This window comes from Gossypium arboreum, chromosome 2, assembly GCF_025698485.1.
Source record: "Gossypium arboreum isolate Shixiya-1 chromosome 2, ASM2569848v2, whole genome shotgun sequence".
Classification (NCBI taxonomy): domain Eukaryota; kingdom Viridiplantae; phylum Streptophyta; class Magnoliopsida; order Malvales; family Malvaceae; genus Gossypium; species Gossypium arboreum.
Genome location: NC_069071.1, coordinates 113,811,540 through 113,939,875, shown reverse-complemented (window position 1 = coordinate 113,939,875; position 128,336 = coordinate 113,811,540). Strand labels below are relative to the sequence as shown.

Here is a 128,336-nt window from a genome sequence, read left to right as displayed (position 1 = left end):
CGGTCCTATGTGGCAGTTCAAACGGATTTTAAATGCTATCTTAGATGTCCTACGTAACAATCCAAATTAAATTTATTTAATTAAAAATCTATTTTTATCCCAACAATTGAACATTCAAGTTGGACTGCCGTTAGGGAGATAACGGAATTTAAAGGTAAAATGACCACTTCGTAACAAAATAATAACATAATTGACTAGAACGTAACATTTTAAATATAAATGACTAAAATATAATCTGAGACAAAAAAATGAAGACTATTTTATAATTTACCCTTATTGAATTAACAGTTCGGTGTTATATTTAATGTCAAACGAGAACTTCTATTATTATAAGGATTTGATTAAATTAATTCTTTTAATATTAAACAGAATTAAAATAAGATCAAATTAGAATAAAATTAACATAATCGTATGAATAATTTCTGAGTTTAAATTGTTTTAGAATTGACGATAATAAATTTTAATTTAACAAATCATTTGAGATTGGAAATATCGTATTTTAGTGTGCAAATAATTAGATAGAAAAAAAGAAGAAAAACACTAATTATTATTTAACTACACAATGTAGATGTGAACAATTGGAGCTGATTATCATAAAAGGAAAGAACAACATATCTTCCTATATAGGCTCAAACAAACAGCTAAATTTTCCAGGTAATGTAGAACAAAGATCATAATAATTATAGTAATAATAATGAAATGAATTGGCAAAAATACAGCTGCAGTTCACACTATACATACTTGTTTCCCGTATCTGTTCGTTTTTCGGTTTAAGCTCCCTTTCCTTCATCTTCATTCAAAATACGATTCCGGAAATCGTTCACCATAAGTGGTAACCCTTCTCTTAGGGGTATTTTCGGCTCCCAGTTGAGCAGCTCCTTTGCTTTGCTGATGTCCGGTTTCCTCATATGTGGATCATCCGCGGTGTTTGGTTTATATTCTATCGTTGCACTTGGATCGATCGTGTCTTTGACGACCTGAAATGGATTTGGAAGGCTTTAATGAATTGTAAGATTCACTTAGTTAATGAAAAGTAAGTTGGGTTCAGAAAGACAAACCTCTGCTAATTCGAGCATGGTGAATTCTCCCGGGTTGCCGAGATTAAAAGGTCCTATGTGCTCACCTTCCATTAAAGCAACGAGTCCATCAACCTGTTAATCATAAAGGTACGAAATTTTCTTCAAATTGTATTATACATATGTTCTTTCAACTTCACAATACTCGAACAAATACCAATAGAAGTCACCAAGAAAAAGGCAGTGTACCAAAAGAAGTTAAGATAATAAACAGGTAGACATACCAAATCAGAAACATATTGGAAGCTTCGTGTTTGTTTCCCATCACCATAAACAGTCATCGGTTGCTTCCGAATGGCCTGTGATACAAAACAACAGTTGTTACAAATGTTAAATTATTCAAATCTTAACCAAATCCTACACACGAACGCCAAAAATTATTAGAATGATGAATCAACCTGAGCAACAAAATTACTAACAACACGTCCATCATCCAAGCACATGCGAGGGCCATAAGTGTTGAAAATACGAGCAATTCGCACCTGCAACCACCAAGTATAACCATTTGAGCATCGTGGGTACGGTATCTTTCAATTATCATGTGACCTGTTTTATCTCCTTTCGAAGCACTATGGCCGATTTATGGATCTATAAACCAATTAATCCATCACAAGTTCTTTTGCCCTTGTTGAGTAACAAATGTCACAATAGTCCAAGTTATAACATGGGATTATTAAAAACATTCCCTATTATCTTGTACACAATTCAAGCATCCCCACATGGTTCATAGTTCAACTACAAGTAAATATACGAAAAAACATACCTCAACACCGTCACCTCGATGATAATCCATGGTTAAGGTTTCAGCAGTCCTTTTTCCTTCATCGTAGCAACTCCTCTCACCTAATCACAATAACATTACACAATGTAAACACAAAGAAGATTCAGCAACCAAAACAGAAAAACTTGTTGCGCTTTTATAAGCTCCTCACCGATCGGATTAACATTTCCCCAATAGGTTTCTTTCTGAGGATGCTGAAGCGGATCACCGTAAACCTCACTCGTGCTCGTAAGCAAAAACCTGGCCCCAACTCTCTTTGCAAGCCCCAACATGTTAAGAGTACCCATCACATTTGTCTTGTAACTTCACCCAAGTTAAGGATCTCAAATAAACATAATTCAACCAATAACAAAAACCCAATAACTCGAATGGTTTCGTTAAACATAAAAGCTAAAGAAAAACACCAAAACCTAATGCGAATTCAATACAAAAACCACTAATTTTACACTCTTTACAAGCCCCAACATATTAATAGTACCCATCACATTTTTCTTGTAATCTCACCAAGTTAAGGATCTCAAATAAGCAATAATTCAAACAATAACAAAAACCCATCAATTTGAACCGTTTTGTTAAACATAAAATCTAAAGAAAACCCCCAAAACCTAATGCAAATTCGATACAGAAAACCATTAAATTCACACTCTTTGCAAGCCCCAACATATCAATAGTACCCATCACATTTTTCTTGTAATCTCACTAAGTTAAAGATCTCAAATAAGCATAATTCAATAAAAACAAAAACCCATTAACTCGAATAGTATTGTTAAACATAAAATCTAAAGATAAAAAACAAAAACTAATGCAAAATTTACACAAAAACCCATTAATTTCACTCTCTTTGGTCCCATCATAAATTTCTTGTAATCTCACAAAGTTAATGATCTTAAATAAGCATAATTCAATAAAAAAAACAAAACCCCATTCAATCAAATAACATAAACTATCATAGAAGTGTAAAGAAAAAAACCAAAAACTAATGCAAAACTGACACAAAACCCCATTAATTTTAGTCTCTTGGCAAGCTTCAACATATTAAGATTACCCATCACAAGTTTCTTGTAATCCCACCAAGTTAAAGATCTAAAATAAGCATAATTCAATGGAAAACAAAAACCCATTCAATCAAATAACATAAACAATCATAGAAACCTAAAGAAAAATAACAAAAACTAATGCGAAATTGAAATAAATTATAGTAAAAAAGGATATGATGGTCTTAACGGGATTATATTTATAATGAACCGGTGAAGCAGGGCAAGCTAAATGATAGATCTGATCTACTTCCAAGAGAATCGGTTCAACGACGTCATGTCGAATCAATTCGAACCTCGGATTTCCAAAAAGATGAACCACGTTTTCTTTCCTCCCAGTGAAGAAATTATCGATAACAATCACTTCATCGCCTCTTCCAATTAGCTTATCAACGAGGTGACTACCGACAAACCCAGCACCACCGGTGACAACGATCCTCATCCTCCGTCGACCGATCCCGACGGGAACACGACCCATTTTGCCATGAATAGGATTCTGATTGGAAACGGAGAACTCGTGGGTGTGGGAAACGACGTTGTTAGAGAAAGATTTGGGGATCGAAGGGTGAGTCTCGGTTGGGCCTAAACGAGAGAGAGTTGGTTGGAGGATGAAGAAAGTAGAACCGATTAAAATGCCGATGAAGATGAACAAAAGGCGTTGTTCTTTGAAGAGATAGTTAATGGATCTAGGGAGAGATCTGGGGTGTTTTAAGGATTTGGGTGAGTAAGGAGGTGTTTGAGGTATTAAGATCTCTTCATCTCGCCTATGGTTAACGCTTGATTGCTTGTGTAACTGTTTCATGGCTTAAAATTTCTGAGTTTTTCCCCTTTTTGTGTGGGAATTTGAATGAATGAAGTAAAAATATGTTTTTCCTTTCAGCTAAAGTTCAAAGAGGAAAAGCTGAAACACCTTTCAATTCATTGTTTTTTTCAGCCAAAAATAAAAAGTGAAAAAAAAAAAAAGCTGGAGATTGAAGGAAGGAGATGAGAGAGATGAAAGGAGTTTTTATTTTATTTTATTTTAATTTAGAAGTATTAATCATCGAGAGAAATAGAGTAATTTGGAAGATAATTTGATTAAGGATAATCATATGAGTTAGAAAATTGCTATTTAAATTCTACTAAAATATATAAAATTATTGAAAAATATAAATCTTCTTTCTTAATTTTTTTTAATATATGACTACGTGAGTTTGATTGTACTGAAATTATTATTGTTCTAGTTATAAGTTGTAAGTTGGGAGTGTCAAAGGGGTTATAGGTAGTTTTAAGTATTGTATAAAAAAACAGATAAGATCAGAATATATAATGAATTTTTTTCGATTGAATTGCTATCTAGTTATCAGAATTTGTTCAAATAAATTCGAGATAAATTAATCAAAGAATTTCAATGTGTGGATTATTGGTCAAAAGTTTAAGGTTTATAAGGATGTGAATTCGAATGTGCTGAAGCGTATTATCCTTTTATTTACGGGTTAAAAATTATATAAATTGTCTAATCAAAATAATATTGTAAAGAGATTACAAAACTAAGCATAGAAGAAAAACCCTTTGATTATGCAACTTTGGGTTAAAAAGGGGAGCCCAAATTAAGAAATTTCAAAGCTCCAAAATCAAGCCCTTTTAATGTATGGGTATGGACCTCCTTAATCCAATTAAATTTTTATTGATAGAATAATAAAATTATTTTTATTGGCAAAGGAGGGACTAATTTATATGGGTATTAATATAGCAATATTCGAGATAAAAGTATTATAGAGGTTTTTGTACTGAAAGTTATATTATATTTTAGTTTCTCTAATTAAAAGAAAAGTAAATTAGTCTTTTTTTTATGTTAGATCAAAGAGTAAACTAGTCATTTACAAAAAAAAAAGACCAGATTGCTCTTTGATCTAAACACGAACTAATTTGCTCTTTTTTTTTTTAGTCGAGAGGGCAAAATGCAATATGGCTCCTAGTACAGGAGCCTTCAGGGTACTTTTACCCAATATTCAACCGATTTTGGATCAAAATTTTATAATTTTCTTTGGATTAAAATATTACTGTAACCAACAAGTGTTTGGTGCAATGGTAAGACACATTGCATTCTCAATGAGAGACAAGTTCAAATCTTGGAGACAAAATTGTTGGGAGGGATAATCATGAACCCCGAACATGAACCATAAAATAGACGTGAAGAATACTAAAAAAAAATGTTACCATAAGGGGTCAAGATATAATTATCAATTTTTATGGGGTTAAAAACCAAAATTTTTTGTTAAAAGGACCTAAATTGAATTTTTAGTTTTATTTTGAAAGAGATTAAAATGCATTCTTTTTGGCCTTTGTATTCAATATAGTCTTTATATTATAAAAAGTTATAATTTAGTCATTGTAGAGCAAAAATAACATTGAACTAAAAAAAAAAAGTTGATTTTTCGTGTTTTAAAAATGTCAAATTTTGAAATAATTAACCATTAATTATTTATATTTTTAAAAATTAGAATGTGAACGAACATCACAGTGTATATATATATATATATATATCATCACTAATATGTCACTAAACTACAATGGAAATTCATCATGGTCCTCAAATCAACAACAACGCGTGAGAATATGTGAAAAAAACCCCAAAATTTCCATTGGAACATTTTTTCAAACACCTGTCGTACTTGTTTTTGCCAGTAAAATTCAACAATATCAAGCATATCAAGCTGTTAAAACTCTTGACAAATGTAAACACATCAAGTCTCTATTTTGTTTTTGGTTCTTTATTCATTCAAAGAAAAAAAAACAACATAACAAAAATGGGGAATTTGGTACGGAATTACTATATATTCAACGTTGAATCATAATCTTCTTCACTTTCTTCTTTGTTCTTTTTCATTTTTCAGACAGCTGGGTGATGCATGATTGTTGCAACTTGCTTTGTTTTATTTCTTGTTGTGGCAGCTGATGTTGTGGACTCGTTGTCTGGGTCATTTTTCCTTTCGCTTTGCATGGACAACTAGGGCGGCAGCAGCCATTGTTGTCACCTTAAAAATATACAAATACCAGCAACTTATATATAATATAATATATATGGCAAAATTAGCCAGATATGCTGAAAATAAAAGTTAAATAAGCAGATAAATCGCTTTTGGAGAGAGAAAGTAAAGTATGAAAATGCGCTTAATTGGACGTGGTTTCCTATTAACATGTTTAGGAGAGCTGGACACGTTTTTCGATAACTATAAAAAAATTACATGCATAAAAAAAGTAAATAAAATTTTGATTGAAATGATAAAATTAAATTATTAAAGATGCAGGTTTGGGTTTTGGGTTTAAAGCCATGTATATTTTCTTTGATTTTATGTAAAAAAAAGCTAGTAGTATATTTGTTATTTTGAAAAGGGATAAATATCGAAACTATATCTACACTTTGATTCAATGTGTAATGTCATACATAAATTTTAATTTTGTACAATTTTATACATGAATTTTGATTTGATTCTATTTTTATAAATTATTAACACTGTCGAATTAGCACCATTTTATGTTGATATATTACATACACAAAAATTTATATTAATTCGATATGAAAATCAAAGTTTCATGTATACATATGAACAATCATTCAAGTTTCATGTGTATAATTGCACCAAATCAAATTTCATGTATCAAATTACACATTTGACCAAAGTTCATGTATAGATTTGATATTATCCCTTTGAAAAATGGTAATTTCCTAATGAAGTTGGGATATGGTTGATGGATAACACCAACTTAATCGGTCATTTAATATATAGTATAGAAGTATATATATACCTAGGATGAAGCTAAAAGGTTTAATTTTTAAAAGATTAAAATTTGAATTATTATTTTTTGGGGAGTCAATTTCTTTTTTTTTTCATTTAAACAACAACTAAAAAGTTAAAAGTAAAATATTTAATTTTTGGAATGGACTAAAAAGAAATTTTCCCATTTAATTAAGGGAGCGAGAACTTGTCTACCCTTAACTTCCCTTGTATATAACTTAGAATTCATGAGTTGGGTTGGATTTAGGCTTAGCTTAAACATGATAATATCACATTTTATGCTTGTTAAAGTCTAGCCTGATTTGAAATATGGGTCTAAAATGTTGCCTAAATCCGCCTATATTTGTAAATGGTTAACCCAAGCTCATTTTTGGCTCACCCATGTTATTTTTTTTAAATTTTAAATATATTTATATTTAATTTAATTTATTATATTTTTATATATAGTTATCTTAATTTTTTAATGGCTAAATTATAGTAGTATTATATACTACTATATATTTATTTTTCATGTGTTATAAATTACATAACATATAAAAATAACATAATATAAAACATCACAAATTTGAATAATGAAATTTGAGCAGGTTGGGTCGAACCTTGAATGTTTTTATTCAAGTCCATTTTTCGAGCCTAATATATTTGTCCAAACCCTTCTAATTTTCGAGCGAGCCTTCGAGTCTGAACAAATAACCCGATCTAAGTCTAATATAGCTTTTAACTTCTTTTGAATCCTTCAAACATTTAAAATTTAATTTATTATTTATAATAAAGAATAATAAATTATTCTTTGAACATATTAAAATTTATAATTTGACCCTTAAATATAATTTCTAACTTCACCTATAAGAAATATTATATGGATGAAAAATAAGAAAATGTCAAAATTAAAAAAAATGGTTAGTAGTTTCGAAAAGGAAATGAATATTAGAAGACACCTATCAATTAGGGTTTATTAATAAATTTTTAATATATTTGTTTGTGATAATTGATTTTAAGGATCAATTATGATAGTTATGCTCATAAATTATCTAAATTTGATTCGCCATTGTTGAGTTGAGTTCAAGCCTAAGCAAGTGCAAGTTTAATTTAATCTTTTAATTATGATATATTTATAATATTTTATTAATATTTTATAGGAAAACAAACTTAATTGAGTTAATCTCGAATACATTTCATTTTTATGTTGAGACGTTGAACTTTTATAATAATATTTACTTTAACTTGAGACAAAGGTTTTTAAAATTAAATTCAAACTCGAAATTCTCACTAACTTGTTGAGTATTTGTTCTATTGTCCTTTGAAATGGCTCATTCTCACATATATTTAAGTTATGGTAGGTTGATGTGATGTGCTAGTGGTAATTAGGTGTCATGTATGGTGACAAGTTACCTCCCCTAGATGTTACACATGCCTTAGATGCTCTTTAGAGGATTATGGGGGTGAGCAGGTGATACCATGCAAATGACAAACACTCATAAATGACATGATCTTGGAGATATCGTCAAATTGGTAGGTGGTTAGGTTAGTGTTTTATATTACTATATAACAAAGTTCAGCTCGATTGAATTACAACCCTAACATAAACTATTGTTCAATTTTGGCCATTGACTATGGAAGAAGAATGTTCTACAACTAAAAACCATGACAAATTAAGAGAAAAACATACAAAAGTTGCATTCGAGGACCAAAATAATTGTCTAGTTTTGTCGTGGAAATACACTCGTGCATGTATGAAGCTGTCTAATCAGATAGATGTATGTGCATATATATATATATAAGTATACGTCTTTGTCAAGTGAGTTTCATTGCAAGTACCAAAGTTGGAATTTGGTGTACGGCATCGAAGAATTTGTGTGTTTTACGCAAAAACACTAATAGCGTGTTGGAATTTGGAAATTATGTAGCTTTCTTACCACGTTGTTTGCCATCTTTTCTTTTTACGACAAACGCATGTACGGGGTGAATACAGATATCAACATGGTGGGATGGGGGCAGGGACGAAATCGAAAGTTTAATTTTAGGGAGTTAAAAATAAATTATAGAATTTTAAAGAAGTAAAATTATAATTCTATTTTGTATATCCTTGTTATTTTAGAATTTTAAAAGGATTAAATTGAAAATATTTCATCTTTGAAGAGGTCAAAGTATATTTTTTATCATTAAAATTGATCACGGTCAAATATGAGAGTGAATAACTAAGAATAATTAATGACAATGTTAATATTTTTCGTCAATTGTACGTGTTTTTTATCCCTTAAAATTTAATTTTTGTCAATTAATTTGGTCTCAATGTAACAAATTTAGCTCGTAACATTTATACATTCTGTCAACTTAGTCCTGATTTAACAAACTTAAAGATTTACACATTTTGCCAATATTTATACAAGATATGTAAACACCGAAGGCTAAATTTGTTATTATACCAATTGATAGAAAACATTAGCGTCGTGATTAATTGTTCTTATTTGCTCACTTTCGAAATTGATAGGATTAAATTTGCTCCAATTTTTTTAAAAAATGACCAATTTACTCATTTCTTAAATTGGTAGACACATAAAAAAATGTATTTACTAATAATATTCAGTTGGATAAAAATTCAATAAGTTACACAAAAGAAATACAACTCCACTTCCTACCAAACATGATGATTTTTATACTATACATCGATAATGGCACTAGGAATGATCGCAAAGTAATAAGAAGGAAAAATACGAACACGTAGATTTTACGTGAAAAACCCTTATTGGAAAAAACCACGGCAGAGGAGGAGAAATTCAATAATGTTGAAAAACAACAATACAAGAGGTTTTCTGCTACACCCGTTTTGATGGTTAAACTACCCTTTAATAATGAACATCTAAAAGAAGAAGTAAGGTCCGTATCGTAGGGTTTCAATAGATCTCCAAATTTGTATCTTTATTTTATTTATTTAACAAGTGAGTTGCACCTCGAACTTTTCAGGTCGAGATTCAGATCACACAACTCTAATTATATATAACTAATATGAACATATACAAAGATCATTAAATGTGATAAATGAGTAATTGTTATGAGAATACATTTGACTAAATACATGAATTATTAAGCATACATTATTTTCACTCGAACATAAAGTCATTATGTGGTAGTTGAAGCTTGAAAGCTATATATATATATATATATAGCATATATAGGGTAAATAATCTCTGTTATTGACTATTGATGAAGGGCTATCTTCTACGACAAGGACATGAATTTAAGTTGATTTACTTTTGTGGTGGCCGGTGTGTCTTATGTAAGATTGTTGCTAGTTTAGACCGATACTTGAGCTGAATATTTATATATTGTTTTGCACCATTAAAATGTTATGCCGAATCCGGTTGAATCTTAGTTCAATTGATATGGGCAGTGTTGCCAATACAAGAGGATATGGGTTTGAGTGCGTTGAAACGTATTATCCTCTTATTTATAGGTTGAGAAGGGGGTTATAAGTAATTTTAAGCATTGTGTAAAAAAAAAAGAGATACGATCAGAACATATAATAAGATTATTCAAAATAAAATGTTATGCTAGCTAATTTAAGGTTAAAATGCAAAATAAAATAATTTTTTTTTGCGAAGCTCAAAATTTGTTGACCAAAATTCAATTCAAGTTGGATTAAGTATTATAATAAAAGCTCGAGTTGGACTCGAAATAAACGAAATCATTAGAATTTGATTCGATTTAAGTTTGAGTTCGAATTCATTTCATTTACAAAATCTTTATATTTAAATAACAAAATTAGATTTCTTTTTAAAGAATAAGGTTTGGGTTTTAATTAAGTGTATATATTAAAGGTAAAGTAGCAAATAAAAATTAAAACGTATTATAAATTTTAAAGATAAACGTGTGCTTAAAAATAACATACAATAAATAATAAATTCCTTAGTAACAGTTGGACAATAGTAAAAAGTCATAGCAAATTCTCCTAGACAAGTAAGCGTAATTCCTCCTAGACAATAAAATATGTTAACATGAGGAGGAACATATTTACTAGTTATATCATCTGCAATCGCTTGAATTTCGAGGCACTCTTCGAACCAATCATATACTTTATTGAGATAGGTAAACCAAGAGGACCCCTCCCCCCAGAACCGTATATGAGAATTTCATCTCTTACAGCTCAAACAAAAACACCCAAGTAATAGCTGAAACGGATATGGAATCTTAATCTTTTCATTCAATTTTATCTGAAGACACAAAAGAGTGAAAATTCGAAAGCTCTTTTCTGTAATTGTAATTATAATGCCAAAAAATCACGTTAGCGCAATCGTCTTTATGTTGATAGTTAAAGGCATGCATATGTACTGAATAAAAATAAAAAAAAATAATTTAACTTGTGAGTAAAAGAAATTTGAAATAGTTAAACACACCATATTAAGAATATTTAAATAACATATCACTTCAAAAAGTTATCAAGTTAGTAAAAAAGTTCAATATTGAAATTTTATATTTAAAAAATAAATATCGAGTTAACTTGTCAATGCAATCAGTGACACTATCTATATATACAAATTTGGTGAGAGAAAATATTTTATGTTAAATTCTTTTTAAAGTTTAATCTATAATTATTATTGATATAGTGGTAAATAATTTGTTTATAAACCCATTAACTTTTATAAATTCATGTTCAATCCTTAGACATGTTAATTTTAGTTTTTATTTAAGAACTATATAAAAATATGAGAAGACAAAAGACCATCAAAATAATAATAGTAATCATTTAATAAAAAGGGCATATTGGTTATTTCCTAATCGAATTGATATCCGGCTAATTCGTGACACCAACTCATTATAAATAAAAAAGTTTGATTAAGTTCAATAATTGCTTGGATCAAGTATTAGGGTACTTGAACTTACTTTGCTGGCTTGAGCTCGGCTTAACAATAATCGAATCGAATTGAATTTTTATTTTTGAATCAAATTAATCTTATTATAGGTTGTTATCATATCTGCTCTTTTTTATACAATGTCTAAAACTATCCATAGCCCCTCTCTAATCCTTAAATAGAAAGATAATGCGTTTCAGCGCACTTAAATCCATATTAACTATAATCGGCAAAAAATTATTCATGTAGCGATTGGATGATGAAAAGTAATCAATTTATTGGAAATTTAATCAATTGACACGTAATTCCAACCCGTGTTATGTCAAAATTTATTTACTTTCATTGAAATCTTAACTTTCTCTTGGAAGTTACTTTCCCATGAATATGACAATGTAGTTTCCATGATAAAATGTGGGTATTAGTCTATTAAGTCTCCTACCTCCTACTTGATTTTCTTTATTATTTCAACAGATTCTTCGCAAGTAGTTTTTTTTCTCTAAATTTATTTTTATATACATATTTAATCATCTATATAGTATATCGTTTACATATTATATTTATTTTCTATTATTTTTCACTCTTTTCTTTTCGATATATTAATTGAAAATTTAATTTTTATAGTATTTATGAATATTTAAGTTTATTATAAAAAATTAAATGCATGAATATTATCTTTCATTTAATAAAGGTAAATTCGTGAAATTATTATTTTATTCTTAAGAAACTATTTAGTGAACCAAACGAGATAACGTAACTTCTCGAGATTTTAATCAATATTTTCTAATGTATACCAAACATTATAAAGGAATTTTCTCGACAATCACATTCTCAATAATCACATTCTATTAAAATCATAACACGAGAAAGTACCAAACATTACCTTAGAGTTTTACCATTTGTTTATCATTTATTTTTTTATTGATACTAGTTCTTGATACTAGTTCTTGAATTATACATTGATAGTTGATTAAATTAATCTAAATTCATATTTTTCGACATTGTAAATTTCTTTATTGAATTACAAGAGGAGGGTAAAATGCTGGCAAAAGAAAAAAAATCCTCGAATAATAATTTTACTAATTGAAACTTATATGAATATAGAAATATAGTACATGTTTAAGTGAACTTGAACTTTGTTATAAATAAGAAAATAAACTTTAAAATTTAGTGAGATGGAGGTTGACTTGGTAAATTATTCATTGCCGCAAATCAAATCCGTTGCCACAGTCACCGCCGGTAAAACCAGTATATTTTGGTCAGATATGTGCCGATGCTAATAAATAAGATGACGACTAAGACTTTAATTTGTTGCCATTTTTCATGGGTTAATGGAAGCAAAAACAAGGCAATCTAGAGGTCAAAGCCATGCTACACCCAGTCTCTCTCTAGACGCTTCTCACAGTGTATTAATTATTTCCATGGCCCTATTCTATTGGTGGACAAATTGATATCTGTTTGTTTTGATATATCGTTTTCGATTTATTAATAATTTTTAAAAGTATGTTTAATATATAAAATATTCATGTATTAATCGATGCACGATGTTAGAAAGTAAAAAGTTATATTACGGTACAAACTGAAATTTTAACCGGTGCAAAAAAGAGAATTAATTGCATCGACCCATTAACTGAAACCAATACAGAATTGACTATAATGTTTATTAATTTTTTTTTAATTTGTCGATTGAGTCTTAGTTCGGTTAGCATGAATATTGTTGTCAATACAGTAAGACATGGGTTTGAGTACATTAAAGCGATTGGATGATGGAAACAAAGCAATGATTTAAATCAATTTGGAGTGACCAACAGTCGAAATGATTTAAATCCATAATGATTTGACCTAAAAAATTTAAGTGATTCAATCCCAAAACGACTTAAACAAGAAATGAATCGACCTGGAACAAACCCGAAATGGCTTAAAATTTTTAAATTTCAAATTGTCTCGACTAAGTTTTTATACTCACACACTTATGGTAGGGAAATATCTACGTCAAACACCCATACACTATGTTCAAAAAGAGTTACTCAAATAAAAGCTTACCACTTACTCTCGTAAAAACTTAAACCCGAGTGAATTCTATTAATGAAGTGTCTTAACTACTAAACCTAACACGAGAATTTAATTCACAATCTAAAAATCATCATTACCTACGCGTGGAATTATAATGGGTATATCTTGTTTACACTATTTTGTCAAAAACATGTGTGATAAATGTGGAATAATTTAACAAAATTCCTATAGTTGCTTGGCTTTACGTCCTCATATCTCTATACCTAAGATTTAATATATAATTCAATTAATTAATTATAAGTATAATCAAAAGAGAAGAAGTCACATATTTTTACATAGAATAATATTCAACTTAACTTTTTTTTTTTTGTTGATTTCCTAAGATCCAGGGATATCCACGTATGCATATCTTAATTTTTCAAAAAGAAAATTTATTTATTTCAGGGATTTGTAGAGAAAATATTTTATGGATTCTTCCTATCATATCACCTATGGTCATTTTTCAATTATTTAATAACATTTCAACAAATTTTTCATGCCATTGACACGTAATTTTGGTGAAGTTTTTACCCTAAATCTCGAACCCTAAACTTGAATTTAAACTCAAACCTTAAATTGTAAACCTAAGTTTGGGTTTGAGTTTTAGGGTTTAAGCTTGAATTTGAGTTCATCATTTGAGGTTTAAGGTCTGGGTTCGAGTTTAGAGTTTAGAGTTTAGGGTTTAGGATTCAAGATTCAGGGTTCAAGGTAAAAAAAAAATTATGTGTAAATAACATGAAAAAAATTACTAAAATATCATTAAATAATTTGCAGATATCCATGTATGCATATCTTAAATTTTTTTTTTTTTAAAAAAAAAGCTTATTAATTTGAGGTATTTGTAGAGATTATTTTATGAACCATTCCTGCCACATCATCCATAGTCCATTTTTCGATTATTTAATGATATTTCAACAATTTTTTCATGTCATAAACACCTAATTTTTGCAATTTTGTTACCCAAGTTCGGGTTTGAGGTTCAGGCTCGGGTTCAAGGTTCGAAGTTTACTGTTCAAAGTTTGGGTTCAAGTTTAAGGTTTAGAGTTCAAGGTTCAAGATTCAGGATAAAAAAAATTTACCCAAATTATGTACCAATGGTATGAAAAAAAAATGTAGAAATGTCAGTAAAATAATTTAAAAATGACCATGAATAATATGGTGGAAAAGGTTTATAAAATTTGTAGAAGAGAGAAATATGATCATAATATTTACTTCATATTTAAAAAAAAAAACTGAGATTTTTGTTTTATTTTACATAAGACGAACTTGACCTGATTAAAGCCATAGAATAAATAAATAAAAGCTCCATTGTTGGTTATGGAAGACTGACCACTCATAATAAAAAATATGTAATTAGACATAATGAGAAAAATTCAAACAACAACATACCAAAGACTAGGTAAAATGATCTAAATTATAAATTATGTTCATTTCTTTGGTTGAAAATGGTTTTTCCTGTATTTTTTTTTCCTTAAAATTTCTTTTCTCTTGATCACACATATTTTATGCATAAAAGTTGAAACAAAAAGGATCAGAACAAAATTTATGATAAAATATAATGTCTAGAATAATTATTTTTTAACTCTTAAATCGAAGGATAAACGTATTGCAGCGCGTTTACCAACCAAGCTAAGACTCTATTAGCATCGAATTTTTATTTATTTATTAATACCGGCAAGTAAAATAATAATGAAAATCATAAAGCGTGTACGACTGTATCTAGTTAAGTCTAAACATAATATTAACATATTTTATACTTTCCCAAGCTCGGCTCGGCCCTAAATATGAGCCTAAAAACTCGCTCATATTTGCAAAAAAATAACCCAAACTTATTTTAGACCCATCCATATTTTTTTTATTTTTTTAAATATTTAATAATTTTATACATTTTTTATTTATTGAAATTTTTATATAGTCATCTTAACATTATTTTAATGTTTACATTAGAGTAATATTATATATTTAATATAAATTTTTTTTGTGTTATAAATTACATAATATATAAAAAAAATAGCATAATATAAAGTATCATAAACTTAAAATTGGGCCGGAATTAGGCCTTGAATGTTCAAGCCCGAGCTCGACTCATGAACAAGTTTAGCTGTATCGCATGCATGGAAACAATATAACTCCATATAATGGGTAAAATTCTCATGGTGCCCCTTGTATTGGGAGTGAAATTACATTTTGCCCCCTACTTGAAAAGTGGGTAAATTAATATTTGTACTTTATAGCAAATAGCAAAGAGCAAATTGACCATATTGCTAAAAAGTCCATCCATTTTTATTGTTAACAACAGGTCATCGTACATCATAATGAGGTACATGTCGCACGTCACATATAAATATTTAGTTATTCTGTCAGCCACACCATTTTTTAATAGTAGAAATGAATGAAATTTTTAATAGAAATGGTCGGTTTACTTTGATCTAACATATAAGGACTATTTTACCCATTTTTGAGTAAAAGTGGCAAAATACAATCTGACTCCTATTACATGGTCCTCCATGATACTTTTACCCTATATAATGCTATTTCTTTTGGTAATAAGAATAAACTTTTTTAGGGTTAATATAGTAGGATACCTGAGTTTGATTTCAATGTTCAATTTGATACCCAATCCAAATGATCCAATGAATGTTTCATTTGTGTACTTTAGTAAAAAAAATATAGGTACTTAATTCGAACAAAAAATAAAGTTCAGATGCCAAATTAAACATTGAAGTCAAACTCGGCAAAACACCCTAGTATTAAATTGAGCAAACTAAGGTGCCAAAATTAACATCAAAGTCAAACTCGAATATCAAATTTAAATACTAAATTAAACATTAAAACTAAATTTAAGTACCAAATTAAAGCTCCTAATATTTGACTTAGTTGCAATAGAATTACCACTGTACGTGTGATACATATAATCTTATTTTTCATCGCATTATTATAATTAGATTTAATTAAAGCCTTGATTTGGATCCTAGTCATCAATATATCAATAGATTTTGACAAAAGTAAATTTTGAATAATGTTATTGTATGTTCTGATCATATCTGTTCTTTTATGACACAATGCCTAAAATTACTCATGGCCTCTCCTCAACCCATAAATAAGAAAATAACATGCTTCAACGCACTTGAACCTACATCCTCCTACATTGGCAACAATGTTCATACTAATCAAACTAAAACTCAATCGACTTGTAGTATTGTGTAGGTATAAAATAGAAAAAAAAATCTAAAAATATGAAAATAATTTTGTCTTTTTATTTTTTTAATTTTAAATAGAACAAGATGGAGTTTTTTTCTTCTTTCTGAAAATAGTTTTCTATTTCACACGCTTATCATTTGGAATAAACAAAGCAAAGCAATGATTTTGTTGATTACATAAGCCGTAAATAGTGCCCATTTTTTCCACCCTTTCAAACACAAATTTCCTCCTTATTTTTGTTATACATTAGAAAATGTAAGAAGTGAAGATTTTGAAATAATAAAAGTAACAACCACATTTTGAAATTTATTTTTTATGTTTTAATTTAACATAATTTATGATAATCATGTCGAGATAGATCGTATCTGTTCTTTTTGACATAATATCTAGAAATACACATAGCCTATCCCCAACCCGTCACCTGAACCCACGTCCTCTTGCATTAATTAACAACAATGTCCATACCAATCGAGGTAATACTCAATCGAAGTTTTTTTTAATCTTATTATTAGTTTAGTCGAATAATCATTAGTGTTAACTAATTATTTTATAAAAATAGAGATATCGAAATAAAATAAACTAAAGTGTAGAAATTAAATCTCAAAATTAAATATAATAAAAAGCGAAAACCGCAATTCTATTTTATTTATTAGAATAATGTATAAGCAAAAGGATAAAAAAAAAAAGAATGAAACGCGAATAAGAAAGGTGGGAAACAACGATATCTTATCGTTTTAAGTGTAGGGTTTTATTTGAAATTTTGTATCTATATTTTAATTTAATACAATTTAATCCTTTATTTTTATATTATATCTATGTAGGTTTTGTGTTGAAATGATTTTTTTTAAAATCATGTTTGCAGTTTAGTCAAAATAATTAATGATATTATTTTTAAAATTAATTAATGAGTTTATAAAAATAAAGAAATTAAATTAAATCAAATTAAAATATACAAATTAAATCTCAATTCGAGTATAAAAAAAGTCAAAACCATAATTTAATTTTTTACTAGAAGAATGTATAAGCAAAAGAAAATCATATTATATAGTATCAAAGAATGAAAGGGGAATAAGAAAGGTGGGAACAATTTTAGTACTTTTCATAGACAATGATTTCTTGTCCTTCAAGCATGGGGTTTTATTTCCAAGAAAAATATTTGAAAAGTTAAACATTAGTTATCAAATTATTTGATTTTTTTAAAAATAATCTTGTTATAAGTTTTGATCGTATTTATTTTTTATGACTCGATATCTAGAACTATTTATAGTTCTTCCCTAACCCATAAATAGGAGAAGAAAGCGCTTCAGCGCACTTAAACTCAAATCATCCTACATTAGTAACATTACACATATCAATCGAGCTAAAGTACTCGATCCGTCATACTATTTGAAAAGTTAAACATCAAATAGTTATCAAACTATTTGAATTTTTTTAACAATGTTTTGATCATATATGCTTTTTATGATACAATATCTAGAACTACTCATTGTTCCTCCTCAATCCATAGATAAGAGGATAATGCGCTTCGACGTACTCAAACCCATGTCCTCCTACATTGACAATAATACTCATGCCAATCGAGTTAAGACTCAATCTGTCGTATTATTTGAAAAGTTAAACATCATATAGTTGTTTTGAATTAATATGAGGCTGTTACATTTAATTAGAATTTTCTAAGCGTATGAAAATTTTCATGATATGTATGCTTACGTGATATTAAGAGTTAAGCGTCACAGCTTATCTTTCCTCAACTTGTATTTACGCTTTTTAGAGTCTCAAGTCAAAATTTTTTTTATCATTTTTCAACATTAGAATAAGTGTTCAATATTCAACTTGTATTACTTGCATCTATTAAATAAAACCCAAATTGAATATAATCATTTATTAAAAAAAAGAATTATTTTATAGATAAAAGTTTCATGGAAGTTGTCGATTGAATCTTAGTTCGATTAGGTGTAGGAAGACGAGGGTTCGAGTGCACTTAATCACATTATCCTCTTATTTAAGGTTTGGAGAAAGGCTATTAGTAGTTTTAAGTATTGTATAAAAAAGAATGGTAAGAACCTATAATGAAATTAATGTTGAAAAAGAAAAAGTTTCGCGAATGTTTTTGTATTAATAGTCAGAAAAAGAAGACCTTTTCTTTTTCATTTTGAAATTGAGTATTGATCGATTTATTTGACAACAACGAAAGGATTCCTAGTAACTAGTAATCTGCATCACTCTCACTCAAAGTAAATAGCTATATGGATATCAATATATCATTCACGCTTTTGTTTGTTACAACCCGACGATTCGAATCCAAAATCTAAATAGAAAATGGCTAGAATGAAATCATAAAACTATCTATGTTGTACACTTTTCTTTATTTCCTTGGGATTGTAGTTCAATTGGTCAAAGCACCGCCCTATCAAGGCAAAAGCTGAGGGTTTGAGCCTCGTTAGTCCCGACGAAAAACTAGTTCATCTGTTAAAAAAATCATCTATTTCTATTGTCAAAACTTGGTCTAATTATTTAGTTGTTCATGCTAGTTCTTAATGATAAGAATAGAAATAAAAATAATTACTTTTTGATATAAATCAAAATAAATTATTAATTTTAAAATTTAGTAACAATTTTTAAAAGTCAAAATTTGTCATAAGTCCTTATACTTTCCTTAAATTTAAAATTTAGTTCCTATACTTTTATTTTTAGAAATTTAGTACTACTTTTCATATTTCAAATTTCATATCCAAGTGCTAAGATTAGTTTATTAAATTCAGGTTCAGTAACAATACAATTTTTTAGTTACATTGCTACTAAGTGAATATTCTTTTATTTGAAATGTCACACAAACTTAAAATTTGAAATCTAAAAATAAAAATACAGGGACTAAATTGTGAATTTACGAACATTATAGCCAGCTATGAGATATTTTTACTTTTCTAAATAATTTTAATATTTTTCTTGATTGGATAATAACGAGACACGTGTACCGCGTAAAAAGCAAATTGTCTTGACTTAAAAAGTCAAAGTCCCATGTTCTTCCCTGTCACGCAACGGCGTCGTTAGTCGAAACGTCTATAAATACACCCTTCCCCACCATTTATTTATTACTCTAAAAGCTCCCCCAAAACAAGACGAAATTCAAAATCCAAGTTTCTTCCTGTATTACCTAATTATCTATTATCATCTGCCGCCAAACAAAAAAAGAGCTTCAAAAAAGGAAAACTTGCCTCTCAAAAAATGCCGAGAAAAGGAATGAGGAGCCTTTGTTTTAGTCCCAGAACGCCGTCGTTTTCCACCTCTCGTCAATCCACCACAGCGGATTCTACGGCCAGTACCACTAACCGCCGGAGATTTTCACAATCCATGATTGAGCAAACGATCGACGCCGCAGCTACAATCATCATGAAATGGGATGCTGATACGTCGGCTTACGCTAAAGTCACTTCTCTTTTCTACGAAAGCAAAAGAGAAGCCTTACAGTTCATAAGATCTGTTAACGAGTTACAAAAAACAATGCATTTGTTGGTTTCTGATCAAGATTCCGGTTCGGAAAAACTCGTTCGAGCTCAAATTTTGATGCAAACAGCGATGAAGAGGCTTCAAAAGAGTTTTACCAGATTTTATCGATGAACCGGGCTCATTTGGATCCAGAATCGGTTTCTACAAGGTCGTCACGGACCTCCGCGAGATCTAGTATGTCGGATTTTGATGACGATGATGAGATCCGAACCGCAGGTGATTCTATCTCTGAAATAGAAGAAGTTTCTTCTATGGCCATGTCGGATTTGAAACTGATAGCTGATTGCATGATTGCTTCTGGTTACGCTAAAGAATGCATGCATGTTTATAAAATAATTCGAAAATCGATTATCGATGAAGGTGTTTATAAGCTGGGAATCGAGAAATTGAGTTCGTCTCAGGTTAACAAAATGGAATGGGATGTACTTGATTTAAAAATCAAGAACTGGTTAGAAGCTGAGAAGATTTCAATGAGAACGCTTTTCACCGGAGAAAGAATCCTCTGCGATCAGGTCTTTGCTACGTCCGATCTCATCAAAGAATCTTGTTTCACGGAGATTTCAAAAGAAGCAGCGATTCTTTTGTTTGGATTCCCGGAGCTAGTCGCCAAGACGAAAAAATCTTCGCCGGAGAAAATGTTCCGTGTTCTCGACATGTACTCGGCGATTTCAGAAGAGTGGAAAGAGATCGAAACGATCTTTTCATTCGAATCCACTTCAACCGTTCGATTACAAGCTCTCGACTCGCTGGTTCGACTCAGTGAGTCCGTTCGTTCGTTGTTGATGGACTTTGAATCGACAATCCAAAAGGATTCATCCAAAACGATGATTCCAGGTGGCGGTTTACATCCACTAACGATCTCCTCGATGAATTACCTCACTCTCCTCGCCGATTACAGCAACATCCTCACCGACATTATCTCGGACTGGCCACCACCGGCGAAATCAACATTACCGGCTTCTTTCTTATTCGGTCCAGACTCCGAAGATTCAACGGCGCCGGCGATTTCCGTCCGCTTTGCTTGGCTCATCCTCGTCTTACTCTGCAAACTCGACGGTAAAGCAAAGCATTACAAAGACGTTTCCTTATCATACCTCTTCTTAGCCAACAATCTCCAACACGTAATCTCCAGAGTCCGTACATCGAATCTCCAGTACATACTCGGCGAAGAATGGATCACTAAACACGAGGCTAAGGTGAAACAATTCACATCAAATTACGAGCCGTTAGCGTGGGGTGAAGTGTTCGCCTCGTTGCCGGACAATCCAACGGCTCCGATAACGGCGGGTAAAGCCAAAGACTGTTTCAGAAAATTCAATGCAAGCTTTGAAAATGCGTATTGGAAGCAACGTTCTTGTATCGTCCCGGATTCAGAACTGCGAGAAGAGATCAAAGCTTCCATCGCAACAAAACTGGTGACATTATATCGAGACTTTTATAATACGCAGATATCAACGGTCGGAGATGAAAGGAGTGCAAGATTATTTGTTAGGTTTTCACCCGAAGATATCGGGAATTACTTATCGGATTTGTTCTATGGGACGGTGAGTTCCGGTAGTTCATCGACGTCGTCTTCGGTATCATCTCATCACCGCCGGCAAATGCTGCGGTCGCCGTTAAGAGTGTAAAGCTTTTTTTCTTGTTGAAATTCGAAGATAAAATAATCGTAAAATAAATTTATGGCGATTTTTTGAAATCCTTAAAATCGGCGCTATCTTTTTCAGGTAGTTATCTAACGACCTTGTAAACTTCAATGGCTTTCATATCTGTTTCTTTTTAAATCTGTTTATGCTGTTTACTACACAGATATGGAAGTTCCATTTCTCTTTGTATCCTTTGCTCCTGATTTTTACGTAAACTTGAGAATATAATATGTTGTCATTTATGAATTTAATTGAATTTTTTAAAAATATTCTACTTATCAAATTATTTTTTATAGTTTAATAGTATAAACAAAATTTGAACCCATGCCGACAGCACTTGAAAGAGTGACTAATTAGCCCTCCTACATATTGAATAGAAAGATAAGTGTTCAAACGAAGTTTTTAATACTAAACAATCATGAATAATCATATCAAATACGAGTTGTTTGATTATATTTTAAGAAGAGGTTAAGTAATTTAATTATATATTATCTCGAATAAAGCTTAAATTTTGAAAATGATACTCAAGTAAGTGATTAAATTAACTAATGAATAGTTAGTTTTAAGTAGAGTTCGAGCTTATTATTATTTGAGCTTGAATAAGTTGGATTATAACCGTAGATACAACATACGGTACACATGCTAAAAAAAAAATACCAACATAAAATGAAACATAAATGATTTTAAACATGATCAGAACGCCAAAAATATACTCATGACATTGTATATATGAATTATCAAAATTTGATTATGTTTGTATCAGATTGGATCAGTTGGATAAGGATAATTGCCTGAGAAATGGTATTGAACCAATTGAATCGAGAATCGATATGGGCGATTGAACTGATTAAAAAATTAATTAAATTGATTTTTTTAATATTTTAATATTTTAATTAAATTAATTTTATCGACAAATCAAATCATAATCTAATTCTAATATATATATATATATATATAAATTCATGTAAAATCCTTTTTTTCCATTTTAGGAATATAAAGAAAAGTCTAGTTTTGTATGGATGTGGATTTAAGATGATTTATTTATATTATAAAGTTAAATAATTATTCAAGATTTTATTTTATTTTAGTCCTTTTGGTAGTAGCCGCTAAACCAGCGTTCAATATGAAAAGGAGAGAAAACGATTGAACAAATATACAAAATATCGCATCAAAGGTGAAGCCAAGGAAGAAAAATTTCCAGTCAACTTGGATTAAAAAACTGCTTATCGAGAAGATACATAACAGAAATTTCTGGAGAAAAAATAAGAAAAAGTTGAATTTGTGGCAATGATTTCAAAATTGTCATGCATTTATTTTCAACAAAAAAAAAGAAGAAAAAAACAAATACAGTTGAAATTATATTATAATTATGTGGTCTCACAGTTTTGTGTTAGTTGCCTTTGAGAAAAATTTTCCAAGCGTGTTAGAAATTAGGACCGATTACCTTTTTGAAACCTTTGAAAATGGCGGAAGCTAGTAAAAATCAATAAAGATTTTGTGGGTGTGATTCGTATTTTCAGTCGAGCAGACAATGACGTTATGATGAGGAGCTTTTTGATATTGTGATGACAGACGACGTCGTGACAACACGAATGGGAACATTGCGATTCGACGATATATTCCTCCACATAAATTGGATTTCTTCTCCCAGTGGAACTCTGATTATTTTAGGAATATTTTTAGTATGATTAGAACTCTAATCATAACCTATTTAAAGGAGTCATTGTATCTCTATTTTGTGAGACCAATTAAAAGACAATTAAAGATGTACTACATGAATTTTCTTTTGGGGGCAACAAGATGTAGTCGTTATAAATTAGTATGTCGTCGAAGAAGACGAGAACAAACTACTGAAAAAATGGTAGGAAAATATCGTGTTAACTTGAACGGTCAACTTTTTTTTAAGGCGCGACAAGAGGGGGGTGAATTAGTTTCTTAAAGATTTTGAGGTTACTAAGATAAAAATAGAGATAATGAACACTTCTATGTATAATGGTTCGACCCCCAATTGCTTACTCTACTACCTTAGTTTTCTCAAATTCACTAATTTGATAACCTTTGAAGATAAGGTTTAACCTTACAATCTCTTTTAAATTTCTACCCAAAATCTTAAGATTGCAACTCTCTTAAGGTTCCTACCCAATTAAACATTTAAACTCAACCCTTTCAAAGAGTAAATACAAATAGCAAACTAAGAAGCAATCCTTACAAGAACAGAATGTTAGCCAATTAAGCAAAAATAAACAAGAATACAATTGAGCTAAAGAATAACAATGAAACCTACAAGTGTATACAAGAAAAGTATGAAAGAATTAAACACTAAGGTTGTATTGATTAATCTTTTGGGTTGATGATCTCTCTAGTTGTTGTAGGACCTTTGGAAGATGGTATTTATACTCTCTAATTCATTGCCAACCATTGCGATTGTTGGAAACATGAGTAGAATCGTTGGGGATGAAAATACCAAATTATTAAATTCACCTGCAACAAAAAGTATCGATACTTTTTATACGAGAGTTTTGATATTATTAGCATTTAATGTCTGATTCAATGACAGTTAAAGATAGTTTACAACAATACCAAAGATAATTTATTGATACCTAGTAAAAGGTATCGATACTTTTGATAATTAATTGAAAACAGAATATCAACTTGGTATCAATTTTAGAATAGGTATTGATGTTTTGAAAATTATAGATATGAGCAATACTGACTTGTTTAAAAATAATTTTAACATGATTGAAAATGTTTAACTTAATTGAAACTATTTTAACATCATTTTATTATTTTTTCAATTTTGTTTAACTTTAATTTTTATTAGAAAATACTTTAATTTGTTATATCAAAACATATTATCAAATAAAGTTTGATTTAACGCATCATTCATCAGGGCCTGAAAGGTGGAGGATGCATTGGTGAGGCCAAAGCCAAAAGACATGACGAGGAATTTGGAATGCCCATCGTTAGTTTGGAAAGCCGTTTTACATTCACCGCCGGTGCAAATACGGATTTGATGATATCCAGAGATCTAGCTTTGAAAAATAGTGAACTCCATGCAGTTGATCAAACAATTCCTCGATTGATGGAATGGGAATGCAATCATGGTCCGTGACGGCATTGAGGGCACAATAGTCCACACAAAAACGTCATGTGCCATCTTGTTTTTCAAACCAAAATAATTGGAGAAGAAAATAGGCTGGTGTTGGGTCGGATAATTCCATCGTGAAGTATTTCGGTGACCAGTTTTTCCATCTTTTTTTGAAAGTGAGGATGCCGGTAAGGCCGTACTTGAATCGTATTCGTGTTAGACTGCAAGTTAATGGCATGGTCACGTGTTTCCGATGGTGGCAGACCCGGGGGTTTAGTGAAAATATCAGATATTCATCCAGCATAATGTCAATATCGGTTGGGTATGAAGAAATGGACCCGTTTGAATTAGAGACCAATTCTAACCGGTGAAACTCAACGATGGCATGTGTGGAGGATAATCGACGCAGGGAATTGTATTGAATTGGCTGAGCAACAGGAAATCAGTCTCCTTACCAACATATTTGGTGGCCCTTGTGTGTAAACTGAAAAACTGATGTAGCATAGTCTATGATAACTGGTCCCAATGTAGCTAACCACTCAATTCCTAACACCATATCCCATCCCTGTAACGGTAAGACATAGAAATCCACTAAAATTTTTTGGCCCTGAATGAGGAGTGTTACCTGTCGACTAATGCCAGTACACACCAAATGGTCGCCACTAACAACCAAGACATAAAACTGAACAGTGGTTTCGATCGGAAGGCGGAGATAAGTGGCGACACGGGTTTGCACAAAGTTATGAGTGCTACCCCCATCCAAAAGGATCTGAACTGACTTGCCATGAACCTGACTTGTGAATCGAAGTGTCGTTGTGGAGCAACCACCTACAAGGGCATTATATGAAATAGCCGACTCAGTCAGAACTTCCTGGAGTTGAAGATGGACAACAAGATTAGGATCAGAATGAGGATCAAGAACCGGAGGAAAAATTCTATCCTCGCCAAAAAGAAGCAATTGCGGTTTAGATTTGCACTAGTGATCCCAAGTGTATTTCTTGTCACAATGGTAGCAAAGGCCTTGAGCAGCTATTGAACTTCAAATGTAGAATGGAGTTGGAGCTTTTCTCTCTATTTCGGCTCGTATATGAAAATTGCACCAAGCGTTGACAAGAAAGGCCAAGCAACTTTACATATGGCGTCTAAAGGGCAATATACTGCTTTGCATATAATTTATATAAAAAAGAATTTATTTTATTTAAAATGAAAAATAAATAAAGATGGTCCCATTTTTATAATATAAGGATGATGTAAAAAGATAGTCCAATGCAATTGAAAATCAAGCCCTTGTCATGAAATATTTTTATTTTCACATGTTTGAATACATGAAAAATTTTTAAAAAATTATAAAATTTTTCATATCAAATACATATTCATATTAAAAATTATACGAGTTTAATTAATAGAGAAAATTTTACATCGAAAAGTTTACGAATAATCTTAGAATTTCATGGTGTTGTGATCGATTCTTTTATTCTAAATTAGAAAAGTCGATATGAGAAAATATTTAATTTTATATAAAATAAAATTCATTTTCCTAGGTGAATAATTTAATATATATTTAACATAAATACAAATTTCATATATATTTTATTATTTAATATAAAATATTTTTACATATACAATAACTTAATGCAATTTCCTTAGTAGTCATTTTTTTCTCACTTTATCGTTATAGTCGCGTTTGAATTCAAATATGCATTCCACCGATGCTTTTAATCTCAATGCTATAATATGCAATTTTATCACTACAGTAATTAATTTCATTACTGACACTATCTTTAATCTCACTGATGAACCAATAGAATCTTTAATGAATCATCTTTGTGCTCAGATTTTAGGTACGTGTCTTATAAAAATAGTGAAAATAATTTAAAAGTTTTATATAAAATTATTTGGGTAAATTACATTTAAGGTCACTAAATTATTAGTAAATTTACATTTTGGTCACTCAACTTTAAAAATTACAAAATAGTCACTAAACTGTTTGATAATATTCATTTCAATTACTTATGATTGTTGAAGTCATAGTAATGTCATTTTATGATTGATTAAAACTACTCATAACCCCTCCCTAACCTATAAATAGGAGAATAATACGCTTTAATTCATTCAAACATGCTTCCTTCTACATAGACAACTATACACATAACAACCACACTAAGACTCAATCAGTATGGTGAGGCTAAAGCTAAAATATTGCTTTTGTTATTTGAACATATAACATTTAACAAATTTGTTCTTTGTCTAATAATATTTCAACAAAATAACTTCAATATGACCCTACAAATCACACTCACTTCCAAAGAAATACAAAAAATAATATTTAAATCTTCTGCTGAGAGTTGAATCATTATTTAGGGTTTGAATTTGATAAATTTTCTCATACAGGAAATTTCAATATGACACTACTAATGGAATACCTATTCAAATTCTCTACAAAGGTTAAATCATTATTTAGGGTTTGAATTTGGTAATTTTTTTCAACATTGGAGATTGAATTTTTTTTGTTTAGGTTAGGTCCTAAAGTTAACAATTGTTCCTATGTTGGACCCAAATTTTAGGGTTTTCAATATTGATTTGGAAAAAAAAAATTTAAGCCCCAATGTGAAAAAAATTCTAAGTTCAGACCCAAAAAATGATTTAACTTCGCTACAAACCCCAAAGTTCATTTTGCACTATTTTCTTTTGAACTAGAAAGCTTTTGAGACATCTTACAATGAACAATGGCTCCTTGTATTGAACTCTCGACCTCTGAATTCGAACTATTGCTTCGTTTCAACAAATGCAAATCTCCAAATCCGCTCGAACCGAAAGAAAATGATGATGATGATGAAGAACCTGATGAAGAAGATGATGTTGATAAAGACATTATTGGTGTAGAATGCCTTTGAATTACACCAGAAAAAGACCTCCTGTGGCTACCATTTGTATTCACACTTGCTTTAACACAACAACATTCATATGAGCACCCAGATTTATTAAACAAAGACTTAAGCTTTTGTGTTATTGTGGACTGTTTGATTTGCTTAAGTTTCCTACACCAAGATTTCTTCAAGTTATTACCAATGAAACCAGATGAAGAAGAAGAAGCCATAGATGAGCAATGTTCTTCAGTTTGAAGTAAACTTTGAAGCATTTGCAGACGAGGAGGAAGATGAAGGGGAAGGAGCTTTCCTTTATAAAAGAGTTCATCAGCTGGTGAAGTTGTTGAAGCAATTTCACCATAAGATGATGAACATGTTTGAAACTCAAATTGTGGTGATGTTGGTGAGGTTACAGGGTAAAATAACAAGTTTGAAGATGATGAACTTACCTCTATATCTATATAATCTTCTTCATCTCCATTGTTATATGAAGCTTGGGTTGTTTCCATATCTTTTTTGTTTTGATTTGTCAAAAACTCAAAAGAGAATAACAATGGTGAAAAGCTCTCTTTGTTTCTTGGAAATTGATGATGAAAGAGAGGGACAGAGGCATCCTTTAAAGTGAGAATGGAGACAAGTTATAAAAAATAAAAATCATGTGGCAAGACAAGTTAAAAAAAATTTATTAAAATTAAAAAAATCTGATTCAGTTGAATCAATTTGTATCAATTTCTAAATTAACCGATTTAATAACTTTTTTTGAATTAATACCTAAATTAATTTTCTATCCAATCGATTGACTATTAGTGACATATTAAGAAACTGCCACGTTCGTTACTAGATTGACTATTAGTGACATGTCAGCATAAACTAATAATATTAGTGCAAGGTATCAACCTAGATGATAGAATACAAATTTAAGTACCAACTAAAAATATATAAACAAATACAAAGGACAAAAGGACAAATTACAAATTAGTCCAAAAATAAAATATTTTAAACTATGTACCTATGGATAAATCTATTAGTGACCTGAAATTTGTTTTTCTCTCTAGTTTATTGATTTGATACAATCCTACAAACTAAGTTACTTTTTCGTATACAATCAAAAGATAGTAAAAATGAGATAAAAGAAAGAGGATTGTAAGTTTTAAAATCCGAATACTACGAGTTACTAAAATTTGATTCGATTCGAAAAATTGAAAAAAATTGAATTTCGACTTAATTAATTCAAGTTATTTGAGTTTTGAGTTTGAATCAAGTTGAATTTTCCAATTCAAATGATTTGAATTAAAGATTGGTGTAAATATTCTTTTGGTCCTGTTAATTTTAAAAATAAGTAAATTAGTCTTTCTTTCAACAAAAATTACAAAAAAATTCAAAGTAATTTTCAAAATTCAAAATATTTTTAAAAATTCTAAAAACATACAAAGAAAGTTAAATTTTTATTTATTTTAAAATAATAATTTTAGAACCTAAATAAGTTAATTAATGATTCAATTTTATGATATTAAAGCATTTTTTAATTTTGTTTTGAAAAAGCTTTCAAATATATATAGTTTCAAATTTATATGCTCTAACATAAAATTAGTTATACTGTAACAAAATTTTAATTTGACATGTTTAATTTTTTTAAATTAAACTCGAACAATATTATTCGATTCTATTCAACTCAAATTTCATTTTACCCGACTCGATTCGAAAAAATTTCGAACCGAATTAGGATTATAAAATAGGACTCGTCAGATCAATTAACTCGAATATTTTTCACTCGATTCGATCAAATGTTCTCTATTACTCTTAAATACCACCCTCTCTCATGCTATTTTTTTCCTGAGAAAAAAAAATAAAAATAAATACCACCTTTGTAAGGGTTCAACATCCACAAACTTCTCTGCAACAAAATTTAAATTTCAAAAGGGCAGCCCTTTTTCCAAAACCTGGTTTTCTGCACTGTTAAGTTCACAATTCAATAATAAATTATAGCCTAAGATATATGTAATATTATATGTTCAAGTCTCCAAAACAGCCTAACATAGATAGGTATTATTTCATATTATAAGTATTGCTATGGAGACTATATATTATTATATGTCAACCAGCATTTGACTAAGGTCAAAGCATGGGATTTACTTCTGCTTTTTACCTAACTAACAACAAATATAATATTACATACATATGTAATGTTTTTACATATGTATGAACTTATTGCAATGGAGACTGTATTGTATTACATGCCAACCAGCATTTAACTATGGTAAAAATATCATGAAAGTCATTGTATTAGTAGTTGTATTGTATTTTATCTCCTCTACTTAAAAAATAGGTAAATTAGTCTCTATACGTTAGATCAAAGAGCAAATTGCTCTTTTTGTTAAAAATTTCATCAATTTCTACTATTAAAAACTTGTCTCAATACATTATAATGAAGTACATATAGCATGCCATGTGTAATTGTCTCTTTGATTTAACGTACAAAGATTAAATTACCCATTTTTTAATAAAGGGATAAAATGACTTCCATGATACTTTTAACTACAACAAATATAAGCACCATTCACCTAAATAGGAGGGGAAATCCCCAACGTTTAAGCTCCAACCCTTTTGCTTGTCTCCTCTTGTAGTAACTTCTTTTTTACTTTGGTCAAAAAACCCTTTTAACTGTGATCCATAACCAGCTCCAATGTTCAATAAACACATTGCACCTCGAATTTGTAGCTTTGAAAATTTACTTTTAGCTAAATTATCTAGTAAAAAGATTTTGTTCACCACATTTCTTACGTGGCTATATCTTGTAGCAATATGTTTACTATTGCTTAGTATGGGCATTGGCTTAGTTATCTAGTGAAAAGATTAAAAAAAATTGAATGGAACTTACATTGCTCGTCGATTTCAGGCCACCAGTGGTAGTGGCTTGTTGTCCCATGGGTGTTTCCCATTTGTCATCATCCGCCCTCTTGACTCTTGTTGTGGCCTCTATTTTGTTGGCTGACGTTTTGTTTTTCTCTCTCCTCTATTGAAACGCTTGCCCTTTTTGCGTTTACAATGTCAACATCTCTTGTGGGGTTTTTCCGGAACTGAGCTTTGATGATGTCTCGGTGTCATCGCACCAGGTTTTTGCCCCATGCTTGTCTATCGAGTTTCTGATTTCGTTTCGGCTTCCAGTGGAAGGCGTGCATGCCGATGGGCCAGGGTCTCAATGCTATTACCTCTTCGTCCTTGCTTGGGGACAACAACGAACAATCCTAAGGTTGCTCTAAGTTTTGAGTTTTGGGCTTAGCTGTTGTATTCTATGGGGTTTGGCCCCATTTAATTGTATCTAGCTTTTTAAATAGTCCTTTTAGAAACTATAAAAATAGTCGTCTTTTTTTTTTCTCAGATTACATTTTATTCATTTATGTTTGAAATATTACGTTTTAGTTATTTACGTTATCATTTTGTTACAAAGCGATCACTTTACCGTTAAGCTCCGTTAACTCCCTAACGATGGTCCTACATGGTAGTCTAAATTAAATTTACTTAATTAAAAACTTGTTTTCATATCAGCAACTAGATATTCAAGTTGGCATTTAAAACTTATTTAGACTGTCACATAAGATTGCCACTAAGGAGGTAACAGAGCTTTACGGTAGAGTGATCACTTCGTAACAAAATGATAATGTAAGTGTTTAAAACGTAACATTTCAAACATAAGTAATTAAATTATAATATGAGGCAAACAAAAATGACTATTTTTATAGTTTATTTTTTTTTTTTACACAATGCCTAAAACTACCCATAGTCTTTCTCTAACACATAAATAGGTGAACCTACGTACTTTTACATTAATAACAATACCGATACTAATCGAATTAAGACTCATCCAGGAAGACAAATACTTTTTTCAATTCAAGTGAATGTCAAAATACAAATCTGACTTACATATGAAAAGAGTTATCATTTCAATGCAAAGAACAGTGACCTAGGAAGAATTTTGGCAGCAACAAACAATAGACTTTGACAAAAACAGACATAATTTTATATGAACCCCTGTTATTTTATGGGGTTTGGTAATTGGAATTAAAAAAGAGGGGGGTATCCAATGCAATATATGCATGCGTTTCTTTCTCAGTTTAACCCTTACATAACTATTCCCATTTTTCGAAACTCCCAAACACTAGTATACCTAACAAAACTCCATAGTTTAGGGAATACTATGTTTTGTCATGCATCAAACATATGCATACACACAAATTGGATATAGTCAAAAAAAAAATTCTAGAGGAAGTACATAAAATTGCTATTTTATAAGTTAGAATATGAATATATATTTATATATTCCATATATAATTTTAAGATTATAGGTTGATATTCATATCACTTATATATAAATTTATTTAAAAATATTAGATTATGATATATTCAACCACGTAACTTGATTGAGTTAAAAAAAGTAATTTATAAGTCGAGACCTCTAGGAAAACAAAACCCTATTTCTCATAATATGTATAGGTATTACTTAGCTCTAAACATTTTGAACAACTTAAAAAAAACAAAGGTCCTCTGCACTAAAAGTCATATTTTATTTTGTTTTTTTACTTAAAAATGAGTAAATTAATCTTTACATGTTAGATTAAAGAGCAAATTGATTTTTTCTATTAAAAATTTTATTCATTTCTTCTATTCAAAACCAACGTGACAGATAGAATAATCATATGGTTAGACGTGGTGTGCTAAGTGTACCTCATCCCGACGTATAAGGATTGATTTTTAATTGTAAAAACGGATGAAATTTTTAACAGAATTATCAATTTACTCTTTAATACAATGTATATGAACTAATTTGTCCATTTTTTCAATAAAGGAGACAAAGCATAATTCAAATTTTAATACAATATCAAAAATTAAATAAACCCAAAACCTAATTTCTCTTAAACATGCATAATTTTTTTTAAAAAAAAAACCCAATTTATTTTTCAAGAACTAAACATTCCTTTGATCTAAAACATCAATACTAGCATAGCAAGAAAGCAACCTATTAAAAACCCTAAACAAAACAACCTTCACTTTCCTCCAAACCAAACACTTCCTTTTAATAACAATACGTACTCTTCTTTGGTTGCTCTTCTTCTTCTTCCTCCCACCATGACCCATCTTCTCTTTAACTTTCCCAAAGCATTTCATAGTCTTTTCAGGCACAGTTTCTTTCTTGGAAAATCTATAGCTTCTCAGATACATCTGCCTGCAAGAGATACTGTCAACAACTCGAACACTTGGTCGACAATAATCCATTGAAGAAGGAGCTGATGAGGTCCTTGATCTTAAAAACTCAGCATCTGAACCTGGCCACTTGTAAAGATTCATATAGGTTGCTCTCATAGGTTTCTTGGGGTCTTCAGCATCGTTCAAACAATTAGAAATGCAAATAGAACTCATTTTTTGAATATGGATTTTTGGAGTTATGAAGTATTACAAAGCTATATATGTATATATTTAATAGAAAAGAAAGAAAAAATGGAGAGATGATGGAGTGGAGTTGGGTTTTTTCAAGTGGGATCTTTTATGCCATGATTTAACATAATTACACTAATAGTGCTTATTTTTGTTGACCAAAATGGGGTGCCATGAAGTAGACTTATAGTTGGAATATATGATGATAATGGGTAAATATGTAAAATCATAAAAAGATTTGATTAAGTCAACTCAAATAAGAATATAATGTGTTGCTAAATTGTCAAATTCTTGTTTTAGTCCCTGTAATATACTCAATTTGAGATTTAATTTTTGTACTTTAAATTGTTAATACCATTAACAAAAAGTCTTAAATATTATGGGGTTGAGCTAGAATTCTCTAGAATGAAAAATTAGTGAAAAATAATTATTTTAATAACCATAATTTTAACTTTTAAATAACATAAAGAATTTCAAGTTTTGAGGTTTAAGTCTTTAAAAAAATTCTACATCATCCGACTAACGAAATTTTTTATCGGTGTTAACGAGATACATTAAAGCATAACATCAAAAAGAGTAAAACTAATAAATTATGTACATTTAAAGTATAAGGGCTAAACAACATCAAATAAAATACACATAGGGACTAAACATTCAAATTAAACATAGTATAGGGAGAAAAACCATAATTTATCCAATTTGTTCATGGCATGATTTGAACTTAGTGGTGGTATTTTAGCAATGGTGGTGTGTGGTGTTAGGCAAAGTGTGGATTGGCTAATGATATTCATTTTTATTGACCAAAATGGGGTTTATAGTTTGGCCGTGGTCAAGGTTGTTACCTACAAATCCACTTAGAGTTGGAGTCTTTGTGTTTAAACGAGTAAACTCAAAATAATTAAATAGGAGAGGACTGAGTATTAATTCGAATAGTATCGGTATTATTATCAGTGTAAGAGAATATGGGTTCGAGTACATTGAAGCATATTATCCTCTTATTTAAGGGTTGAGGAGGGGCTATGGGTAGTCTGAACATTGTATCAAAAATAACAGATATACTAAGAACCTATAATGAGATTAATGTTAAAAAATAATAATAATTAAATACTTTTTTGATTTACTTTCTTTTATATGAGAGTAGTGTTATGATCCCTAGTTCTTTATTTTTTGATACAATGGTTAGAATTACTTATAGCTCCTTTTCAACTCTTAAATAAGAGGATAATACGTTTTAATGCACTCGAACTCATATATTCTTATATTGAGAATAATACCGATACTAACAGAACTTAAGTTCAAGTGTTTTTCCAAAACACGTTTTAACACTTCGACTTTGGTTTAATCCACCAATATGGGATAAGGGTTTTCTGATGTTGAAATCTACCTACTTTTGTCACTATGGTCAATTCCATATTTATAATGGTGAAAATGAGTGAACTGTTGATATTTTATTTATGTATTTTGAAATTTTTTTTATTTGAAAATTAAAATTTTATTGATAATATTATTATGAATTTTATGTACAATTTTAATATTTAATTTTTTTATAGCACATAACACAACTTAACAAAATTCAATTAACTGCTTTAGCTTCAACCACTTGAATTTTCGATATTTCTTTTTATTTCTCATCAGAAGAATAGTTCTTTCTTTTGGAAATCCTAACTATTCTTAGCTCATAGTCTCACCCCAGCCTATAAATAGGAAGATAATAATGCGCTTCAACACACTAATCATGCCAGTTGAGCTAAAACTCAATCGACAATAACTAGTTGAAACTTTGTATATATAATTTACATAAAATAAAATATGAAATGTAAGGTTAAATTATTAACAAATTTAACATTAATGTCTCTTCATTTTACAAAAACAAATATAGCCTTAGTTTGTTGGTAGCTTAAGGCCCATTAAAGAAAGACTAGAATTATAAAGACAAAATCACATTATTTTTTAAAGTTGGAAGCTCAAGCCCAAGCATCAAAATGAATACATTTTTCTTTTTCATTTTTGTATGGAAATCAAAATACAATGAATGGGATTGGTTTATTGATGGCCCTACAAAAGAAGCATCCTAGGCTAATAATTATTTTGTTCTTTTGCATTTTAATTTTAGTCCAAAACCCTAAACTATTTTGTTTTTTATTCCTTTGTCTGTCTTTAATATTTCTAGATTCTTTTCTTAAACCCTTGTCTTGCTTGAAGCTTTGCAAACAATACACTTGTTGCTTTCTAGTTTAATTCCAATAAAATTTTTTAGGAATTTCAATTTATAGTTGTTGAAGTTAAAACATTTTAATGAGTTAGCTTGACATTTAATCAAAATTATTTAGTTTTAATATAGAAAACTTTAATTTAAAATCAAATTTAGTACAAATAGTTCAAACTTGAAGGTTTGCTTGATATTTAAAACGGTTTGAACAAAATTATTAAGTTTTGGAAAACACAAAGGGTCGGGTTTGAGCTACCATAACCAAGGTTCAAAGTTAGCTCAATTGGTTTTTGGATTTTATAATATCATTTTTATTTTATTTTTATATATTATGTAATTTATTTCATATTAAAATACTATAATTTAAAAAATATTTAAGTAATTTATGTTTAATATTTTAATAAATTTAAATATTGAACAAATATAATATATATTTTTATCAAAATGTCTAAATGAAGGGTGTGTTTGATAAACCATTAAAAAATAGGGAAAAGACAAAATTTTTATTAGTCCTTAAAGATTGCTTGTTTGTTGTTTTGCCAGGTAAGTTTATATGGAACTTACTATGTTAATTCATGTTATGCTTGTACCTATTAGTTTGTATTGATGTGAATGTAATAACTTTTGACATCCAATGGATTAAATTGTAAGGTATGAATTTTATGGTAATTACAAACAGGTACGAGGTATCGAATGGATTTGAAATGTTTACATGATTGACATAATATGAATTTATTGTTACAATGATTGAATTGAGATGAATACAATAATAATGCCCATGTGAACTTAGTACATGATTAAGATACGTATGGCATGCCATTAAGATCAAATATAAAAACGATCAAAGATTTACATGGTTATTTGAGATCCAACATTTGTTACGGATTCTCAATTCTTACATATGTAAATGATTGTGTTATAAGTTCATGACATGTAGATGAACTAACCTATTGGATGTATTTGTTGAAATGCATATGAAAGTAAAAGGATGTCAAAGGGCTGTCATGCTTAATTCCAATGTATTTTGATTTCTTAATTGTTGCAATGTCAAGGTAAGTTAAGTAAGTTTCATATGGACTTACTAAGCATTCAATATGCTTACTTCGTTGCCTCACTTTTCCTTGTAGATTGTTGACTTGAGGAACGTGTCTATCGGATTGTCGAGAAGCTCACACTATACATCTATTGACTCTGTAGTCTTTTAATCATTTTAAGACTCAGTTATGTGTGGCATTTGTTTTAGTTAACTTTGTATATGATATAGTTTGAAACCTATGTTAAGTATGACTTTGCAATATAGTAAAACTTGTTGATATGATGTGCTTTTGGTTTAAGGAATAAGTTATGTGATTGACACGTTTGAATACGTAATGGTATAAGTAAAATGACGGTGTTGAATAGCTTAAAGGCATGGTTGATTAGGTTGAATTTGGTCAAGTTGAATTGTTAGGTTTTGATGCCAAATCGTGGAAATGTTGCATTGGATTATTGAAATTGGTTAAATGTTATGTTTTGGCATGTATTTGGTACATTTTTGTACAGGAAAATGTTATGCAAAATGCAACAAATGATAAGTTTGAAAGATTGACATGAAACAGGTACCAAATGGCTTAAATTGTACCAAAAATAGAGTTTTCGTCCCAACGACAATATTTTCTCGTCGTAACGTTGGTCAACAATATATAAAGTCAAGATGTCTAGTGGCTTGACATCATGGCGTGACAAATTATTTGGTGACGTCACGACGTGGAGGAGGTGACATCAGCCCTGAATTTTTGAAACTTTGCAATTTGGTCCTATATCATGCTCGGGTAAACAAAAGAGCTTTTTTAAGCTCAAATAAGGCTTCGATTTAATTACGTATCATAATGAGAATGTTTTTATGACATGTTTGAATGTTTGATTGATTGATTTATGGTATATTTACAGTAATTGCTTCGACAACAGTTGTGGCATATTGTAGCTAGGACCTGACGATCAGGTTCGGCAAGGGGTGTTACATAGTCACCTAGCCAACAATAGATAGTAAAGTTGCATTATATCCACTTAATTTATGGCGAACCTTATCAATTAAGAACTTATAAGTAGAGCAACCCATATGTTTATGACTAGCGATACACCCAAGTACACCTCAACTTATCCACTGCCTGAAAATTGCGCCCGTGGCAAATACTCTCCCAAGCATTAGTGCAAGTATTCAATGAGAAAAACACCTTTGTCATATTTAGAAATGAGATATTTAAATTAATGTTGAAAATATTAAGTCGATTTTATTTTATTAAAAAATATTTTTTATAAATGAGATAATCAAATTATCATATTTATCATTCATCCGAACTATCAAAATAATATAAAATATTATATTAATAAAATTAAAATTAAAATAAATAATATTTTAAAATCAATATTTACTTTTATCAAACAATATAATTATATTCAATATTTATATTTACTAATTTATCAAACAATTTTTCAATATAAACACTTATATAATTTAGTATTTAAATTTTCGACCCTTAATTTTTCAATTTATCAAACACACCGAACTTAAATGAACTATTTACAAATATGATAAAATTTTAGCGAATATTTTAAGCTAATACTCTAGACAGATCAAGTTTAAACAAGCAACAACAATATCAATACCATACGTAAACTAGCCTGACTCAATCCATGCACCCTTTAAATAAAATTGTTAAATTTGGAATTAAATAATAATAATTCAAAGAAACTCAAATGATTCAAAGAAATTTCAATTCTAAGGTAAAACTTTTTACAACTTCAAACTCATTCTCAGCCACACTTTTGCTTCTGATTTTTTTTTCTTTGTTCAATTTCATGTGGTTTTTTTTTATTTTACATTTTTTAACAGTCTTATTCAAAACCCAAAATGTCATGCTCACAATCACATAATTTTCAAGCATATTCTTTTTGAAAAAATCAAGTACTTGTTATTGAAATTTAAGAACTAAAACACAACATCTGGCACTGGGTAGACAAGTTTTAGATCTTTTATGGATTTCTAAGTTTTGTGGTCACTTCCAATTTGCTCTTTCAATTAATTGGTAGGGTCATGGTGTGAATTAGGATCGTAAAGTATATGATGTGACCTCAAGAGCATTGGAGTTTGTGGTTTAAGACGTTATATGCGTGTTATAGATTGAAGAAAGAAGCAACATGCCTAAGCTCGTAGTCCTTTGCTTGCCGGCTGCCTTCGATCATGATATCCCACTTGTTTGTAAACTTCAACATGCCTAGCGCTATTCGGTCTTGCCTGAAAGATGCATGAAAGTTTATCTAAAAAATGAAAAAATTTAAGTAAAAATATAGGCTTAAAAATTTAGTTTGTACAAAAAATAATGTCCATTTAAAAACGGATCGGACATCGGGTAATATTTTTTTTGCCTGACCCAGATACATGTCTAAAAGTATCGATATCCTTAACAAAGTATTAGTACTTTCACAAGTTTCGATGTTTTGAAAATTAAAGAAAAATTGTCTGAGTATCGATACTCTCCCCAAGGTGTTGATACCTCATAGTAAGTATCGATACATTTCCTATTGTATCAATATTATAGGATTTAATACGGGTCCAGGTCTGTGTTTAGCATATATAATCTGGGTCGACTTTGGACAAAAATTTAGATCTATTTTTTGAGTTATCATTCAGGCCTAAAATTTTGTTGGGACCTAACCTAACCCATAGACAACTCTATGTACGGAATAATATTTAGATTCAAATATTTTAGGTACTATTTGAATGTTGATAAAAATCTTTAGATATCTATTATTCAATTTTGCTTTACTTTTGTAAATAACATGTTGGGATTTAGATGTATGAATTTATTATTCACTCAAGTTTTTAATTTTTATTTTACTTAAAAAATATATATTTTTGGGTAGAATTGTGATTTGGACCCAAGTTATTCTTAAAGAAGGTAAACCTCAACAATTAGACTACAGAACTTAAGATTCATTTAAAAGATAATTTAATTCGGATTCAAATGATATTACTCGAATTTCATTAGGTAATAAAATGAATTCTATTGTTAAAGCATATTTGCGTAATCAAATTTAGATATTTGAATTTTTTTTCTTTGCAATGTAACAAGTACAAAGTATAAATACGTGCTCAAGTATTCACAAGAATCAAATGAGTACAAACGGATTGTTCGAGTAACCATAAAATAGAATCAAACTATTATAACATAAATGGACTAAAGCCTACAAACTGGACTAAAACTCACACATAATGGAACTCGAAGACCTACGTATCTAATTACAAAAGATAAATCTCAAACCTGGGTACTTAGAACCCAAGATCTCTATGTTAACCAACTGAGTTAAGATGTTTATTGGCAATCATATATATTATCAATATATCAAATGATTATAATGAAGAACACAAGATAATATATAAATAATATTATGTAATTTCTTTAAGAAGAAAACTAGTACAAAAAAGAAAGTTGGAACTTGTTCCAATTGAATTTTCAATCAACTTGTGAGGACCAAAATGTTGAAAAGTGGAAACTTAGAGACAAATTTGTAAGGTTTTAAGAAACCAAATATTAATGATGAAAGATTTTGTTGATGTAGATGAAATTTCTTGTTGGGTGCCTTTTATTATAGCATACCAATGTAGAAAATGAAATAAATTAAAATCACATCCCACTCCACGAGATCTCTCAATTCAAGTCATAAATTGACTTCTGTATGTTGTCTTGTGGAAAGCAAGCAAAAGTAATTATTTTGGGTCATGATGTTGATTTAATTTGTGGTTTGACTATACTTTGAATTAAAAAAAATATTAAGCACTTAAATTTCACTTTCTAATGAGTAATTTATTACACTGTTTAGGGATTAGTTGTTTTCCGAAAGAAGTTTTTGAAGTATTATTCGTCGAGCAGTCAATTAAATCTGCGAATGAAAATATTGTTTTTAATGTCTATGTTGAGTTTAATTCTGGGTTTTTATCTCCTTATTTCGAGGAGAGCCCCAAATGATTCACAGAGTTTGATGAGAGTGTCTAATCACCCTTACCTTTAATGGGACTTAGTGTATAAGAATACTACCACTTGACTAGAACTCGAGGCTGAAACCAAGCACAAACATCTCCAAAATAATACCTTCGTCTGATGGTCTGATCAGTTGTTCGATGAATAACACTTTAAAGACTTCTTCCGAAAGAAAGCTAAACCCCCTCCACATGCACTATATATAAATAATGAATTAAGTATTTATGTTCTTTATATTTTAATAAATTTAGAAAAATTCATACCGAATCGTAAAATTTAAACTTAAAACGACATAAATTTAATAATTCAACATCACTATTTCAAATAAATCCACATTTAAAAAATTTATGAAGTTAAACCATACATGAAAAAAAATGCAAATGATATGACAATTTTAATTTTATTTTATTTAACACCCTGTATGAACAAATATTATTTCAAATTGAACAATAATTTTTTATATGGAATCAATGAAGGAAAATTACATTAACAGGATTTAAAATTTAGTCTTTGACATTACTAAAAAAATCTGAATTATTGTTATGTAATTATATCTAAGTGTTATTTAATTTGAAAATTAATTGGTATTTCGATTCAAATATAAGAATTAATTTAATCTCTAAGTAAATTCTTTGAAATTGATAAAAAAATAAAAATCAAGATAAAAATTGACTATTAAATTAGTTGAATCGATTTTATAATTTTATAATTAATTATTTAATTATTATTAAATCAACGATTGAACAAATTAAACCAAAAATAACAGTCTAATCATTCCATCTTTGATACAGTTATTAGAACATTCATTATATTAGACCTCACCTATAGACACATATATTTTGAGTAAACTATATTCAAAGTTGTTAAACTATTAGCAAGTTTATTTTTTAGTCACTCGACTTCAAAAAATTTTAAAATGGTTATTGAACTATTCGAAAGTTTTTATTTAAGTCATTGGGCAGTTAAGTGTTTTTTTTTTATTTAAAGTTTGGCTAGCAAGCTCTAAGTGACGATTTGACTATCTATATGGTAGATCAATACCCATCGACGAGTAGAAAAATATACTTTAGATCTAAGTCAATCTAACATCGATTATCGGATATTGAGAATAATACTATTTGAATTTTGATTCGTAAATTCGCAATATTAATAATTGTTTAAAATTATTAATTGATATATATATTACAAATAAAAAAGATCATCAAATAACGACTTTAACGATACAATAAATAAATTTTTTTAAATAATTTAATAACTAAAACATAAACTCACCCAACCATTTGAGATTATTTTTTGCCAAATAATTATTTTCTATTAAGGAAAAGTCGTGTAGATGAGATGAATGAGCATTGGGCAGCGGGCAACCCTACGGGCAGAAAGTGCGTGCGTGACTTCGACACTGACAATGACAGGTTACGAATCAAAGACACTTTTAATCCTTTACGGCAAATGGGAATGGACCATTTGTATTTTAATGGCAAAATTTAGTATTTTACACCCTTTTTCTTCAATTTTTTATTTAGTCCTTGAACATTCTAAGAAACCTCCAAGCACACACTTCAAAAACCCCCAAAAATTTTCCTTCTTTTACAATTTTTTTTATCCGTCCGATTAGATCTTATCATCGGTATTTTCCATTATGAATATTTTATTTATTTAACTTTTTAATATTTTCACACATAAAACTATTTATTAAATTAAAAAACTTTTTAATGTATTGTATTTTAGGAATATAATTTTGACCCTTCACTTAGCAACTAAGTTCATTTTGATACTTATTTTTTTACCTACTTAGTATATGAGCTTGATAACTAGATTCATTTTGGTTTCTGAATTTGAAAAATATAAAAAAGTTTGATGACATAACACTTTGAGATTGTATCATATTATTAGTTGAAAATTTTAAAAAATTATATAAATTTTCAAGTGATGATGTGGTACAATCCTAAAGTGTCACATACGTGTTCTAGTAATTAGACCAGTGATTAAACCGATCAGATCACTGGTTCCTGATTCAATTGGTTTAATTGGGTTAACTACTAGATCAATAATAGTTAAACAAATGATTAAAAATTCATAAAAACCAGTTCAACTGCTAGCTTTTGTCTCAATTTCAATTTTTACCAGTTTCAAGTAGTTTTTGATTCAATTGGTTTAACCCTTTTATTTGAACTAATATATTGGTCAATTCTCAATCCAATTAATCTGACCAGCCAATCTAGCTGTGTTCAAATAACACAAATCACATTATGAAATCTTGATAGAATTTAAGTTTAAGAACAAAAACAGATCTAACTGTAAAATTCAAGTATGGAAATGAAAAAACAAATATAAGTACCAAAAATGATTTAATTATTTTTTATTGTATTTATTTATATTATTGTGGGATTTCAAACACATTATTGTCGGATCATGCTTCTCAATGGTTTATTGCCATGCTTAGAATATAATATAAACAAGTTTGAGACTGCCAAGAAAGTCGTACAATGAGGACTGCATTTTAATAGGTGGATGGGTAATTATTGTCATACTTCAATTAATTTATCCTTACGTACGATCCAAAAAAAATATTCTTACGTGCACAATGCTATAAATGATTCCTCCTAGTTTAAGCATATACCTAATTACCTCTTTTAAGGTCAACCACTTCGATTAAGAAGGATATACATCTCGAGAATTTATTGAAATTTTATCAAGCATAATCAAGTAACATTTTAGTAGAGAACTTCATAGTTTTATGGGTAATTTTTCAAGGTCATATATATATGGTAGGATATTGTCTACAGGTGTGTAGTGTACTTCGCATTTCAGATAAAACAGAGTTGATGTCAACGCGACGTGTTTACCACTCAAATAGATTTCTTATCCTAGTTAAACTATGTTATATTTTCTCAATCTAACTCTGATTAATCAATGGATGTTTTAGTAATATTTGTACACGAAATTCAGCCCATAAATAAGCCTATTAACAACCCTGGGTTTTGGGAAATCTTTGTATTTCAGATTCAGGGTTTATTTGTTTCTCCATCCTGTACTCTCCTTTTTCAGTTTTTTATCGTTTTATTGAAGTTTTCTTTGTCTATATTATTTTATCCTCTTTGAAGAGATTTTTTTAAGTAAATATTTGTGCCCAATTTTCTCGATTTTCATTCGTGTTCGTTGCATGATTCGGGTTCGACCCAACAAGAAGAACTTACGCCAAGCTCTTCTATATATTTTCAGTAGTGAATGTATTTATATGCCCCTTTATTACAGCGAGCAGATCAAATTAGTTATTTTACTATTAAATGGATCGATTTAGTAATTATACTATTAAAAAAATTAAATAAAGTTAACATTTACTATTTAACTAAGTTACTATTTTTAAAGTATATATGATTACGTAAATGAAATTTTTACTTGGAATTGAATTACAATTAAAAATAATAATTTTAATGATATTTTTATATAATAATTGTTAACTATGTTACAATTTAAACTTATTCGATTCCTTTTAATAATGTAGAGGCTAAAATAATCTATTTAATAATAAAAGGACTAATTCAATCTGATCCTTATAATACAGGGACCTCCCAAATATTTTATCCTAGTGTCACTCCAATTTAGCGTGACTCTTACCATGCTTTTGACACTTCGCGTGAATCGCCTTACAGCAACAAATTTACATGTAATTTAATCTTAAATAATAATAAAATAAATTATGACACACTCATTTTTAAGAAAAAATATAAAAATAAAAATTGATAAAATAAGTCTTAAAAGTAAGACAAAGTGTTTTTCACTCTATTTTTTAATTATTCATAGTTAGAAATATGATTATTTTATTTTGTTTTACAGTTTATTTTTATTAAAATTAAAATAGTATTAGTCAATTCTTTCTTTAGGTGTGCTTTTCAAAGAAATAAATAAATAATCACAAAATATATTTTATTCCCATAAAAAATCGAACCCTTAACCCATCACATTACATCTCGTGATTATAATTTAATTTTTTGTAAACAAACATAAATATTTTTTGATTGTACATAAAATATAAAAATAACTATAGCTAATCTAAAATATATATATATATAGTTGAAAATATAGTGCTATTTATTTTCTCTTTTTTCTAAGGAAATTATTTGATGGTCAATACATGAATTTTGGGTTAAATTGGTTAAAAATGTCGATTTTTTTAATTAGTTAAATAGGTCATTTTTTAATTAACTAAATAGGTTTTTTTAAGATTTAGTGAAATATATCAATTTTGAAGAGAGAGTATGAAAATACATTCAATTGGGTATACTTTCACACGCACTCTCTAAAATAGACTTATTTTTCTAAATTAAAAATATTTAATCTGAATTTTGTGATAAAAATAAAAATAAAATTTCAATCCCTCAATTTGTAGTGTCTATTTTTATTAAATATATTTTGCTGATAAGAGATAATGACATATGGTAGGATGGTTGTAGGGTTGGACTCTTGAATCTTGAAATTCCATAAAATAAAATAAAAATATGAAAAAGCTTTAATGTCAATCATTTTAATTAAAAATAAAAATGGAAAACTTGGGAAAAAAGTAAATCAATGACCACCATTGAAAGTGACAGAAAAACAGTTTTAAGAAATAAATACTATAATTTATATAATCTTGTTAAATTTTGGGAAATAAATATTTAAATATTATATTTTTAAAAGAAAAATATAAAAATTTATCGATTTTTATTATTTTCAAGTAGTTTCCTGTTTAACCAGTTCAATCCCTTTATTCGAATTGTTATGCCAGTTAAATCTTAAACCGTCCAATTCAATTCTATTCCAATAATATTAGTAACTGTTAGAGTTGTGTGAACCAAATCCAATTTGATTTGTTCTGAAAAGTTTGAAATGCAACTCATTTACTAAAGAAATAAAATAGAGACGCAAAATTGAGGACTTTGTCGCACAAGTTGAATCAATATAGGACTATGGGTCATTTAACTCTTAAAAACTGTGCATATCCGAAAACCTATTGTATTATTGTTTTCAACATTAGTGAATTTATTCTACTTTGCCCATGATTTTTCCTGACAAAGATTTTTCACGTAAAATCTACATGTTCTTATTTTTCATTCTTATTATTTTACAATCATTCATACTGTTATCACATCATCAAATCTTAATAAAATTTAAGTTCAAACACTAAAATAGTAAAATAACACAAAAAAATTCATTTTCTTCCACTTTCATCCTTGGTACCATATGAAAAACAAAACAAAAATAATTGAATTAAGATTGTGCTATAAGGAAACCCAAATTTGGTGATATGGATGGGATGCTTTACCTATGGTGTAAGTTATTAAAAATTTTCCTCCCTAATTTATAAATTATATAATAATAAAAAATTAGTACAAAAACAAAAGGTCAAATTGAAAGATGACCATTGATATATTTCCAAAGGACAAGTCCTTATATTTGAAAAGGAAATTAAAAAGTCAAAAAAAAGAAAACAAAATAGTAACAACATTTTATTAATGGTGGGTTTGGTGAAAGTTTTTTGAATGCTTTTTGAGTTTTGACTATTGTTTCAAAAAGTAGGGTTCCCCTAAGCTTTTTTCCATATGCAATTGTCTTGAAGCTTCCCCTTTTGTGACTTTTTACTGTTCAATTATTATATGTGCTAGAGATAGATCTAAAACAACTTTTAATTTATTTTAATATTTATATAAGATTTAATTTTTGTATTTTTCGGTTGATTGGGTCTTATCTCGATTGGCATTGATATTATCGTTAGTACAGGAAGATGTGGGTTTGAATGTGCTAAAGTGTATTATTACTTTATTTAAGAGTTAAAAAGAGGTTATGAATAGTTCTAAATATTATAATTCTGTATAAAAAGAACAATGTTTTCACTTTAGGTTTTTCTTTATGCCAACATGAGGTACACGTGACACGTCAGTTATGTCAGTTTTTAACAATAAAAATGTATGAAACTTTTAATAGAAATAATTAATTAATTCTTTGATTTAACATATAAAAATTAATTAATTTATTTTATAAATAAAAAATTAAAATATAATTTAACTTTTAATACAATTTATAAAAAATTTAGAAATGTGATGCAAATAATATTTTAATATATTTTAAATAAATAAAGGTAATATTAAAAGGAGAAAAACCTATATAATAGGCATCCAAAGATGAATAGAATTAATTTAATAATATATATTTTTCATAAAAAATACTAATTTTTCCAATTACACATCGTAATTCTAAGATCTATCCAATAAGAAACTGCCAAGTAAGAAAAAGGGTTTTCAGATTTGCCAGCTGTCAACACATTACGTAATACATTTTACCTCATTTTGCTAAGGTACGCCGAAGTTTCGTTCACAATTTTTTTAAAAAAAATATTAAAAAAATTAGGATAAAAAAGAATAAATAAAGCAGTGGGAAACAGCAAACAGCACAACTGCCTTGGTTACAGTGAAAACCAAAACTTCCATTTTCTCGTCCTTTTTTCTCGGTAACCAAACAGATTTTAATCTTCCTCCCTTACCCTAGATTTTCTCAAATTCGATCTTCGTATTGTAAAAAAGATCGAAAAAATGGGAAAAGGAGGGGAAAATTATGGAAAACGAGAGTTTGTCAACTCTAAACCAACAGATCCAGATGTGTTCCCCGCTTGGGCCAAAGATATCCGTGAATGCGAGAAGCATTACGATGTTAGTCGGAAATCGGGACTATCAACGGCGGAAGTTGAGAATCGGCGCAAGATCTATGGAAATAACGAGTTGGAAAAGCATGAAGGGCAGTCAATATGGAGTTTAATCATGGAACAATTTAACGACACTTTAGTTCGAATCTTATTGCTGGCGGCGGTTGTTTCTTTTGTGCTCGCTTGGTATGACGGTGACGAAGGCGGTGAAATGGAAATTACGGCGTTCGTTGAACCGTTGGTGATTTTTCTGATCTTGATCGTGAACGCGATCGTGGGCGTTTGGCAAGAAAATAACGCGGAGAAAGCGTTGGAAGCTTTGAAAGAGATCCAATCGGAGCAAGCTACTGTGATTCGTGATGGAATCAAAATACCTAGTTTGCCCGCCAAAGAGCTTGTTCCTGGTGATATTGTGGAACTCAAAGTAGGGGATAAAGTTCCTGCCGACATGAGGGTTTTGGAGTTAGTTAGTTCGACTTTGAGAGTCGAGCAAGGTTCGTTAACAGGTGAGAGCGAGGCGGTTAATAAAACTAACAAGTCAGTTAGCGAAGACGCTGATATTCAAGGTAAACGAAGTATGGTTTTCGCCGGAACAACGGTGGTTAACGGAAATTGTTTCTGTTTGGTTACTCAAATTGGGATGGAGACGGAGATTGGTAAAGTTCATACTCAGATCCACGTGGCGTCGCAGAGTGAAGAAGATACGCCGTTGAAGAAGAAGCTGAACGAGTTTGGGGAGGTTCTAACTATGATAATTGGGGTAATTTGTATTTTTGTTTGGTTAATTAATGTTAAATATTTTCTCAGTTGGGAATATATTGACGGTTGGCCTAGGAATTTCAAGTTTTCGTTTGAGAAATGTACGTATTATTTTGAAATTGCTGTGGCGTTGGCTGTTGCCGCTATTCCCGAAGGATTGCCGGCAGTTATCACCACTTGTTTAGCACTTGGGACACGAAAAATGGCTCAAAAGAATGCGTTGGTGAGGAAGCTACCGAGTGTTGAGACATTAGGGTGCACTACTGTGATTTGCTCTGATAAAACAGGTACCTTGACGACCAATCAGATGGCAGTAGCTAAGCTTGTGGCTATGGGGGGTCATGCTAGTAGTTTGAGAAGTTTTAGGGTTGATGGCACAACGTATAATCCTTCTGATGGGAAAATACATGATTGGCCAAGTGGTGGAATGGATGCTAATCTTGAAACAATTGCCAAGATTTCTGCTATATGTAATGATGCTGGTGTAACGCATTCTGACAATAAGTATGTAGCTCATGGAATGCCAACTGAGGCCGCCATAAAGGTCAGGTGTTCAGTGAAGCTCTCATCATTGGATTTGATGTATGTATATATGTTGATCTATATCTGCTCTGAAGTAGGCATATAGTAACTTTATCTCTGGTTCATCTCTGTACAGGTTCTTGTTGAGAAAATGGGTCTCCCAAAGGGCTTGTATAGTGGTGGAGCAGCTGGCGATGATGTTCTACGTATGTTGGATGTTCACATACTTCACTAATTCTTTTATCATTCCTTTCTAGCATTATGACTAGTAAACTTAGATATGTTACTTAATGTGATCTTAAGGTTGTTGTCAATGGTGGAATGAGTATGAGCATCGGATTGCAACCCTTGAGTTTGATCGTGATAGGAAGTCAATGGGTGTTATTGTCAAGTCCAAATCAGGACGAAGTTCATTGTTAGTGAAGGTACTATTGCTATCTCACTCGAGATTTTCTTATTACATAGAAGCCATAGTTATTTTTCATTATGTGATTATCTTGTGGAACGCCAGCAAATGCTTGTTTTTAGTTGCAGATGGCCCTGCTGATCTGTTTTTCTTTCCTAAGTTGAAATTTGAATTTTTTGCCTAGTTAAGTTAAAAAATGATGGGCATGATGTGGTTTTGAATGATCTATGGTACTTATTGCTGCTGTTTAACATTTGCATGGTTTATGTTAATGTTTCTTACATCTATTGTAACTTTAACTTTAATCACTTATTTCGGCAGGGAGCTGTAGAGAACTTACTGGAGAGAAGCTCAAAGATGCAGTTGCTTGATGGCTCTGTTGTACCACTCGATCAAAATTCAAGGATTCTTGTTTCCAATGCTCTTCAAGATATGTCAAGTGGTGCTTTGCGTTGCTTGGGTTTCGCATACAAAGATGAGCTCCCTGAGTTTGAAACCTATGATGGCAGTGATGATCATCCAGCTCATGCCCTATTACTTGACCCATCCAACTATTCATCAATTGAGAGCAATCTTACTTTTGTTGGCTTGGTTGGACTAAGGGTGAGTTATAATGAATCACTGTCTTCACTTACAATTCCTCTAATTATATGTTTCTCTGATGAACTAACTTGGCTCGTTGGTGCTATTAAATGTTTGTAGGACCCTCCACGTCAAGAGGTACATCAAGCAATTGAGGACTGTAAAGCAGCTGGCATTCGTGTTATGGTTATAACCGGAGATAACAAAAATACAGCAGAAGCTATATGCCATGAAATAGGTGTTTTCGGGCCGATGGAAGACATCAGTTCAAAAAGTTTAACTGGGAAGGAGTTTATGGCACTTTCAGATAAGAAAGCTCATCTAAGACAAAGTGGTGGGCTTCTATTTTCTAGGGCTGAACCGAGACACAAGCAAGAGATAGTGAGATTGCTAAAGGAAGATGGAGAGGTCGTTGCTATGACTGGTGATGGAGTAAATGATGCACCTGCCTTGAAACTAGCTGATATTGGAATTGCTATGGGCATTGCTGGAACGGAGGTATTTCTTTAAACAAATTCAGTTCACTAATTTCATATTTTCTTTTCAAAGTGTACCTCCATATCAAGTTTAAAAGTACAAGAGATGAAAGCGTAATTATTTACAAAGACAACTGAAAAGCAAATTTAACTGGAAGAACACTAAGCCAAATACTAATGTTTCATGTTTGCCAATTGGAGTGGATATCAATGGGTGCTGGGTGCTTGGAAATGAACGTATTCATCGGATTAGTTGGAGGGGACCATGATTTGTTATTGTTCATGATGCTCTGTTCTAGTTCATGCTTTTTTGTTTCTCTTTTATCTATCCCGTATTATTTTTTTTTTCCCTCAAATCATTTAAATTCTTGCCGTCTGCCAGGTAGCAAAGGAAGCTTCTGACATGGTGTTGGCAGATGACAATTTCAGTACAATTGTTTCTGCCGTTGGTGAAGGAAGATCCATTTACGACAACATGAAAGCTTTTATCAGGTTGGTTTTAAGCTTTTATCATGCTTTTAGAGTTTGAAGGTTATGCAATATAGACAATAATACATGCAAATGTATCCTTCCTGGATTTTCTCGAACATTGATTGCTGCCTATAATAATTTTTTAGTTCTTTGATGCTAAGACACATTATTTCAGGTACATGATCTCGTCAAATATCGGTGAGGTTGCCTCCATATTCCTAACAGCAGCATTGGGTATACCCGAGGGCCTGATTCCAGTTCAACTTCTCTGGGTTAATCTTGTTACGGATGGACCCCCTGCAACAGCTTTGGGATTCAATCCTCCAGACAAGGATATCATGAAGAAGCCTCCTCGGAGAAGTGATGATTCACTCATCACTGCTTGGATTTTATTCCGCTATCTGGTAGCTTGTTTAGACCTTTGCTTGAATTTACGAGTATGTTTTTCTCGATTGTTTAGTGGAATTGAGTTCTTGATCTTATATCATTGTTTCACACAGGTTATTGGACTATATGTTGGAGTAGCAACTGTTGGCGTCTTCATCATTTGGTATACACACCGTTCCTTCTTGGGCATTGATCTTAGCGGGGACGGCCACACCCTTGTCACATACCCCCAGCTCGCCAACTGGGCCCAGTGCTCATCCTGGAAAAATTTCACTGTTTCACCTTTCACAGCCGGGAACCAAGTCTTCGACTTCGAAAATAATCCATGCGATTACTTCCAAGGCGGCAAAGTAAAAGCAATGACACTTTCCCTCTCGGTTTTAGTTGCCATCGAAATGTTCAACTCCCTTAATGCCCTCTCTGAAGATGGAAGTCTCTTGACAATGCCTCCATGGGTCAACCCTTGGCTGCTCCTGGCCATGTCTGTGTCATTCGGCCTGCACTTCTTGATCCTCTATGTGCCATTCCTTGCTCAAGTATTCGGTATCGTACCTTTAAGCTTTAACGAATGGCTGCTGGTTCTGGCCGTCGCATTCCCTGTGATTTTGATTGACGAAGTGTTGAAGTTCGTAGGGAGGTTGGGACGGCGGATGAGATCATCCAGTCAAAGACCTTTGAAACCCAAAACAGAGTGAAGACAGATATGGTATAAATCCGATAAGTGGATACTAGACAGCCAATACTAGCCTCTAAAACGATTAAAATTCTTGGGAACTGTCCTCTAACATGGCGTTTTTACAATCTGTGTTATATAATGTGTTATTGGTTTCATCTGTAACCCCCTCACTTAATTTCAGGAAAAAAAGGGGGGGGGGGGAGAGAACGGTTTGGACCACAACGAACTAGCTAAGCTAAACTATGCCTTTATTACTTTTGTTTACTAGGTTTTTCATGATTCAAACTCATTTTTTTTTTGTCAGAAAATGCAAAAGGAAACTTTTCTGAATTAGTAAATTGTTTAGATGTTCAATAACTTTAAATTATCTTATATTTATTAAAATGTACATCTGTGGATATTTTGAGTACTCATATATAAACGACCTTAAATTGAGTTTTAAGGTTAAATATAATTGGATGTATTTGATTTAATTTATATTTTTTAATTAGAATTTGTTTATTTTTGGTTCAAATTATCAATTGAATATGTTTGTGAAAATTTGGCTGTTGGATTTTAGATATCCGAAAAAATAAAAGGAAAATAAATAAAAATGATGTAAAATACAAAATTGAATTCTAAAGTCCAATGGCCATTTTCTACACTTAATGATCCATTTTCACAGCAATAGGCACATTTTTCTTAAGCTCATATATTTGGGTATTTAGGGTGCCTTTAGGACTTTTGAACCCTTGGTTTGCGGCTTCTATGAGTGAAGTTAATTGCATTTACTGCATTGATATTTATTATCACTTCTTATATATATATTATACACTTTATATTTTTTATATATTTTAAAAATCACAAATTATGTATATTATATATTAATTTTATTTTAGAAAAAAAACATAAAAATAATAAAAGGAACAAAAACAAAGTGGGTTCATCTCCTTAGGGAGAATAAAATCAGAATAAAATGTCAAGCATCAAATGTGAAGCAAAAGAAAGACCAAAATCTTTGAAGATTCAAATTTTCCTTTACAAATAAATAAAAATAAATTTGCTTACACAAAAATAAAGAGATAACCAAAAAAAATTGTTGGAAACTTCAAAATTGTTCCAATATAATTTTGATTCATAATTTTGATACAATAAAAAATTCTAAAATTTAAAATAGTCTTGCTAATTAACATTTTTTGCATAAATGTAAAATGTATGATTAAAATTTGGCTCATAAGATAGCTTTATTACAAAATGTCTAAAACCCTTATTCTAAATAAGATAAAAAAAAAAATCCTCCTAAAACAATATTAACACCTTAAGAATAATTTTGCTTTTAACTCTAAGAATCTTTTCTTTCAAGCACTTGTTTGAACCAATATGCTGACAACTTGGGATTAAGATCATTATGATCAACGTAAACCAAACCAAATCTTGAAGTATAACCCAATAACCATTCAAAATTGTCAAGAATTGACCAAGCAAAGTAGCCACTAACATTGGCTCCATCATCCATAGCTCTTTTCAATTCCTTCAAATAGCTTCTATAAAAGTTTACTCTATTGCTATCATATAAGATTCTGGAAATGTGAGATTGCCAGGATCGTCCATTCCTGTCATTAATTAGCAAAACAAAGTTTAAGATTCAAATACGGTTGCTTTAAATAAATAAAAGAGGACAAACAAATAGATTTATTGGAGTTTAAAGATGCATTGTCTCACCATTTTCAGAAGAAAGAATACATGTTTTAAAATTAAATGTTAAAATAATATTTTTACTTTTTACTTTTTACTTCCTTTCTCTCTATCGTGTTATAATTTTAAATTATTTACTTTAATATAAAATTTTGTTCGAGTTTAAATTTAAGCTAGTTAAAGCTAATGAAAGATAGTAAAATTATTAAACCCTTCATTGTAGTTAAGACTTGATACTGTTAATGAATAAAAATAAATTGTTATAGGCATTTAGAGGCAATGAAAACTTTAATATTAAATTTTTAGTTAATATAATAACTTTTAAATCATAGTTAGATAAATATAAAAATAAATTCTTTTAAGTAATATTTTATTAAGAATCTATATGAAATTTGAATAGCATGAAATAGTAAAATAATTTTGCTAAACTAACTACCTACATAGTTAAAGCTAAAAACAATATTATATTTATAATTTTATATAAAAAAGAAGATTTAAGAAATAAACATGAGAAAACAAATATTTTTTAAATTTTAAGAAAATTATAAAATAGAAAAAATAATATAATTTTTCTAAAATGAAATTAAATAAAACAGAATTTAATCAAATTTAGATATCTAAATCAGATTCTCTTAGGTGTTATAATAGTTTTTGTTTTTCAGAGGGTCAGTAGTTTGGCTTATGGGAAATAATGAAAAATATAATTTCTCTATTATTTTATCAATTTTTGGATTTATTGATTTGTTATAAAATTTTAAGCATTTTATGAAATTCTATTCAAAGCTAAACAAAATCTTACAAAAAATAAAGTCTACAAGTTTCAATAATAGATATTAATATTGTTGCATTAGTTAACTTATGTTTGGGATCTTTCGTCAACTTTAATTAGCTTTTTGTTAACTCTCAGCATTTAGGGTTTATATTGATGTGAGAATATGGTATGAATTAATGGATTTTAGGGCTTGTTTCATGAGTTTGATATTTAAGGATTAGGATTTATGCAAAATTAAAGTTGTTGTATGAGTTAATAGGTTTTAGGACTTTATCATGTGTGCGTTGTTTGTTTTTCTTTATATTTTTGGTATTTTTAGTTTTGCTTGATTATAATCTCTTTGATGAATAAAATTTCAGCTTATCAAAAAATAAATAAGTAAAAGATATCACAACTGGTTACATGTAGGAGTCATTATGCATTTTTTTAGAGTGTTATACTTTTTCCTTATACCAAAATATTATATATATATATATATATACACTTAAAAAGTTGTACGTACTAACATTGTATTTTTATGACATTTAACATTTTGATATTCTTACACGTGTAACACAACAAATAATATTTAAAATTTTCTTTTAAATTTCATGTATATATTTATTCCGCATTTTAAAAACCAAAATTTACTTCCAATCTAAATAAACAATCACAAGCACCATTTCACCATAAGAATTCATTTTCATAATGGTATATTTGAACTCCATACTTTATTTTAGACCCTAATATACAAAAATTTATTCTTTTTAACATGTGTAGAAATAAAATTCACATAAATTGTAACATCTCAAAACTACCCTTTGTCGTAAACAATATAATTTTGAAAAATATATGCATTAGAAGTTTCGAAAAAATTAAAAATAGAAATTATCAGTAGAAAAGTCTGATGGATGCCAAAGTTAGTTGAATAAAAGAATTACATTATGATGTATTAATTTAAAGTAGGGATTAAATCACAACAATGTGAAATGTATTGCGGTCTAGTATAAATATTCAAATTTTGTGGGTCAAAACATAAATATCAAAAAGTTGAGAGACCAAAAGTGAAAATACCAAGAGGTGGAAAGGTCCAAAATATGGATTAAATTAAATAACTGGAGAAATAAGAGAGGCTAAACTAGAATTTTGCAAAAAGTGAAGAATGACTTGAGGGTGGAATTGTAGAGAATTATGAGGGGCAAAATGGTCATTTCTAAACTATGATAACTATAATGTATTATCATGACAATAATTTGTGAATATTTGTTGAAATTTTATTGGTTGAAATATTTTGTTATTATTATTTTATTATAAGATATTTTGTTATTAATTAATGGTTAAATAAAAAGGAAAAAGATGAAAATGAAATTATCATCATGTTCTCCATCATTCACGCCACCACCATGAAAGAGTTAAGAAGTTTTGAAAGTTATTCAATTTAGTACTTTTCGACAAAATTCACCTTTTTCACCTAAATTTCAGAGGAATTTTCGTAGCCACCAAGATGAAAAAATACTGAGAAACGAAATAGAAGCTGGAGAAGAGAGAGAATTAAGTTATGATTTGAAATCAAAAAAGCAAGATAAGAACATCAAGATTAATTTCATCATTTTTTTAACTTAATCTTATAGGAAAAACATGAAAAAGATGTAGAAGTAGAGTTTTCTTACATAGAGCATTATGTTTTTAACATGTTCATGAAGTGAAAAAGGAGAGAAAGTGATAAAGATGTGATAGAAGGTGAAGGGAAACAAGAGACTTAGCACACTTAAAAAACAACATTTGAAAAACAACCACGGGTCGTGAGGAAGGACCATATGCAAGCCCAAATCTCAGCACACTTGTGCCACAACCACCGGGACACCTTATACTTAGAACAGAAAACAAAAGGAAGTTGAAATGCATTTAAAACATGTTTTTGAGTACTTTTCAAGTACTCGAAATGTTTTGATTGGGGGGAGAGTTAATCAAAATCGATATTTGTTTAACTTTACCATTTTGATTCACTATTTATTTTTAGTTTATAATTTTATGTCTATTAATACATAGACAACATATAAATTGATAAAAGATAAAATGTATGATTAAAAATTTGGCTCACAACATAGTTTTATTAAAAATTTCCTTACATGAATATTCTAGATAGAGATTATTCTAAATTACGAAAAAATTAAAATCAAAAGCATGATAGATAAAAAATCCTAAAACAACATTAACCCTAAAAGATAATCTTAATTAGTCCTAAGAATCCTTTTTTTCAAGCATTTGCTTGAACCAATACGCTGATAACTTGGGATATCTCTTGAGATCATTATGGTCAACGTAAACCAAACCAAATCTTGAAGTATAACCCAATAACCATTCAAAATTGTCAAGAATTGACCAAGCAAAATAGCCACTAACATTGGCTCCATCATCCATAGCTCTTTTCAATTCCTTCAAATAGTTTCTATAAAAGTTCACTCTATTGCTATCATATAACGATTCTGGAAATGTGAGATTGCCAGGATCGTCCATTCCTGCCATTAATTAGCAAAACAAAGTAAGATTTAAATATGGTTGCTTTAAATAAAAAAAAGGACAAACAAATAGATTATATTGGAGCTTAAAGATGTATTGTCTCACCGTTTTCGGAGAGAATTATATTAGGATTACCATAACGTTCTTTAACATATGTGACAACTTTGTACATACCCCATGGAACTTCATAAAGCCATTCTGAGTGGGCCTGCATTTCTTGTGCATTAGTATTAACACTTGTGCTAAAATTGACATGATTAACATAGTTAAGATTGAAAATGCCATCAATTTTTAATTTTGAGATAATATTAACTTCACCATTTTGCTTAAGAGTTTTATAATCAATTTTTTTTTGGATAAACCTCACAAAAGTATTTATAAGTTTGGAAAAGTTGATTGATATCGTAATTGACATAATGGCATTTATTGTTGTGTAAAAAACATTAATAGTTTGGAAGAGTTGATATAATTGCACAATGATTACCCGACGACCAATTGGCACTCCATTGCGTTCATCTGTTAATTGAAAACATAAACTAGTAAGTTCATATTATGGAAATAGAAAAAAAAAATTATATTGGTGTGAAAAAAAGGGTGATGAAATACAAGCAAACCCAGCGTTCCAATCCTGTTGATAACCAGTCACATTGGATGGAGGTCGATGTGGATCATATATGTAGTAAGAAGTATAATGGTTTAGACAAAGGACATCAAAGGAGTTTTTCACTTTCTCCACTTCGCTTTTGGTGAATTTTGGAAGTCTTTCTCCTACAATTTTTTGCATCGTCCTTGGATATTTTCCATAAACGAGAGGGTGCAAAAACCTACAAAATCAAATTCACAATAATTTGAAGACTATACTTAAATAACAATATGTTCAAAAACGTATAAACAAATAGATCGGATGACTAATTTGTCTATTATTTATCACAGATTTTACCATCCAATATGAAAGTCTCTTGCTCTTTGTGCAGCGTAGTTGTCAGCTTTAGATCTTGTTAGAGGTTCATACCAAACAAAATCCAAGAAAATACCAATTCTTCCATTTTGTTTATCCTGATATTTTTCACGATATCTTTTAACAGCTTCAGCATGACTTAAAATCAAATGATGTGCTGCAATATAAGGCTCCGTGGCAGAGTTTCCATCCGTGCAATTTCCAAATTGCTTCGAGCATCTATTAGGAGGGTTAATGCCATTGTCAAAACCAAGAGCAGCAACCACTCTTGGTTCATTGAATGTCATCCAAGTCTTTACTCTATCACCAAATGTCTTGAAACAAAACTCTGCATAATCAGCAAAATCCTGGCTACAAAATTCAAACCATAGTAAAATTAAGCAAAGGTTCTCAAATATTAGCTTCTTTTTCTTTGAAAAATATTGATTGTCTTTGAACTTACATTACTTGTCTATCCAGCAAACCTAGATATTTTTCTTGAAGTGCTAGTGGCAAATCGTAGTGATACAAATTTGCATGTGGAGTGATACCTGTGTTCATGCCACAAGTTATAGTTTACAAAGGCATAGCTATAATGCTATCGTCTATCATTTGTATGGTCCAAAATTTAAGTATTTTCTTTTTCTATTAAGCTATTGAAAGTCTTAGATTCTGCTATGCTCAACATGTATATATACCTTTTTCAAGCAAATAGTCAATCAATCTATTGTAGTAGTCAACTCCTTTCCAATTTACCTCTCCTGTCCCATCTACAAGAAAAATTATGATTTTTTCAACAATTAGCCTTGAAATGTATATGGTAAATATTTTGACTTAGTTGATTGTTAAAATAATTGAGATAAATTGTTTATATACTTGGAAAAATTCTCGACCATGAGATTGAAAATCGATAGGCATCAAAATTCAGCATCTGCATCAAATCAACATCTTCCTGCAAGCAAGAAGAATGATAATTGGTAGTGTTAAAATTGAGAACATGGGAGGTTTCGAACACTATAAGAAAGTGGCTTCTTTTCTTGCAACATATTGCAAACGAAAATGGAAAAAAGGTACCTTATAGTGATGATATTGATCAATAGAAACTTCACCAGAATCATTGTTTGCAATATGTCCTGTTTCAAGCCATATCACATCTTTTAACATTACAATAAGAAAAATTCCACAAATAAGAAAAAGAAAAGGAAAAGTGAATCGATTTTATTTAACCTGGAATTTTGACATATGCATCCCATATGCTAGGTCCTCTACCATCTTCGCTAGCCATTCCTTCTACTTGGTACGCTGATGCCGCTGTTCCAAATAAAAATCCCTCTGGAAAACTATCTCTACTCAAGCCTCCAGTATCAAAATGTTGTTGTTGTGCGTTGGAATTTTCCCATAAATTCGAGCTCAAAAAAGTGAAAGAAAGTAAAATTACTAACACCTCCATAGTGGTTGAGACTTGTTTTGTTAATGAATAAAAAAACATTGCACCCATCCCTATTTATAGGGGACAGCTGAAAATTTTGATATCAAATGATTTTTTTGTTAAGAAAATATATTTAAATAATATTTAAATCAGATAAAAATCAAATCTTTTATAGAATATTTTATTATATAAGAGAATCTATGAAATTTGAATAGAATGAAATAGTAAAATAAATTTTCTTAACTAACCATGTACATAGTCAAAAGGAAAAAATTGTCATACCTATAATTTATAAAAAAAAACATTTTAAATAAATAAAAATGAGAAAACAAATAATTCTTCTCTTTTAAGTTTAAGAAAATTTAAGAAAAATAAAAACAATCACATAATATTATCTCAAATGTATTTAATTAAATGTGGTATTTATGATATAATGATTTTTATTAAATTCATATAAGTTTTTTTGGTGGAATATAATTTTGATTGAATTGATATCTATGATATAAGTGTCACCAATTCAATTGGTGAATTTACAAAAATAGATATTATATAATTATTATAACATATAAAAGTGAAGGTATATTCATTTTATTATAACTTTTAAGGTTTTGCTTTTATTTTTTGTTCTTTGTTAATTTGAAAAATAAATTTAATATGTATTTGCATGTGTCACAAAACTTTAATATAAAAGTCTTAGCTAAGTTAAATGTCATAACGATCTGAGACTCACTTGGAATTATATATATAACTATAAAAGATGACATTCTTTAAAAGTTTCTTTGAGTCTCTAAAGAACATATATGTTAGAGTTGTGTGATTAGAATACCATTTGATCCAACCTGAAAAGTTTAAGGTGTAATTCACTTGTTAAAAAAATAAAATTAAGAAGTAAAATCAAGGATCTATGGGGTTAAGTTGGAGGCTCTAATTGAAAAAAAAAATTGATGGGACTTAGAGGATATTAGAGCCTAGATGACCATGAAGCTATATGTTTGTATGATACGGCTCAAAGTGGTATGGATTGTCTAGGGTGCTGTTGTCTTATATAGAGGGTGAAAGAAAGAAATGAACGACAATGTATTCAACGTAGATTAGTGGCTGATGATTTTTCTTTTAAATTGTGTATTCTGACCTGTATCGAGGTTATGGTTAAAAGAAACAAAATTTCTATGTTAGTATCTGTTGAAGACGACGCAATATAATGGCGTCAATGCAGTCAAGGAAATCTTCACCATTATGTAGTGGTGTTGCACTGACGAGCCTTGGTAGAATCAATATTTACCCTGTCTTGAGGTATAGACGTTTGAATGAGGTGCTTAAGGTTCATACTCCCCATTGAGGTACTAGTGTCTGATGGCTATATCAACCGAAGCTATTACCGAAAAAATAACCAACAGCCTAAATGGATATATAGACCATCAGCATATACTAATTTAACAATATACCAAAATGAGATTGTACCAAAAAAATACATGATGCCTATACCTATTTAGGATGGTCCAACATCCTGAACCAAACTATACTAGCATCCTATACCAAAATAGTTGGCTAAAAAATGAGTTCTTCAATGGCTATTACTTATGTGGAATGTTTGCTCTTCAGTCTTCAAATTGGTGGAGTCATCAAATCTATTTGGTTTCTTTACCTCTTGTAAGTTTTCCTATAGTTGGACGCAACTTTTCCTTTGTAGATATTTGGTTTTAGCTATTGTTTTAGGAAGCTGTGTTACCAAGCGAAAAACAAGTAGCCACATTTCCGTTTCTCCTGCTTACCAACCATCACCTGCCGTTATGTTCCGTGTTACTGGATCTGCTCTAGTCTTTATCTTCATCTTCTTCCAGTACATCTCGTTCACTTATTGGCAATGCTTCTTCTTTCCACCAAAGAACCCTTTATTCCCTTTCTTTTATCTACCACTGCTAAAGGGTTTTGGGGTTTGTTTCCCTTTTGCATGTTCTTCAATATAGCATCTTCATTTGATGTTTGTGAAGTAGTTTCTAGGTTGTGGGATTTCGCAGTTTGCATAATTAAGGAGGGGGTATTGGTGTGTAGCTGGTAATTGCATATCAATGTGAGAAGTGGGTGATTGAAAATCTGCCAACTTTATTTAGGTTTTGAATTGGTAGATGTCCCCCGTTAAGAAGGCTGTTGTATTTTGATTAATGAACTTCTAACCGAATTTGATAGCGTCATTCTTTCTTTTGCAATTTGAGAAGTTTATGATATGGCTGGAATTGATTGCACCAATATGCTTTAAGTGAAGCATCTGCTAAGGTGTAAACTAGACTTGATCTATCAATTTGCTTTGGGCATAGTGGAGTTTTTGCTTGGTGATGAAGCTATATGTTTGTATGATACGGCACGAAGCAATGTCCGTGAACTTCTATCCATTTTGCTCTTGATGTTATGACCAGGCTCTCCACAATATCTGCAATTCATCACTAAGCCTCTCCTACTCAACTGTCTAGGTTTAAGCTTTTGTGGTTCATCCTTAGCCATTCTCTTATTTTTCTTAGTCCCCTCAGGCATATTCCTCTCAATCGGAGGCAGCACAGGTTGGATCCCAGATTTCTTCCACTCATGTAAGCCATTGATAGCTTGCATTGGATACTCATATGCCTTTAAGTATGTCTCCTTGTGGTAGTACGTATATAGGTAGTCATCTGGCTCTTCATTGACGTGATATATGGCACAACATGCATGTGGACAGAGAATCCCAATCAGTTGCCAACTTTTGTCCATCAAGTCAAGTATGTATCATTCCCTCCCACTCTTGACTTTACAACCATGCTCTCTATTTCAAACCATTTGCCAATCAACATCTTTCTTCTTTGCAACATCAAATTTTAAACAATATTTTAATTTTTAAATATTATGTATTTTTTCTTTTTTGAAACTTTTATTGATTTTTAGAAAAAAAATTAAACTTTTTAATATTATATAATATTTGATTTTTTTTATTCAATCAATCCTAGTTTGAACCAATCGTAGTTTGAACCATGTCCTATATTAATGAAAATATTTAACATTTTATTGATTATTTTTATTTGCTCACTTTCGAAAAGTATAATGAGCAAATCACTTTTTTTTTCACGGAACAATTTGCCCATTCTAGAATTAAAAATGAGTGCATTAAAAAGAGTTTGAATTAATTATTTGAGCAAAATTTAACGTTCATATTTTGTATCCGGTTTAAAAAAATAGATGTAATCTTGATACTATATTTAAGTTTGATCAGAATCCGGCCCGATATGTAAAGTCAACCAAGTCAATCATCCATATGCATCAAGCTTATACATTACCTTGCAATGACTGCCGGCTGCCGGCCATGGCGTCAACTGTTAGTTGGGTAAGGTGTTGACTGACCAAAGCAGCTGAGATGATGAGTGGCTTGTTACAAATAGTAGTAAAATTTTTTATAAAAAATATCTAAAATCGATGGATGGATCAAGATAGATGTGTTCATAGGTTGGATTCAATCGTATTTTAAAATTTTTATAATTGTTAATTCAAGTTCAATTCAGGTTAGGCTTCAATATGTTCAAAAATTGAAATTCTTATTTATTAAAAATATATATTTGTATATTTTATTATTAAAACAAAATAACAAGTTGTATTGTTAATTAGTAACTCGGTTTGATCCCGATTATTTTTCAATTAAGAATAATCACGAATACAATACATATCATGTTTATTATATTATTTTTTATGTTTTTTTTAAAAATCTATAAACAATCATTAGAACTACTCATAGTCTCTCTCCAACCCATAAATAGAAGGATAATACGTTTCAACACACTCGAACCCACGTCCTCCTGTATTGATAATAATACCCATGCCAATTGAGGTAAGACTCAATCGACTTTTTTTTTATATTTTTTAAATGTACCATATCTATAACTTGTTTTAGTGTCGTTATTCAAAATAATTGGATCTTGATAAAAGTGATAGAATTATTTACTTGTATTGTTACAATAGTCATATGGCATATACAAATAATGAGAGGTTTAATTTCATTAATGTAGTTGTAATTAACACAATGACAATTCGAATAATAAATTCATGAGGTTTTGGCTCAATGAGAAAAATAGGTTTTAAAATTTTGAAATTTCGAGTTTGAATTTTACTTTATGGGCATTGTTACTAATACAAGAGAACGTGAGTTCGAGTGCGCTAAAGGGTATTATCCTTCTATTTATGAGTTGAGGAGGAGTTATGAGTAATTCTAGACATTGTGTCAAGAAGAATAAATATGATAAAAACCTATAACGAAATTATTAAAAATTAAGGAAAAAAGTGAACCAACTACAGCTATAGAATGTTAGAAGCAACAACATCTTTAAAGCAAAATGCACATTCAACCTCATTAAAGTGAAATTCACCACTACCATACCAAAACTATATTTTCTAATTAGGGTTGGCTTGTCCTTTTCAATTATCTTCTCCATAAGGTGTTTATTGAAGTAGTAAAGTAAAAGAGATCATAATTAGGGATGGTAGTGGTTGCCATAACATCAGTATTAATGCATTGGATTTCATCAAATTTTCATAATTAAACGTGTTTGAACGAGAATAGTATTAAGATAAGTGACTCACCCAGAAATTTTTATATTGTATATATTTGGAACAACCCAAGTCTGTGGTTTATTGGTGGAGTGTTTGAACGAGAATAGTATTAAGATAAGTGACTCACCCAGAAATTTTTATATTGCATATATTTGGAACAACCCAAGTCTGTGGTTTATTGGTTGAGTGTTTACTTTTAATAAAATAACTTAGATTGAATTATTGTTGTACTGAATTATTGTTGTACTCACAAATTTTAAGAATGGTAATGAATAAAATGGATTTGGAAATTTAATGATGTTTAACTCAATAAACCTCAATTTCAAGAAATCATATCTTCTACCAAGACATTCACTGAGGAAGCAGAAACACTTTTTAAAGACGCTATTCAGGACCAAGAACAATTATAAATAGAAAATTCTAACTTAATGGAATATAAAAAAATCGATTCAAAATTGCGTCCAATAGGATTTGAACCTATACCAAAGGTTTAGAAGACCTATGTCCTATCCATTAGACAATAGACGTTTTTCATTACGATTTTTTGACATTTTGACTTTTTTTCTCTTGTTCGGTTTAAATTTTATTTTTGTTTTGTGTGTGTATGAATTTCTATATTTTGAATTCAAAAAATTTTCAAATTTAAGTATTTTCATTAGATATTCATTATCTAAAACCGCTCTAATTTTGCAGATAATAGATTTGGATATTCATTATCCGAATCCATTTTATTTTTGCATATAATAAATATAAATTCGATATTCAAATTCATTATCTGTTTTATTCTTTGATTTTTTATTTTAATTTTATTTTGCATATTATAAATATAAATTCGATATTTAAATTCATTATCTGTTTTATTCTTTAATTTTTTATTTTAATTTGTATAAAAATTATTTTTAATATTTTCTATATATGTTTTATGGGTCCATAGTCGGGGTTTATAGTTGTACTTCTCAATAATGTGTCTCCAAGGGTCGAACATGTGTTAGCACTTGGGAGTTCAATGTGCCTTACTATTGCACGCAATTCTTGTTGGTAAATCTAATATATTTGAATATATTACGAATACTTTATTTAATTAAGATTTGAATAGTGGTAAGGTAGTGTTTGGAAAGTCATCTAGTAATTGGATTTGGATGTAATTGTTTGTAATTACACAAAGGTGACATGTTTGGGTAACTATTATAATTGGTGGGTCTCACGGAATTGAGTGTAATTGAAACACCCAAATGACACTTTCCAATTCTTAAGGGGTTGAGAATTGGAGTAATTACGAAGGTAATTACATCCAAATCCAATTTTAAATAACCATTTTGATACAAGTTATAAACATTAACATATATGAGTGTTTAGGATGGTTATGGCAAAAAATTCTTATATTATAAATCTTTAAAAATATTATAAAATAATTTTTATATTTTGTAAAGTTATAACAAAATTTATATTATTTAAATCCCAAAAAAATTCTGTTATGGCCAAAAAGTTTATTATAAAAAATAATTTACATGTTATAAAAGTGTTATAATATACTTATTTATAAAAAATAACTTTTTAAAGTTGTGACAAAATTATATTATTTATCAAAAGTGATATGAAAGTTTGGACAATTTATAAATTTTTTTAGAGGTTATATATTATAAATTTTATATTATTTTTACTTAATTTACGTATTATAAAAAAAGATATAATCTAGCCTAAGTCTTTCTCCAAATTAGTTTATATGAGTTTTTATAATTAAAGCTATATACTATTTGGTGTGAACCCAAATATTATAAGTTTCTTGTGCTATATCGTAGGGTGTGATACCATTTGAGAGAATGATGTCAGACACAAGATTGGATCGTATTAGCATGTTGCACATTTCATAACTTCAACCATAGGTGGAACTAATATGATCCATACTTCGTAGAGTACATGAACGAAAGAGATCTTGATTATAGTTTGAATGATACAGATTCAAATTCAGATGATGATCAACCCAGTCAATAACCAATAGATAATGATAAGGAACATAAGTTAAATACTAAAGAGGGAATAACCCAACAAATATGCACTAGAACAATTAAATTAAATTACATATGATGTTTATTTTTCTTATTATTTTTATTAGTACTCGTATTATCAACTATTTTTTTAGACTAACATGATACATGTGATGATTATAGAAATTATTTTATCATATTAATATTTTAAAAAATTATAAATTATGTAACTGTATAATTACAATTAGTACTACTAAACATGACAAATAGAATTGCAATGAAATTACACAATGCCAGCCAAACACATCTCAAAAATTACAATTCTTTATAATTACACGGTAGTATAATTACTACCCTAATAATTACATTTTCATTCAATTATTTTGTGCGGTACAAACAGTTCTATCTAAATTTAATTAATATCAACAATAAAGGAATTTAGATTTTAAAACATGAATTTAGATATTAGAGAAAAGGGATTTCTTGTGTTCATATTGAAAACCATTTCTAAATAAAGCTTTCTTTGACTAATTCAAGTAATTTTCCTTCTCACTTTTTCCTATCTTCTAAACCAAACCCTATTTCTCAATTAGGCATAACAGATGAACACACCCACACCAAACTTTAATATTCTTATACATCTTAATTGCATCAAACATCATTAAATTATACACTAAATTCTAATTTGATCTCTAATTTTAAAATATTCCCAATTGAGTCCTCAAATTAAAGTGACGAATATGACCAGAGTTTAAATGAATTTGAGTTAACCATTTACAAATATGAACACTTTAAATAAATTCTCATCTTTTGAATCAAATCAAGCCTAAGAAATATGTATAATTTTAATACCATATATAGATCGGATTTAAACCTAATTTAACACGGCACATGAACACTTCTAATATAAAAAAAAACAACTTTTTTCCCTAAGGGTATGTAAATTCAACCAAGTCAATGATCCATCTGCCCTGCCGGGGCCAAGCTTAACCCCTTCCATGCTTACCTTGCAATGCCATCAGCCGTTAGTTGGGTAAGGTGTTGACTGATCAAAGTAGCTGAGGTCAGCGCTTATTACAAACAGCAGTAAGTTCATAGCATCATCCATATGAACCAATATTTGAGCTATCTTAATGCATACTACAAAGTATTCCTTTAGTCAACTTTCCTTAATATTTTTTTCTAATATTTCTTTAAAAAAAATGGTTATCGACATTATCACACTTATACATAATTCAAGTTCAAGTACACGTATCAAAGTGCACTTAATTATCAAATTCAGGGTAAAAAATACTAACCCTACTATTGGGGATTGACTTGTATAAACAACGAAATAGAAAAGGTAGAGAATATCGAACACAAATTTTACGTGAAAAACTCCTTTGAAGTGGATAAAAACCACGGGCAAAAGAAGCTTCAATTTTTCACTAAATGAGTAAACAAATAAGAGTACAATGTGGAGAAAATAAATCTAAATGTACTAACCGTATAAACCCAAACTCCGAAAATAAAACCCTAACTCTTATAGAGTTCTCTCAAAAAGGGTACAAAATTATCTCAATAGTTATCATGAAAACTCTCAACAAAACTCATTTGCAACTACATCTTGTTGCCCCAAAAGAAAAGCACACCCCACACCTACCTTTAAAAGAAATTTCTAAAATGGCTAATTAAAATAAAAATCAAAATATAAGGTTTACAATTTGGATACAACAAAAGTGTAAGGGCTTATTTAACAAAACTAAGTTCAAGGGCCCTTTTAGTAGTTTAGCCAACTATATGTTTATATTGTTATAATAGTCATATAGCATATATTCATGCAGTTGTAATTAAGAGGAAGACAACTAAAATAATGAAAAAAAAGTTGAAAAAAAATTGAAACAACCACCATCATTAATCAAATGCAAATTGAGTCTCAATAAAGTAAAACTTAACCACCATTGTACCAAAACTACACTTCCTAATTGGGGATGGTTTGCAAATTTGAATTATCTATTGAAGTTGAAAAATAAAATCTCGTGTGATGGTATGATAGTTAGGACGTTCAACGTTCCAGGTATGGCTTAGATTCAAGTCGCGTTATTGTTAAGACTTTGCTCTCCTCTTATAATTCACTAAAAAAAAAACAAAAGAATTGGTAAATACAGATTTAAAGGATAGTGCAAATTTAAATATTTGATTTTTCTGTGTAAATTTAGATATTGTGGGTTTAAATAATATTGGTAAAAGACTTTTTAGTCCCTATGATATTGAGTAAATTAGTTCTTTTTTTAAAAAAAATAAAAGTAATTTAATCATTGTCAATTTCGAAAGTAAGCAATTAAGAAAAATTAATAACGGCATTAATGTTTTCCATCAATTGTATACAATTTTAATTGACATAATAACAAATTTAGTCCACAACATATGTGTAAATCTGTGAATGTTGAGGCTAAATTTGTTGAATTTTTTAGAGTCAAGACCATATTGACAAAATATATAAACATCGATGACTAATTTTTTTATTATACCAAACAAAACTATGTACAATTGATAAAAGACATTAATATCGTAATTAATTGTCCTTAACAGCTCACTTTTTAAATTGACAGGGATTAAATTACCCCGATTTTTTTTTGAAAAAGACTAATTTGCTTAATATTGAAATCGAGAGAGACTAAAGAAATCTTTTTAACAATAATAATCGAATTAAGATATTCTAATTATTAACTACATCAGATTAAACACTAAAAAATTAGCACTAACTACATTTTTATACCAAAATATATAGCAAAAAAAAAATGCAAACTATTAGACGCTTTTATCGCAGATGGCATGCCATTATTTGTGGGCTTAAATTCGCTGGAGCTAGTAATTTTGATAATTTTACTATTCAATGACTCTTACTATGCAAATTCTAAATTTAATAACTCTTTCAATTTCGACTATCCTTTAGACATTTATGACCTTTAATCATAATTTAAAATTCAAAATTATTAAATACCACTTTTAAAAAATTATTTTATGAACTAAATAAATAAATGTACAATATCAAATTTAACTCTCGATGTTTATAATTTTTTCTATTAAGTCTTTAATCTTAATTGAAAAAAAAATGTAGGACATTGTTCGCATCAATAAGAAAGCCAGCGAATTTTTGTGGACAAACTGGCTAAGAATGATGCGCTTAGTGAGACAATCTTGTCAGTTTATTGTATGTTACGCTCCATGTTGCTGTAATCGCATCTTTTCCTTAAAAAAAAAAGTGTTTATTTTTTTATTTAAAATTAAATTTGACTTTCAATCTTTTAAAAAGGATTAAATCATTTAAACGGCAATTCTGACGATGTTGGCATAACAATTAATGTGACAATCCACGTGTACTTTGTACTAATATAGCTAGGGGCAAAACCAAACAAAAATTTCGGGGGAAGGGAAAAATTAAATTGTAATTTTTACAATAAATAAAATAAAATTATACCATTTTAATAACCTATATCTTTATAATTTTTAAAGGATTAAATTATTTTTTATATTTTTAAAGGGCTAAAGTGTAATTTTATCTTTACTAATTTAAAATTTTAAAGGGCCCAAATAAAAAGTTTTTCATTTTAGGATGGTGCGGTCTCTTCCAGCCTCCTTTTCATCCCTAAACATAACATTATTTATCTTATATACCGCGTTCATGTTAACAAATAACTTAAAAGCTAAATTTGACTCTTAACCTTTTAAAATTGATTAAATTATTTTTTTTAAATGACGATTCTGACGATATTGACATTAATCAATGTAACAATCCACATGTACTTCATATTGACATAATATTATTTATGTTATTAAAAGTAACTTAAAAGCCGAGGACTAAACTAACTTAAAAAATGGAATGGAGTATATTTAAAATTGAAAGATTTGAAGGAATATAAATGAATGAATTACAACATCATTGTTATGAATAGTGGTGTTTTCGTGAAGAAAAGAAAAAGGTGTAAAAGCTAATAAATTAGGAGAATGTAGCTCAACCGATCTCTTTATTCTTTCCTCACTAATTAAATGATCTCAATGCCTTTACACGACACGCTTTACTTGTTGTTTGTTGAGACTTTTAATTAATACACATATATTAGTTGTTTGGCTTCTGGTTTTGGGTTGCTTTGTTTCTGTTAGTTTTCTTCTAAACAAACCCTAATTTATGTTAAAACATATCTAATTACACGAGAAAGATTTGTATGAAACAACGATACTTTCTATTTTCAATAGTATGATTTAATCGTTAAACTTTATGTTCTAATCACATAAATAACGCATATCAAGTTTTGAGTAAATTAAATGCTTAACAATTTACTTCAAAGAAAAATATTTAATACACCGTTACTAGAGTCTTTAACTCCACAAATAGAGTTAGATAATGATAAGTGTCTTATAAAATACGGTAAATATTAGAAAATTTATTGTAAATACAATCTATTAATCAGGGCCAAATTTAAATGTAAAATTACTAAGAAAGCCTTTAATTTTACAAAGAAAGATTAAGTAAATTAGTGTCACTTTTTACAAAATTTTGATGGAGGTGTGAGTGTATGTGTGTGTATATATATATAATTGATTGAAGGATGAAGACTTGGTAAATGGTGAAGGATATTGAGCAACTTTTCTTTCACCTACTATATACATTACGCCAGGGGTTAGATGTTAAAAAGTAACCAAATGAAGCTCCCACTTTTCAACAATAGTTCCCAACAAATGGAGCTCCAAAAACACCCCAAAAAATCTAATTCTACACTAGCTGAGCTTCTAATGCGTGTAGATGATGCCCATAGTGATGTTTCCGGCAACAATACTCCGACAGATAACCGAGTCGTCGATGTCGGTTTGGGTTCTACTTCACTACCATTGTCCAACCCTTTCGTTCTTTCTTTCACTAACTTGAGTTACAGTGTTAAAGTTCGAAAGAAATGGGGGAAGAAGGTTGAAAACAGTAAGGTCTTGTTGAATAATATCTCGGGGGAAGCTCGCGAAGGTGAAATAATGGCGGTTCTTGGTGCAAGTGGGTCGGGTAAATCCACATTGATTGATGCACTTGCGAACCGGATTTCGAAAGAGAGTTTAAAGGGTTCTATAACTTTGAATGGCGAGACATTGGAATCGAAGCTTTTAAGGGTGATTTCAGCTTATGTTATGCAAGATGATCTTCTTTTCCGATGCTTACCGTCGAGGAAACACTTATGTTCTCGGCGGAGTTCCGGTTACCTCGATCACTTTCGAAGAAGAAGAAGAAAGCTAGAGTCCAGGCATTGATTGATCAACTCGGGTTAAGAAAAGCGGCCCAAACGGTGATTGGTGATGAAGGGCATAGAGGGGTCTCCGGCGGTGAACGACGACGGGTTTCGATCGGGACCGACATAATCCATGACCCCATTGTCTTGTTTCTCGATGAACCAACTTCGGGTTTGGATTCAACCAGTGCTTTCATGGTGGTTAAGGTATTACAACGAATAGCTCAAAGTGGTAGCATTGTGATAATGTCGATTCATCAACCGAGTTATCGAATAATGAACTTACTGGATCGTCTGATTTTCCTTTCACGTGGAAACACAGTTTACAATGGTTCACCATCGAGTTTACCTCGTTTCTTCGCTGAGTTCGGTCATCCGATTCCTGAAAACGAGAACAAGACTGAGTTCGCTCTTGATTTGATTCGAGAACTCGAAGAAAACAGCCATGGTGGAACGAAAGCTTTAGTTGAATTCAACAAACAATGGCAAGCTAGAAGAAAACCCAGAACTATAATCACGAGAAAACCAAATTTTTCTCTCAAAGAAGCCATTATTGCAAGCATTTCAAGAGGAAAATTAGTTTCTGGTGCAACGAATGAATCCAGTTTACCAGATTTTGCAAACCCATTTTGGATTGAAATCATAGTGATTGCCAAAAGATCGATTACAAATTCAAAGAGAATGCCAGAATTGTTTGCAATTCGATTAGGTGCTGTTCTTATAACTGGGTTTATATTAGCCACCATGTTTTGGCAACTCGATGATTCACCAAAAGGGATTCAAGAACGATTGGGGTTCTTCGCTTTCGCCATGTCGACTACATTCTACACTTGTGCTGAAGCAATCCCAGTTTTTCTTCAAGAAAAATACATTTTCATGAGAGAAACAGCTTACAATGCTTATCGTCGATCATCATACGTTTTAGCTCAATCCTTAATTTCAATCCCATCTCTAATAATCCTCTCAATCACTTTCGCCGGAACAACTTTCTTCTCCGTTGGACTCGCCGGTGGTTCCGCCGGATTTTTCTTCTTTTTCTTAACAATCCTCGCTTCATTCTGGGCAGGTAGTTCATTCGTCACCTTCCTTTCCGGTATAGTCCCTCACGTGATGTTGGGTTTCACCATCGTCGTCGCCATTTTAGCTTATTTCCTCCTCTTCAGTGGCTTCTTCATATCAAAGAATCGAATCCCTTTATACTGGCTATGGTTCCATTACATCTCGTTGGTGAAATACCCATACGAAGGTGTTTTGAGGAATGAATTTGATGACCCAAACAATTGTTTCGTACGGGGAGTTCAAATGTTCGACGGTTCGCCGCTGGGGACGGCGTCGGAGGCGATGAAGTTGAAGTTGTTGGAAAGCATGAGTGGCGTTTTGGGTGTGAATATTAGTGGCTCGACTTGCGTGACCACGGGTAAAGATTTGTTGGTGCAACAGGGGATTAGTGATATAAGTAAATGGGATTGTTTGTGGATTATTGTTGGGTGGGGAATTTTTTTTAGGGTTTTGTTTTATTTCACCTTGTTATTGGGGAGTAAGAACAAGAGAAGGTAAATAATATATTGGTGAAGAAGAAGAAGAAGATGATGATTGTAGTAATTAAAAGATATACCAAATAGAATTATAGTAATTATAAAATGAATTTTTATTAATGGCTAAATTGTATTTAAGGTCACTAAATTATTAGTAATTTTATGTTTTAGTCACTCAACTTTAAAAAGTTACAAAATGGTCATTGAACTATTCGAAAGTTTTTATTTAAGTCTCCAAGTTGTTAGAATAGTTGTTATATGGCCTTCTTTGTTTGTATCGTCTGCACTAAACAAAAGCTCTCCTTTCTTTCTTTTCTACAATTCATTTTTTTTTCACGAAACATATTTGAACATTATGAATTTGTGAACCAAAATCTAAATAGTTTTTTCCTCTAGTTTCCGAAATTGATCGCCAGATCAATTGGGATCTAAAGTATGTTCTTTTAATATTTTTCAATGGGTAATAATGTACCGTACTAATTATTGATAGAGCTCAAACTCTACCAAGTGAGAGTCATGCATGTCCTCTTGGTAAGTGGCCAATGTGTCATATACTGTGGCTCGTACTCCCACTTTGTAAACATTACCTCAAGCTTGATCTCTTGCTAAAGTAAAAGAAAGCAAAATTCCGGTTCAATTGAGAATAATATCGACTTATTAAAAAAATTGTTGACATTAGATAAACGATACCTTAAAAATTTTCTCTCGAAAGTACACCTTCCTTTATCATATCTGAAAATGTATCAAAACCCATATTGAGAAAGAAATCTACGTAATATTTCTTTTGTGCTTCGATTCTCTATTACTTAATTAAAATTCAAGCAACCCTATATCTAATCACACTACTAACAAAATTATTTAAATATAATATGTATCACAATTATTTCAAATTTTTTGAGAAAATAAAAACAAAAAAATAGTTAAAATTAGATTTATTGAGTGTTTTTGTGAGTCTATCTCTTAATAAGGCTAATTTCCTTATATATATGGTACAGTTTTTGGATGTGATGTCCTATATATACCCCTATGCATACCAACTCGTATTTTATTCTAAGATTAATATGTGTTCCCTAAGTGTGAGTTCGCTTACATAGTGATGAGAATCTACCACATGCGAACTCATATAAGCAAACTATGTAGGTGATCACTATTGAAGTAAAGAGGATCAGGTCAATTCCAATCGGGTAAATGAGCAGCGGGTCGATAACGGCGAACATCATAACAAGATTTATAATTTTATTTCAATAAACCTATCCAATAATTCAGATAAATTATAAAAAAAATTATTAAATCACATAAAAAAAAATGCCAAGGCCTAATTTCGGTAAGCTTCGGCCCAAGCAATTAAGCTTAAGCCCAAATCTACATTCAATAGTATATTTAATCCTCACCCTTCGATTAAACTAAACACATCCTAACCGTAAATGTGTTCGGTTTATTTATATGTATAAATAAATATTATAAAAGCCTCTTTCTGTTAATTGTTTTTCGTTTAATCGAATTATCGAAGGAGGTTTCTTGGCCTGGCGGGTATGAACGATCTATTTTATCTCCTTGGCTTTTGATTTAGGGTTCTTTAGCGATTTTAATTGCCCTTACTCTCTTGATTTAATTGGTAGTCGCCTCTAAATTTGACTAATTTCACCCAATTCAATCAATTGGCGTATGGATATTTAGAACAATTGAATTTTAGGGTTTCGAGTTGTTTTTTTCATACAGGTTAATCTTCGTGATCGATTCAATGCTTTAATTGGTTTGGGTTTGTGAAATTATGGTTGAACGATGCCCAAATTTGTTCTTTTTATGGTTTTCTTTTATTCTTTCTAGTTAATTTTTATTTTCACAAGTGCAGTTTCAAAATGCGTCGCTATGATGATCGTTATTGTCATACTCGTCTCTATGTTGGCCGTATCTCCTCAAGAACCCGAACACGTGATCTAGAACGTCTCTTTAGCCGATATGGGAGGTAGTTACGAATTCCTCGGTTTCAATGTTGTGAAAGTTGTTAAAATCTTGCCAAATTTTAGAGAAAATAATTAACTAGTGTATGTATGAATCATAGTTTGATGTCACAGTTCACAATAACCATATACATGCATTATTTACGCGCATTTAGGTTATCCATAATATGGATTTTGGTTTTTGGCAATGTATGAATTGCGTCTCTCTTTGTTCTTAATGTTCGTTTGACTTAGGAAATCGGCAATGTGAATTAGCTGTAAAAGTATCACAGAGGGCCTTGTACTAGGAGTTGGATTGCATTTTGCCCCCTCTAATTAAAAAATTGGCAAATTAGTCTTTGTACATTAGATCAAAGGGCAAACTAGTCCTATTAAAAATTTCATCCATTTTTGCTGATAAAAACTGGTCTTTGTACATTAGCATGAGGTACATGTGGCATGCCACGAGTCATTATCTGATTATTTTATCAACCACTTTAGTTTTTAACATTACAAATGGATGAAATTTTAACAAAAAGGATCAATTCGCTTTTTAATCTAATGTATAGGTACTAATTTGCCCCTTCTTTATGTAGAGGGAGAAAAATGCCATCCAACTCCTAGTATAGGGGCTTCAATGATACTTTTACTATGAATTAGCAGTATTAGGGTTCGGTGAGAGAAATGGTCTCTTCATGAGATGTATGAGTGCTTTGGCCTTCACCAAGCTTTACGTTATGCTTGGATTTGCAGCGGATTTTAATGATCTTATCTGTGTGGGAACCACCTGCCCGTAGGTGTTGTAGTGTATTTTAACTTGGATGAATCTTGTTGAAGGTTTCTGGGATTTTGCCAAACCTGGAGGCCTGTGGTGAGGGGGGTCGACCTTGGAGGAATTGGTGGGAATTCTTGCCCCGTTTATAGGGACCCTTTGGCGATTCTTTCTGTAGTATTATTCCGTGTTTTAATGGAAATGGCAACAATCTCAAACTGGTGTTTAGTTCGTCTATGAGGGGTGAAGTATCATACACTTGTAGTACTTAACTACTGATGGCCTTTCTGTTTCTGGCAACCGTTTCCGCAGAATACTTGATGTGGATATGAAGCGTGACTATGCCTTTGTTGTAAGTGATGCTCTTTTCTTTTTTATCCATGTTCTTGTTTTTTTTAGCTCACTTTCTGTAAACAGGACTTTAGCGATCCCCGAGATGCTGATGATGCAAGGTATAGCTTGGATGGTCGGGACTTTGATGGAAGCCGTATTGTTGTTGAGTTTGCAAGGGGGGTGAGTTTTATTAACTTATTCTTTTAATGCTTGAATCAAACTTTCCTGCTACATGCCTGAATTTTTTTTTTTTTTTTGTTTTGGTTAGGTGCCACGAGGTTCTCGGGAATATTTAGGAAGAGGCCCCCCTCCTGGATCTGGTCGCTGCTTTAATTGTGGTGTTGATGGCCATTGGGCCCGAGATTGTAAAGCTGAGGACTGGAAGAACAAATGTTATCGTTGTGGAGAAAGAGGTCACATAGAACGAAACTGCAGGAACAGTCCCCGAAAACTGAGGTAACCCTTTTCTGCTATGATTTCACCTTGTCAATCTGATATTGTGTTCCCTTTTTTATTCTGAGGTAACCTTTCATGCTTATGTTCTATTAGATCTCGTTCACCTATTAGATCTCGCTCACCTCGCCGTGGCAGAAGCCGGGGTCGAAGTTACAGCCGAGGCCTGAGCTACTCGTAAGTAAACTTTTAGTGCAAAATTTTTTTAACTTCAATTAGTTGTAGTTTTTCTGACAAAATAAAAGTAATGGAAGCATCATCTATCATGGATAGTTAGAAAAAGAATTGACTACTAAAGAAGTGCAGCTTTCTTTTTTCGTTTCTTTAAAATGGTTTTTAGAATCTTCTTTATGCACGGTTTGTTGTTCTAACGCATTCACATTTTTATGCCAGTCGTTCAAGATCTCCAGTTAGGAGAGAACATAGTTTCAGATTAGAGAGCCCTGAGACTGAGAACAGCCCATCCCTCTCCAAGGGGAGTATTCACAGCCCTTCTCCCCGAAATGGGAAATTGTCTGCTCTGCAAGATGAAGCCGATTATGATGACCATAGTCCCAAGGAAGTGAACCGGAGCCCTGCCAGTCCCTATAGAGATGAGAGCCCTGACAGAAGCCAGTACCGAAGCTCTTCTGACTGCAATGGTCGCAGCCGAAGTCCCAGTGTGAGAGAAAACAATAGTCCTGTTGATGTCGAATATGATTACCCACTTACACCGAGAGGAAGCGAGTCACCTTAAATGTCCCCTCCCCCTTGCCTCTCATAATCATCTGTGTAATTTCATTCCCTACAAATTTCATTTCCAGATAGATTGTCATGTTACATAAAACAATAGGATGTTGTACTTTTTAAACTCTTAGGGATAAGATTGACTGACAACATAAATTTCTGAAATTTCGTTGGTTGGTTTTCGTTTCTTGCTTCATTTCCATTTCATATAAGGTCATCAAACTATTAGTATGGTTGCTTTTGGGTTATTCAACTTTAAAAAATTACAAAATGATTACTGAACTATCAATAACTTATTTGAAAGTTTTTATTTGACTTATTGAGTTTTGAAGATTTTTTTTTAAAGAAAAAGCCTCATTAAGGAGTTCCAAACGACGATTTAATGATCAGTATCTATTGTTAGATAGAACATATTTTAGATCTAAATCGGTTTAATAGTTGGTAAAATTATTTAGATTTTGCTTCGTAAATTTACAACAATCAAAATTAACTTTTTGCAACTTTCAAAGTTATTTTTTGAAAAATGAATCGTAGAAAAAATCTTGCAGGACTTAAATGAAATTTATGCATACTTCAATGATCATTTTGAAATTTAATGATAGTTTAGTGATGTTGACTATAGTTTACCCTATCTTACATACTTCAAAATACAAAATTTCAATCCTTCAAGTTTTTGAATCAACAAAAATGTCCCATATCACTGCTCTGCCGAGTTTTGGAATCGTATGTTCAGCTCACAAGGTTGGGCGGAAAGGAAAGAAGACAGCTCCCAAAACCAAGACGAGCAAAGACACCATGGGCTTTAGTTCAGGGAGGAAGGAGATATGGCGGTGTGTGGAAAACTGCGGCGCATGCTGTAAGCTGGCCAAAGGCCCTGCTTTCCCCACGCCTGAAGAAATTTTCAGTGACCCGTCTGATATTGAGGTTGTCCTTGTTTTATACAAAAAATGCGCACCATCTGTTTGAAAAAATGATTGACAGCAAGAAACCCAATAGTAACACCAATATAGAAACAATAGCATCCTGGTTTCAATGCCCTTCATTGAAACACTAATTTTAAGAGTTAAATCATATAGGTTGATCTATCATCTCAAACTAACGTAAAGGATTTTTTGTTTTAGCTATACAGAAGCTTAATAGGTCCCGATGGATGGTGCATCCACTATGAGAAAAACACACGCACTTGCTCCATTTACCCTGGTGAGTCTTCTCTATCATTTTTTTTTCTTTTTTACAGTTCCATGAATTTCACATTAATGACCTGAAAAAAAACAACCCGAACCTTCAACTTAAAAGATGATTATTTTATACACTATCAACTAATGTTGTTTAAATCAAACCTTACCCGCGGGTTGAACCGAAAATTGATTTGGAAAATTTTATTAAATTAGTTGATTTGGAGATTGATACAGACTAATTAAATTGTATTTAACTTTTAATGATTTATTTAATCAAAAGAGAAAAATCGATCAGACAAGTTCAATCATTGATTCCTTTCGGAAAACCTTAATATCAACTATTGTTAAGAAAACATAAGCAATATTAAGTTGTCAAATGGGTTTAATTTATATTAGAAAAATAAAAATAATAATAAAGAAAAAACAAGACAGTTTCTTGTGAAGTTTTTCAAGCCAAATATCAATGTAATTGTTGATGGCCTTTTCGGTCTTCTATGGAGGCTATTCTTCATATTTATAAGTTACTATTCCCTAAAGTGATATGTTAAGGATAACTAGATGTCATGCATAACAACACATTATCCTTATTAGACTCATCATGTATCTTTAGAGTTATCTTTACTAAGATCTCGTGAGCTAGCAAGGAGACAAGCTAAAAGAGCTCTGGATGACATTCTTTCATTGATTGGGTCGCATCCCAAATTTTTAGTTTGTAAAGTATCATAGAACAATACTTAATAATAATCCAAATTTAAATAATCAAAATTCAAAATGAATCAAACCCAAATTAACTTTGAATTCGAAATAAACTCAATAGTTGACCCTGCTCCATTATCAATCTCATATTTTAAAAATACCTAATGCAAAGGGTGGGTTGAATTTCAGATCGTCCATATTTTTGCCGAGTGGAAGCTGATATATTCAAGAAGCTATATGGAATTGAGAATAGAAAGTTCAACAAGGAAGCTTGCAGGTCCGACCTCTCATTCATGCATTAGTACAAATGGAAGCCTTGTTTCTTTGTTTTAGTTGTTAAAAAAGACATGGATGCATGCTTGTTGTGTTGCTTTTGCAGTTGCTGTCGGGACACCATCAAGGCAATTTATGGACCCAATTCCAAGGAATTGAATAACTTCAACATCTCCATTAAAGATTCTTCCTCTGCTCTTTCTACCGGCGTTTAGTATTGTTGTTGATGACTTGAATATATACGATTTATACAGTATTTGAATTTAAATTTGCAAATTTATTCTATAAATTCCCTTTAAATCCAAATATCTCTTTGTCAAATTTCAATTAAATAAATTATATCTAAAAATATCAAAAGGTTATAGTAATTAATATACCTAGACTTAAATATTATATGAATTTTTCTATAAAAACAAATCGAATTTTACAAACATCATGATTTGACAAATAGTTTATATAAAAATAGATAGTGATCATATTTGAAACATATCATAATCATGTACGAATTCTTCACACAAGTCTTATCGGATCCAATCGATCAATTACTACCAATCGAATTATTTTAAGTTTGTTACTTGATTAAGTTAAATACAATTATTTTAGATTTAGATGAATTTAAATTTGTACCAATACTTTTCACATTTTACCAAATACTTTTATTTAACCAATTATTATATATATATATATATATATATATATATATATTAAGCTAAGCTTAATATTCAACACTTGAGCCTACCCATAAGCATATTGCCTATGACTTTCAGTGTTCTTCATCTTCAATTTAGTTCTCCATGGGCGGGCGGTGTGTAATATTCCTATAAATCTTTTTTATTGAATGTAACCGTCTCTTCTAGATTTTGCCACCTACCAATCGATGTCGTCATTGCTGATCATCACGGTTAAAGTTCTTCTCCATCCCACTCTATAAAGCCTAAGGCTGTTCTTTTTGCATGTGGACACAATTGTGAACCAAATTAAAAGCTTAAACCAACAAAAAAAAATTGAAGCTTGCACACTCCAACAATGGCTACCGAGTAAGAATCTTGAATTATCTTCTCAATTTTCAAGCTTACTATCAACTTCAGGTTCTGGGTTTCTCTAAAAATCATTCCTTTTTTTTTTTTTGTTTCATTGTTTTTTTAATTTCAGAACATTAGAGTCTTTGCCTCCTCCATTGGAAGCTAATGCTGAGCAACCTCCATTGTTTGATGGAACTACCAGGTTTCACTCTTTATGTTCTGGGTTTTACAATTCATATATGTATTTGCATGTGTTTATTGTCAATGTTGACCACCATTTTGGTCATCTTATAGGTTGTATACTTCTTATACTTGCCCTTTTGCACAACGTGTGTGGATCACCAGGAATTATAAGGTGGTTTATTAATTCATTGATTTTGTTTTTGATTTTGAATTTTTAAAACCTTACTGCTATGAAATTGTTGTTTACTTTAAATAATCGGCTTGAGTTCTTGTTTGGGTTGTAGGGATTGCAAGAGGAGATTAAACTTGTTCCTCTGAACCTTCAAAATAGACCTGCTTGGTACAAGGAAAAAGTTTACCCTGTAAACAAGGTAAGACATTTACAAAGCTGAAATGTTCTTTTGATTTTGGTAGAGATATTTGATAATGTTTTTGTCAATAAAATATTAATGTATTGAGAATAAAAAATGGTGCTTTAAGGACTATGTTTAACCTAAGCTCTTTTGTCAACTAGCTTCATGCTTGGACTTAATAATAAGGATTAAATCACTTTTTGTGGCTCGGCAACTATTTTGACGTTGGGGCTTCAAATTTTTTTTATCAAGTTAGGTCTTGAATTTTGTAATTGTTGGGCTTGAACTTCTTTTGTCCGAATTAATTTTTGATTTTTTTTAAAACCTTAAAATTTAAGCTCCAATGTGGGAACAATTGTGCAATTCTGGCCCCAATATGGGAACGATTGCCAAGTCTAGAAATTAACTTGATTAAAAGAAAAAAATTCAAGTTTTAATGTGAAAACAATTGCCTAGTTTAGATTCTAATGTGAGATTAATTGCCAAGTTCGGGCCCTAATGTGAGAATAGCTGTCAAGTTTAGGCCTCAAGTAGTGATTTAACCCATTATAAAATATACCATGAATTTCCCATCACCCCTTTTGTTCTTTTGGAGTGTTGATGAAACTTTGAGATCACCATGTATGAGTAGGGGCGAAGGCAGAAAAATTTTTTAGGGAGGGCTGGATGAAATTTTAATTTTTTTATAGTTTATATCTTTATAATTTGTAAAGGATTAAATCGAATTTTTATAATTTTAGGGGGCTAAAGTGTAATTTTATCTTTACTCATTTAAAATTTTTAAAAAAATTTAAGCCTCTAAAATGCAAATTTACATTTTAGGGGGGCCGGGGCCCATGCCAGCCCCCTGGCCCCTGTTTATGAACCCTTTTTTCTAGTCATTATTTACTATGCTAATTGATTTGATTTTCAGGTGCCATCCTTGGAACATAATGGCAAAATCACTGGGGAGAGTCTTGATCTGATTAAATATGTTGATAGCAACTTTGAAGGACCTTCTCTTGTACCAAATGTAAGATTGATGGAGTCATTTTACCACACTTCAATGAAGGTTTCCTGTTCCATCTATATTAACCGAAGTGATCTTTTTCAAAATGTTGTAGGATCCTGACAAGAAAAGGACCTTAGAGGAGTTGTTTTCATATGCTGACAAATTTATGGGAATGCTTTATGCTTCATTTAAAGGAGACCCAGAAAAAGAAGCTGGTTAGTGTTGTCGATATCTTCTCATATTTTGTATATAGTTCAATATGGACTAAACTAAAACTTTGGACTTGCATTAGGTGCTGCTTTCAATTACTTGGAGGATGCTCTTAAAAAGTATGATGATGGTCCATTTCTCCTAGGCCGGGACTTTAGTCTGGTAAGTCGATGATGCTAAATTGCTTCCCTGCTGCTATTTTATGTTGTCGTTGTTTCTTAATCGAGTTTCAATGTGTCTATAAACATGTAAAAGGTTAAATTAATGATATGTATGACATCAAGGTCGAAGCAAGAAATTTTTTTAGGGGAGGGTCAAGTTGAAGTTATAGATTATTATGAGAGTTAAAATGTAATTTCATCATTGAATTGGCTTATATCTTTATGGTTTTCAAAAGAAGTAAATTGAAAATTTAACATTTTGGGGGCCGAACAATAATTTTACTATATTTATTTAAGATTTTATTAATTTGAGGGTATAAAGCTGCAATTTTTCAGTTTAGGGGCCTAAGGCCCCTGCCTACCCCCTCCATTTGCCCCTATATGACATGGATGTACTCATATTTTTCGAATTTTTTTCATATATTTGGAGGATCATTACTTAATACCATGTCTAAATGCGAGCATAGGCATAGGACATAGGTACTTTAGGGAAAAATGAAGAGTTCGAGTAACAAATTGTAATCGATAATAGCTATGGCTATATTATTATGTATCATTTGAGTTTTCTGTTAAGATATATGAATGAAAATTTGTTGTTTTCAGGCGGACATTGCCTACATTCCTTTTGTTGAAAGATTCCAGATCTTCTTATCGGAGGTTTTTAAGTACGACATCATCGCCGGCAGGCCTAAACTTGCTGCATGGATTGAGGTATCATCTGAAAGCTATACATACATATACATATACTTGTTTACACACAAGGGTAGAGGTGTAAGTGAGACATTGGTGCTTACAAGCTACTCGAGTTTGACTTGAAAAAAAATTCGAACTTAATTCAGTAATTATCGAGCCAAGCTTGAGCTCGAGCAACTCAAGCTATTAAGTAAGTCGACTTTGACCCAAAGGGTCACAAGCCTTATCCAGCTTTTCATATTTTCATATTATTAAAGTACATTATTGTCCTTAATATATATTATTAACTCTAAACTTAATTATCGAGCCAAGCTCTAGCTCGAGCTTAAAACCAGATGTTTGATCGAGCTCAAATCAAGTATTGAGCTCTGATTTTCAAGTTGAACTCAAGCTCAAACTTGACATTATTCGAACTCAGCTCAGCTTGATTACACCCCTAGCTTTGTCAATGTTTGTTAAAATGCTGTTTCTAATCAAAATTTGTTCGAATTAGCCTCAGCTTTTACTCATTTTCTTTCCTCGTATCTTCTAATCATAGCTGCATAAATTGCACAATCACAGTTCTATCTTGAAAACATTCATATCAAGAACTTTAGTAGTAATCCGATATATACCCTTCCACAATGTTTGTTTCTTCGTTTTCGTTCTTGAATAATACTTATATTCCAATAAATTTAACGATGCAGGAGCTGAACAAGATCGACGCCTATAAACAGACGAAGACAGTTGATCCAAAACAGTTAGTGGAATACTATAAGGAGCGTTTCATGGTACCTAAGTTATCAACACCCTTATGATTATAACTATTTTCATCAATTGTTAGTGCAAAAAATTGCTCACTACCGTATTTGCTATCTCATTGCAGGCTCAGTAGTGATGGAACAGCTGACATCTTAAGATATATACATAATATATATATATATATGTATATATATGTATATATATATATATGTATGTATGTATGAAAATAAGCTTGGTGTTTGGTGATAGTGTTTCTTGTTTGTTTTCTTCAGTGATATGCTCTATGATAGTATGTACTTGTGCCAGTTTGAAGGATCTCTAGCATGTAATAGCATTTGGAATTTTACATGAATAAATTTGAAGCAACTGAGATTTGCATTTCAATTGAGTTACTTATTTAATTATTTTTTTAAAGTAAACTTGTACATAAGTTGAGCCGTCTGGCTCGCCCAAAAAGTAAGTCTGAAAAATAGACTTGGGTGAAAAATAAAATCTATTTAAAAAATGTACAGGACTTCAGATAAGGTTTTTTTAGCTTAGTTCAGTTTGGATACATGCTTAAATAAAAATTGTCTTAAGTATCGATTCCTTTGGCAAGGTGTAAATACCTTAGCTATGTATCTAGGTTGAGTTGGTCTGAGCTTGGGTTTAGTATCTACAATTTGGACTGGGTTCGAGTAAAATTTTAGACTTATTTTTCGAGTCAATCTGAGTTTGAACCTAAAATTTTATTCGGACCTAACCTAACTCATTGACCCTTTTGCTTTTAAGAGGATATATTTGAATTTTAATATTTTTAACTACGAGTAATTTATCTTGTCCAAATTTATTATAATGTAATTCTGATTTCAATGCCCTAATTTTAAGAGTTAAATCATGTTGGTTAATCTATCATCTCAAATAATTTGTTAAGAAAATATAAGTGTCAAATAGGTTTAAATTATATTAGAAAAATAAAAACTAATAAATAAAAAACACATCACAGCTTGTTGTGATGTTTTTCAAGTCTAATATTAGTGTTCTTGATGGCTTTTTCGGTCCCCCTCCATGGAGGCTATCCTCCATACTTAAAAGGTATAGTTCTTTAATTTGACATATTAAGGATAACTAGATATCATGCATAACGACACATTATCCCTCTTAAGTTCAACAAATATCTTTAGAGTTATTCTTACTGAGATCTCACGAGCTAGCAGAGTGACGAGCTAACAGAGAGCCGGATGATATCCCTTTCCCTTCCTTGATTGGGTCAGATCCCAGATTTCAAGTTTGTGAAGTATCATAGAACAATACTTGATAATAATCTAAATTTAAATAACCAAAATTTGAAACAATTAAAACTCTGTAAATCCTTTCAAAACAATAAATAAAATTTGAAATGAATCGAACCCATATTTTAAAGATACCTAATGCAAAGGGTGGGTTGAATTTCAGATCGTCCATGTTTTTGTCGAGTGGAAGCTGATATATTCAAGAAGCTATATGGAATTGAGAATAGAAAGTTCAACAAGGAAGCTTGCAGGCCCGACCTCTCATTCATGCATTAGAACAAACGGAAGCCCTGTTTCTTTGTTTTAGTTGTTAAAAAAGACATGGATGCATGCTTGTTGTGTTGCTTTTGCAGCTGCTGTCAGGACACCATCAAGGCAATTTATGGACCCAATTCCAAGGAATTGAATAACTTCAACATCTCCATTAAAGATTCTTCTTCTGCTCTTTCCACCGGCGTTTAGCATTGTTGTTGATGACTTGAATATATAATTTAAATTTGTAAATTTATTCTATAAATTCCCTTTAAATCCAAATATTTCTATAAATTCCCTTTAAATCCAAATATTTCTTTGTCAAATTTCAATTAATTAAATTGTATCCAAAATATATAAAAAAATAAAGTTCAATATATACTTTGAATATTTCCATTAATTATAAAAATAAAATAAATTTGAATAATGACACTTTATTTTAAATTATCAAAATAAAAGATAAAATGTTATAATAATTAATATACCTAGACTTAAATATTATATGAAATTTTGACAAATAATTCATATAAAAATGGATAGTGACCATATTCAAAACATATCACAACTATAAACGAATCCCTTACAAAAAGTTTTATCAGATCTAATTAATCAATTACTATCAAACGCAATCATTTGATTCAGATCAATTTAGATTTTGACTAATATTTTAATATTTTAATAAATACTTTTATAAAAAAAACGTAATGGCACTATTTAAAAGTTAAAGTAAAAATTAACTCAAAAATTTTAAATTTAATATTATAAGTTAAAATTAAACGAATCATATATATATATATATATATATATATTATGCTTAGCTTAAATTCAACCCTTGAGCCTACCCATAAGCACGTTGCCTATGACTTTTCAGTGTTCTGCATCTTTAATTTAGTTTCTCCATGGGCGGGCGGTGTCTCTCACGCTAAAAAGGGAAAGATTCCTATAAATCATTTTTATCAATTGTAACCGTCCCTTCTAGATTTTGCCACCTACCAATCGATGTCGTCATTGCTGATCATCACACTTAACAGTGCTTTACCATCCCACTCTATATATAAAGCCTAAGACTGTTCTTTTTGCATGTGGAGACAATTGTGAACCAAATTAAAAGCTTAAACCAACAAAAAAAATATGTCTAAGTATCAATACGTTTGGCAAGGTGTCGATATCTTAGCTATGTATCTAAGTCGAGTTGGTTTGAGCTCGGGTTTAGTATCTATAATTTGGACTGAGTTCGGGTAAAATTTGAGACCTATTTTTTGGGCCAATCTGAATTTGGGTTTAAAATTTTATTAAGATTTGACCTAACTCATCGACACCTTTACTTTTAAGAAGGTATATTTAAATTTTAATAATTTTAACTACGAGTAATTTATCTTATCCAAATTTATTATAATTTAATTATGATTTCAATGCCCTTCATTGAAACACTAATTTTAAGAGTTAAATAATATAGGTTGATCTATTATCTCAAACAATTTGTTAAGAAAACATAAGTAATATTAAATTGTCAAATGGGTTTAAATTATATTAGAAAAATAAAAACTAACAAATAAAAAACACTCACAGCTTCTTGTGATGTTTTTCAAGTCTAATATCAGTGTACTTGATGGTTTTTTGGTCCCCTCCGTGGAGGCTATCCTCCATACTTATAAGGTACGGTTCCTTGATGTGATTTGCTAAAGATAAGTAGATGTCATGCATAACGACACATTATCTCTTTTAAGCTCAACAAGTATCTTTAGAGTTATCCTTACTAAGATCCCACGAGCTAGCAGAGTGACGAGCTAACAGAGAGCTGGATGACATCCCTTTCCTTTCCTTGATTGGGTCAGATCCCAGATTTCAAGTTTGTGAAGTATCATAGAACAATATTTGATAATAATCCAAATTTAAATAACCAAGAAACAATTAAAACTCTGAAAATCCTTTCAAAAAAATAAATAAAATTTGAAATGAATCGAACCCAAATTAACTTCCAATCCAAAGTAAACTCAATCCTTGACCTTGTTCCATTATCAATCTCATATTTTGAAAATACCTAATGCTAAGGGTGTGTTGAATTTTAGATCGTCCATATTTTTGCCGAGTGAAAGCTATTACACATCAGTAAGCACCAACCCAAACCTAGATAGAATTCAGGCCGCCTTCTCGTGACTCGGATAGATCCTACTAGATGATTAAGTGCAAGGTGAGCCGTGCGAGGAGAGCAAGAGGAGTTCGCGGACCCAGCTCGCAAGGCAAGTTTGCATATTGAGCTTACACAAACCAGAAAAAGGCCACAATCTCAATTCGTATGCGTCCAAGGAGCTCGCATAAGGTGGACCGCGTGTTCCACAGGTAACCTAGAGTGAAACATGTGTCCAACAGACCTGGAGCCCATGCGGAACGTTAGTACCAATAGCAGAAAGGACTACATGCTCTGCAGACAATCCAAAATGAAACACATGTCCAGCAGGTCTGAGATCCGCATGGAATGTCAATACTAGGAACGGCGGAGTCAAGACAAAACTGTGGAGTCATATGGTGAGCTGTAATAGTATATATAAATACTCAAATTTTCCAATCAGTAAGACACGAGAAAAAGATTACTCAACAATTGGTGTGGTGAGCATGGGCTAACTTCCGATTATCAGATTTCAAAGAGTTTGATGGGAGCATTCGGGTATAGAGAGACCTAGAGCTACGATAGACCACAAGTGGTATGCTTGGATTAAGAGTAAACCTAGATGACTCCAATAGTTCACACCAATTGTTCAAATCTGATGATCGAAAGTTTATCTACGCTCACCGCACTAATTGTTGAGTAATCTTTTTCTCATGTCTTATTGATAGGAGCATTTAGGTATTTATATATGCTATTACAGCACACCAAATGACCCCCACAGTTTTGTCTTAACTCTGTTGTTCCTGGTATTGACATTCTGTATGGATCTCAGACCTACTGGACATGTGTTTCATTCTGGGTTGCCTGCAGAGCACGCAGTCCTTTCTGCTCTTGGTACTGACATTCTATGTGGGCTTCAGGTCTATTGGACACGTGTTTCACTCTAGGTACCTGTGGAACACGTAATCCCCCTTCTGCGAGCTCCTTGGACGCGTGCGAACTGATATTGTGACCTTCCCCTAGTTTGTGCGAGCTCAACATGCGAACTTGCCTTGCGAGCTAGGTTCGCTAACTCCCCTTGCTTTCCTCTTACGGCTCACTTCGCACTCAATCATCTGGTAAAACCTATCCGGGTTAAGGGCAAGCGACCCGAAGTTATCCGGGTTTCGGGTTGACACTTACTGATGTGTAACAAAACCTAATATATTCAAGAAGCTATATGGAATTAAGAATAGAAAGTTCAACAAGGAAGCTTGCAGGTCCGACCTCTCATTCATGCATTAAAACAAATGGAAGCCTTGTTTCTTTGATTTAGTTGTTAAAAGACATGGATGCATACTTGTTGTGTTGCTTTTGCAGTTGCTGTCGGGACACCAAGGCAATTTATGGACCCAATTCCAAGGAATTGAATAACTTCAACACCTCTATTAAAGGTTCTTCCTCTGCTCTTTCCACCGGCGTTTAGCATTGTTGCTGATGACTTGAATATATACGATTTATACAGTATTCGAATTTAAATTTGCAAATTTATTCTATAAATTCCCTTTAAATCCAAATATTTCTTTGTCAAATTTCAATTAAATAAATTATATCTAAAAATATCTAAATAAAAAAATTAAAGTTCAATATATACTTTGAATATTTCCGTTAATTATAAAAATAAAAATTTGAATAATGACATTTTAGTTTAAATTATCAAAATAAAAGATATAACAGCTAATAAATATTGAAAGGTTAATATCCGTTTTCACTTTGAACATATAATAATTAATATACCTAGACTTAAATATTATATGAATTTTTCTATAAAAAATAAATCAAACATACTACATATTACAAACGTCATAATTTGACAAATAATTCAAATCAAATAAAAATAAATAGTGATCATATTCGAAACATATCACAACCATGTACGAACACCTCACAAAAAAGTCTTATCAAATCCAATCAATTAGTTACCATCAATCGAGTCATTTTAAGTTTGTCACTTGACCAAGTCATGTGCAATCATTTCATATTCAAATCAATTTGGATTTGGACCAATTCTGATTTAAGTTGATCGGATTCAAATTCTTGAGTTTTTATGTATAAAGCAAAAAGTGTAGAGTTTGAGTTCGAATTAATGATGTCAGGTTTCAAGTTCGAGTCAAATCAGACAATTCTTGAAAATAAAGGCCCTTGAAGTTCAATCATCAGATCAAAAAATCATCCTTCAAACCATCACTTGTTGCTAATGGTACCCAAAACAGCAAAACCTAGAAAGTACTGTTTTATCATACACATCATACACAATGCCATCATTTGTATAAAATGCTCAAGCTTTTTATTCCCTTTATTTGCTAGTCAACAACAAAAAGCAACCATGTAGATCTTAACTAATAGATGTGCCAACAGGACCACAAAGCTCAACTATACACATCATATCTGAAGCCACCTTAGAACATACAGCTGTAGAATATATATATATTTCTCCACAGAGCAAAATTTTAGGAAAGGTAAACTTACTGTACAGGAGGTAACCGAGTTGTTTAATCATATTCAATTACCAAGCTCTAGTTCATCCTCGAGGTCATCCCCTTCTTCGAACAGTTTTAAGAACCGAGCCTGATCTTGTTGCCTCTTCCTCTTTTGCCAGTATTTATAAGCCATCATCAGTCCAAATATTGTTACAGTTAAAGCCACTAGAACAATCAGTACAATTATACCAACACGCAATTTATTCCCCTTATTATCATTATTGGTATCTGTATTGAAAGTACCTAACACATAGCAAATAAAGCATTGTCAACATATATATCTAAATGACCTTATAATATGCATTTGAAATTGAATATGGGTAAGCTAGACAAGAAAAAGAGATCATATGAATATATGATGAATAAGTTGTATTCTCAGCCAGGCAATTCCATGGTCCAGCTGACATGGCCAACCTTAGCCCTTAAAGTATAACCCTTTTTTTTTACTAGTAGCCAAGATTGATATAGCGCTAAAAGTATCATGGAAGTCTCTTTATTAAGAGTCGAACTGTATTTTGCCCCCTCTACTCAAAAAATGACAAATTAATCCCTATACGTTAGATTAAAGAACAAGTTGATCCTTCCGTTAAAATTTTCATTCATTTTTACAGTTAAAAGTTGATCCCTTAGCATGAGGTACACATGGCATGTCACATGTCACTATCTAGTTATTCTATTAACCATGCCAGTTTTTAACAGTACAATGGATAAAATTTTTAACAAAAAAGACCAATTTGCTCTTAAATTTAAGATACAATGACTAATTTGCCCATTTTTTAGTAGAGGAGGGCAAAATACAATCAGACTCCTAGCACAAAGACCTCCATGGTACTTTTACCTAGATATAGCTCACTTGGCTCTTTTTATTGTATCAAAGGAAGTTTGAATTTTCTAGTTAAATGGGGCCAAAGAAGCCAATCTAATGTCAGCAATATTTTAACTTTTTACTGTAGAACAACTAACCAGAAATTCCAAGCCAATCTAATGTCAGCAATATTTTAACTTTTTACTGTAGAACAACTAACCAGAAATTCCAACGTAAGAACATTGACACAAAATGGAACAATCTTTTTGGTTGATTTCCTTTCTATGCCAACTCTCGAACCTTGTCAAAGTTAAGTGACAAGCGCCTAACTATTGAGGACAAGAGAAGAGCTGGTATACAAAATGGAATAACTAACATCCACAAAAAGGAACTGAATCAAGCAATGCCTTAAACAAGCCCATTGGCCATTAATATGGCATAACAGCTCCTAAGAATAAAGTATGGGACAAAAGGGGGAAAAAAACTTTACCAGCCGGAAGAGATGCGCATTCTTCACAGGTGAATGTGACATTAAGTTCCTTTTCTTTAAACAATATATATTTCCCATTAGCTTTGAAGTCTGAAGCACAGAACTCCCATTCATCAAATACATCATCTGATTTAAATGTGTCCTCCTCGTAGAATCCACACCGCTTGCATTTCTTGCTTTTGAGTTCTGTAAGAGGCTGAAAACACAAAGAAGACACTTTTATTCCATGCTCTTTGTAAAAAGGAACTGCCATACATGCAAATTCGATAGAGCAGCGGCAACTCATGAAGGGCTTAGTTAAAGTAAAATGCAATAGCACCCTTATCCAGAACATCAAGTTAACCAAAGGACCAAATTTGTGCAAAGCTCAAATAGGCAGCCTAGTCAAGTACTTCATTTGTCTCTCGAATCTCAATGTAACGGTAAAAGTCTCATGGAGGCCATTGTACTAAGAACCAGATTGCATTTTGTCACTTCTAATCCAAAAATGAGCAAATTAGTCCCTATACGTTAGATCAAAAAGCAAATTAGTCCTGTTAAAAATTTCATCCATTTCGATTGTTAAAAACTGATCCCTATACGTCAGAATGAGGTACACATTGCCACGTATAAATGTTTGGTTATTCTATCAATCAAGCCAGTTTCTGACAATAAAAATGGATCAAATTTTTAACAGAAAGGATTTGCTTGTTGTTTGATCTAACACACAAGGAACAATTTGCCCATTTTTTGAGAAAATAGGGCAAAATGCAATCTAACTCCTAATACAAGGACATCCATGGTAACTTTACCCAATGTAACAGTAACACATAGAGAGCTAAAATTTAACCAATTCACTAAAGAACCTTTGGTTCAGCAAACATAATGTAAGGATTTACATTAGGCCAGCATCCATACAGGAGAAAACTCAAAATATAACAACTTTCACTAAGTTTCCATTAGTAAATGAAAAGGGTATTATGTCATGTGGTGCTCAGACTCTTCATTTTATCTTTTTTTATTCTAAGACAAATAGAAATGAGTACCAGAATTTACCTTTCAAATATTCCCAAAGTACATTAACAAAATTTAAAAATTAAAGATACCCCTAACAAATAAATACCCATATCCAACACCTACATGTCCAAGTAACATAAATTATATCACTATAAAATAGAGAAAACATAAACCAATAAAACATGAAACAAAAACCAAACAAATCCCTGAAAAAAGCACAAAACAGAACTCGAAAAAAACACTTCTTTTCCAGCTACTGGATTCCATATTTCATAAAGCTAGCCCTAATTTACGTTCTTAGCAATAACAGGATCAGAAAAAAGGCGCTGAAATATTGATCACTGGTTTTTATTCTATCAATTGATTTTACAGTACTTGACAGTATTAAAAAAAAATGAAAATCAGAGAGAATTCTGTAAAAACCTGCCAAGATTCTTCACCCTTGAAAGTATAGACAGTATTTGCTTTGGTGAGATCTGGCAAAACCGTCATGTTCTCTCCTTTGCAGACGAAATAAACCGTCGGTTTTGTTATCCAGTCGTGCGTGTTGTATATTTCAATTGAATCCAATCTAACTACTGCCGATGAAATCAATCCTTCAAAATAAAAATAAAAAGAATATTGCATCTTAATTTCAAATTTCCAGCTAAAAAACACGAATCTAACCTATTTTATGAAAAAAATCAAAGAGATACGTCAACATCAAATCCACTACATAACCTCCGTTTGTTTGTTTCTCGGGGGCGGGGCGGGGGGAACTTAACTATTACCTGAAAAGAAGCTGAAGAAGATCCACCAAACAAGAAAATGGAAGAAAATCCTCGAATTCATCGACATAGCGAGCCCAAAAAAACATAAAAATCTTCAATCAAAGGATAAAAGACAAATTCAAAATCAGAGAAATTAGGAAAAGTGCGCAGTACGCACCTTTCCTTCCTATAAATTTCTCCTTTTTTATTTAAATCTTTTGGTAAACGAAAGGAATAAAACAAATTTATGAGAGAAATGGCGGTTTTTCAAAGCTTGTTTTTCCTTTGGTTTTGTTTGCGTGGGAAAGAGGGTGAGGAAAAGGGATTGTTGTTGCTGACCGGTTCGCACTGCGGGTAATTGGACGTTGCTAGCGTCTTTTGTAAGCGGGTTGCGCATTGCTCACCCCTGGTTTTTAATATCTTGCCACGTGTTGGGATTAATGAATTTTTGATTACGTGTCGAGATCTGAAAGCGTCTTGGATTTGGGCTTTCAATGGGGAGAGAGGGGTTGCAATTCTACTTCTTAATCCACGTTCGTCCGAAAAGTATGAGTATTTAATTAATAATATAAATTTGAAAAATAGATTTCAATAAAATAAATATTCGTTTCTTAGATGAATTAAATCTTGGGTAAAATTTTTGATTTAAGTATGGCTCAGCCTGAATTTATTTAAATTTTTTTCTGGTTATTTGTTGTTATTTTGGCGTTATTTTGTTATTATATTATTATTATATTGTTATTATTTTATTGTTATTGTTTGGATATTATATAGTTTTTGTTTTATTATTAATTTTATTACTATTTTAGAGGTATTTACTTACTAAGTTATAATTATATTAGTGTTATTTAGGTATAAAGTTTTTTTAATGAAACATTTATTTTAATAATTTTAATGTATTTAATGTATTATATTTTTAAATTTATTTTATATAAAAATTAATACAAACAGGCTAAGTTGGGTCGAGCTTGAATTTAGCATTATTTACTCGAGCTGAACTTAGACAAAAATTTAAGCTCAATTTTTTAGATCAGATTTTTCCCAAACTTAAAAATTAAGCCTAAAATTTTACATTAATCCGTTCCAAACCCAATCCGATCCATAATCAAATCAAATTTGCTCGTTAATTTTGGGGTGGAAGGATGTGGAAAAGCTTAAGCCTTGAAACGCCTATCTCGATCCATGACTATAGATTGAAGCACCCCTAAAAACCTGATTACATGTTTGAGAAATATATGGTCCACCTCCTCAACAAGACAACTTTTAGTTGTTGGTAAGAAGATTCTATACTTTGAGAATCCATAGTAACACATTAATAACTAATATTATTGTGGATCGCCACATAAACATTGTAATGATTAAATTAATTATAGTTAAAAATCATATTAATATGGTAACTGATAAAGGTGTTTTTTTGTTAGAATATTGTAAATGGTAAAAATTGAACAAAATTCTATAATTATAAATAAGAGTATAATAAATTCAAATATTAATTCTGCTACTCAAATTTTTTAATTTGAGACTTGAAATTGAGATTTTTTTAATTTAGTATTTTAATTTGATTTTAAGGTTTAATTTAGTATTTAAGTTTGATTTTACTGTTTAATTTAGTATATTAAAGTACACATGTCAAACATCGGGCTATATAATATTATTTAGTCTATGTATTAAATAAATATTAAAATAAAATTCATGTATTAACTTAAAAAATTAAATATCAAATTAAACATTAAAATTAAACATTAAAATTAAACTCAACTATTAAATGGTATTAATCAAAAAGAAAACAAGTGTACTGTAAGACAGCAAGCAGTGACGTTGCTCCTTAACCACAAAAACCAGCGAACAAATTCAGGAACAAAAACAAGGTTAATTCCCTCAAAGAAAAGACAATACAAATTTAATTTCAGTGGATAAGATTTATTCATAGGCCGCTGTCTTTCCCTTTTCTATCAAAATTCCCGGCTAGAATCTACTCGTCGGAAGCTCATAGCTCAAGCTTCCATGGGGTTAGCTTCGGCCGTTCACCATGGCGTTGGCATTCGAATCTCTCTTAATTTCCATCTCAGAGTTGCCTCAGTGTCGCCTACGGTTCAATTGCCCAGATGGACCGGATTCCGCTTCTCAAACCATCGTGTCTCCCTTGTCCATTCAGGTATCCTTTCACATATAGAGTCAGTTCTGGCAAAGTTTGAGGTTATTTGGTGAAGTACTTAAAAATTGACAATTTTTTAGTTCAATTATTGATATTTTTATCAAAATCTGTATGCTTACTGAGTTGATAATGGTTTGCTTCTGAAGTTGATATGGTTGTGTGAGTATATTGATGGCAATTTTGATAAAAAAATTTCTAATGGTGTCACTTAGTGAACTTGGATATTTAAATCGAAAAGTTACGGGGAAATTTTAATTTTTTTAAGTATATGATTAAATCTCAAACTTCATTCATATACAGGATTTGGCGGCATATAATTTGAATGAATTGGAGGTTTTTTTTTTTGCATTTCCATTTTAATTTGTGATTCAACTTGCAGTAAGTCATAACCGCCGCACGATATGTTTCCCAGTTGCTCGCTCCAAGGGAATGGAGCAGGAGGATAATTTGTCTAGAGGTGATTTATTTTATTTGTTTTGAATGTAGAGGTGATTTATTTGATCTATTTTGAATTTATATTAATCTTCAAAACGGAAGCATTTTCATTGTTGTTGGAGAAAATGATGGATTTATGGGATAAATCTGCAGAAGAGGAGAGGAGAGCTTCAAATTCTTATGCTGATTCCCAGGAGAAACTTCAGAAAAGTGAAGCTTATGCATCATCTGTTAAAACTGTTGCTTTTTGGGTCAGTTCTCTCAACATTATTGTTATTTATCCTTTATCTAAAGTAGATTGATGTAGTCCTTTACGGATTGAAGACGTTTTGGATATTAATTCTTGTGTTTAGGTGTGCTCTGCGGTTGCTTTTGGAGTTGGTCTGGGATTGAAGGAAGGAGTAGGCAAAGCATCAGAATTTTTTGCTGGGTATGTAGGATTTTATTTTTGAAAGTTGCCCATAAGTCACTTGTTCCATACATGGTTAACATGTTTGAATTCTTATCTGACTGATCATACATGTTTTTCCTTTCTTTCTTCCTGTTTTAAATGAATTTTGTACTTTTCAGCTTTTTTTTTTTTTCTTTTGCTTGCTATTGCTTTAATTATGATTTCCTTTCAGGTACATCTTGGAGCAAAGTTTGTCTGTGGACAATTTGTTTGTCTTTGTTCTGATCTTCAAGTACTTCAAAGTGCCACCTATGTATCAGGTGCCATTTTTTTATCTATCTGCTCAGGTCATCGCTATAATTCCTTATTACTATAGAGCCTGAGGTTGTCAATTTAGCATAACATCTGTGGAAAAGATATACTCACACATGATGTGCTTTTCCATGTTTACCCCTTGTAATTAAAAGTCTGTCATGTACAACATGTAGAATCGGGTTCTTTCATATGGTATTGCTGGTGCAGTCTTCTTTCGGTTGTCATTGATACTACTTGGAACAGCCACCCTCCAGGTAGATTGTTGTTCACTTGTTAAGTTTGCATCTGCTTTCCCACGAACCATGATTTACTTCTGTCTGGGCTCATGAAGTCCCCTTTGCTCTTTTAGAGGTTTGAAGCGGTCAACCTACTACTGGCTGCTGTACTATTATTCTCATCTTTCAAGGTGCTGTATCTCTACTGAAAATGTGACAATCAAATTGCTTTTATCTATTATATTGTGTTGGTATCTTATTTTCAGTTTATGGCAGTTCTACATTTGCTATGTTTCTCTATTGAGTTCAAATTTTAGGGACTCATCATTTTGTATTATCTTTTGGTAGCTATTTTCCAATGATGAGGATGACACTGATCTGTCTGACAACTTCATAGTGAAGACTTGCCAGAGATTTATCCCCGTCACATGTGATATTCTACCTTTTGCCTTACATACTCTTCTACTTTCAGTCTAAGGTCATGTAGTTTATTCTGTCTGTTCTTTTAAGGTCGACTACTTATGTGCAGACTACAATCTTGATATTTAATGAACCATTTGAGTTTATCTCTTTGCATCTTCTAATGCTTTTGGTTAAGGTTTTAATTCCTTTTGCTTTTATCATTGCAGCTAATTATGATGGCAATAAATTTATAACAAAACGGGACAACATTTGGCAAGTAAGTCGTCTATAAGAATTTTCACATCCTCTGTTCTTGGTAACTTTATCATATTATATTGTCAAACAGAAAACTTTTCTTATTATGGAACATATTTAAGTTCCGTTACTGAGTGTAATGAATTCTTCATTCTAACAGGTGTCAAATATTTTGGACAGGCCACTCCTTTGCTTCTCACAGTAGCAGTTATTGAGCTCAGTGATATAGCATTTGCTGTAGGTTCTCATGATTCCTCACCAATGCCTAGCATATGGACTTTGCTGGTTAATGATGCAATGAGGATACTGATGAAAATTTTCATTTTCTTTAGGCTGATTCAATACCAGCTGTTTTTGGTGTTACACGGGATCCTTTCATAGTTTTTTCATCTAATATCTTCGCCATCTTAGGTAATTCTTGTTCTATTGTCTCAACATAAATCTCTCTCTCTCCTTCTCTCACACACACAATTATAGAGGACGATTAATTTACTACGATGCTGCCCCTTTAAGGTTTAAGGTCACTTTACACACTCATTGCTGAGGGTATGGCAGATTTGGAATATCTACAGGTAAAGTTTCCTCTCTTCACTTGACCTTCTTATGCATACTCTGACTTGATGCAAGTTAAAATGTAGAACTTCAAATATAAGTTCTACTTGCAGAGAATATCATAAATCATCATATATACTCAAAGAGTATCTGGATCTTTGAGAAAAAAATATCCATGCAATTCTTACAAATTGGTTAATGTCAGTATTGTGTTGGCAATTTGCCATTCTCTTGATGTTTATCACTATGCTGTTTAAGTATCCAACCTCTAACCATAGGTTGGCTGTTTAACATGCACGTTCATAAGTACAAATTTGTACTGACAGCTTATATACTGGTTTTTCTTTTCCCTCCTTTGGCAGCCTTCCATTGCCGTTGTTCTAGGTTTTATTGGATGCAAAATGATCTTGGATTTCTTTGGTTTGTACCTTGGATCTGTATTGTTTGATATAAATTCTTTTCTAGTTTAGAAAAGAACCAAAAATAGAACTTCAAGTCTTTAACTGCACTGATGCAGGACTTCATATATCTACGGAGGCATCACTTGGTTTTGTTGCAACTAGTCTTAGTGCCGGCGTACTGTTGAGTTTAGCAAAGAAAGCTGACTAGCTGAAATCAAAGTGCGAGAGCAGATGAAGGGTTTATATTTTGTATGTTTGTTCTTCTACGTTAAGTGAGCAAGTGAGCTCTAAAATTGCTGCTCAATTCTTTGTTTCTCACCTCTCTTCATCAATGAAAATGAAGATTAATTATATAATCAATGAATGATTCATTTAGACGTTGCCGGGAAGTTGATGCTCGAATTCAAAGCATCAAGTTGTCAAGAACCAACCAATCTTCTTTCAGGTTCCATCTTTTTCATAATGAAGCAAATCAAAGGACTGAATGTTGACTGTAAAACCAAATTTCAGTTATCCTTTCGGATTGGGATTCATATTAGTATCGGTTCTCTCTTGTTGAATATCTGCAAACGAATGAATAATGTTGTTTTTCTCTGTTTCATACTCTAATTTTAGCATCTATATATCTTCAAGGCAGGTCAAAGTACCACAAAACCCTTTGTATTATACTTTGGATTACATTTTAGCTTTTTTACCAAAAAATAGACCAATTAGTCCCTCTACCATTAAATTTTTAAATTGAATTTACTTCCCATAAAAAAAACATTTTTAAAATTTGTTAATTTTGTTATTATACTTTATATATAAACACCAAAATTTTAAGGTTTATTTTGCTTTCTCATTGAACATATCGGTATTAATTTGTTATTTTTTCAATAGGGGAGCTAAAATGCAATCCAAAGTATAGTATACGAGGGTTTGTGGTACTTTTACCTTCAAGGCATAATGTCAAATTTAGCTTTCAATATTTGCATATAAAAATTTAGAAAACATGCTACATCGACAAATGTTGGTATGATCATATTTTTATGTTTAAAAATTTAATGTTTTAGTCAATATTTTTATTTAAAAAAAGCCTAATGTATTAGCCTAAGAAAAATTGTCTGAGTACTGATACCTTTGGCAAGGTATTATACTTAAGGCATGAATCTAGGCTGAGTCGGTCTGGGCCCAGATTTAGCATCTACAATCTGGACTAGGTTTAGGCAAAATTTAGACCCTTTTTCGGGTCAATTCGGGTTGGGCCTAAAATTTTATTAAGACTTGGCTCTGCCCATCAACACTTTTACTTTTAAGAGAGTATATTTGAATTTTAGCATTTTTAACTGCGAGTAATTTATCTTGTCCAGATTTATTATAATTTAAATCTGGAGATATTTTGATTATTATTCAATTGTATTATAATTTTGATTCTTAATGGTAAGAAAATGGAGGAGGTTTGCTTGGTGGGTTGAGAGTCACAAGAAACCTTGTAAAGAGGTGGAGAGAAGGCGAGCTTGATCGAGAGAGAAGAGAAAGTTGGTAGTTGGGGTTGTTTTGTCTTTGGGTATTTAATGTTCATAGATCATGTGTCTTCTCTTGATTGGGAGATTGCTAAGTTTGCAGATTTGATGTTATACAGTTACATGACATGTAAGTGACAGATGATAGTGATCTAGTTGAACGAAGACTTTACTTTAGTGAGTGTAGTCATGCTTCTTAGTTAGGTATATTGCTTGGCGAAGCAGTCTTCTTGACAGAGTAATTCAAAAAATTCGAACCTGAAGTGTTTCTAACTGGAAATAATCTAATTCAAAATTCAGCCTTTAAATTTGAATTATTGGAAGTTAAAACAACTTGAATGTAAAATGATTTAAATCTAAAATTAATTTAAACTCATAATTATTTATGTTTGAAACTAGTTCGAACTAAGGTTTGAAATTTTCGAAAATTTCACAATTCTAAGTGTGATTATAATCTATTTTCTCAGTAATTTAGCTACTTTGATTTGATTAATTTTTGTTTATTCGATGGTATACATTACACTCCAAAGAAAAGACATTGGTTCAAATTTTAGAGATAGAAGAGGTAATCCCGAATGTAAACCACGGACTTAAATCTTTTTATTAAATTTATTATAAATGATTGTTTAATATTTTCACCAAATCCTTAAAAATATTTTTTTCACCAATTAAATTAGTGTGACAGTGAAATTTCAGCTAACAGAAATAACATCATTAGATCTTCCGAATAATACTAATTAATCCGTATAATACAAATTAATTCCAATTCTTTTGTTAATCATCAAAGTAATTAAGAAAACAAAGAAAACAAAACAAATTCCAAACATTAATCAATCCGAGGATGACGATTCGAGCTTGAATCTCCTTCAATCTCTCAAACTAAAGAGGTAATTCGATTTTCTTATTCCTACATTTCCTTTTTGCCACTTGGGAAAACTCTAGGTTTTAGATTTCTACTATTGTTATCAAAACTTGAACAAAACAACTAACACTAAACAAATTAATGTAAATTTATTTCACTGTATGTATGAATCTCTTTTTTATGAATTGTTTTGATAAGTGTATAGCTTTAGTAACAGAAGAGTAGCTGTTTGAAGTCTTTCTTTGAAATCTGGAATGAGTTTCATGTAAAGCAAAAGAAAGATATGGGCAGCCATATAATTGCAGGTTTTTTGCATGTTCAGTTTAGTATATATATTGATAGCTTTATAGAATTTATCTTTTTGAGTCTAAAATTCTGGTCATTTTGAGATTGAACTTGCTTTTAGTCAGGATGATAGTGTTGCAATTTTTTTTTTTTTTTTTTTGGAGTTGTTCTTTGTTTTTAGGTAGAATGTGTGCTCTTGGTTTTGATTTTCTTTTGAATATGTGCACATGAACGTGGTTAGAGACGTATATGAATTTGTTGTGAGACTTCAGAACATACAAACAAATAGAAAGTACGTTGATATCTACAAAATACAGATTTCCATGGTAGTTTAATTCTTGTAAATTTTGGGTTATTGATATAGCAATTTGTTATGCCAGCAAGAGGAAGAAGAAGAACAGAGAAATGGAAGATCGTCCTCAAAGGTATGCAGAAGCTATTGATCCATGCCTTTCCGAAGAGGAAGATGGTGAAACGTTGCAAGGAGAAGCTCCGAAAATATTGTTGCATTAATTAATTACGTTTGGGATCTTCCACCACCTTTAACCAATTTTTCTGTTAACTCTTGACATTTTTTTTAGAGCTTTATACATTTTTCTTTATATCAAAACCAGGGGCGAAGCCGCATGGCCCCCCGGCCTTTAAAATATAAAATTACATTTTAGGCTCTTAAATTTTAAAAAAAATATTTAAATTAATAAAGATAAAATTTCATTTTAGCTCCTCCTAAAATTATAAAAATTTGATTTAATCCTTTACAAATTATAAAGATATAAACTATAAAAAATTAAAATTTTATCTGGCCCCCCTAAAAATTTTTTTTGGCTTCGCCCCTAATCAAAACTATATATATATATGTGTATATATATATATATGTATATACTAGGTCCTAAAAGGCCGATGGATGCCAGACTTAGTTCAACAAAAGAATTATATTATGATGTATTAATTTAAAGCAGAAACTAAATCACAAAAATGTTAAAAGTTTTGTGGTCTTAGTATAAATATTTAAAATTTGTGATGTCAAAATGCAAATATGAAAAAATGAGGGACCAAAAGTACAAATATCCCAGAGGTTGAAAGTACCAAAATGTGGAATATATTGGTATATGATGACTAAATTGAATAAGTGAAGAAATGAGAGTTCTAAATTGTAGTATTTCCAGAAGTGAAGAATGACTTGAGGGTGGAATTGTAGAAAATTATGAGGAGCAAACTGGTTATATTATGACAATAATTAGTGAATATTTGTTGTTGAAATTTTATTGGTTAAAATATTTTTATTATTTTATTATAATATATTTTGTTATTAATTAATAGTTAAATAAAAAGAAGAAGATAAAAGAAATTATCATCATCTTCTCCATCATTCACGCAACGACCATGAAAGATAAGAAGTTTTGTAAGTTATTAAATTTAGTTCTTTCCATCAAAAACCATTTTTTTGTGAAATGTGGAATGAGTTTAATGTAAAGCAAAAGAAAGCTATGGGCAGCTATAGAATTGCAGGTTTTTGTCAAGTATGTTATTGTCCTTATTGAGCAGGCGCTCATTGGAGGCTGATTCCAGGCAAGTTTTAGATTAAAAAAAAAAAACACCTTTTGCAATATTTAGTTTAGTATATATATTGATAGCTTTATAGAACATCTTTTTGGGTCTAAAATTCTATTCATTTTGAGATTAAACTTGCTTCTTTCTTTTCGGAGTTGTTCTTTGTTTTAGGTAGAATGTGTGCTCTTGGTTTGATTTTCTTTTGAATATGTGCACAATAATGTTCTTAGGGACGCCTATGGATTTGCTGTGAGACCTCAGAATATACAAACATATAGAGAGTACCTTGATATCTACAAGGTATAGATTTCCATGGAAGTTTAATTCTTGCACGTTAATGGTCCATTGCTTCCATATGTATTGTCAGTTTTGGGTTATTGATATAGTAATTGGTTATGCCAGCAAGAGGAAGAGGAAAGAATAGAGAAATGGAAGATCTTCCTCAAACGTAATGCAGAAGCTATTGATCCATGCCTTTCCGAGGAGGAAGATGGTGAAACGTTGCGTCTTCAGGAAGAAAATAAACAGACCTTACCTGCAGAAGCTCATGAGGTAAATGAAGATGCTTCTATTGAGGCAAGTGAAGAGACTGCATCTAAGAAGCAATACGAGGTGACCTTGCAGACTGAAGCTACTCAATTGAATAAAGATGCTGCTTCTGAGGAATGTAAGGTGACATTACAAGGTGAAGTGACTGAAGTGAAAGACGAGGTTGATTCTTCGGAAATAAATAAAGATACATCAGAGACTGAAGCCACTGAGTTAAAAGAGGAGGCTGATACTGCCGGTTTATCAGAAAGTGACACAGGAAGGCCAAATTCTCATTCAATGGTAAATGCAAGAGAAAAGGAGATGAAACTTATAGAAGAAACAAAGACTCGTAAGGTCAACAGATGGGCTAAGACCAGACCAGCTCTTCGTGCCATTGAGAATTTGATGAGTTTAAGGTTTAAGAGGAAGAATATGAAAAATAGGAATATGAATGCAAGTGAATGCCATCTTCCATCAGGAAAAAAGGCAAGATCTTCAGAAAGAGAGTCTGAGGTTGAGTTTGAAGAAAAGGTATGTGTGAATGAGATCTCAGCTACCGAAGGAAGTAATGCAAACAACGAGGCTTATGATGAATCTTTTTTTCCTTGGAAAGAGGAGCTGCAGAGCCTTGTTCATGGAGGAGTGCCAAAGGATCTAAGAGGGGAGGTGAGGTTGAAACTTCTCTGTTTGTTACTGTTTTCATCTGTACTTGTTGGAAAATGCTTTGTCTGCTATAATATGATCATTGCAGGTATGGCAAGCTTTTGTAGGTGTTAAGGCACGGCGAGTGAAGAGATATTACAATGATTTGCTGGCTCAAGAAAACAATGATGATGATGATCAGCATAGTAACTCACCTGGTGTGTTTAGAAAATGGAGAAAGCAGATTGAGAAGGTCATTAGATGCATGCGCCCTGGACTTTATTGTTCAATCTTTTCAATTTGTAGGTGCTACATCTTTTTCTTTAAAATGTTTTCACATTTCTCCCTAGGCTAACTTGTCTGTTTATTTTTCAGGATTTACCCCGGACTTTTCCAGGTCATCCAGCTCTGAATGATCGAGGTAGGGATACCTTGAGGCGTTTACTTTTAGCATATGCTCGACATAATCCTTCTGTTGGATATTGCCAGGTAATTGAAATGATGAATTAAAAGTGTTTTTTTTTTTTTTTTGGGGGGGGGTAGTTGAGGCTCCCAGGGATTGAATTTGAACCCTGGTCATTGGAATTAAGAGTTCTACACACAACACCCTACCAATACTAATGTTTTAGTATTACCTTTAATTGGTTTCTCTCTTTTAAACTTGCTCTATATTATGGAAACTTTCTTCATCTATATCAATAGAAACCTATATATACTTTTCATGACTGCCCCTTCTACATCACATCACATCTCTCTCACCCACTCATACTTCATTTGCACTCTTATGTCCTTTAGAATCTAAGAAAATTTAGTTAGAATTTAAAAATTTGTCCAATTTCTTATTGTTACCTTCATTTCAGCAATTCCATTGCTGTATATGCTCAGCACAAGGAGGTTATTGTTCTATTGATTGATATATTTGCTACCGGAAGAACATCTCTGATGTTCTAAATAGATCTTAATGACCATCCTTTGTACCGCATTAATTATTTTAGTAATTAGTTACCCTTGTACTTATTCTTGTCTTTTATTTGACATCGAGCACATGCAGGCAATGAATTTCTTTGCTGGATTATTGCTTCTTCTTATGCCAGAGGAAAATGCCTTTTGGTAGGTTCAGGTAACTTTTCACACAAGGTTGATTTCTATAAAATGATTTTTGCTATCTTATTCTCTTCTGCAAATTGTACAAAGGCATATATGGACACATCCATACTTATTATTCAAGAATAGCTAGGTCCGCTTTAAAGGTTGATTCCTTTCGATGTATTCTCAGGACCTTGGTGGGAATTATTGATGACTACTTTGATGGGTATTACACGGAGGAAATGATAGAATCCCAGGTTTTAAATTTTGTTACATTCTTTTATGATATTCCATGTTCCTTATCAAATTCTCCAGTTTGTTACAAGTTTAACGTGTATCTGCATGTTGACATGCTGATACAGTGATACTACAGTATTTCTTAAGCGATTTTGCCATCTTGCAGTATCATAGTGTCTTTTAACTCTATATATTTCTATTTCTTAGGTTGATCAACTAGTATTTGAAGAGTTGATGCGTGAAAGATTTCCCAAATTGGGTTGGTTTGCATCTCAAATTTTCCCTATCTATTATCTTCCCATGCATAACATGAAGCAAATGTGTGATATTCTATTTAATGTATGCTAATGCTGCAGTCAATCATCTAGATTACTTGGGAGTGCAGGTGGCATGGATTTCTACACCGTGGTTTATCTCCATTTTTGTTAATATGCTTCCTTGGGAAAGCGGTAAGATATAAATTTCAGTGCTGGAAGTTAAATTTATTTTCCAATTATTTCAGTCAAGATGCTTAGTTCTGAGCACTTTGCATTTAGTAGAAATTATGTTTACCTAGTGATGGATTTCTTGGTTTCCAGTTCTTCGCATTTGGGATGTGATTCTATTTGAAGGAAATCGCGTTATGCTGTTTCGAACGGCCCTTGCTTTAATGGAGCTACATGGTATTCAGATTTCATATTTATAAAATATGTGCAGCATTAAATGTGGATGATGAATTCAAAAGCAGTCTAGTTACATGAAGTTTACTGCAGTTCCTGCCTTAGTTACAACTAAGGATGCTGGGGATGTCATCACTATGCTGCAATCCCTTGCTGGCTCAACATTTGACAGCAGCCAACTTGTTTTGACTGCCTGCATGGGGTTTCTAGCTGTTACTGAAGGCAAATTACAGAAGTTGAGAGAAAAGCATAGGCCAACTGTGCTAATGATTGTCAAGGAAAGAGCACAAGGAGCTCAAGTTTCCAAAAATTCAAAAGGAATTGCTACTAAGCTGTATAGTTTTAAGCAAAATCGTGGACAAGAGGAAACAAATCCTGCTGAAGATGACGGAAACGTTTGTAAGTTGGAGCCCCGTTCCTCTGATCTGGATAAACTGCTCTGTAGCCTAAATGCAGATTTAGAAGTTGGTTCCCTCCCATCTCTTCGGGATCAGGTACTTTTCTTTGTTCGTCTTCTTAGCACCTTTTATGCTGCATTTCTAATATTTTAGGAACTATTCACCAATGATATTTTATCCTTCATTGCTACATACCACTGATTGTTTATGATTAATGTATGGATTTAGTAAGCTCCATGAGCACTTGATGTTTGGTTACTTTTCTTTTATCTTAGCAACTTCAACAAAATTCTAGTCCGACTTGCCCACCTTCATTGATGTGAATATGGAGAACTACATATCAAATTCAAAGAATTAGTATGGCTTTAACTTATTTTTGCTTGACCTGGGAAGAAGTTGATTTTAGCTCTTTCTCGACATTTGGGCAAATCACAAAACATCAATGCTGTTAGATATTGCTGTATATGAACACTGACCGAAAGACCTTTAACTACAATGCATGAAAAGGCTTGATAGTATTCTGCTATTATAACCAATCTCCTAAGTAATGCATTTCTAACCTAGTAACCCTGATTAAGCTGTAATAATATTACTCACAGAGCTTATTCTTGGCTTTCTAACAGTGTTTCACTTGTAATTAATTGGATGGATATGAATCATCACTGTGCAACTTCTTTGAAATTTCAATCATTAACAGTTTATGAGCAGGTTGATAGGATGAAGGTTGAGTTGTGTAGGTTGCTCGAGGAAAAAAGAGCTGCTATACTCCGGTTAGTATATTTTACTGTGTTTTCTGATTTTTTTCTCAAACATTCTGTATCAAATCGCCATGTTGTATTCTCGATGATGGTAATATGGTAACTGATTCTAAGTCAAGCAGTGCAGTTTCAGTTATGCGATTTACTGACCAGCCAACACATTGATTGTGCACTTTTTCGTTAAGGTGCATGGATGAAAGCATCTAGTAGCTCAGCTTTCTCCTTTTAGAGAACCATGTATTTCAGCCTTTTTATCTGCTACATTGCTTTTTAGTCCTCGTAGATATGAACAAAGCATCATATCTGGCAATTATGTCATCATTTCAGGGTAGTTGCTTTACTCAAGATAGCCCTGGACAAAAGTGCATCTGATGGAATTATAATTAGCATTGTACTTCAAAATTAGGAATGGATCCCTTATTACAATGTTCATGTTTTCTTGCCATGAATTGTTTCTGATATTTCTGCGAACCTCTATAACTTATCATTTACGTGTAACTGTGGGTCCTGTTCTTTTCCAGAGCTGATGAGCTTGAGATAGCACTTATGGAGTTGACCAAAGAAGATAATCGACAAGAACTGAATCAAAAGGTATATGTAAAACTTTTTATATGAATATGCTAAACCAGCCAAGCATATAATTGATTCAATGAAATACTTCCACTGTTCTGTGAGCTTTGGGTTACTGAAGTTGCTTGCAGGATTTGAGGTTTGTTGATAATGCTGCAGATTGAACAGTTAGAGCAAGAGGTGGCTGATCAACACCAAGCTCTTGCTTTTAAGAGAGAGCAAGAAGCTGCAATGCTTAAGGTATACCTTGCCTCTTCTTGAATGCATTTTTTCTGGAACTATTGCTAAATTATTATTCTCTTACAAGTCCTCTAGTGATTTATAGATTCTCTGTGCTACAGGTTTTAGAGCAGCTGGAGCGGGAGCAAAGGATTGTCGAAGAAGCTCGCAAAAAAGCAGAGAAAGAAGCAGCTGCCTTGAGAGAAGCAAATGCTGAGCTTCAGGTTCTCTCTTCTTTTCTTGATGTCCTAGTTATCATGGATAATGTTAAACTACAGATTTCATACCATTCTTCATGTAAGATTAAAAGAGAAGTTTAAAGATGAGTATATACACCAAGAAGAAATCTACTCATTCTGTTTTTCAGTTTGAGTTTCATGCTAAATATATACACACATATATATATTCTTGTGATGTGACTCCTATTGAAAAATTTAAGTTACTGTTAGGCAAATTTAAGTTACTTGGTATGCTGTGTTTCTCTGAACTTCTTTAAGTCTTTCACCATAAGAATTAAGGTTTGTTTTATTCTTATGATTCATCTACCATACAGTTCATTTTAAGGTGCCTACTCTGATTAAATTCAAGGTCCCATGAGCAGAGTTGTTTTCCCTTCTTTTGTGATTATATTAAAATTCTTAAAAAAAAAAAAGATTTATTTGCAGGAAAAGTACGAGAAGGCTTTGGCTTCTAATGCTGAAATGCAGAAGAGGGTGGTTATGGCAGAATCAATGTTGGAGGCTACCTTGCAATATGAATCTGGCCAAGTTAAACCACAAACTTCACAGTGAGAAATATTTTAAGCATCTTTCTCTTCTAACATTCACTGGTTTACATAAGAAACAGACAATTCTAAATATCCCAACTCATATCTCCATTTTTATAATTTCCTTGTATTCAAAATGTTTTGATGAACTTTTCAATTAGCTTGATGTTGATGAAGAAAACCATGAAGCAACGTAAAATGCAAAGAGCATATTTACTTTGATCCAGCTATTTAAGAAAACTTTAGATGTTTTTCAATCTCTTAAGATGCCCCTAAAAAATAAAGGTTTCTTTGCATACAATTCCACCTAGTGAACATTTTGAAACTGCTTTTATACACACTCTAATATGCAAGGGTATGATCCATTCTAGTATTCAGAGGCATTTAGATCTTTGATTAATAGATATTATTCCACAGTATATAGTCATGTCTTACTTTTGTAGGACTCAACGAGCCAATTCTGGACGAAAGGGAGGAGGGATATTGTCATTTGGACTTGGCTTGCGGGACAAAATCAAGGTAAATATCTACATAACAATGATGTTAGAATTGTTCTTCCATTATACATTAGTTTAGTCAACTTGAATTTGATATGGCAGGGAATACATAATGTTGAGGAGCCTACAGATGGTAAATCCAACCAAAGTGCAACGGAGGAAGAAACTAACACCGAAGACGGAGAGAAGAGCTCTAGTTAGGAATAGTCCTAGTGCCATTGTTATCCTTTAATTTTTGTGCTTCTTTTTTGTAGTTTCAAATATACTGGCAACTAATGATAAGACTTAAGAGGGTTCTATTTGTATAAAAAGTGTTAATTTTGAACCCTAGTAGACTTGTAGAACTAGGTTGATTTGAATATAATCATATGTGAAGCAGTATATTATACATTGTTCAGTAATCAAAGAATTTTGTTTTAGTTATCCACAAATGTTGAATTCCATGAGGCAATACCATCATTTTATGGAGGTTTCATGCATTTACTATAGCTGCCTGGTATGAAGGCTCACATTATATTTTGAATAAGATAAAAAAAGGTTCATGTGCATAGAAAAACAGAAGCTACAATAGCTTTATATAATTGTGCCTTTTGCTTCATAATAATTAAGCAAAATTTGATAATATGGCATGCGTTTTGCAGGCCTTGTGATTTCATGTACATTAAAAGATGACACAATTTAATAACATACCAGCATCTATCAAACACAATTTAATAACATACCAGCATCTATCAACAGTTGGAAGATCCAAAGAAGACCCAGATGGTGATGATGAACCTCAGCCGGTATCAACTTAACCTCCTTGTCCGATCCCTTTCGGAACTGTTGCCACCATTAAGCTTCTTATCTCTGTCTCTCTTTGTCCGAGGTGGAGTACCAGGCATCAAGCGAGAACCTTGTATTGGCTGTGTATCTGGTTTGAATTTTTGAGAAGCAAGGTAAGTCAAAGCTGTGACTACATCAGCAATGAGAGGTCTCATATTTGGTTGCTCTTGAACACACATTGCTGCCACTGCAAGTGCTTGGAATAAACCCCTTGGAGGATATTGACCTTGAAGCATTGGATCAGCCATTTGAGAGAACATTTTTCTGTCTTTGAATAATGGCCTTGCCTGCAATAAAAGATCAAGATTGAAAATATAAGGGAACCCCTTGCAAACAGACAGAAAATCTCTACTTTTTTTTAACTTGCTTGTGAAATAGCTAAGTAAACCATGTTGAAGACTAACTATAAAAAATCTGGACGTTTAAGCCAAAGGTGTCTATATGCATTACACTTGTTAATTCATTTCAGGCCAATTTCAGGTTTGGATTGCTTTGGGTCAAGTCATTCGGGTTTTGAGACTGGTTCTTCAAGTTGGATCATTACAGATTCAAATCATTTCAAATTCTAGTCTCGTACACACGTACTCTCTCTCTCTCTCACACACACACATGCATGCACACACATGCATATTTCTTACCCATGCAACTAGATTCTGTTCCCCAGCAGCTTTAGAATTATCAATGGCTTTCCTCCCGGTTATGATTTCTAGAAGAACAACTCCAAAGCTATAAACATCGGATTTCACAGTTAACTGACCAGTCATTGCATACTCCGGGGCACAATATCCATAAGTTCCCATAACCCTTGTAGATACATGGGTGTTATCTCCAACAGGTCCAAGCTTGGCCAAGCCAAAATCAGATAGCTTGGGAAAATACCCTTCTCCAAGTAAAATGTTGGAGCATTTCAAATCTCTGTATATAACTGGGGGACTTGCTTTATCATGCAAATACTCCAATCCCTTTGCAGCCCCAGCAGCTATTTTCATTCTTGTACTCCAATCAAGTCTTTTCTTACTAGGTGAAATGTCTGCAAATAAACAACAAAAATCAATATCAGAATATGCTTTAAAAACCAGACCAGAAGTCAAACCAGTGTGCCCTCTGGTTAGACCAATTCAACCGGTTTTATGGTTTTTTCCATTTCTTTTACTTTCAAATACATGTCCAAGGAACCACAAGTATCAAACTAGTAAAATACAGACTGTCCAAGAAATCACAAAGTAGAATTAAACCATTACAGCACAACCATAATAAGAACTAGTACAATCCAAACTATAGCCAACAAGTAGACTAATTGGACTAAAATCCAAACAAGGCAACCACACATCATAAAAACTTAGAGATCTAAGCATTGTGCACGGGGGCCTCAAACTTAGGTACTCAAGACCCCAGGCCTCCGCCTTTGCCAATTGAGCCAAGGCCTCATCACATACAATAATTTCTCATAAAAGAAAATTTAAAAACAAGTTTAGAACCAATTTTTGAAGTTTTCCCAATTACTTTCGGGTTTTACCGACTTTTCTGGTTCAATTGGTTCTTAGACGGTTTGAAGGAATCCTGATTGGATGGTATATGCTAAACTAGATGGACTACCAATTCTCGGTTCAACTGGTTGGTCAGGTCCTCTTGTTAGTGAAACAAAAACATACTTATACAGTAATAAATAACAAAAAGGAATTGATTTAATATTTATACATACCATGTAAATGGTCTTCAAGAGAACCTAAAGGCATATATTCATAAACCAGAAGCCTTTGATCTCCATCAGCACAGTATCCAGTGAGATTAACAAGGTTTGGATGATGAAGAAGGCTTAGCATTAGAACCTCAACAAGGAATTCCCTGTTTCCTTGCAACCCATTTCTATCAAGTTGCTTTATAGCAACAATCTACAATGATCATAAAAAACCAACATTCAATTTCGACTTTTCCAACTTCATATGAAAAAGCATGCATGCATGCATTTAATTTGCAGAAAAATTGCTATACTACTCCTCCTACTATAGCAGAGAGTGCATTTTGACCCGTCTACTGTAAAAATGAGCACAAAGATCCCTAGAGCAAAATGGTCATTTTTGTAGCAGTTGAAGGAGGAGGGGGGGGGGATTGTTCATTTTATGAGAAGAACTTAATTACGTGATGCAACATTTTTAAGTGACGGAGCATATTCACCTGATCTATTGTAGCTTAACCAAAAGTTAAATTCAGTGGTTCGAGTTAAGCTACAATGGATTGAGTGACCATGCGAAGTTACATGAAAATTCCATGCCATATTTCATATTTTAAATTAATGCTACATCATTTAACTAAGTCCATTTCGTGAAATCAATAGTTTTCTTTTCAAAGGTTACAAAAAAGACCATGTTGCTCGTTTCTCTTACATACAGGGACCAAAATGCACTCTGTGCTATATAGTATAGAGACTTATACAATTTTTTTTCCATCATTTGCCAATTAACCTGATTTCTGCTCTCCAAACGCCCTTTGTACACTCGACCAAAACCTCCTTCTCCCAAAAGGCACTCTGAACTAAAATTCTTAGTTGCCATTGCCAATTCACGAAACGGAAAAGTCTGTGCAGCAATATGTTCACTTCCTCCTCTGTTTGACGTCTCCCCACTTGACGATGAATCTGTTTTCGATTTTTCTGAAAGAATAAAGGATGATGAAAATGTTGGCAAAAATCCAAATACATGTATGCCAAAGAGCATACAAGAAATGAAATTTTCAAACATCAACAACGGGCTAAGCTTGATTTTGCCAAAGGTTTTAAGACTAATCCATCCTCATATACCACAACTTCACCTCTCAAAATCTACCATACACCTTGCTTTTATATTCCAAATCGTATGCATAATATACATGAGGTGTATCCAAAATCCAACTTGAGCTATGCCACTCAACCTCTCGATGTATGAGTATATATCCAATACGAGTATGCTTAACTTGTCTCGATTCTCATGCTCGAACATGCATTGGATGCAAGTATCGAACATGAGTAATTTAGAAGAAAAACAAAGATACTGAGCAAGGATTTTGCTACTTTGATCAATCACTTCAATTTAACAGACAAAATTAAGGGGAATTTTATAATAAAAAAAAGGGAAGATCCGCTAGATATTTTAATATGTTAAATTAAAATATATATAAAATTAGGGCAAACCCAAATTTGCAAGTAAAATCCAGAAGCAAGCAAGCTTGTAAAACAGCACTAGTTCCATTTATTATCTAACATATATACCAACATGCTGCAAAGAAAGCTACCCCTTTAAGCTAATTAAAAATTAATAAACAATTGATCAACCAATCAAGTCTATTTTTTTTTCCATTTTCTCCTTCTAATAATTCAATATTTTGATCCAAATTCACCAAAAGAAATCAACAACTACACAAGAACTAATCAACTTGCATAAAACCCAGATAGAAAAATAACAAATAGCACATAAAAAGAGGAAAAATAGCTATTATAAAAATCAAAAGAAAGGGTCAATTTTTATTGATTTTTACATTTTAAAAAAAAAAAGCTTTACCTGAAGTGGGTTTGAGCCGATCAAGTGCCATCTCTTCCATTTTTTTCTTTTTCTTGGATTTATTAGCTTTAGTATTTGATTTCCCAGAACAAGGAAGCCACCCCATAAGTCTTCTTCTTCTTCTTCTTCTTTCTTTACTTCAAAATCAAGGCTATCAAAAATCAATCAAAAAGATTAAAACAATATGAACCCATCTCTTGAATTACCTTAAAAACACCCAGAAAATTAAAGAAATTTTGATGAAGATTTCGCAAGTTTCAAAACAAAAAGAAACAAGCTTTACTTTTGAAAAATGTTTTTTTTTTCTCAGTAAACGTTTACTTTGGACCATTCATGGATGTTTACTGTCCCATTAACGCGATTCAATGTTATCTTCTTGAATTAAAAAAAAAAAAAGATAGATTTAACCGTCTGAACTGATTAAATAATAAAATAAGATCACTTTGGAATAAAATTAACGGTCGAGATTGAAATTTTCATGTGAAGTTTGGTCTACGAAGAAAAAACGCCTTTTCCTACAATAATTTTCGCTTTCCATTTGATTTTCTGGTTGGGTCAATGAATAAAATCCACCATTTTTATTTTATTTTCATCTCTCTAACTATTAACTTTTTTAATTTCATCCCTCAATCTTTCGAAATTAAATCCATTGAATAAATTTATGTAAGTGACTTTTTATTGGTCTAATAATAAATTTAGTCCTTCAGTGTTTACTTATTTTATTAATTTAGTTTTTAATATTTATAAAATTTCTCATTTTAATTATAATTCTAAAAAATCAAATAAAATTAGATAGCTCTCAATGTTCATAAATTTTATCAATTTCTGTTTAATTCTAAAAATTTCAAAATAAAAATATTTCTTAACATACCTCAAAAACTCGTTGAACAAGAATATTTAACATTATTCATGTTGTGCTCATTGGTGTGGGTTCAAATCATAGTAGTCGATTCCACACCAATTCTAATCATATCGGTCAATGCATATCGTTCCAGTGCTAAAGCGAAATAAGTAACACATTTTTTCATACCGGCTCGTTCCGACCAATTTCGATCACATCGATTGAAACATGATGCATCGTCTATGCATGAATAATAATAGTAATAATAATAAATATAAATTTTTAACTATTTACTATTATGCCAAAGACTTAATTAGGATGAACTGATTATTCAAAAAGACTATAACTTTTAAAAATTATTTTTATAACTTTCGGGTGAGATATGCTAAAATTCTATGAAAACTATTGTGCTATGAGTGAAATTATATTTTACCATTTTATTAAAAAAAAGAAAAATTAGTCTTTATGTCAAAAATAAATTAGTTCTTTTATTAAAATTTATTTTATTTTTAATATTAAAAGTTGATCATATATGTCAAAATAAAATATATGTGACATGTTATGTGTAATTATTTATTAAAAATTAAAATTATTTATATATGTTACACACCGGGCGCCATGTATAATTGTACTTATTTTATCAGTTAAGCTAATTTTTTGACAATAAAATTTTTAATAAAAGAATTAATTTAGTTATTTTTTAGCAACGGCACTTCTACGTGTTTTGCCTAATTTGCGGAACCAATGCCTTAAGCCAAAAAAATAAATAAAAAGCACGTGGATACCCACACCAATACAGTACATGCCACAGAAATCTGCCACGTGTAAAAGTACCAGGACTAAAATCGACAATTCACTACCTCAACCGTAGCTTCTGGATCAACCCCGTCTTTGTCCAAAAAATCCCCCAATTCCAACCTTTTCAATTCATTTCCGAAAACCCTAAAATAAAAAACTCCAATAACGAACCCAAAATCTGATTAATTAGATTGCTTTTCTCGAGAAAATTTGAAAAAATAAGAGGGGAGATTTCGAGGTGTTATTCTATGGTGATAAGAGATGCCGCCCAAGCAAGCCTCGAAAGCAGATTTAGCGAAGAAGCAGAAGATCATAGAGGACAAGACCTTCGGTCTTAAGAACAAGAATAAGAGCAAAAATGTTCAAAAATACGTCCAAAATCTTAAGCAATCCGTACAACCGAAACCTGATCCGAGTAAAACTGCTCAAAAGGTTCGGATCATCTCCCGGTTTATTGTGTTGTTTAGGAGAAATAAAAGAAACAATAATCTGAATTTATGTTTGAATTAGTTTACTTTGTATGAAAAGTGAAACGGTTTGTTCTCTTGATCGGAAATTGTAAATTTGAATGGAGATGAAATATAATTGCAAACCATAGAGCATCCTTTTTTTTAATTTGAGCTAAGGCGTTAAAGATTGAATACTGTTTTATTGATTATTTTCCTCGCTGTTTATTGTGTTGTTTAGGAGAAATAGATGAAATTAGAATCTATATTTATGTTTTAAGTTACTTTACTTTGCATGAAAAGTAAAATGGTTTATTCACTTGATTGGAAATTTTGGTTCTTTAGGAATTGTAAATTTGAATGGAGATAAAAATCAATTTGCTAAACATATATTATCTTTCCAAGGTATAGAAATATTATTTTTCTTACCCATTTCTTTTATCTCAGAAAAAGAAAGAGGAAGAGAAGGCCAAGGAGAAGGAGGTGAATGACTTGTTCAAGATTGCTGTTACTCAACCCAAAGTGCCTGTTGGTAATTGTCCCATCTTTTCCTCTTTGTTTCTTGATTATTATTGGTATATATGTTTACTTGTGTTGGTTTATTGGAACTGAAAGTTTAGAGCTAATAATTGGGCCTTGATCAGGTGTTGATCCCAAGTCAATATTGTGTGAATTCTATAAAGCCGGACAGTGTGTCAAAGGTTTTAAATGCAAGTTCTCACATGACCTGAATGTGCAGAGGAAAGGCGAGAAAATTGACATTTACAGTGATAAGCGTGACCAAGGTTAATACTCACATGATATTTTATGTTTTTATTTATGTTATTGCTATCTGCTTAGCTCTGTAGTAAGATTGAAGGGTGTTCTGATTTTTATGTGTGTTCTTCTTCCTCTCTTGAAGGAACAATGGAGGACTGGGATCAAGCAACATTGGAGAAGGTTGTGGAGTCAAAGGGGAAGGAGTATCAGCAGAACAAGCCTACTGATATTGTAAGCTTTTGCTGTTGGTCCTGTGCATTGTTTATCATTAGTTAAGAACTTATAATCTTTTGAATTCTATCTTTGTTTAATGAACGTGCTTACGCATTTATAGGTGAAAAGCTAGTGTGGCATGTCTTTTGTCATATTTTCAAGCACTTGCATTTGAATACGTAACATATTATGAGACTCATCTAATGTGGAAATTATTAATTAGATATGCAGAAGATAAGGAGAGGGAGAGGTAAAATTTAGTCGCAATGAGGATAAAGTTGGTGTAAATTGTAGGGTTTAGCTGTGTAACTTGAGATATTTGTTTCTCTTCTGTGCCTCGTTATCTAACTTTTAATTACTGTACTTATCACTGTTTTGATGTAAATTCAGGTTTGTAAATACTTTTTAGAAGCTGTGGAAAAGAAACAATATGGTTGGTTTTGGGTTTGCCCAAACGGTGGTAAAGATTGTCATTACAGGCATGCTCTTCCACCAGGATATGTCCTAAAGTCACAGATGAAGGCTCTGATAGAGGAAGAGAGTGAAAAAACACCAATCGAGGATGAGATTGAAAATCAGGTAATACTTAGATTTGTTGGAATCAACCTACCATTCCTCCATCCTTGTATCAACATGGTTTGTTACTTTATCTTTCGTTAGGTATTTAAATTAGCTAAATATTACATGTCTTCGGTTGTAGCGTGCCAAACTAAAAACTTCAACACCTATGACTCCTGAGCTGTTTATGGAATGGAAGAAGAAGAAGATTGCAGAAAGAGATGAAGGTTTGGCTGCACAGAGAGCAGAAAGGGCCAAGAATGACCGCATGAGGTATGCTCTTCATGGCATGTGTGCTTTCACAGGTGTCTGTGTGTAATCAGTTTTCTTTCTTGAAAATCATTTACTAAATTTCTTGTTCTTTGTGCTTTCTGCAGTGGTCGTGAACTGTTTCTGTCAGACGCTAGTTTATTTGTGGATGATGCTGAGGCATATGAGAAATACCAGAGAGAGGAAGAATTTGATGCTCCAGAAAATAAGGTACTCTTTTTCTTGACCTCTTCTATTTTTATGTCTTTAAAGCTCTTTTGAACTACAAAAATCAGTCTGGTGAATCGTAGGTGGAAATCCAGGTAAGAGATCTTTAGGACGCTTCTATATGTGGAGCAGATGTTGGTAGATAGAGCATTGCCTTTTTAAGGTTTTTTAGAGAAAGAATTACTAGTCATAGAGTCGTAATAAGAGTTCCCAATTTTAAACAGAAGTGTGACAACTGACAACTGCTATTATGCTATCACTAGTACTGCTAAGTATTGACACTATCTTACATTTATCAATTATCAGAATCAAGCCACCTTGTCTCATATTCTTGACAATGGAAGTAATGTAATAGCTAACACTAGAGTTCAATGTATTTTTAGGTATTCCATCTCGAAACAGCTTAAAACTACTCTTGTTCCTGAGGATCTTTATGTTTCCATGCCTTGCCCTAGTTTGATCCTTAAAGAGGGAGTGAGGTTTAAAAAAGCACCTCCCTGATTGTGGTGATCATGTATAACATGCTTTCTTTCTGGTTTGCTGTCATCCGTAAGGAAATCTTTTGCCCCTTCTTCTTAGTGCCTGATAATGGCCAAAACTTGGAAATATGATTAATTCGCAGATAGAATTGGAGTACATGCAAAAGTATATATGCTTTTGACACCTATGTTACTTTGATTTGGGTATGGATATGGATACGTGTCCAACATGAGTATGGTTAGATTTTCCAAGTTTTTCCATGTTTATGAAAGATTCTTAGAGGTCATATTTCTATATCTGTATGCCGGACATGAGTTTCAGTGATGTCAGTTTGGTTCAGTCGGGATTTTTAGAACCGTCTAAGCTTTGTTTGGTTCTCGATTTTTTCATATTAATTTTTTGTTTTATTTTTTAGACTTGCTTTGATAAAATGAGTTTTGTTTTATGACTTTTGAATATTATTTGACAAAATTTCAAGGTCTTTTTCATAAATATTTATGAAAAACAATACTTTTTTAAGAACTCTTAAATTATTTTCACTATTTTAAATATAAAATATTTATTTTTATAATATAAAAATTATGATTAATTATATATTAAATAAATAAAAAACATAATTCAGTTCGATTTCAGGTAATCGTGGTTTTTGAACTTGCATTTCATAAACCGTCCAAAGACTGGTTGGTTTTATGAACTTGCATTTTATAATATTCTGGTCGGTTTTTTTGTTCAGCCCTAGTCAGATAGATATATGATGGACTAGATGTTGAATGTTTCTTGTTTTTCATATTCATGTTCAGGCAAATAGTGATTCAGCAGCTCCTACTGGACCAAGTACCGCCAGTGTTCCAGAAGATGATGACGATGAATTGGACATCGATGAATTAAATGAACTAGAAGCAAGCTTATCGAAAACATCAATTCAAATTCAGGAGCCTTCTGCAGAAACTTAAATTTGAGACATGTAGAATCTTTAGTCCGCACGTGTTTTGAAGTGTGGACTCTATGATCCTGCTGCAACCATTACGGTTTCCTCCATAGCTTAAGACTACTGAGCTCCTTGTTATGGCAGCCATGTTCAAGGTTCACCTGTGAGCCTAATGCTGCTGTGAATTCATGTTGTGAAATTGCTAGTTGTATCCCATTTTTGATGCTGGGTTTATCTCAATAATGAGGATTATGAATATAATTATGGTTCCTTGTTAATAATTTAGGCTTGTATGCAGACAAAGCTGGATTCTCTTAATAAATGTAATTTTCATTGATCTATTATATCATATGTTGTGTTGCTTTATATCATTGCCAGTGTCATTGTCTAATCAAAGATGCATGCATTTATATATTTGTTCTAGAATTTAATTATTTTTTGTGGTAAAAGAATTTTAATTTCCTATTACTTTAAATAAAAAAATATGTATATATTTTAAGATTATTTTTAAATATAGAATTTAATTAATTAAAAAATCATTTTTCCTTATTGTTGATGATAAGCCAAATCAAAGAAAGAATAGATTATAATACACTTACACCCCAACAAATAGATTTATAAAAATCTTGAGTTTAAATCCTATATTTTGTTTTTTCTTTTCTATATATAAAGAGATAAAATGGGATAAAATATATTTAAAATAATATAATTTATTTGTAAAATAATATTAGTTTCATCATTATTAATTAAATTGATATTTAATCAACTCATAACATCAATTAAGCCAAATGTTTAATATATAATGTAGTGGTTTGCATTGAATCCAAAATATCCCAAGAAAACTTTGCAATCTGAATTTAAAAAGGACATAAAATATAGATTTAGCCCAAATATTTATATTTTTAATTAATTTGACTCTTTTTTAGCTAAATTTGACCTTCAAATTTTTAAAAGAGTTAAATTTAATCATCAATCTTTTGATAAAAGTTGAATTTTTATTTTTAAATAAAAATGCTGACTAAAATTTTAAATTATTAAACATGGCAATTCATGTATGCTTTATGTTATTTTTATTTTTATAATATTTATTTTTCTGAATATTTTATAAATTTTAAATTATTTATCAACATGACATATAATACCATGTCAACATAAAATATCGTAAAGAGTCACAAAAGTTATCACATCAATATCGTTAAAAATACTATTGTTTTAGTTAATATTTTTATTAAAAATGATTTGAAATTTTTCGAAAGATTAATAATTAAATTTAACTAAAAATAATAAAAATGTTAATATTAGAGCTAAATTTATTATTATACCATTAATATTTGGATTGAGTGGTATATGATAAGATTCTATGGACCCGTCAAGATGGTATCCCCGTAGCCAAACAACCCTAAACCCAATTCTTAAACAATTAGCACACCTCCACTCTCCTCAAAACCCTAGCGCGCCTCTCCCTCTCATTTTATTCATTTCTCCCCTCGCGCTCTCTCTCGCAATCCAAAACCCTGAAAAATGTCGGCCGCCGCCCGTCCTCTGGTCTCCGTCCAAACCCTAGAATCCGATATGGCCACTGACGCTACCCCACTGTTCCCCTCGCCGATGTTATGAAAGCCTCTATCCGACCGGACATTGTCACCTTCGTCCACGACAACATCTCCAAAACAGCCGCCAACCCTACGCCGTCTCCAAAAAGCCGGTCACCAAACCTCCGCCGAGTCCTGGGGTACTGGACGTGCCGTCTCGCGTATCCCTCGTGTTCCGGGCGGTGGTACTCACCGTGCCGGTCAAGGTGCTTTCGGAAACATGTGTCGTGGTGGTCGTATGTTTGCTCCGACCAAGATCTGGCGCCGTTGGCACAGGAAAATCAACGTTAACCAGAAGCGTTATGCTGTTGCTTCCGCCATTGCTGCTTCTGCTGTCCCATCCCTCGTCATGGCACGTGGTCACCGCATCGAGTCTGTACCGGAGATGCCTTTGGTCATATCTGACTCCGTGGAGAGCGTGGAGAAAACCTCGGCTGCAATTAAGGTTTTGAAACAGGTCGGAGCATATCCGGATGTGGAAAAGGCTAAGGACAGTCAAGGAATCCGACCCGGAAAAGGGAAAATGAGGAACCGGAGGTACATTTCTCGTAAAGGTCCTTTGATTGTTTATGGAACCGAGGGGTCAAAGCTCGTTAAGGCCTTCAGGAACATTCCTGGAGTTGAGGTTGCCAATGTGGAGAGGCTTAATCTTTTGAAACTCGCCCCTGGTGGACACCTTGGGCGATTCATTATTTGGACCAAATCAGCTTACGAGAAGCTTGACTCAGTTTATGGATCATTCGAGAAGCCATCAGAGAAGAAGAAAGGGTATGTTTTGCCTCGTTCTAAGATGGTGAATGCTGATTTGGGTAGGATCATTAACTCCGATGAGGTGCAATCAGTGGTGAAGCCTATTAAGAAGGAGATCAAAAGGGCACCTTTGAAGAAGAATCCATTGAAGAACTTGAATGCTATGCTGAAGTTGAACCCTTATGCTAAGACTGCTAGGAGGATGTCTCTTTTGGCTGAGGCACAACGCGTTAAGGCTAAGAAGGAGAAGCTTGACAAGAAGAGGAAGCCCATTTCTAAGGTATATCAATTCTTTTTATGTCTTTCATTTTGCTTGTTTTCTTTATGGTTTTGAGTTTCTTATGATAGTGATTGCAATTTCTGCGGTTTAGGCTGATATATCTATGTTAATGGAATTATGTGTTCATTTAATGGTCTATTTAATATTGCTTCTTGAATTATGCGGTTTAGGATGATATATCAATTTTCTCTCATTTCACCCCCAAAGTGCATGGCATCCAATAAGAATATGCGCTTGTCATGTTGTCATGTCCTTGTTGACTGATATCATGGGCCAATTTACTAATAAAGCCTATATATATGATTAAAGGGGACTTTTTGCTTATTAATGCTTCTTAACTGTTTGATTAATCCCCATTTATATTGTTGTCGTGCTTATGAGTGTTACTCTTCTTTAGCATAGTGTTCCCAGCAGTGTGTCAATTTCAGTTTATATACATATATTTGTTAATATATTATTGCTATTAACAATAAGGGTTGCTGCTGTTTAATACCATTGTTTTTCGTTTTTTGACCATGTAATCTTACGGAACTTGAATTTCTAGGGTGATATACCTTAAACCATTTCCTAAATGGTCTTTTTTTTTTTCCATGTTTTATCGTTTGTTGCATGTTTGCACTACTTGTTTGAATCATTTAGTTTAGTCATATGCTAGATGGGTATGCTTTAATTGTTCAACCTTATGTTGAGCATTCTTTTGGTTCACTTTACTCTGTTCTGTTCTTTTGTTGTACTCAAATTATGGGTAGAAATGTTTGCATCTTAATATTTTTCAAATTGTTTACTGCTTTTTACATTCTTACTCAGATGTGGCTGATATTGGCATCTATTTCATCTGGATGTATTTGTTCATCCTCGTGAAAAAATTTGTGCATTAATGATTCTAGCTTGCATAGTGTTGTTTCGGTTCTTAATTGTTAGTATTGCCATTAGAGCTGACAGTTCTGACTTGAACTCAATCCAACTTGATTAACTTGAAACCAAACTCAACCCAATTAACTCGAGTCCGAACCTAACTCAACCTGATTTGATCATATAAAGGTAAACCCTGACCTCGAAATGATTTGAACACAATAACATGGCCTAAACCCAAATAAGCCTGAATTTATCACTCCAAAACTGAAATGATCTGAATTCAAAATTAATTTGAAAATTTTCAAAACCCAAATTAACCCGACTCTAGTTGACTTGATCAGAAACCAATCTGACCCCAATTGACAGGTGTAAATGCCATGGATCCCATATCTATTTTAGAAGTGGCCTTGTTAAAAGTTGAATTATTGAATACAATGTTAGTTTATTGACACCTTACTCACATTCGTCATTCTCTTTGCTGGTTTCAGGAGGAGGCAACCGCAATCAAGTCGGCAGGCAAAGCATGGTATCAAACTATGATCTCAGACAGTGATTACACCGAGTTCGAGAACTTCTCAAAATGGTTGGGCGTATCTCAGTAATTTAGTTCTTCCTTAAGAAATTATGGCAGACAATCATTTTTATCAGTTTTGTTTTAATGTTTTTGACATGTTATATGTTGATGGCCTTTTGGAATAGTTTCATTTATCTTGAAGACAAGGATTAAATAGTTTTCTTCCGTTCTCCTTTTATGATAATATTGAAATGTTGGTTGTGTGCAGTGTTCTAGTAGTGAACTTGTATGACTTACCACCAAGGTAGAGGGAGCTAATCCCAGTACTAATCATCGTAGAAAATTGTATGATTGCATGATCAAAAATCAAGTCTTACTGGGTCAGAAAAAAATGTCAAGAACGCGAATCTAGCATAAATATGCTATGTTCAAATGTTGTTACTTCTGTAAATTGGTTTCACGTTTTTCATTCATTTTGATGATGAAGAAGATGCAAAGCACCTTAATGTTTCAGTGATGGATCCTATAACAGAAGTTGACCATTTGAATTCGAATAGATTCATACATAGAAATAAAATAACCATCTTGGTCTCAGTTATTTAGTAATTTTAAAAAGGAAAAGTTGAACAAGTAAAATCGGGTAATGTATTAAGAATTGGATTGTATTTTCATGTGGTGTGATATAAGGATTAATTTATTTATTTTAAGTAAAAAAAAGGTAAAATATGATTCAACTCTTAATATAATTAATTTTATAATACTGCTTTTTCTAGGAAAGGAAAATATCAAGTTCTCTTCAATGTTTTCATTAATGTTTTATTAGTTGTAGTAGATTTATTTATTTATTTATTTATCATGTTGAAGCTTCATATAATTAAAACTAGACAAATAATTCGACTCTTTAGTATATAAATTTATAAAGCAATATAATTACACAAATATATGAATATGTCCAAAATTTATAAACAAATTAATATGTCCAAAAATTTATAAACAAATTACTAACTTATTAAAATTTATAAAATATATAGATACAAAGATGCAATTTATCAAATAAAATAAACTTTTTTATTGGCACCAAGTTTTTGAGCACCGAGATGATGGATTGAATCTCTTAACTTTTTAAGGTTTTCCATTTTCTTCTCCAAGTTGGTGTTTAATTAATATAATTTAACATATTAATAAAATATTTCAAATAATTACACTTAAAATTAAAAATACTTTAAAAATCCGATTGACTTTTAACTCGATCGGCATGAGTATTGTTAACAATACAAGAGAGTATGAGTTTAAGTGCATTGAAGCGCATTATCCTCTTATTTATAAATTAATGAGAGACTATGAATAATTCGCAAATATAATCGAACTTATAATAAAATTATTAAAAATACTTTAAAAATTATTTTTATATTTTAAATATAATCGTAATACAAAAATATATATAAATACACAAATTACTAATAATTTTTTTATTAGCATTAAGATTTGAGCAGCGAGATTATTAATTTAATGTTGAGGTTTTCCATTTCTTTCTCCAAGTTGATATTTAAATAAATTATTTTTAACAATTTTTAAAATCGTCCTAATCACCTCGTAATTCTAGAAAATTAAGCATATTTCAGAAACTTCCTTGTATTAAATTAATGTAAGTGACAACGTTGGATGTTGCCATAATCAACAACTTGTCCTTTTTTTCTTAAATAATTTTGTTCTCATCATTCGAAGAACAACAGTACTATACTGTGGTTCCATTTTTTTTTTTATGTAAATTCGATTTGGATCAAGTTGGCATTGGTTGGATAATTTATTTTATTATTTAAAACTATTTTTTATATTAATTAAATTTAAATTTAATTTAATAAGATATTAAATATAATTTATAAAAATAAAAGTTTTGAATATTAAGTATTCAAGTTCAAGATTAATCGTGCATAATTAAATGGGTAGATATCCAAGTCTCACCTTAAGTTGTTATCATGTGTGAATGTTAGTTCAGTTAATTGATTCGTAGTCTAGATTGTTCCGATTTGTAATTTGCTTGTATTGTAAAATTTGATTCTTTGTTTTTGTTCTTACTCTATTTGAGCAAGAATAATTTGATTCCACGCTTTGTAATTACTCGAACATGTAATGTATTTATAAAATTTTTTTAAAAAAATGTGTACCTCAATTTGGAAAAACAAACTTGAAAGTTTCGACTTTCCTCTGTATTGACATGTGAGTCATTTCTTTTTTTTTAATTACATAGGAAAATGATAAATTTTTAATTTTCGTCCTTATTCTACACTTAAATTTAAAATTATACAACAATGGTCGATTTTCAATTTTAACCTTTGTATTAAACTCGAATTTAAGATATAATTATTATGCTTTAAATTTATTTTTTTTGCATAATTTGGTACTTCAATTATTACAATGTCATCGATTAAGCCGAACTACTTTATTTTGATTAAAATGTTAATTTAACTTTTAAGAGTTGTTTAGTGAGGCTTCGATGGATCAGATGTTGATTATGAAAAGAGTTCTTGAACGATTTATTGATAGTTCTGGCCATCGAATCAGTGAACAGAAAACCCAGGTCTTTTTTCTCTAAGAGTGTTTCCCTTGCTCTGGAAATGGAGATTAGCGGTGGATTTGGTTTCTGTCACGTCGATAATCTGAGGAAGTACTTAGGAGTTTCGCTCTTACACCAATGAGTGAAAATGGATACCTTTCATTATCTAATCGACAACATGAGGAAAAAACTAGCAAAATGGAAGTCTAAGCTACTATCTCTAGCTGGTAGAGTCACGTTGGCTCAAGCAGTTTTAACTGCTACTCCCGTTTATGCAATGCAAACAACGGTTATTCCAAAGGGGGTTTGTTCTGAAATGGATAAGATTATCCATAATTTTGTATGGGGTGACATGGAGAAGAAAGGTATCAATCTGGTTAAATGGGACGATATTTGCAAAACTACAAAACATGGTGGTCTCGGCTTTAAGAAATTTGACAACCTTAATAAAGCTTTTCTTATGAAGGTCGGGTTTAATATTATTAAGAACCCTCACCTCTTATGGGTTCAAGTTCTTCGAGCTAAATTTAAATGAAGGGTGACCTACCGATTGTGCTAAATGCAAGTAACGCATCGCGATTATGGAAAGGGATTTGTAGTGTTTGGAATAGGATCCGAGATGGTGTCATATGGAATGTTGGTAATGGATTAAAAGTGGATTTTTGGAGGGATAATTGGATCAAAGACTAGGGACCCCTTATTAATGCCTGTTCACAACTTGAAGGAATTCCATCTGGGCATATTCCTGTTAAGGATATGTTGACGCTGAGTGGAGAGTGGAATTGGAATAAGATTGGCTCGTTACTACCACGATCAGTGTTGTTAAGCATTGCTGCCTATAAACCTCCATCAGGCCGTGATGTGGATGATTTTGTGGGGTGGAAATATGATAAGAAGTGTGTATTTTCCATTCGTTCGACTTATGTTGCTTAGCATTTGGAACCAGATTTAGCGTATTCCGGGACCTCAAAAGGTAAGGGTATCTATTTGGCTTGCTTATCTAAATAAAGCCTTGACCAATGACAACCGAAGGAGAAGTAATCTTACCCAAGATGCAAGGTGAATGATTTGTGGAAGTTTGTCGGAAAGCATTGAGCATGTGTTGCGTTTATGCATACCAACTGTAGCAACTTGGAGCTCGATAATCAGGCCGGAAAAGAGAGACGAATGCTTCTCTATCAGTTTTGAAAGTTGGGTGGAAATAAATATCTCTGATTCTGAGCATTTTGCATGCGATCCCTCTGATTGGCAGGTACTTTTTGGTGTTATTTGCTGGCAGCTTTGGATGAGGAACAATTATGTGTTTAATGCAAATTTTGTTGAGAATGAAAGTATTTTGGAAAAGAGTTACCGTACGAGAGAAAACTAACTCTGTTCAATCTTTGGATCGATGGGGGCCTCTAAGTATTCTAAAACTAAAACTAAAACTTTGATGGGTTCTACAAGATGATGAGTGACATAAAGTGAATATTGATCGTGTAGTCTTCGAGGTGTCCAGGAATGCTGTTGTAGGTGGTTTGATCTGCGATCAGCATAGGACGTGGATTTCTAGTTTCTCAAGGAATATTGGTCGCTGCTCAGTTATCGATGCTAGCTTTGGGGAGCTGTGGAAGGTCTCCAACTTGCCTAGAACCTTGGGCTGAAACGAATAATTCTTGAGTTGGACAACAATGAAGCTATTCAAGCGATTCAAGAAAATGTAGTTGATCAACATTACTTAGTTGTGACACGTACTATTAAGAACATGTTGCAACTTCCTTGGATAGTTAAAGTTACTCATACCTTCAAAAAGGGTAACAAGGTAGCTAATGGGTTAGCATCTATGGCGTTCTCAAGACTAGTGGGTAGGTGCCTTTTCATGCAATCGCCAGATGAAATCTTACAAACACTACATGATTATTCCGGAGTAGCTTGGCCACATATAGTTTAAGTTATGGTTTAATCCTTCTTTTTGTACCAAAAAGAAAACAATTGTAAACGCTATTAAAATTATTTGTTAAAGTCTAATTCATTGTAACGTCAATTTTTTTGTTACATGGCTATTAAATAAGTATTTTTCTTTTAATTTCAAAACATCATGCTTGTAAATTTAATAGAAAAATTTAATGGCATTAACAATTAAATCTAAATTTTAAATTCGAAAAATAAAAATAAAAATTCCTAAAAATAAAAAAAAACAAAGATTAAATTTCAAAAATACATAAAGCACAAACACTTTATATTTTCTTTATAATTTAACCCAAAAATTAACTCAACCTAAACATGATGAGAACTATACTAATTAAATTATAAATTTAATTTCCAATAAAAATAAAAATAAGTGAAAATTTAATAACAAAATTAAATCCAATTCATTTATTGTTTCTAATTAATTAGAAACCAAACTTTGGGTGATGCCTAATTTAATTCAATTAAATGTTAAAAAAAAGTAGATAAAATCCAACACCCTACCTATACAGCCAAAGGTTGATAACATGTGATTTATTCTGTCACATCAAACATGGGTTAGATATATGTAATTTAAGTAAAATTTGTATTTTTCAACCAAAAATTTATTTTTGTCGATTGAGTCTTAACTCAATAGGTATGGATGTTGTTGTCAATACAAGATGACGTGGTTTTGAGTACACTGAAACGCATTATCCTCCTATTTATGGGTTCGAGATGGACTATGGGTAGTTTTAAACATTGTGTAAAAAAGAATGATATGATCAAAACATATAATGAAATTGTTAAAAAATTATACTTATTTTCTACTCGGTTTTAAATAATTATAAAAATTAAATTACCTCGTTATTTTCATATGGATTAAATTGCTCGTTATCCTATAATTTATTAATTAAAATAGTTATCACAATCATCTATTGTCCTTATTTATTTACTTTTTAATAATATAGGATTAAATTGATGGAAAATAATAAATTGCTTCTAACCTTAAAATACATAGGCATTTTAGGTATTTATTATATTAATTGAAAATATTCTCATTAAACTAAATATTTATTTATAATAACTAATAACTGTATTTAATATAGAAAATTAAAAATTAAATTATTCTATTTTTTATGGAGTTTACACTTAAACAAAAGAATTTAATTTAATTTAATTTAATTAATTAAATCGGTTTAAATAATTTGAATGTGTTAAAATAAATAATTTTAAAAATCGATGGATGGACGATTGTGTCTACATGCGGTTAGTATAAAAACAACAATAGTAATAAAATTAAATTCTGTAATAATATTATAACGTAAGATAAAAAAATAAATTAAACACACTGTACCGGATCTCACCATCTATCTAACCCCACCCTAAAATTAATGAAATTAAGGAATGTGGTTATGAAAGCACGTGGAGTGGGGTATGTAGAAAAAAGGCACATGCTGCTATTCGCTCCCTCTTTCTTTCGCATCTGCCGAGGACACGTTGCATTTTATTTTTACGTCTTGAAAATGATAATTTTTTTTTAATATAAATATATATAAATAGCCAATTGAGTCTTAGTTTAGATGATATTAGTATTATTGTCAGTGCAAAAGAGTGTGAGTTTAAGTGTGTTAAAACGTATTATTTTTTTATTTAAAAGTTTAAGAGTGTAATTCTCTTTACCATTGGTAAATACTTTTTCGGAAAAGACTTACCGTATTATTTGGTATATAAATTTGACACGTTTTTAATATAATGTTTGGATTATTTTTAATTAGATAGAATATTTATATTTGACAAAATTTATACATTTTAATACATGAAGATAATAATGTTAATTTTTAATACTTAATTGTATTTTATAATTAATTTAATGAAAATTCATAATTAACTAATAACATGAGTAATTAATTTTCATAAAATTAACCCTAAAATTCGAATTAAATCACGATCATTAAATTGTACGTGACAAAACAAATTCTTAATTAACAATAAATTTATTCTATCAACAAAATATCAAAAATTTAAATATATTAGCAATTAATTTCTATCAGATCAACCCTAAATTTTAACTTAAACCATGAAAAGTTAACATTGATACCTTTTAATACCAAAACATATAATTTTAATAAAATACATATATTAAATTAAATCAAAATTTAACACAAATATAACATTATAAAAAATATCAAACTCCGATACTAAATAATATATTAAGCTTTTAGGAAATTCCCCAAATAACAATATTTATTCTTCAATTTGAGTAAAAT

At 31.3% G+C, this 128,336-nt stretch overlaps 14 protein-coding genes and 1 pseudogene across 19 annotated transcripts; 10 read left to right on the top strand and 5 right to left on the bottom strand.

Moving 5' to 3' along the window:
- Nucleotides 1-497: 497 nt before the first annotated feature.
- Nucleotides 498-4,007, bottom strand: LOC108467220 (UDP-glucuronic acid decarboxylase 1-like). Its single transcript, XM_017767803.2, has 7 exons — nucleotides 3,070-4,007; nucleotides 2,009-2,156; nucleotides 1,840-1,919; nucleotides 1,475-1,558; nucleotides 1,301-1,375; nucleotides 1,059-1,151; nucleotides 498-977 (listed from the first exon to the last, which is right to left on the bottom strand). Exons 1-7 carry the CDS (start codon nucleotides 3,691-3,693, stop codon nucleotides 771-773), a joined length of 1,311 nt encoding a protein of 436 aa, XP_017623292.1. The 5' UTR covers nucleotides 3,694-4,007; the 3' UTR covers nucleotides 498-770.
- A 15,860-nt stretch (nucleotides 4,008-19,867) lies between these two features.
- LOC108466312 (exocyst complex component EXO70H1-like) lies at nucleotides 19,868-22,166 on the top strand (annotated as a pseudogene).
- Nucleotides 22,167-32,646: 10,480 nt separating this feature from the next.
- On the bottom strand, nucleotides 32,647-33,472 carry LOC108466310 (uncharacterized). The gene has a single exon (XM_017766640.2). The coding sequence runs from the start codon at nucleotides 33,288-33,290 to the stop codon at nucleotides 32,838-32,840; it is 453 nt and encodes a 150-aa protein (XP_017622129.1). The 5' UTR covers nucleotides 33,291-33,472; the 3' UTR covers nucleotides 32,647-32,837.
- Nucleotides 33,473-46,890: 13,418 nt separating this feature from the next.
- Nucleotides 46,891-51,847, top strand: LOC108466947 (calcium-transporting ATPase 1, endoplasmic reticulum-type-like). Its single transcript, XM_017767337.2, has 8 exons — nucleotides 46,891-48,514; nucleotides 48,629-48,698; nucleotides 48,796-48,917; nucleotides 49,220-49,501; nucleotides 49,601-49,978; nucleotides 50,339-50,448; nucleotides 50,603-50,831; nucleotides 50,928-51,847. The coding sequence occupies exons 1-8, from the start codon at nucleotides 47,102-47,104 to the stop codon at nucleotides 51,507-51,509; spliced, it is 3,186 nt and encodes a 1,061-aa protein (XP_017622826.1). The 5' UTR covers nucleotides 46,891-47,101; the 3' UTR covers nucleotides 51,510-51,847.
- A 4,176-nt stretch (nucleotides 51,848-56,023) lies between these two features.
- LOC108466309 (beta-glucosidase 44-like) lies at nucleotides 56,024-58,845 on the bottom strand. Its single transcript, XM_017766639.2, has 10 exons — nucleotides 58,600-58,845; nucleotides 58,447-58,505; nucleotides 58,249-58,324; nucleotides 58,071-58,142; nucleotides 57,836-57,923; nucleotides 57,376-57,744; nucleotides 57,042-57,259; nucleotides 56,920-56,951; nucleotides 56,541-56,643; nucleotides 56,024-56,434 (listed from the first exon to the last, which is right to left on the bottom strand). The coding sequence occupies exons 1-10, from the start codon at nucleotides 58,820-58,822 to the stop codon at nucleotides 56,157-56,159; spliced, it is 1,518 nt and encodes a 505-aa protein (XP_017622128.1). The 5' UTR covers nucleotides 58,823-58,845; the 3' UTR covers nucleotides 56,024-56,156.
- An 11,107-nt stretch (nucleotides 58,846-69,952) lies between these two features.
- Nucleotides 69,953-72,245, top strand: LOC108466695 (ABC transporter G family member 20-like). The gene is given in 2 exon segments (XM_017767068.2): nucleotides 69,953-70,519; nucleotides 70,522-72,245. Coding segments are annotated over 2 exon segments (2,142 nt in total). The 5' UTR covers nucleotides 69,953-70,017; the 3' UTR covers nucleotides 72,162-72,245.
- A 1,305-nt stretch (nucleotides 72,246-73,550) lies between these two features.
- On the top strand, nucleotides 73,551-76,528 carry LOC108461721 (serine/arginine-rich splicing factor RS2Z33-like). Of its 3 annotated transcripts, XM_017761647.2 has the most exons (7): nucleotides 73,551-73,669; nucleotides 73,992-74,105; nucleotides 75,164-75,203; nucleotides 75,269-75,364; nucleotides 75,453-75,640; nucleotides 75,734-75,814; nucleotides 76,031-76,528. In XM_017761647.2, the coding sequence occupies exons 2-7, from the start codon at nucleotides 73,999-74,001 to the stop codon at nucleotides 76,371-76,373; spliced, it is 855 nt and encodes a 284-aa protein (XP_017617136.1). In that variant the 5' UTR covers nucleotides 73,551-73,669; nucleotides 73,992-73,998; the 3' UTR covers nucleotides 76,374-76,528. The 3 variants fall into 3 exon arrangements, with proteins under 3 accessions (XP_017617136.1, XP_052881168.1, XP_017617144.1); XM_053025208.1 differs by lacking the exon at nucleotides 73,992-74,105 and having other exon boundaries at nucleotides 73,610-73,669; nucleotides 74,917-75,203; XM_017761655.2 differs by lacking the exon at nucleotides 73,551-73,669 and having other exon boundaries at nucleotides 74,917-75,203.
- Nucleotides 76,529-76,945: 417 nt separating this feature from the next.
- Nucleotides 76,946-78,799, top strand: LOC108462159 (uncharacterized). Its single transcript, XM_017762146.2, has 4 exons — nucleotides 76,946-77,287; nucleotides 77,485-77,563; nucleotides 78,427-78,514; nucleotides 78,617-78,799. The coding sequence occupies exons 1-4, from the start codon at nucleotides 76,973-76,975 to the stop codon at nucleotides 78,723-78,725; spliced, it is 591 nt and encodes a 196-aa protein (XP_017617635.1). The 5' UTR covers nucleotides 76,946-76,972; the 3' UTR covers nucleotides 78,726-78,799.
- A 435-nt stretch (nucleotides 78,800-79,234) lies between these two features.
- Nucleotides 79,235-83,248, top strand: LOC108462151 (glutathione S-transferase L3-like). Its single transcript, XM_017762135.2, has 10 exons — nucleotides 79,235-79,547; nucleotides 79,663-79,734; nucleotides 79,827-79,887; nucleotides 80,000-80,086; nucleotides 80,982-81,080; nucleotides 81,172-81,274; nucleotides 81,352-81,431; nucleotides 82,034-82,141; nucleotides 82,810-82,893; nucleotides 82,989-83,248. The coding sequence occupies exons 1-10, from the start codon at nucleotides 79,537-79,539 to the stop codon at nucleotides 82,995-82,997; spliced, it is 714 nt and encodes a 237-aa protein (XP_017617624.1). The 5' UTR covers nucleotides 79,235-79,536; the 3' UTR covers nucleotides 82,998-83,248.
- Nucleotides 83,249-88,797: 5,549 nt separating this feature from the next.
- LOC108462048 (uncharacterized) lies at nucleotides 88,798-92,468 on the bottom strand. Of its 2 annotated transcripts, none has more exons than XM_053025207.1 (4): nucleotides 92,075-92,468; nucleotides 91,728-91,900; nucleotides 90,309-90,504; nucleotides 88,798-89,122 (listed from the first exon to the last, which is right to left on the bottom strand). In XM_053025207.1, exons 1-4 carry the CDS (start codon nucleotides 92,139-92,141, stop codon nucleotides 89,067-89,069), a joined length of 492 nt encoding a protein of 163 aa, XP_052881167.1. In that variant the 5' UTR covers nucleotides 92,142-92,468; the 3' UTR covers nucleotides 88,798-89,066. The 2 variants fall into 2 exon arrangements, with proteins under 2 accessions (XP_052881167.1, XP_017617542.1); XM_017762053.2 differs by having other exon boundaries at nucleotides 88,798-89,256; nucleotides 92,075-92,465.
- Nucleotides 92,469-93,832: 1,364 nt separating this feature from the next.
- On the top strand, nucleotides 93,833-97,530 carry LOC108466942 (thylakoid membrane protein TERC, chloroplastic). Of its 2 annotated transcripts, XM_017767328.2 has the most exons (14): nucleotides 93,833-94,208; nucleotides 94,588-94,665; nucleotides 94,797-94,894; nucleotides 94,997-95,073; nucleotides 95,267-95,354; nucleotides 95,523-95,603; nucleotides 95,699-95,755; nucleotides 95,913-95,994; nucleotides 96,194-96,243; nucleotides 96,402-96,458; nucleotides 96,554-96,632; nucleotides 96,735-96,793; nucleotides 97,136-97,193; nucleotides 97,291-97,530. In XM_017767328.2, the coding sequence occupies exons 1-14, from the start codon at nucleotides 94,058-94,060 to the stop codon at nucleotides 97,380-97,382; spliced, it is 1,107 nt and encodes a 368-aa protein (XP_017622817.1). In that variant the 5' UTR covers nucleotides 93,833-94,057; the 3' UTR covers nucleotides 97,383-97,530. The 2 variants fall into 2 exon arrangements, with proteins under 2 accessions (XP_017622817.1, XP_017622818.1); XM_017767329.2 differs by lacking the exon at nucleotides 97,136-97,193.
- Nucleotides 97,531-99,380: 1,850 nt separating this feature from the next.
- LOC108466940 (uncharacterized) lies at nucleotides 99,381-108,588 on the top strand. The gene is made up of 19 exons (XM_017767323.2): nucleotides 99,381-99,563; nucleotides 100,204-101,392; nucleotides 101,605-101,674; nucleotides 101,777-102,571; nucleotides 102,657-102,800; nucleotides 102,923-103,036; nucleotides 103,599-103,657; nucleotides 103,824-103,890; nucleotides 104,078-104,129; nucleotides 104,227-104,319; nucleotides 104,449-104,532; nucleotides 104,623-105,023; nucleotides 105,636-105,697; nucleotides 106,207-106,276; nucleotides 106,415-106,495; nucleotides 106,597-106,698; nucleotides 107,140-107,261; nucleotides 107,684-107,759; nucleotides 107,840-108,588. Exons 2-19 carry the CDS (start codon nucleotides 101,346-101,348, stop codon nucleotides 107,936-107,938), a joined length of 2,538 nt encoding a protein of 845 aa, XP_017622812.1. The 5' UTR covers nucleotides 99,381-99,563; nucleotides 100,204-101,345; the 3' UTR covers nucleotides 107,939-108,588.
- Nucleotides 108,310-112,686, bottom strand: LOC108466941 (probable serine/threonine-protein kinase PBL7). 2 transcript variants are annotated; one of them, XM_053025206.1, is made up of 6 exons: nucleotides 112,302-112,686; nucleotides 112,096-112,227; nucleotides 111,025-111,212; nucleotides 110,265-110,454; nucleotides 109,201-109,592; nucleotides 108,310-108,849 (listed from the first exon to the last, which is right to left on the bottom strand). In XM_053025206.1, exons 2-6 carry the CDS (start codon nucleotides 112,199-112,201, stop codon nucleotides 108,526-108,528), a joined length of 1,200 nt encoding a protein of 399 aa, XP_052881166.1. In that variant the 5' UTR covers nucleotides 112,202-112,227; nucleotides 112,302-112,686; the 3' UTR covers nucleotides 108,310-108,525. The 2 variants fall into 2 exon arrangements, with proteins under 2 accessions (XP_052881166.1, XP_017622816.1); XM_017767327.2 differs by having other exon boundaries at nucleotides 112,096-112,682.
- Nucleotides 112,687-113,783: 1,097 nt separating this feature from the next.
- On the top strand, nucleotides 113,784-117,961 carry LOC108462140 (zinc finger CCCH domain-containing protein 11-like). Its single transcript, XM_017762127.2, has 8 exons — nucleotides 113,784-114,166; nucleotides 114,628-114,712; nucleotides 114,825-114,965; nucleotides 115,082-115,170; nucleotides 115,543-115,731; nucleotides 115,853-115,983; nucleotides 116,088-116,190; nucleotides 117,468-117,961. The coding sequence occupies exons 1-8, from the start codon at nucleotides 113,996-113,998 to the stop codon at nucleotides 117,618-117,620; spliced, it is 1,062 nt and encodes a 353-aa protein (XP_017617616.1). The 5' UTR covers nucleotides 113,784-113,995; the 3' UTR covers nucleotides 117,621-117,961.
- A 1,000-nt stretch (nucleotides 117,962-118,961) lies between these two features.
- LOC108467100 (60S ribosomal protein L4) lies at nucleotides 118,962-121,853 on the top strand. Its single transcript, XM_017767610.2, is given in 5 exon segments — nucleotides 118,962-119,183; nucleotides 119,186-119,260; nucleotides 119,263-119,295; nucleotides 119,298-120,217; nucleotides 121,561-121,853. Coding segments are annotated over 5 exon segments (1,209 nt in total). The 5' UTR covers nucleotides 118,962-119,116; the 3' UTR covers nucleotides 121,675-121,853.
- Nucleotides 121,854-128,336: the final 6,483 nt, after the last annotated feature.

What these genes read in the sequence shown, in the direction of transcription:
- LOC108462151 (XM_017762135.2), top strand. An exon ending in GGATCACCAGGAATTATAAG is followed by an intron (nt 79,888 to 79,999) that starts GTGGTTTATTAA and finishes TTTGGGTTGTAG; the next exon opens with GGATTGCAAGAGGAGATTAA. An exon ending in GACCTTCTCTTGTACCAAAT is followed by an intron (nt 81,081 to 81,171) that starts GTAAGATTGATG and finishes AAAATGTTGTAG; the next exon opens with GATCCTGACAAGAAAAGGAC.
- LOC108466947 (XM_017767337.2), top strand. Translation starts at nt 47,102, where the DNA reads ATGGGAAAAGGAGGGGAAAATTATGGAAAACGAGAGTTTGTCAACTCT. An exon ending in TTGGCTTGGTTGGACTAAGG is followed by an intron (nt 49,502 to 49,600) that starts GTGAGTTATAAT and finishes AAATGTTTGTAG; the next exon opens with GACCCTCCACGTCAAGAGGT. An exon ending in AACATGAAAGCTTTTATCAG is followed by an intron (nt 50,449 to 50,602) that starts GTTGGTTTTAAG and finishes ACATTATTTCAG; the next exon opens with GTACATGATCTCGTCAAATA.
- LOC108466941 (XM_053025206.1), bottom strand. Translation starts at nt 112,201, where the DNA reads ATGGGGTGGCTTCCTTGTTCTGGGAAATCAAATACTAAAGCTAATAAA. An exon ending in TCTTGAAGACCATTTACATG is followed by an intron (nt 109,593 to 110,264) that starts GTATGTATAAAT and finishes GTTTATTTGCAG; the next exon opens with ACATTTCACCTAGTAAGAAA. An exon ending in AACAGAATCTAGTTGCATGG is followed by an intron (nt 108,850 to 109,200) that starts GTAAGAAATATG and finishes CTTTTATTGCAG; the next exon opens with GCAAGGCCATTATTCAAAGA.
- LOC108467220 (XM_017767803.2), bottom strand. Translation starts at nt 3,693, where the DNA reads ATGAAACAGTTACACAAGCAATCAAGCGTTAACCATAGGCGAGATGAA. An exon ending in ATAATCCCGTTAAGACCATC is followed by an intron (nt 2,157 to 3,069) that starts ATATCCTTTTTT and finishes GGGTGAAGTTAC; the next exon opens with AAGACAAATGTGATGGGTAC. An exon ending in TTAGTAATTTTGTTGCTCAG is followed by an intron (nt 1,376 to 1,474) that starts GTTGATTCATCA and finishes TTTGTATCACAG; the next exon opens with GCCATTCGGAAGCAACCGAT.
- LOC108466940 (XM_017767323.2), top strand. Translation starts at nt 101,346, where the DNA reads ATGTTATTGTCCTTATTGAGCAGGCGCTCATTGGAGGCTGATTCCAG. An exon ending in AGGAAATGATAGAATCCCAG is followed by an intron (nt 103,891 to 104,077) that starts GTTTTAAATTTT and finishes TCTATTTCTTAG; the next exon opens with GTTGATCAACTAGTATTTGA. An exon ending in AAGAAGCTGCAATGCTTAAG is followed by an intron (nt 106,496 to 106,596) that starts GTATACCTTGCC and finishes TCTGTGCTACAG; the next exon opens with GTTTTAGAGCAGCTGGAGCG.
- LOC108461721 (XM_017761647.2), top strand. Translation starts at nt 73,999, where the DNA reads ATGCGTCGCTATGATGATCGTTATTGTCATACTCGTCTCTATGTTGGC. An exon ending in CTCTTTAGCCGATATGGGAG is followed by an intron (nt 74,106 to 75,163) that starts GTAGTTACGAAT and finishes CCGTTTCCGCAG; the next exon opens with AATACTTGATGTGGATATGA. An exon ending in TTGTTGAGTTTGCAAGGGGG is followed by an intron (nt 75,365 to 75,452) that starts GTGAGTTTTATT and finishes TGTTTTGGTTAG; the next exon opens with GTGCCACGAGGTTCTCGGGA.
- LOC108466310 (XM_017766640.2), bottom strand. Translation starts at nt 33,290, where the DNA reads ATGAGTTCTATTTGCATTTCTAATTGTTTGAACGATGCTGAAGACCCC.
- LOC108466942 (XM_017767328.2), top strand. Translation starts at nt 94,058, where the DNA reads ATGGGGTTAGCTTCGGCCGTTCACCATGGCGTTGGCATTCGAATCTCT. An exon ending in TTAAAACTGTTGCTTTTTGG is followed by an intron (nt 94,895 to 94,996) that starts GTCAGTTCTCTC and finishes TCTTGTGTTTAG; the next exon opens with GTGTGCTCTGCGGTTGCTTT. An exon ending in AATGATCTTGGATTTCTTTG is followed by an intron (nt 97,194 to 97,290) that starts GTTTGTACCTTG and finishes GCACTGATGCAG; the next exon opens with GACTTCATATATCTACGGAG.
- LOC108466309 (XM_017766639.2), bottom strand. Translation starts at nt 58,822, where the DNA reads ATGGAGGTGTTAGTAATTTTACTTTCTTTCACTTTTTTGAGCTCGAAT. An exon ending in ATGGTCGAGAATTTTTCCAA is followed by an intron (nt 58,143 to 58,248) that starts GTATATAAACAA and finishes TTTTTCTTGTAG; the next exon opens with ATGGGACAGGAGAGGTAAAT. An exon ending in AGAGACTTTCATATTGGATG is followed by an intron (nt 57,260 to 57,375) that starts GTAAAATCTGTG and finishes TTGATTTTGTAG; the next exon opens with GTTTTTGCACCCTCTCGTTT.
- LOC108462048 (XM_017762053.2), bottom strand. Translation starts at nt 92,141, where the DNA reads ATGTCGATGAATTCGAGGATTTTCTTCCATTTTCTTGTTTGGTGGATC. An exon ending in CTTCTTCAGCTTCTTTTCAG is followed by an intron (nt 91,901 to 92,074) that starts GTAATAGTTAAG and finishes TTTATTTTGAAG; the next exon opens with GATTGATTTCATCGGCAGTA. An exon ending in ATGCGCATCTCTTCCGGCTG is followed by an intron (nt 89,257 to 90,308) that starts GTAAAGTTTTTT and finishes GCTATGTGTTAG; the next exon opens with GTACTTTCAATACAGATACC.
- LOC108462140 (XM_017762127.2), top strand. Translation starts at nt 113,996, where the DNA reads ATGCCGCCCAAGCAAGCCTCGAAAGCAGATTTAGCGAAGAAGCAGAAG. An exon ending in GCCAAGAATGACCGCATGAG is followed by an intron (nt 115,984 to 116,087) that starts GTATGCTCTTCA and finishes TGCTTTCTGCAG; the next exon opens with TGGTCGTGAACTGTTTCTGT. An exon ending in TTGATGCTCCAGAAAATAAG is followed by an intron (nt 116,191 to 117,467) that starts GTACTCTTTTTC and finishes ATTCATGTTCAG; the next exon opens with GCAAATAGTGATTCAGCAGC.
- LOC108462159 (XM_017762146.2), top strand. Translation starts at nt 76,973, where the DNA reads ATGTTGACTATAGTTTACCCTATCTTACATACTTCAAAATACAAAATT. An exon ending in CACTTGCTCCATTTACCCTG is followed by an intron (nt 77,564 to 78,426) that starts GTGAGTCTTCTC and finishes GTTGAATTTCAG; the next exon opens with ATCGTCCATATTTTTGCCGA. An exon ending in TTCAACAAGGAAGCTTGCAG is followed by an intron (nt 78,515 to 78,616) that starts GTCCGACCTCTC and finishes TTGCTTTTGCAG; the next exon opens with TTGCTGTCGGGACACCATCA.